The sequence below is a fragment of the Equus quagga genome, chromosome 3 (genome assembly GCF_021613505.1).
Source record: "Equus quagga isolate Etosha38 chromosome 3, UCLA_HA_Equagga_1.0, whole genome shotgun sequence".
In the NCBI taxonomy this organism is placed as follows: domain Eukaryota; kingdom Metazoa; phylum Chordata; class Mammalia; order Perissodactyla; family Equidae; genus Equus; species Equus quagga.
In genome coordinates, this window is record NC_060269.1 from 3930288 (window position 1) to 4044897 (window position 114610).

Genomic DNA, 114610 nt, shown 5'->3' on the forward strand with positions numbered 1-114610 from the left:
ACTAGAGTCACCATGCTGCACGTTACATCCACAGGACTTATTTATTTCATAACTGGAAGGTGCAGCTTTTGACAAGCTTCACCTATTTAACCCCCCACCCCTACCCCCAGACTCCAACTCTGGCAACCACCAATCTGTTCTCTTATCTATGAGTTTGGGTTTTTTGTTTTTATTTTAGATTCCACATATAAGTGAGATCATACACTTTTTGTCCCCCTCCGTCTGACTTATTTCACTTAACATAATTCCCTCAAGTTCCCCCCATGTTGCTACAAAAGCAGGATTTCCTTTATGGCTAAATAATGTTCCATTGTATATATATACCACATCTTTATCCTTTCATCCATCAATGGATACTTAGGTCGTTTCTGTGTCTTGGCTATTGTAAGTAAGCTGCCACGAACACGGAGGTGCAGACATCTTTTAAAGTGAGTGTTTTCATTTCCTTTGGATAAATACCCAGACGTGGAATTGCTGGATCATATGGTAGTTCTATTTTTAATTTTTTGAGGAACCTCCATCCTGTTTTCCATAGTGACTGCACCAATTTACGTTCCCACCGACAGTGCACAAGGGTTCTCTTTTCTCCACATCCTCACCAGCACTTGTTATTTCTTGTCTTTTTGAGAACAGCCATCCTAACAGCTGAGGTGATATCTCATTGTGGCTTTGATTTGCATTTTCCTATTGATTAGTGATGTTGAGCATCTTTTCATGAACCTGTTGGCCATCTGTGTATGTCTTCTTTGGGGAAGCATCTGTTCACTTTTTTATTGAATTGCTTTTTTGCTACTGAGTTGAATGTGTTCTTTATATATTTTGGATATTAACCCATTAAAGTCTATTTTTAAAAAATTTCCATAAGCATAAAAATGTTCTTTTTGTGAAATGGGGTCATTTATTTCTCTCATTGTGAGAAAAATTGACTGGTGTGAGCTAAAATTGGAAAGGTTCAAACTACTGGCTTATTACAGCCTGTTTCTGAATGCCCACTGACCACAGCAGCCTAAACAACACCTTATCTAGAACATATCTGCCCGAGGATGTTTTGTACTTAGAGGTAAGTTTTCACCCAAAGCATTGCAGGCATACATGAAATCAAATAGAGATGGTTTCAATCACTTAAATTGAATGCTTAAAATATTTATAGTCCCTTCTATAGCCAAAGGCAGCCAGACTAATTATTTACCAAGCAAGTGGAAATGATGTCCCCAGGGATATGGCAGAACTGATACATCAATTGGGAGAAAGATTGGCAGTTAGCTGGAGTTTAGAGAATCTCAAAAGCATCTTGGAGTGGCTCTATTTTAGCCTCACATAAGAACTGGACCATCACGCTACAAATGACACATTTGCTCCTTGAAAGATCAAACGGTGCTGGGACGCCTCTGTGGCTAGTCCTCACGTTGCTTTTCTGAGCATCTCTAATGAGCTGCAGTGAAAGAAATCTACACTCTCTGGGGCTAGAAGGTCCCAAAATGGAAAGGCTCTCTAGATTCCAGGAGAGAGATTTAATGGAGGTTGGAGATTATTGAGGCTCCACAAAGGGCTTTAAATTTCCCAGCCAAAAAGCTTTTTATTGGTAACAACAGTGATTTTATGGGTTTTGCTAGTTAGAAGACCAACTAAGGCTTACTTTAAGATTTTTCAGACAACACAGTAACAGCTAGACTTGCAAATGATGCTTTCTCTCATCTCACCCCTCCAAAAACAACAACAGTAATGGTTTGATTATATTCTTCTTGAGTTTTTTCTGTGCATATAGATATACATATATTGATATTGGCTATGTATTGAGTTATGACATTACAATGTTTTGGTCATTCTTAGCTCTTCTTGAAATATTCACTTAATGACAGAGAGGTTTGGAGATGTGGTGTAAAGCCCAAAAGCCTGGACTGAGTTTGCCCCATGTTGAGATTTCCGATTCCACCTCTCATCAGTAATGCTAACGTCTCCTAAACACTGCCGGCTGTTTTATAAGTTTGAACAACCTAACCTGCGAACATTTTGCAAGCCAGAAACCTAGAAGTTATCCTTAACAACATCCTCTGCCTCACTATGTCCCATGCCAACTACGTCCAGCCAACCTCATCTTCCCTATACACGTCTCTCCATGTTCAACGTCACTGCTTGATCCAAGCCATCAAAATCTCCCATCTGAACTGCTGTGGTCGCCTCCTTGGGATCTTGCCTCCTCTAACCCCTTCTCCACAAAAGAGCTAAAGTGATCTTTTCAAAACATAAATCTAACCCTAACACTCACTTACCAAGGGCTCTGTGTCACACGTACAACGAGGTCCTTGCACGACGCTGCCATCGGTCCTTGCATAATAGCTCTTTGCCTCCCTGTCCAGCCTCAGCCACTCTCCTCTCATTCCCCAGGCTCCAGCCCTCTGGCTTTCAGTTACTGGGGTGCCCTGCTCACTACTGGTTCAGATATATGACCCTGCTGTTCTCTCTGCTTGGAATCTTCTTCCTGATCCCTCCCTACTCCATCTAGTTGACTCCTATTCAGTCTTCAGATCTCAGCTCAAACACGGCTTTGTCAAGATAATTTTTCACTGTACGTCTGTGTGATTGTTTGGTTAACGCCTCTGCTGCCCGCTCGACTGTAGGCTGCACGCAGGAAGGTCTGTTTTAGTACCTGGTTTCTCTAGAAACTAACAAAGTGCCTGCCACATGGCGGGAACTGGAATATTTGCTGAGTCAATTTACACCCCAGTGAAGAATTTTAATTTGCTAACAATTAAAGGACCAGCACCAGTGAAGCTGCTAGACAGAGTTCCAGCTGGGGAAATACTGACCGTGTCCTCCGGTAAAAGAGCTGGAAAGTAGATTTCTCTCCACTTCCGAGAACTCTCATGCACCAAACCTCTGGCTCCAGGCTGTGCTCTGCTCAGCTGGGCCATGCCTGGATGGGCATACGGACAGCAGTATTGATTCCTACTTTTTCAAGATGAAAAGATGACTTTTCAAAGGTTTTTAAAATTAATTAACTTTTTAAAAGCTGATTGAGTTGGGGGGCCAGCCCAGTGGTGCAGCGGTTAAGTTTGCATGCTCTGCTTCTTTGGCCCAGGGTTTGTGGTTCGGATCCCGGGTGCAGACCTATGTACGGCTTGTCAAGCCATGCTGTAGCAGCCGTCTCCCATATAAAGTAGAGGAAGATGGGCATGATGTTGGCTCGGGGCTAATCTTCCTCAAAGGAAAAAAAAAGAAAATCTTTAGACAAAAAAAAGGCAAATTGAGTTGTGGAAATAAACCAAATCCATCAATGATTACTTTTCCATCCTTTGGTGCCCTCTATTGACAGTAAACTCAATTGCAGTGAAATTATACCAGGTTATTATCCAGGAAGGAGAGCTATGAGGAGGGTATTTGCAGTTCTTTCTACAGAGTCTGGGTGAATTTACAGTCTTTGCGAAAAACCAACTACTCTTTCACTGAAAGTGGTGTTCACGGGTTCACGCATCCAAACTTTTTTGCCACCTCTTTAGGTATCTGCATCCAGCCAATGTTAGAACTCAGAGCAAAATTGTGGTAGAATTTCCAGTTTTCAAATAGCAGTAAGAAAGAATTATCTTTGCCTGTGCAGAAAATACACTCTACACAGAGCAGCAGATTATCTTTTTGTTTTTCCTGCCTGGGCAAAAAGCAGACCTATACTGGAAACAACAAAGCAAATATTAAAATATAACACTTATTTAACTTTTACTTTATTTATTTCAATTACTTTTTACATTAAATACAATTTTTAATTTTAATTAATTTTATTTTTTCCAAATAATTTTAGTTCCAAAATAACTGGAACTAAATCTCATTGGAGTTCCAAAATAATTGGAACTAAACCATCTCATAGAAAAATGGATGAATCAGGAAAAAAGAATATATCAATTTTATACATGATTTTACTCAGAAGCACAGTTGTTGGGTTAGAAACAATTTTTTTTAAAGCATTGAATATTGAAGCAAATAAAAATATAAAAAACTACCTGAGATAAATTAATTATATCTGCTTGGTTTTCAGTTTTTAGAAGGAGACGCATATAGAACAGAACCCAAGAACCTGAAGGTCAGCCACTTTAAATTTTTCAATGGTCAGCCAAGAGAACTCTCCCATTTTTCCCCTATGAAGTAGTCAGTGAAGATAAATGAAAGAATGATGACCCTCTGTATTACAATCTACAGTTTGTTCTTGCATATCTGAAGTACATTTGGATGCTGAGGCAGTATCGGGAAAGCTGGGGCCAGAAGACTCCCCAGAAAGAGCACAGACAGCCAAGTCAGCCAGACCCGTATCATCTTGAGTCTGCCATTTTCTTGTGGTTTGACTTTCTGCCAATACTTTAACTCCTCTCATTCTTAGTTTCCTCATCTGTAAACTGGAGAGAGTAACATGGAGATAGCTGTTGTAGGATTAGGTGAAACAACCTATGTCGAGTGTCTGGCACAACGCTATCCAACAGAAATATAACGAAGCCACACTTGCACGTCACTTTAAATTTTCTAGCAGCCACTCTAAAAGCAGTAAAAAGAAAGAAATTACTGTCATTTTAATATTATATTTTATTTAACCCAATATATCCCAAACATTATCACTTCAACATGTAATCAATATAAAACATGATTGAAGAGATATTTGACACTCATCTTTTTCATGACAGCTCTTCGAAATCCAGTGCTTACTTTTACCAGCACATCTCAATTCAGACACTAAATTTTCAATGATTAACGTGAATGTGGTTCCACCAAAGAAATAAGTTTGTCTTTAACGGGAAAATATTTTACACTGCTTCAGCTTTTAAAGTTAAGTAAAATTTGAAACTCAGTACCTCCCTCTCTCTTGCCGCGTTTCAAGTGCTCCCCATCCCTGCGAGGCTGGCAGCTAACTGCAAGAGATAATTTTATGTGTCAGCTTGACTGGCCACTGGGTGCCTAGATTAAGCACTGCTTCTGGGCGTGTCGGTGAAAGCGAGCCTGGGTGAGACTCACATTTGAATCAGTGCTCTCAGTAAAGCACACTACCCTCCTAAGCTGGGTGCAGTGGGGGTGGACATCGTCCAATCTGTCGAGGGCCGGAATAGAGCAAAAGACAGAGGAAGGAGAAATTTGCCTCCTTTTTCCAGCTTTACTGCTGAGTTGGGACGTCTTACGGGATTGACACCATCAGCTCCCCTGGCTGTCAGATCCTGGAACTAGGACGGAATTACACCACCAGCTTTGCTGGGTCTCCGGCTTCCAGAATAGATAGATAGAGAGAGAGAGAGAGAGAGAGAGAGAGATTCTGTTTCTCTGGAGAACTCTAACATACTACCATATTGGACAGCGCAGGTCTAGCACATTTCCAGCCTGTAGCAGCTTCTGGTAAATGCTAAGTCATCTCTATTCTGGCTCTGCCACCAACTCAGTGACCTTGACCAAATCACTGCCCTCTCTGGACCTCACTTTCCTCATCTGTAAAATAAGGGTGTTGAACTGTGTGATCTTTGAGATTCCTCCTACTCCATAGTTTTATGTTTCTAAATCCTCCCCTCCACTCCTTGGACTCACCCAATTTCCAGAAAGGAAAGCAGAAACTCTGTGGATCCCTACACTATCAATTCTGTTCTACAAACTTCCATGGAGCATCAACTGTGTGTGGAGACCTGAAGACACACAGATAAATACGTTACCGGCCCTGCCCTCCAGGAGCTCACAGTGGAATGAGATAATGCCCTGTAACGCATACAGGATGAGCTGTGTTCAACCTATGAACAGTTGCTGTGGTAACACACTGGACAGTGCAAGAGTTCCACAGAGTTCACAAAATGATTGTTTTAACTTAGCAAATTTAGTGAAAAATCAGTTAAGCCATGTGTTTGGCACCACCCAAACAAAATAACCATTTATTGGATTTTTTCCCCTTTTGAATCTATGCCCTAGGTTTCACTTGGGCATAGCCTACATGTATGAGAATACAAATGGTGCTAAAACACATATGTCCTTTTCTGAAAGATGCTTTATCAGGTCTCTCAGGTCTAGGAGCTGTGTCCTGATCTGCTCATCATGGACTCTCCTGAGAACAGCAAGTCCTCTTGCCAACGTTGCTGAGCAGACACCAGCGTCCGAGTTGAAAGTCTGTGTAAAGCAATTTCCAGCTGAGGCCAAGCATGTAGAGCCCCTGCTGGCTGATTCAGTCGTATCTCTCTCAGATCATCTGGTCTAAATGCTGCCCGTGGTCCACACGATAATCCATTTCAACCTCAGCTGCTGAGATCTACGATTTACCGCTTCCACTTCAACTCTGCAAATTGGAGCCCATGCTGGTTCCAGTGCTCATGGTGGCTGCAGACTTGTCCCTCCAAATTCCTGCACTGAAGGACAAAGAGCTAGCCATAAATTTCACTGAACCTCAGTATACAAAGCTATTGAGCATTTCTTAGGACTCTGAAGCATTTATCTCTGCCCCACATAGAAGCTATTCTCTGTAATGAAGTGAGAAAACATCTCAAAAGAAAGCATTTGATGATCTAGCTGGTAAAAACATAGAAATGATTAAAACAGAGGCAAGGAATCCACATGTTATTACCTTAATGATTAAAACATGCAGCTCATTAATTTAATCTGACAGTGGGCCCTTTTGTGGGCCGACAACTCATATGTAACGTCTTACTCCAGCTGAAGAGATTTGTCCCACGCCAAGCCTCGCTCCCCATTTCTCTCGTTACTGAGAAGCCATCAGTACAATCCAAAATGATTAAAGCTGTGGAGATTGAGTTGCCGACAAAGAACTTCAGACCGGATCAGGGACGGGAAAATAAAACTCCACAAGCACAGAACTCAAGGGAGTTACGATCAAAACATTCAAGTTTTTTCAAAAAGCTGGAAAATACAACTTTCTAGTTTACAACATGTTAGAAAAAAACTGACATAATCTGTTAATGCACTCATACTTTTTTTGTGGGAGGAGTTCCTCCAGGGACCCCAAAAGAGAACCCTTAAAATCATTTATGTATTGTACACAAAACGTCAGAAGTATAAGGAAGCTAAAGAAACAGAGATTCCTGGGTCCAGCCTTCCTTGTCCATAACTAGTCATTGTATTACTCTGGATAAATTTTGAACGTGAATACGGGGATAATAATTAGCAAAATAGCACCTAAAATATTTAATCACAAAACACAACAGACCAGCAAAATTAACATCCCACAAGAATTAAAGAAAAATAAAAGAAAAAAAATTCTCGAAATGCCCTCCATATACCTAACCCATGAAAAAGAAATTTTTCTCATTATAACTATTCCTTTGCAAAAAATTTGAACCTCCACTATCCCCCAAAAAGCAAAGAAAGTCTTTTCTATTGCTAACACGCTGCATCTAACTTTTAAAATCCATCTTAAAACACTTCTCAGTCACCAGACTTGAGCCTTATTCTTTTTCTTCTTAAGTTATGACAAGGGCCAGCTCCGTGGCCAAGTGGTTAGAGTTCCGTGTGCTCCGCTTTGGCAGCCTGGGTTCAAGGGTTCAGATCCTAGGTGCAGACCCACTCCACTCACTAGCCATGTTGTGGAGGCATCCTACATAAAAAAAATAGAGGAAGATTGGCACAGATGTTAGCTCAGGGCTAGTCTTCCTCACCAAAAAAAAAAAAAAAGTTATGACTAATGTATTAAAACAAACTGTGCTGTAGGTGATGCTAGGTTAGCCCACAGAGGAGATTCCCACTCCTTCTATTATACCTCTTCTCTCACACTCTATCACTCTCACAAGACCCTGTTGATCTAGCTCACAGTATAGAAGCCCAGTTGAGTGAGAGGCACATTTCTTAGGATACTTCTTGGTGCTTCCTAAAAGTGAAAGTGTTTTACGTTGATATAGATCCTATTTTAACCAGATCGAAATCTCATTCTGATATTCTGCTAGACAGTCAGTTCTTTCAATGATTTCAATAGACAATCATGACAAATGCTATATGAATTTTCCCCACTTGACTATACTTAGGTTCTTCTTAAGTCAAAATAAGCTTATCTTCAGTAATAAAAATACTCAAAGAAAAACTCTGAAATGGACTGTGTCTAAAGCAACCCCCTCTGCCTGTGTGTTGGCACAAGAGGCGTATTGCCTGCAAAGACAAAGAGAGTAGCAAAGCGGCGATGCCATAATTATTAGTTTTTTATTTGTATGGAGGGGGCCTATTTCTGGTTGATATTTCCTCTGACTTGGTGGAGCTGACGATAGGATACTGATGCTTAAGAGTAATGTTTAAGGCAAAATCTTGGAATTTTAGATGAATTCTTTCATTTAAATTCCTCTTTGTGACCTGCTGTTTAACAGGCTTTACAGTGCATTTATTATATCAGGCTTCAGTATTAGAACTTTTAGTTGGGGGTTAGCAGAAATAGTTCAGCTAATGAAAATAATGATTTTTTCATGCTGGACTACATGGTGATTTAAAGCATTTCAATTAAACAAACTGTCTCATTAGAGCTCCTTGATGATGTGGTTCGGTTTGCTTTGATATGGTCCGAAATCCCACGGATGCTATTGGGATGCGCTCTCACTAGCACAGGAACGTGCTAAAGAGGGTTCCCATAGGCCGAGCATCTTGGAGTGCTCCAACGACCTACTTTAAAAACGTTTGAAGCCATTTTGTGGTGTGGACCCAGAACAAATTACCCTTGCTTAATAGGTAGCTTCCAATTCGTGTTCCAAAGGCATCCAAGTTCTACCATGAGATTTATTGTTTAAATTCCAGTTCTTTCTCCTATCTTAATTTCATTGGAAAGCACATTTTTTCATAATGTACTTTTCCTGTTACTACTTGGCTTTCCACGGGATAGTCCAAGAATGAATTTACAACAAAGAATTCATTGTTTTATATCATATTTCCTATCATTTTTTCCCAAAAGATTCTAAGCTCACTTCGACCTAGGAAATAAAAGGTTAAGTATGTAGAGAAACTAAATTGGTGAAAGTATCATTGAGACACTCTTAAGATAAATTAAATATTGATACTTTAGGTTGAATATTCAAATGCCTTCAAATAAGCTGAAGGCTTAAAAAGATAAGAAATTCTGTTAATTTTACTGTGGTTGAAAACAGGTAAAAAAATGAACTTTCATGTTCTTAACATAAGCAAGAAGTGAGACTTGTAAACTTTTTATGTCACCAAAACAACTAGCTTCTTGAATTTAAATACCTGTTAATTTAGTTTAAATATCAGCAAACCAGTTGCTGGACAGGATAACAAATACCATAGGATCAATGTACTGAATTTTCAACCTGTTCTTTTGGTATCGTGTGCTGCGGCAAGAGGAAAAGGATAGATTTTGAGTCCCAATTCAAATTCAAGTTAACGTGTAAAAGTGATGCAGTTTTATTTATTCAGGCCTGCTAATAATCCCACTATCTTTTGTCTTGAGTGCAAAAACCATTTCTTTATTAGTTAGGGTAAAAATGCCAGCTGCTATGACAGACTCCAGGATCTCAGTGGCTTCACACAATCAAAGTTTCTCTCTCACACACAAGGTTCATCCTGTGGCTTCAAAATAACAAGGGTCTCAGAGTCCTCTCTTGGGTCGTATAGTCAGAGGGTGGACAGCAGAGAGAGTATGCAGAGCATTGCAGGAGTTTCGTGGGAGGGGAGCCCGGGGGGAAAGTAACGTCCTTCGCTTCTGCCCACATTTCCCTTGTCAGAACTCAGTTGCTTGGTCACAACTAAGCACAGTGGAGACTGGACAATGTAGGCTGGCTGTCTTCCCAGAAGGGAGGGTTTTGGTGAACACACAGCAATCTTGCCATAAATCTCTACAGCCTCAGCAGAAACTTACTAAAAGGAACATAATCTCACCATTGCTCTTGTAACAAGAGAGATTATCATTTGGTATTAAATTGAATAGTAAATATAAAGTCCACATAGTAACAAAATACTCTTCTAACTAAAAGGTATTAAGTAACTACTAACCATCTAGATAACATGATGTTTAATCATCTTTGTCTCAGGTAGCTCTTCAAGGCACATGGGTTCAGGTTTTTCTATGCAATTCTCTGAATCTCTCAGTTGTGAAAGTACTTTTGTTTTCCACTCACCTGGCTGTCAAAAATGGCAGACGTAGTATTTTTTTTTTTTTTAGGAACATTAGCCCTGAGCTAACACCTGCCACCAATCCTCCTCTTTTTGCTGAGGAAAACTGGCCCTGAGCTAACATCTGTGCCCATCTTCCTCCACTTTATATGTGGGACGCCTGCCACAGCATGGCCTGACAAGCAACATGTATGTCAACACCTGGGATCCAAACCGATAAACCCTGGGCCTTGGAAGGGGAACGTCAGAACTCAACCGCTGCACCGCTGGGCTGGCCCCTAAGCTATGTATTTTTGAAAGCTTGAACCTACACAAAGCCTCAACAGAACATCCAAATGGTCTCTCAACTGATATTTCATTCGGTTTAAGCTCCTGCCAGAGGTCTGATTTCAGGAGTCCTTGTTAATTACCAAACTTTCTGAAGCGAAAGGAAATCCATCTATTGTATAACTAGACTCCAGAGCAAAACTTAAGCAGAAAATTGAAGCAAATACCCAAGAAATTCAGGCAAAACCTCGCAGCTTGATTTGTATCTTCTTTTAAATATCACAACCCCAGAGCAAGACAGCAAATAATTGATAGGCAACGTAGAGAAGAGTAACTGACAGGAGTGAAACCCTGCAGGGACTGACCTAGAAAGAGAGATGAAAGGAGCTGAGAGAGACTGGTTGCCCCATCTTAGCACAGTCCTAAGAGGTAGATATTTCTGAGATCTGGCCCTGTCTAATCCCTCGGTGACTTCAAACATACTGCTCAACGATTCTATTTTGGTAACTCTCACTTTTCCAAATGGGGATAGTATGAAATGGGTTCCATTTCCTCTCTGGGCTGAGCTGCAGTCAAAAGGCATCTGTCTAGTTTGTTTCTTCCTTAGGAGGCAACCCTCCCCTGAAGCCTTCCCGGGAAGATTCCTTCGGGACCAAATGACACTTACTGAACCTCACTAGCCTTAGTTTTCTCATGCAGCTTTTTTTTTTTTTTTTGAGGAAGACTGGCCCTGAGCTAACATCCGTGCTCATCTTCCTCTATTTTATATGTGGGACACCTGCCACAGCATGCCGTGCCAAGCAGTGTGTAGGTGCGTGGTCTTAGTTTTCTCTTCTACAAAATGTGAGTTAAAAACACCTGCGTCGAAAAAAGATCCAAGATGGCGCCGTGAGTAGTCCTCTTTGTCTCTCCCCCTTCGAGTCTACAATTATTTGGACACTTATCGCTTGACAAAGGATATCCAGACAGCATCTCAGGACGTCTGAGATACCCACGCGACTATACATCGGAAGGTGGACAGACTTTCCTCCGGGAGGATGTGGAAATAGGTGAAAACTCTCCGACCCCGACGAGCAGCCTAGTACCCGCAAGCGGCTTTCTTCCAACGGACGCCCCCAGAGGATCTACACACATCTAGGGCACGAGCGAGCACACAACAGAGGAGCGACGGTGGAAACAGGTGACCAGAACCCTACCTAAACCCCCCACAATTACTCCTAAACGCAGAGGGAAACTTTGGAGTTGCACACCTGAGCCCACGGGGAGAGTCTCTCCCCGCCATTGGCGGGGAGACCCCGCCTGGTGTTCGCAGCGCCCGGAGGGTCCCAGAGAGAGTCGCTGGGGATACGGAGGGCTCCCAGCTGCCGTTGCCCGCCCTGAGGGAGTAGGGATTGCCGGAGATCTCGGAGAGGACCGGGGCTGGGGGAAGTTTCAAAGGCCGGCTCTGTGACCCGGAGGGGAAGCGCCGGAGTTCCGCCCGGGCAGCAGACAAAACTCTCTGTCTGCCATTAGCAGAGGGGACACACACAGCATTCACGGCTCCGGGAGAGGCCCGGAGAGAATCCCAGAGGGCGGGGCGACCCCCAGCGGCCGTTGCCTGCCCCGTGGGACTAGGGATAGCCGGAGATCTCGGAGAGGACTGGGGCTGGGGGGAGTTCCAGAGACCCAGCTTCGTAGCCTAGGGGGAAACCCTACAGGCTCACAGCAGCCTTAGGGAAAGCCTCTGCACAGCACCAGTAGAAGGCACCCAGCCGCCAGCCATAAGGCTGGAAGACCCCAGGGCAAAAGCAGCATAGCTAGGTGAACTAACCACAGACTGTAGAAGATGCCAATAGCTCTCCTGTGATCCACAGAGGACAAGTGAGATTTTGTGGGTGCCGTCAGCAACGGAGAGACAAATATAAGTGATCCCACCCCTGGCCGCTGGAAAAGCCCATAACACCATTGCAGACCCCAAGGAGAGAGCACATCTAGGTGGGCTGCAACAGTAGGCACCAGCAGCCTGAAGCCCCCCTGTGACAGCCCCCACGGCAAAGGAGGGAATCCAAAGGGCCACTGTGGCTACGAGGAGGGGCCCAGGCCCAGTTAGCAACTGCGGACAGAGTTCCTGGTTGGTGCAGTATAAACAGCTGCTCCCCTACCGCAGCAGCTGAAACAAGTGAAAGGAGCAACTAAACTCTATCTCCATGCGGAGGCACAAATCAACAACATCAAGCAATATGAAAAAATACATTAAATCTCCAGAACAGAAAGAAAGTAACAAATACACAGAAAACAATCCCAAAGAAAATGAGATATATAACCTAAATGATGATGACTTCAAAACAGCCATCATTAAAATTCTCAATGAGTTAAGAGAGAATTCTGACCAACAACTCAACGAGTTCAGAAGCTATGTCACAAAAGAGTTTGATACGATAAAGAAGAACCAAACAGAAATATTGGAAATGAAGAACACAATAGAGGAGATTAAGAAAAATCTAGATGCTCTGAACAGTAGGGCCGATAATATGGAGGAAAGAATTAGCAATTTGGAAGATGGGAATATAGAATTGCTGCAGGCAGAGGAGGAGAGAGAAGCAAGACTAAAAAGAAATGAAGAAACTCTCCGAGAATTATCAGACACAATTAGGAGATGCAACGTAAGGATTATAGGTATACCAGAGGGAGAAGAGAAGGAGAAAGGGGCAGAAAGCCTATTCAAAGAAATAATGGCTGAGAACTTCCCAAATCTGGTGAGGGAGATGGATCTTCAGGTGACAGAAGCCAATAGATCTCCAAACTTTATCAATGCAAGAAGACCAACTCCACGGCATATAGTAGTGAAGCTAGCAAAAGTCAACGATAAGGAGAAAATACTAAGGACAGCCAGGCAAAAGAAACTAACCTACAAAGGAACCCCCATCAGGCTATCAGCAGATTTCTCAGCAGAAACTTTACAGGCTAGAAGAGAGTGGAATGATATATTCAAAAATCTGAAGGACAAAAATCTACAGCCGAGAATTCTCTACCCAGTGAAAATATCCTTCAAATACGATGGAGAAATAAAAACTTTCCCAGATAAACAAAAATTAAGGGAGTTCATTGCCACAAAACCTCCTCTTCAGGAAATCCTCAGGAAAACCCTCATTCCTGAAAAATCCAAAAAAGGAAAGGGGCTACAAAACCAAGAGCAGAGGAGATAAGTAGAAGGACAACAACAGAGAGTAGCAGCTCTACATCAGAACAGATTAAACCATGGGACGAGAAACAAAGGAAACTGAAGAAAACCGGAAAACAAGACACAAAATGGTAGTGGTAGGCCCCCACATCTCAATAATCACTCTAAATGTAAATGGATTGAACTCCCCAATCAAAAGACACAGAGTGGCAGGATGGATCAAAGAACAAGATCCAACAATATGCTGCCTCCAGGAAACACACCTCAGCCCCAAAGACAAACACAGACTCAGAGTGAAGGGATGGAGAACAATACTCCAAGCTAATAATGAACAAAAGAAAGCAGGTGTCGCTATACTAATATCAGACAAGGTAGATTTCAAAGCAACACAGATAAAGAAAGATAAAGAGGGACAGTATATAATGATAAAAGGGACTCTCCACCAAGAAGACATAACACTTATAAATATATATGCACCCAACACAGGAGCACCAAAATTTGTAAAGCAACTCTTAACAGAACTAAAAGAAGACATCAACAACAATACAATAATAGTAGGGGACCTCAACACACCATTAACACCAATGGACAGAACATCCAGACAGAAAATCAACAAGGAAATAATAGAATTAAATGAAAAATTAGACCAGATGGACTTAATAGATATATATAGAACACTTCATCCAAAAACAGCAGGATACACATTCTTCTCAAGTGCACATGGAACATTCTCAAGGATTGACCATATTTTGGGAACCAAAGCAAACATCAATAAATACAAGAGAGTTGAAATAATATCAAGCATCTTTTCTGATCATAATGCTATTAAACTAGAAATCAACTACAAGAAAAAAGCAGAGAAAGGTGCAAAAATGTGGAGACTAAACAACACGCTTCTCAACAAACAATGGATCATTGAAGAAATTAAAGAAGAAATCAAATTTTATCTGGAGACTAATGAAAATGAGAACACGACACACCAAATCATTTGGGATGCAGCAAAAGCAGTCCTAAGAGGGAAAGTCATCGCAATACAGGCTCACCTCACTAAACAAGAAAAAGCTCACATAAGCAACCTCAAACGACGCCTAACAGAACTAGAAAAAGAAGAACAAACAAAGCCCAGAGTCAGTAGAAGGAGGGAAATAATAAAAATAAGAGCAGAAATAAACGATATTGAAACAAAAAAGACAATAGAAAGGATCAATGAAACAAAGAGTTGGTTCTTTGAAAGAATTAACAAAATTGACAAACCCCTAGCCAGACTCACCAAGAAAAGAAGAGAGAAAGTGCAAATTAATAAAATTAGGAATGACAGGGGAGAAATCACAACAGATACCAATGAAATACAAGAGATCATAAGAGAATACTATGAAAAACTATATGCCAACAAATTGAACAACCTGGAAGAAATGGACAAATTCCTAGACTCCTACAATCTCCCCAAACTGAATCAGGAAGAAATGGAGAATCTGAATAGGCCAATCACAAGTAAGGAAATAGAAACGGTAATCAAAAACCTCCCCAAAAATAAGAGTCCAGGACCAGACGGCTTCTCTGGAGAATTCTACCAAACATTCAAAGAAGACTTAATACCTATTCTCCTCAAACTGTTCCAGAAAATTGAGAAAGATGGAGAACTCCCTAACACATTCTATCAAGCCAACATCACTCTGATCCCCAAACCTGACAAGGACAACACAAAGAAGGAGAACTACAGGCCGATATCACTGATGAACATAGATGCAAAAATCCTCAACAAAATTTTGGCAAACCGATTACAGCAATACATCAAAAAGATTATACACCATGATCAAGTGGGATTTATACCAGGGACACAGGGATGGTTTAACATCCGCAAGTCAATCAACGTGATACACTACATCAACAAAATGAAAAACAAAAACCACATGATCATCTCAATAGATGCAGAGAAAGCATTCGACAAGATCCAACACCCATTTATGATAAAAACCCTCAGTAAAATGGGTATAGAAGGAAAGTACCTCAACATAATAAAGGCCATATATGATAGACCCACAGCCAACATCATACTCAATGGACAAAAACTGAAAGCCATCCCACTGAGGACAGGAACAAGACAAGGGTGCCCACTTTCACCACTCCTATTCAACATAGTACTGGAGGTGCTGGCCAGAGCAATTCGGCAGGAAAAAGAAATAAAAGGAATTCAAATAGGTAACGAAGAAGTAAAACTCTTGTTGTTTGCAGACGACATGATCTTATATATATAAAACCCCAAAGAATCCACAGAAAAACTATTAGAAATAATCAACAACTACAGCAAAGTAGCAGGGTATAAAATTAACGTTCATAAATCAGTAGCATTTCTATACATTAACAATGAACTAACAGAAAAAGAACTCAAGAACTCAATCCCATTCACAATCGCAACGAAAAGAATAAAATACCTTGGGATAAACTTAACCAAGGAAGTGAAGGATCTATACAATGAAAACTACAAGACTTTCTTGAAAGAAATTGACGATGACATAAAGAGATGGAAAGACATTCCTTGCACATGGATTGGAAGAATAAACATAGTTAAAATGTCCATACTACCTAAAGCAATATACAGATTCAATGCTATCCCAATCAGAATCCCAAGAACATTCTTCACAGAAATTGAACAAACAATCCTAAAATTCATATGGGGGAACAAAAGACCGCGAATTGCTAAAGCAATCCTGAGCAAGAAAAACAAAGCTGGCGGAATCACAATCCCCGATTTCAAAACATACTACAAAGCTACAGTGATCAAAACAGCATGGTACTGGTACAAAAACAGGTCCACAGATCAATGGAACAGAATTGAAAGCCCAGAGATAAAACCACACATCTATGGACAGCTAATCTTCGACAAAGGAGCAGAGGGCCTACAATGGAGAAAAGAAAGTCTCTTCAACAAATGGTGCTGGGAAAACTGGACAGCCACATGCAAAAGATTGAAAATTGACCAGTCTTTTTCACCACACACCAAAATAAACTCAAAATGGATCAAAGACCTAAAGATTAGGCCTGAGACAATAAGTCTTTTGGAAGAAAATATAGGCAGTACACTCTTTGACATCAGTTTCAAAAGAATCTTTTCAGACACTGTAACTCCTCAGTTGAGGGAAACAATAGAAAGAATAAACAAATGGGACTTCATCAGACTAAAGAGCTTCTTCAAGGCAAGGGAAAACAGGATTGAAACAAAAAAACAGCTCACTAATTGGAGAAAAAATATTTACAAGCCACTTATCCGACAAAGGGTTAATCTCCATAATATACAAAGAACTCACACTGCTTAACAACAAAAAAACAAACAACCCGATCAAAAAATGGGCAGAGGACATGAACAGACATTTCTCAAAAGAAGATATGAATATGGCGAATAGACACATGAAAAGATGTTCATCATCGCTAATCATCAGGGAAATGCAAATCAAAACTACACTAAGATATCACCTTACACCCGTTAGATTGGCAAAAACATCCAAAACCAAGAGTGACAAATGTTGGAGAGGTTGTGGAGAAAAAGGAACCCTCATACACTGTTGGTGGGAATGCAAACTGGTACAGCCACTATGGAAAACAGTATGGAGACTTCTCAAAAAGTTAAAAATAGAAATACCCTATGACCCAGCCATCCCATTACTGGGTATCTATCCTAAGAACCTGATATCAGAAATCTCAAGAGTCCGTTGCACCCCTATGTTCATCGCAGCATTATTTACAATAGCCAAGACGTGGAACCAGCCTACATGCCCAGAAACTGATGATTGGATAAAGAAGATGTGGTATATATACACAATGGAATACTACTCAGCCATAAAAAAAGACAAAATTGGCCCATTCACAACAACGTGGATGGACCTCAAGGGTATTATGTTAAGCGAAATAAGCCAGTCAGAGAAAGACGAACTCTATATGACTCCACTCATAGGTGGAAATTAGTATATTGATAAGGAGATCTGATCGGTGGTTACCAGGGAAAAGGGGGGATGGGGGGAGGGCACAGAGGGGGAAGTGGTGTACCCACAACATGACTAACAAAAATGTACAACTGAAATCTCACAAGGTTGTAATCTATCATAACATTAATAAAAAAAAAAAAGAAAAAAAAAAACTAAAAAAACACCTGCGTCGTGAGTTTGGATGAAGATAAGTTAAATGTATAAAGTCACTTAACAAAGGGCCTTACAAATAAAAAGAACTCAAGAAATGGTAGCTTTTATTATCTTAAAAAGATGATTTATACCAGCTGTCAATGACTTTCTCTCTGCATTACCTAACAACCCTTCAAGCTGATAAAATATTTTTTGAAGCCTAAAACTCTCTATATTTAATTTAATCCTAATTCCATTCCTTTTAGGCTGTATTTTAGAGACTTATACAGTATCTTCTATGTGGTTTTATACAGTCTTAATTATTTGTTCTGAAAACTGAGGATTCAGAGAAAGGGTAACATTGAAACAGTTGGTGCCGCCTGGACCAAGAGCTCAGGAGGATTTTCGGGAAGCAGTTCTTCACTCACCACAGTGGCAGGGCCAGTGTGCGGCAGCTACAACATTCAGCGGACCTCCAATTACACATCTGCATCTACTAATGAACATCCACATCTGCTGAGAGATCAGCAAACTCTCCCACAGAGCCCGGACTTTTCCACAAACTTCTCAGAAGTACTCCGGACGGTCCCTGCTGATCCGTCGGCCACTACTAATCTGTTTCCACTCATGGGATGTCGCATAGAGTGAAGCATATTTTAAATGGGAAGGAAGCCATGAAGAAGAACAATTGGATTTTGACTTCTTATTTTGGTTTTCTGTGTCTAGAGACCAAAAAAAAAAAAAAAAACCTAAACAAAGCAAAACATGATTAAAGCCAATTCTTGATCCTCTGTGATAATGGAGAGTATGGCATAGCACGAACAAATCAAATTAACAAATCTCCAAAGCCTATATTAGGGATGAAGAGTTAAAAGAAAATGATGTCTAAATATAAAACATCATAGGAACACAGGAAGCTTAAGTTTCATTTGAAAACGAATAGAAAAAATCCATGGTAGGCAACCATGGGCAAACCTCCTCTTTCGTCAGAGCTGTTGACAAGTAACTAAGTCTGCAGATTTTATTTTCACCTCCCTGGCCCTTCACTGTGTGTAGACTAGTAGATGGGGTAATATAGCAAGAGGCGAGAAGGAACAGAGACAACTGAGCTGGGAAACCAGACATGTTGATCGGTTCTTGAATAATCCACATCTGCAAGACCACGAAATGTTTGGTGATTAACATATAAAAACAGTCTCAGTGTTAAGAAGAGAGAAAAGATTAAGTAGCAGTATGGAAAGCCTACAGGAAAAAGCTAAAAATATTGCAAAAGAAAAATCTATGAACTAGGAAAAAAATGTATCTCCATATGCAATTTTGTTTAGCTCTTGGGTAAAAGACAAGACCGTCTATGTCGACTCAGGGTACAGATGCTATCTGTCGGGCCACGACCACTGACAGAAGCAGAATAGCATAGCATGGACAGACTCCAGAGCCAGACTCTCTGGTTTGAACCCCAGTTCTGCAACTTTCCAGCTTTGTGAACTTGGACAAGTTGCACAACTTCTCGGTGCCCCAGTTCTCTTCTCTATGAAGTGGGGGTGATGACACCACCCACCTTAAAATGTTCTGAAGAGGTTTAAATGAGTTAATGACATCTAGAACAGTTTTTGACACATAATAGATATCATACTTGAGTATTTGCTGTTGTTCTTAATTGTTACAATTTGTTAAAGATCAAACCTCAAAGGAATAATAGATACTTTTTAAAAATAGTCCGATGCATTACTGAGTTTTATCATGTGTTTATTTGTAGACATTTTAGAGAGTGTACTGGTTTTCTATTGTTGCTGTAACAGGTTTCCACAAATTTGGTGGTTTAAACGACACAAAGTGCTGGAAGTCAGAAGTCTGCAATGAGTCTCCCTGTGCTAAAGTCAAGATGTTGGCAGGGCCCCCCTTTCTGGGGCTTTAGGGAAAAATCTGATTTCCTGCCTTTTCAGTTTCTAGAGGCTGCCTGCATTCCTGGGCTGGCGGCTCCCTTCCATGGTCAAAGCCAGCAACATCCACTCAAGTCTTTCTCACATTACATCACTCTGACACTGACTCCTCTACCTCCTTCTTCCACATTTCAAGGCCTTTGTGATTACACTGGACCCATCCTGATGATTTATGATGATCTCCCTATTTTAAACTCAGCTGATTAGAAACATTAATTCCATCTGCAACCATAATTCTCTTTGCCAGGTAAAAAAACAAAATCACAGGTCCAAGATTTAGGGTGTAGACATTTTGGGGGGGCCCACAGCTCTGCCTAGCACAGTGAGGAATAGCAATCTTAAACACTAGAATGAGTTATACAGTCCGCATGGTAAAGTGAGAAGAGTTCTGGAGTCAGCAGATAGGAGATCTGAGTTCAAGCCTATGTTCGGCTATTAACTAGTTTTATGACCTCGATTAATTTTAAGCCACTTGAATTCTCTGAATGTGTACAATAAGACTTGCTGTTGCACTGCCAAAGTCTGCACCCCTCACTAGGTATTCACCTCAAAAACAGTAATTCGGTAACATGGAGCATAGGGCAGAGTAGATCATCATCTCTAGTGGAAAAACACCTCAAAAATGCTTGCGCGACAGACAGATGGCCGTAAACTGTGTCTCTTACTTGGGAAGAGTAGCACATCTCCAAGCTTTGGCTGACCGTTAACCCTGAAACAGCCTCTGGTTCCAACTGGGAAACAACAAAGATCTTGTGGGCTTTCCGATCTAATCTGTTTTGAGTTCTTGTATACTTCCCCAGCTGTTTTTAGCCAGTAGTATGCTATTGCCTCCAGACGTTCATCATTTACAGAATCTTGGAAAGCTCTTGGAAAGTTCACCATTTACAGAATCCTGCCCTGCTCATCTTCCCAGGCAAGGACAGCTGTGTAACAGCAAATCTGTCAGGCGTTCAGCTGCTCCTTGTCCCAGACCTCCAGGGCTGGCCTATCCTTCCAAGCAAATTTGAGGCTTCTCTCTTCTCTTTCTCCCTGTGGCTCTCTATGACCAGGGGGCGGGTCTCAGAGCTGTGTGGTCCAGTAGGGATACCTTGGGCTAATAATATCCATTGTGCTTGGAAATTTACAATTGTATGCTACTACAATAAAGTTCCTGGTCAAATCTGCTTGTCTGTCTGTGCTAAAAACATCAGCAGACCATTGGAAAGAAGCCAAAGCCTTAAATGAGGTGAGAGTGAGGTTGTGTCTAACAGACAGTATGGAGCTGGAAGGTAATGAAGAGTCTAAGATGGGGACTTAGCTTTATTGTTGAAGGCCTGACTCTGAAAACATCATGAAGCCAGAAACCAAGAAACAAATAGCTGGTCTTCACTCCCAAGCAAAATAAATCTTCCCTATCTTTTCTTTATCACAGTGGTTCATTAACAAAACTGCAATAAAAAAATCTTAATGCTTTCTTTAAGTTTGTCATGTGAAAAGAAATCACTTATTTACATTTGATTTCGTAGGGTGGAAATATTTGGCTGTGCTAACAATATGCATCAAGCATATAGACAGCAGGCCAGTGGTGGGTCTTTGTGTTGAAATGATTTTCGTAGCTGTGGCTCTTGGCCTCCAGGAGCATGAAATCTGTTTTTGTTTGTTCAGTATACCAATATCCAGGAAATCAATGCCTCTTCTCCTTATATGTGGAAACTTTTGGTTGAATTTCATTTGATAGCTGGGTCTCCTTCAATGTTGTTTATATTTTTACTTAATAATGGAAAAAGTTGATTAATAGAATGATTGAATGCTAGGCTGAATAGCTATTACTATTCTTACTCATTAAGGTTCATTTAGCCAGAAAATCCTTTTTGCCTCAACCCTTGTTAATAGAATCATTTAAAAATATATTGGCTGATGTTGGTTTGTTTTCTTAAAATGAAAAGTATAATGCCCCGAATCTAATTTTTTTTAGGGTGTTACTACTGTATTAAGGATCTTGTAGGGCATGGAAATCAAGATTCCGCACACGTTTGCACGTGGTACAGCTGTGGATTGAAGCCTGGGATGGATATGTACCAACCGTAGAACCTGCCATGGTAGCTATTACTTTTTATTAAATGACTGATACTCATTCTTTTTCCTGAAAGCCAAGGATAGAAGCTAATTCCAGTTAATTTATGGTTTCATTTCATTGAGTTCCACTTAAATGAGATTTTACTGCAACATGGCCAATTCTGTTATGAATTATAAGATTTATTTGGGGCAAAGTTAATTCTTACAAGCAGAAAGAAAACTAATGTCTTTAAAACTTGAAAGACGAGGCTTCTTAGAACTTATTTTCAGCATGCCACACAGGTCTGCCTGTTTCCAGCAAAACCTAATTCCAGACACCGCTTTTTATCTCTAACTCTGGCTCTGATTGTGTCTTTGCTTTGGTGACACCCTGGCGGCTTCTTTCTGTTGCTCAGAACTTGTCAAAAAAACATGGAACATTCTGATGAGTTCGGTCTCTCTCAACCACCTCTAGGTCAAGCCCCGCTCTCTGAAGGGTTCTTCTGATCCTATGCCTGCTGCCCGAGGTGGTGGGCTTTTGAGCAGGACTTAATTTTGCCTCATTTTAAATCATGTGCTCAATTGCTTTCTTATTCTCAGATAGTGAAAAGCCACCAAAGAATAGCTTAATGCATAAGAAAAAACAAATTTAGGCAAATTATGCATCTGCTTGTAAATAATAGGTTCGTGTTTATGAGGTAGCTAATTCTCCACAATATTAGGCGCTCCTTCAATCAAAGCCGGAGAAATGAAAAGATCCCAGAATTTCTTTGTCATGCTGAAAAGTCGCCCCTGCTCCAGTCGCCTAGTTTTTGAGAAGGGGTATTTGTTCTCTCTCATAATCTGGAAATGCATGTAACTAATTGAAATAAGATGTACTCCTTAAATGATGAAAATAAAAAGTGATCAAAATAGATTTTTGTTATCCGTTGGGCATTGGCAGTTTAAATGCGAACTGCATGGCTTGCAGTGTGGGGAATTAATTATTGGTAATTGAAGTTGTAAGCTTAATTCCCTGCTTGCTTCAATGAAAATGAATCCTTTTATTTAATATTGAAATAAGCACCACTAACCTCATGAACTAGGACAGCACATGCATTCAGCTATTGAGTAATAGTGAATGTTAAAAAAGCTTTATCTTTTAAACACTGAATTGTGATTAAAACAAAACAAGACAAAAACACTGGGAGGCAGATACATTAGCAAACAACATAACGGATGCTGTTGAATACTTAATAGATCCTGCTCTTGTCCACCAGTTAGAAAACACATTTTGTATTCTAATAAAAGTCTAAACCATTAAAAAAATATATATATATATATTTTTTAAAACTTATCCTCAGTGAAATGTTTTTATTGAACTATATTGTCATAATGAAGCACGATGACCATTTAGACTGTTAAGCAAGTCAAGTCACTGCCTGGTGTTTCTGCTGTGAGGAGATCTTTCCTTTCACGGCCAAGCATCAGGTGGACTCTGCTTTCTGCCCCAGTCTCATCTCGGATCTCTCTCGGCTCTGGCCATCCAGGAATGCCTCTGGGCACTTACACTTACTGTGATTCAGGTCTGGTCTGCTTTCCCAGCCCCCTACATCTGCCCTTGGCCTAATCAACATCTTTTACTCCTCTCAGATCTCAGCTCAAACATTACCCCAGAGATTGGGGCAAGTCCTCCTCTTTTATATTCTTATCACAGTAAGTCATGTTGTAATTACTTGTTTCACGCTTGTCCTTTCTGCCAGAGCATAGCTTCAAGAAGGCAGGGACAGTGTCTGCCTTGTTCACAGCTGCAGCTCCGGTAACTAGTTCAGAGCCTGTACATCCTGGGAATCAAGAAACATGTCTGAGGAAAGGAAGGAGGAAAAGAAGGAAGAATGGAAGGAAAGCTGAATGGTAATAAAGGTCAGTCTGAGACGCTTGGCAAAATTCCCATTTTATAGTCCTGAAGTATCCATCATAGTTATACGACAAGTAATGATTTCTTTTTCTCGTTTTTTATGGGAAATGAATGGAATTAATATTTTCCAACTTTTTATTTATTGTACTTCATACTAAGTCCCAGGCACACCTTCCCAGAAGACAATTTATCCATATTTCAATAGTTAACACATGCAACTGTGTAATAAGTAATACAAGAAAAATTTCTTGTTCAGAAATTAAACTTGCTTGCTATTTAATGTTTTTTATTACAGAAAATTTAGACAATGAACTTCTCTCAAATGAGAGAGAAGAGTCTGAATCTGCTCTCAGTGGAACCTATCATTTCTGACCTCGGAGAGGTAATAAGAGGCTTCAAGTGCTTTGTTCTTTAAGTAACTGGCCACTGTGTACATTGTTTGGTCATGGGTTGTGGAAAAATCCCCCCGAGTCAGCTCCAAGGAACAAAACGTGGTTGTTTAGACTGTTCAAACCTTCAAAACTAGTCTTCTCAAAAGGCTTGGGCCTAAAGAACACTTGTGTGACCTACATGTTGTTTGCCATTGTCACTGACAGAGAACAAAGGAAAGGGAAGAACCCTTTGATTGGTCTGCATCTCAATAACCTGAAATGTCTGCCCCACTGCTCATTTTAAAAGGAGCAAGAGTAGATCTACGTGGTGTTCCAGGTTAGGATGGTGGAGCGAGCCGCACAGCTAATGCTGCTCCTCCGCAACGTTCCACTAAGACCAGAGGAAAGGGATGTTCTTTAAAGAGCAAAACCCACAGGAAAGACAATACAAGGGCAGTGAAACTTCGGAATCTGGAAAGCAGATTGACAACTGGCAACACCATATACTTCTGTTCTGTACAGAGGGTGTGGAGAGGAGGCTAGAACAGCAGGGTGGCTAAAACAGGAAAGACTGGGTGAAAGCTGTCCCACTGGGTTAGATCTCTACGTCTCCACTCCATTGCACATTGCTATGGTTGAATAGATAGAGTATTTACGTTCAATATGTGCATATCTCAGCTACATAGTATAGTAGTTTATTCTCAGGAGTAGATGGAGCAGGCCTCCGGACTGTGGGACATCAGGCACACATGAGGGCAGATTATTATTCTCACACCAAACACAGACAGACTGCATGACCGAATGCTAGATGCTGAGGACTTCTCTCTCTTCCTCGGCTTGGCTCCCAGAATGCCAGAAGCCCTACTACTTCCCTCTAGGCAGGAGATTAGAAGGTTATTTTCTGCTAAACATAACCAACCTAGGAGGAAAGATTTTAAAATATTGACATCAGGAGTTCACCAACAAACAGCCCATCCAGAACACCTGAGAGTGTCACTCACAGTAAACAAGCCTCACATATAAGAAAGGATGACCAGATACTTGAGGGAGACCTCTGACATGGAAGACAGAGGCCAAAACCAACAAACGGAAGAAAGGAACTTGGAGAAAATAGAGACTATAGAAAGAGAAGAAACCTTCAACAAAACTATTAGTATCCTCAGAGAAATCAGAAGAAATGATTACCCTTGTGAAACTAGAAAATGGTACTACACAAAACGGAAATTCAAAGTAAAAAGAGATCTTGAAAGTTAAAAAATAGCTGAAATGAAAAAATTCGATAGAAGAATTGGAAGATAAAGTTGAAGAAAGTTCTGAGGAAGTAGAGCAAAAAGACAAAAGAGAAGGAAGACATAAGGAAAATAAAAGGAGCAGAACTGAAGGGCCAACACCTGAGTAATGGATGTTTTTTCCAGGAAAAGAGCACAGAGGCAACAAAGTGAAAAATCATTAACAAAATAAGTTAACAAAAATTCTCATAACTGAAGACAGGAGTTGCCAGGTAGAAGGGGCCCCCTAAGTGCCTCCCCAAGAAAATTTGAGTAGATCTATGTCAAGGAACATCATCGTGAAATTTCAGAACACTGGGGACCAAGAGAAGGTTCTATAAGCTTCCAGAGGGAAAAAAAGGTTACATACAAAGGATCAGGAATCAGAATGACTTCAGATTTCACAACTGCAGCAAGACAAGGGAGAAAGACCTTCAAAATTCTCCAGGAAAAGTCTTCCTACTGCAATTCTAGATTCAGCCAAACTGTCAAACACATATGAGGTAAGAATAAAGACACTTTCAGATATGCAAAGTCTCAAAAACTTAATTCCCATGTACTCTTTCTCAAGAGCGTAGTGAGGATATACTCCTACCAAAATCTAAGAAAAAAATCAAGAAAGGGGAAGAGTGCTGAAGAGTTTGTTTCTGCACCCTAACCACTGTTATCAGAGGCTCACTTGTATGGACTGTTCAACCAATAGAGTCGCCAGCAGGAGATCTGGAGGAGAGGAGGCCAAAGGCAGCTCGGGGCCCTGTCAGGATAAAGAGGCCTCTGAGGTACCATAGCATGCATTCTACCACTCATTTCTCAGGGATTTCTCTCTCTCCCTCACTTTCTCTTCTGCCTTCTTAATTCTCTCCTACTTTCTTACTCTTTCGCCCCCTCCTTCAATGAGCGATCTTTGACATAGCCTCCATCACCACACTTAACCATGAAAAGGGCAGTGAGGCCAAAAGAGGCAAGGCAGCACAACAGATAACAGAGCATGGATTATGGAGTTAGACAACACTGGGTTCAAGCTCTAGTTCTGCCATTCAAAAGAGGGATGACCCCAGGCAAATTACTCACCTTTACTGTAATACAAGAAAAAGAAAGATCATTGTATCTCCTTCATGTACAGGTTGATTAAATGTGGTAACAAATGTAAAATCTTAGAATAGTGAGTGGTATATTAAGCTCTCAATAAATGGTAGCTATAATTAACATAAATTAAAAGTGCCATTCCCCCAGGACAGCCAGATTGCTCCCAATTCCCCAGTTTACACACATAACAAAAAACATCTTTATGTGGCATTTATGGTAGTCAATAGTACTATCCTCCAAATGTTTCCAGTCTCATTTCTCAGCACATGGTAAGATGTACTTCCTAGCTATTTACTTTCACCTTGAAGGTAGATGCAGCCGAGAGACTGCTTTGGTCAAAGAAATATGAGTTGAATTGATTTATATTACTTGCGGGTGAAAGTACCTTCCCCTTTAACTGTTGCATCTTGTAAGACAGTAATATTGTATTATCATAGTGCACATTTTGGGCACAGGTATCATTTCTTATATTATACATAATCACATCACCAATGTAGCCAGCGTCAATGGATTGATTCCAGAAGTTTGAGTGATCTTTCCTATGCAATTATGTAACATTGTAATGTGTCTACTTTAGTATTTTATGCAAACAGCATGAGTTCCAGTTATACCTATTTCAGCAGTAATCCACCCTGCCAATCTCTGTCTTTTACCTGGTGCATTTAGACCAACATTTAAAGTAAGTCTGGGCGTGTGGGCTTGAGCCTGCCATTTATTACCTGTTTACTACGTTTCCCTTTTCTTGCCTTCCTGTAGATCACTTGAAAATATTTTAGAATTACGCTTTGTTTATCATATTTTTGAGTATATTTCTTTGCATACTTTTCTAAACGGGTGCTGTGGAGATTACAGTAGACATGCATAACTTCTCACGGTCTACTAGTGTCAACATTTTATCACTTTGAATGAAGCATAGAAACTTTACTTCCATTAAGTTCCTTTACTCTCTCACTTTTTTTAAGTGAAATTTTTATTGAGATACCTGTATATTCACACGAAATTATAAGAAATAATAGAGATCTGTTGCACACTGATTCTAGTTTCCCCCAATGGTAACTTTTTACAAAACTACAGTGTTATATCACAACCAGGATATTGGATACACCCCACCAATCAGATTTCTTAGTTTGACCGGCATTCGTGTGTGGGGTTTATGTATTAAGTTTTATACAATTATATCAACTGTGTAGGTTCACGTATCCAACAACACAGTCGAGACATTCAACAGTTTCAAGATCACAGTGATGGCTTGTATTGCCCTTTTATAACCTACTCTCCTTCCTCCACCCACCACCCCATCCCTAACCCCAGGCAACCATTTGTCCTGGCAATATGCCTTGCATTCTAAAATGTTTCCACTTTAAAAATGTTATATAAATCAAACAATATAGTATATAACCTTTAGGATCAGGTTTTTTCTCTCAGCATAATTCTCTAGAGATTTATCCCTTCTCGCTTTTAAACGTAATGTCTCAAGTATTACACTGAGCACTCGCAGATGGTATAATAATAGTCAAATCCTGTGGTAGGCAGAATATCCCCTCCCTCAGAGATATCCACAGCCTAATCCCCAGAGCCAGTGACTATGCTACACAACATGGCAAAGGGGAATTAAGGCAGCAGATGGATAAAGGTTGCTACTTAGCTGACCTTAAAATGGAAAGATTATGCTAGATTATCAAAGTGAGCCCAATGTAGTCATAGGATCCTTAAAAGTAGAAGAGGGAAGCAGAGGAGAGAACCAGAGAGATGACAGTGTGAAGAGGACTCAGCCAACATTACTGGCTTTGAAGATGAGGAAGGGAGCCAAGAGACAAGGAAAGCAGGTGGCCTCTGGACGCTGAGGAAGGTAAGGAAATGGATTCTCTCCTGGAGTCTCCAGAAGAAACACAGCGCTGATGACACTTTGATTTTAGTCTAGTGAGACCCATTTTGGACTTCTGACCTTAAGAACTTTAAGATAATAAATTTGTACTGTTTAAGTCATTATTGTGGCTATTTGTCACAGCAGCAAGAGAAAACTAATACAACTATCAAACATGATTTAAAAACTCATGGGATGAAGAATAGTGTATTATATTTGCCCCTATTTTTATCCATTCCATTGTTCCTTCTTCCTTTCTGATGTTCTAGGCCTACTGTTATCATTTCCTTTAGAGAATCTCCTTTAGCCATTCTTTAAACATAGGTCTGCTGGCAACAACTTCTCCTAGTTTTCCTTTGTCTGAGAGGTAATTAAATTTAAATACCCAGTATTCTAACTATAATATAATTAAATCATTTTTGGCTTAAAAAATAAGTGAACCTATGTAAAGCATAAAATGAAAGCATACTACTGATGCAGAATCAAGTGGAGATACAGAAACTAGTACAACTGGACAATTTAAAAAAAGAGACTAGGGGGCTGGCTGTGTGGCCGAGTGGTTAAGTTTGCGTGCTCCACTTTGGCGGCCCCGGGTTTCACTGGTTTGGATCCTGGGCACAGACATGGCACCGCTCGTCAGGCCATGCTGAGGCAGTGTCCCACATGCCACAACTAAAAGGATCCACAGCTAAAAATATGCAGCTATGTACTAGGAGGGGTTTGGGAAGAAAAAGCAGAAAAAAAAAAGAGAAGATTGGTAACAGTTGTTAGTTCAGGGGCCAATCTTTTAAAAAAAAAATGTGTTTCTAATATGACACATGGTGGTCCATCTCTATTAGAACAAAAATTCAGATTTATCAGAAATTTAAAACAAGGGACTGCTGGTTCCCTTACTGCTTCGTTCCAAAGTATGATATATTGAAAATATTTGTGCTCAGCCTTCTAGGCAGACCCTATGAGAAGCGTGAGGAGTAGAGTTGTTTAACAGTTATTTGGTGTTTAGGTACAAATGCTAGGAATCGTGGCCAACTTATGGAACTGCTGAAAGAAATAGAAGATGGTGATTTTAGTGATCTTGCCAGTGCTCGCTGACAGCGTCATGGAAGGATTTTAAAAGGATACTTAAGTCCAATTTAAGATTTTCCTGAAACAGAAAGAAAGCTTGCTAAATATTTGATAATCAAAGACAGAAAATAACATTGTGACTTACATTTTCTCACAGATATCAAACTACATATGAACAAACTAAATTCAAAACTCCAAAAGGAAGGTTACTTTTGACCCAGGTAGATAGGTACAAGAATTTATGTTGAGATTGAAACTCTTTATACTACAAATCAATAATAATGATTTTACACATTTTTCTAACATGAATCAAAGTGCAGGAGATTCTAACCGTAATCGATGGCATTATTTAATGTGATTGCAAAAAGAAAAAAACACAAGAAAAAATCTAAAGAATACTCTGTTGATATCGGTAAGTTCAGAGTTGCTTTTCAAATTATTCAACACTTCTTTGAACTCAATGTTAATAACATTAAATGACATAAGAGTTAGTGAATTTACTTGGATTAAAGTAGTTTTAAAACTGATATGCTTTTGCTTCAAAGTCAAATCAATTCTTTTAAAAAAGATGAACCAGTTTTGACAACATAAATGCAAATATTAAAGAAAAATATTTTTGGAACTTCATATATTTATTGGAAATTTTTAAGTATATTTGGAACTGGGGCCTATGAGTCTACTGTTTTTTTTAATTGAGGTAACAATGGTTTATAACATTATATAATTTCAGGTGTACATCACTATATTCCTCTTTCTGTGTAGACCACATCATGTTCACCACCCAAACACTAATTACCGTCTGTTATGTATGTGACTCACATTATATTTTTAGTTGACATCATTGATCTAGATATTATCCCCTTGTTAGTTTTCGATGCTGCAACTTTTCTGTCCCTGTCTGTTAACTTCGCTTTTGGTATCCTTCATTGAAGAAAAAAAGCCTTAATATTGATGTAGTTAAATCATCAATTTTTCATTTATGATTTGTGCTTTCAGGGTTCAATAAATCTCACAAAGATATTCTTCATATTCTTCTACCAGCTCTGCATTTTTTTTATTGTTTTCCTTTTTCTCCCAAAAGCCCCCCAGTACATACTTGTGTATTTTTAGTTTTGGGTCCTTCTTGTTGTGCTATGTGGGGCGCTGCCTTCAGCACGGCCTGATGAGCGGTGCCATGTCTGTGCCCAGGATCCGAACCAGCGAAACCCTGGACCGCAGAAGCAGAGCGCGTGAACTTAACCACTTGGCCATGGGGCCGGCCCCCCAGCTGTGTATTTTTACCTTTCTCCTTTAGGTTTTTAATCCATCTAGAGTTCATCTTTGTATGGTGTAAGCCAAAAGTCCAGCTTTTTCTCCAGGAGATGAGCCAGTTTTCCTAAGACCATATACCAAACAAGGCATCCTTTTCCATTTTCTGTGGTACCACATTTATCATATATTAAATTATCATATACACACAGATCTATTTCTGAACACTTCATTCTGTTCCATGTGTCTGTTCCTACATCAGAGCCATACTTTTTTTGGTAATATTCCCTAATTGTTTTAATCATTCCTCATCCCTATGCTGGTATCAGCTACAAACATCCCACCAAGAGAGTCTCTATATTTTCCTTTTGCTTTATTTTATCCGCTATAGGTTTTAGCCTTTTAAGTAGTATTAATACATACCGCCATTAGAACTGCCTTTGACTGCCTTTTCTTTAAGGAGGTTGTTCCCAATGAGTCTTTTAGAAAAACTGTTCTAGAGTAAAAATCTGCTCGTTCATTTTAGACAGTGATCTGGTCTCACACGCTGAAGAGATTGGATAATATTTGAACCACATAACCTAGAAGCCAGTGAAATAACTCTCTCAGTATAAGACGTGTACAGGTGGTTGATCAGCAATGAATGGCCGTGGATCTTTAGGGTACCCTCCAGACTCCACTGTTCCAAGTGGTACAGCTACTGGTGGCTTGAAATTGTAGTTCCAAAGGTCAGTGAAAACAATCTATGACTAAAGAGTAAATTCAAAATTATTTCATTCACTAATAGACCGTTCTGAGAGACGGAGCAGCCAGGGCTCAATCATTCCTTATAAAGAATCTTTGATATACTAGACACTGGTGTTTCAAATAGCAAACAAATGCATTTTATTTATACATTTATACCTTCTTTTCTCAGAGAACTTAAGATAAAATGAATAAAATAACCTTCTGCTCAATAATTTCACCATCTGGCAAGGAAAAAATACGTCAAAACTATTACCATAACACCAAATAAAAGTATTACAATACAGATAACGCTAACAAAGTAAGAGAAAATTAATACATAAGAGCAAGAGATTAAAGTAGAGTATCACATTTGATCTGGGGATTGAAAAATAAAGTGAAAATTTTAACTTTAAAATGGAATCATCCATTTTCTTAATCAAGTGATCAAACTTAGCATCACTCATAGTGGGACAACCAGATATAACATGCCTCCTGATCTGATGCAATAAGAAGTACACATCACCTAAGAAGTAGTCTTGCTAAAAATGTTTAGCATGAATCTAATCAAACCTCTGGACCTAATTTTCAGTTTACCAAAAGTATAGGAGATAAAAGGACTAGTTAAATGACTACATGAGGAAAATAATCAGACAAATTCAGAATGTGAGGTTTTCTACGAGACAACTGGTCTGGAGCTCTCAAAAGCCAGCATTAGGGAGGACCTGGTGGTGCAGTGGTTAAGTTCGCACATTCTGCTTTGGCGGCCCGGGGTTCGCCGATTTGGATCCCAGGTGCGGACCTATGCACTACTTGTCAAGCCATGCTGTGACAGGCACCCCGCATATAAAGTAGAGGAAGATGGGCACAATGTTAGCTCAGGGCCAGTCTTCCTCAGCAAAAAAGAGGAGGATTGGTGGCGGATGTTAGCTCAGGGCTAATCTTCCTCAAAAAAAAAGTAAACATTGTGATAAAAAAGATACTGCACTATTCTATATGAAAAGTGACATACAAAACTTAACAACTAAATGCAATGAGTGAACTTCTTGAATTGATCTTCGTTTAAAATATATATATAAACTTTATATATTATTAATAAATAAAACATATATATATAAAAGACATTCTTGAAACAATTGGATTAATTTAATATGGAATTACTATGAATTTTCTGAGGCACAATAATAGAATTGTGTTATAGAGGAGTTGCATGGTGAGTGTTTAGCAGGAAAGTGTCATGATGTCAAATTTACTTTGAAAATATATGAAGCAAATATAGCAAAATGTTAACAACTATTGAATCCAGGGAGAGGATATGTGAGTTTCATTGTTTAATTCTTTTAACTTTGATGAACGTGAAACTTTTTCATAATAAAACTTAGAATAAGTTGATTCTCTCCTATGGGTGATGTTAATGTTAAAAAATAAGAAAAGCATAGGCACTGAGCAAGTGGAGAAGGGGAGCAGGGAGGGTGACATCCTGGGCTGATGGGAAAGCTTAAGCAAAGGTACAAGGGTGGAATGCCTGTGTAGACTAGGGAGCTGTCCCTGTAGAGTGCATAAAATTCTTATCTGACACACCATGTGGATGATGAGCAAACCTCTACTGAGCAGCTGCTATTGTAACTGTCTCTTGTATCTTAAAGTTCTTTGGCTGACGGTGATAAAAATCAATTGAAGAAAAAGCCAGGACTCAAGAAGAACTAGAACCAAGACAGCTCCAGGGGTATAGAAGTCAATAACCAGTCTTCCCAAGGGGAATGGATCAGCTCCAATCCTTTCCCTCTTTGGCTTACTCATGAGTCAATTCTTAGCAGAGAGAGTAAGATGTAGACCCTAGCGTGTTCTCCTAGCATGGGTACTAAGGGATCAGTCCCTATTGGGTGGCATTCTTGCTCACCTAAATTCAACTCTAGCGAGTTCTATCCACTATTCTCTGAGCAACCCTTGAATCCTTCTTCTCTTCTTGTTTGTTGGCCAGAGTTGGCTTCTGTCACTTGCCACCAAAGAACCACAATACAATTTTCTGTCTCTTTTTCATTTGTAGTTAGACCCTTGGACATTTCCCTGTCATACACTTCATGGCACAATCGCTTGTTGTGGTTTACTTTTCTCTGATTCTTTGTGGTAGATATGAAACAAGGAGGTGTTTAAAAAAATGCTTTTTCCCTCTGGATTTGGTAGAGTATAGGAGTTAAGGATGAAAAGTATGGCAGGATAAGGGCATGAGATACACAAAGAGAAAAAGAAGAAGAAAAGAGGCAACAAGGAAGGCAGGGGAAGGAACCTGAGAACAATTTGGTGTTGGGGTAAGTTTGTTAAATACACTGTGGAGCTTCACCCTTAAGGAGCCCAGGACAAGTAGAAGCAATGGTTCGAGAGCTGGTACATTGCTGAAAAATGGGTACTGGGGGGGATAATTGTGGTTGAATGACAAGGCCTTAAGGATTTTTAAATCCTTTGGAGAGGAGAATGAACATATGCCAAGTCTAGGTAGAGCAGAAAGTTCCTCAGGATTCACGGCATCCACATTCTGAGCTAATGCTGCTTGCACCTCTAATAGTTAGGAGAATTATCAAGAAGACTTTTGCCTTTTTAAAAAATTAAAGGAATAAATATTGCTTAGATAGGTGTGTTTTGGGGCTGGAGTTAGGAAATATAAAATGGTGAAGCAGGACATAAAAGTGTGGGGGAGATTTTGAGGGGCAAGGATTGTTGTTCCACTTATGTGTTTTCAGCCCCTGGTGCTGGACCTGGCACAGAGAACATTCAAATACTTTTGAGTACACGCTTAAGTGGATGAATGAGTAAATGGAGTAGCAAAAACCAGAACTTGTGGGCTATTTTAAAGAATTCCAGAGATGCTACACATTTGCAAGGGTAGGAATGACTGTGGAGGGAACACTCTCACATAGTTCAGTTTAACTAAACATTTGTTAGACACACACTCTGCTCTGCACTGCACTTGGGAAGGACACAAAGATAAAGCACAGTCTCCACCCTTATAACTCACAGCCCTGCATGTGCACAGGGAGAAGTAAGTACATTAATAGCAATGATATACGAATGAAGATATCACATGGCAAGAAAGAGGTAAAACTAAAGAACGACAGAATGCGAAGGAGAACTCGTGCCTTGTTGGGTAGGAGAAGGTTAGCATAGCCAACACCGGGGATATGGTATTGGAAACACGCCTTGAGGCGCTGGTGGGATTTCCTCTGACAGAAGCATTTCAGGAAGAAGAAATAGCAATAAACCAAAGCAGCGAGCTGAGAAATGCAGGCGATGCCTCAGGAGGACAGGTTGTGATCATATCAGGAAGGTCTTGAATGTCAGGCTAAGGAACCTGTGTTTAATCGTAGGTACTGGAAATCATTTAAGGTTTCTGAATGAGAGTTACGTGGTTAAAAGCAGGGTTTGAAAGAAAATGAGTTTGCCAGAGTTTTGACGACCTGGCTGCTCAAAGACTGGTGGGGGACCAGCAGCACGAGCTTCACCTGGGGGCCTCTAGGAAATGCGGAATCTCAGCCCCACCCAGACCCACTGAATCTAAACCAGCCGAGCAGCAAGAGCCCCCGAGATCTGTTTGCACTATAAGCCTTGAGGAGCATTGGTGTAGCATACAGTGGAAGAGGAAGATTTGACTTAAGGAAACCAGGTAGAGGACTAGGCCAAAGAGTGACGACCAAAAATGGCAGCAGGAGACACACCAAGGCTCATGAGGTTGGCCCGAGAAGGCCAAGTCACGAACGCTGCAGAGCTTCCCGCTGGATGGTGATGGCATATTTCTGCCTCACTCGTTCTCCTTAGAGATTAATCCTCTTCCCTTATTCATTAAAGTCATTGTTTTCTTTTGATACATTTTTCTTCTATTTGTTTCTCCTGTTCATTAGCTATCACTACTTCTTACTGATTGTGATCATAGGCCATAAAACATACGAGAACTTTTCTTGAGCCTCGTTCTTAAGGGAGCCAACGACTCCTGGGCCCCATGCTGGAGTGAAGAAATCACATAAAGAGACTAGAAGGGAGAAAGAAGAAAAGTGAGAATATCTTCTCTTGTATTTCAGGGTTTTCTTCCCCTCTGAGTTTAATACGAATCAAACAGGTGTGCATTCAAAGCATGCAAGTGTGTCTTCATCAGCTTTTAATCATCGGCTTCAAGAAAATTCAGATCTTTCTGAAAGGGGGGAAAATAAACAGCTGAGCAGTGTGACTCATTTACACTTCAAATATACTTTGAATTGGTTATTCCTCAATTAATCAAATGGCTGGTGTATCCCTAACGTAGTATAAAGTGACACGCTGTGTGAAATCAATTTTTCTTCCCAAAATCATTAAATCCAGTAGCCTGTGAGTACATCCCTGCTAATTCTGGTACGAGTCCTTTCATCCTCCATTAACTTTGGCACGCCTAACAGGCTGTCAAGAATAATTTCCCAGGACGTAAATAATTCAGAAATTAAAAATTAATAAATAATAACAGTGAACTACTGGGAAATAGGCTGGGTCAATTAGTGCGCTCTGCATTCTGTTTCTTCGCAGCAGGGGGGGCCGCCACATTCGTTACTTGAATCTTTCCTTCGATTCTGAGGTCTGATTTACAGCTCTTCATTACTGGATCCAGTCAGACACAATTACCTCCATCACTATCTCAGTTCCTAACTTCAAAGAAATGAACGTTTTCTTGTCTGCTTTTTTTCTCCTTGCAGCAGGCTCAGCTTGACATCCCTGGAATTTCTTCCACGCAGACTAATTAATAAGTCTTCGACTTATCATATTCACTTCTCTTCTTTGATGTGCTACCTTAGTCAATCATCCCATTTAATTAGAATTTCAATGATAACTTTACTTATCTTGTGGCTAGATGTAAATTAAAATAACAGGATTTTAATTCTCTTTCGTATGGGGTTATGACATTTTGGAAGAAAAAGTTTCAACACAAACATGATATTATGTTATTTCTATGTGATGGTCCAGGAGCATTCTGCAAAATTATTTTCTTCTTACTACAAAACAGTATTGCTCTTGAGCAAGCAACAATGGAAATGCACTGGATTCTTCTATAGCATCATTTCACCAATTCCCTCACAAGAAAAAAATTTAATTTGCATAAATAAAAATCTTGATTTGCATAAATAATTGGAACAAGGCACAGGTCATGTTGCCAGCAAAGGCAGTGGCTATGTTTTGAAGAAAAAAAGTATCTCCAGAAAGTCAACCCTTTTAACCCTTTTTCCCTTTTCTGTCAATCCATTTGGTAAATTCTATAGTAGTTTCTTTTGACTTCTTCCCCAGAATACCACAGGGAGATGAAAAGGTTCTCCCCAGAGCGCAGCAAACATTAGTAAAGCACACGATATGACACTGATGTGCTAAGCTGGGTAAGGAAGGGAGGTCAGAAAGCAGCGTTTCATGTCCAGAAAACAATCCTAGGGCCAGTATTTATGAAGCTCCCACTGTGTGCCAGCCTCAGTCACATGCTTTACCTCTGTTAACCCTCCCAGCAGACTTGCAATAAAAGATTATTATCCTCATGTTTCAGATGAGGAGACAGTCCCAGCGAGGTTAAAGTTACAAAGGTAGCATGTGAGGAGGAAGAAATAGAGAAGGTGGGAGAAGAATAACGTTTAAGTCTGAGTGTAGCATCTTAAGCTTTCCACGACCTGACTTCAAACTCTGCCTGCCAAATTCATGTTCTTTGTACTCCATTACATAAACTCGTCCAATATACCTCCAGGCAGTAACCCATGGCCAGATTTTTGCATAATATATACCTTATTAATACATTGCTGATGGTTGCCTTAATGTCTATAGACACTGGCTGAACTTCAGTCATTGTAGTTATAAAGAGTGATCTCAATCATCATAAACACATTATTTCAAAATAGTAAGTACAAACAGAAAACCATAAACCATATATACTAGTTCTAGAACAAGAAAATAAGCTTTTCTCACATTTTCTTGTACTATTTTTTTCCCAGGAATAAAATGAATAGCTTTCTTGTTTGTTGCTCTAAAAAAGTTACTAACAATAGGAACATCAATGAGAATTTCACACAATTATTCTGTCCTTGATCTCTCCATCTTTCCCCTCCTCTACTCTCAATAACAATGTCCAATAAGACAACAAACAGAGGTTACAGTGCGCAATAGAAACTTATTTCATCAGTAATCCAGGAAACCACAGCGTTAATGCCATTTGGAAGCTAACCTTTCAGGGATTTAGTACAGTTGTTCTTTAACAATAGAACTTGCTTCATTTGCTACTTAAGACATGATTATTTAAATTAAAGTTAATTGGTTTCTTTACTCCCCTTTAGGGCTTTCGGCTCAGAACATTTCTATTAGAAAAATCTAATTTGTCTCAAATTCCTACTTCTAAATTCTAGAATGGTTAAAATGCTCTGATATTTTAACTCTTTGTAGCAAAAATTACCTCTAAAGTACAGCTCAACTGGCAAAGCAATTAAAGATGCAGGTGACACACTGAGCAAAAGGGTTCAATAGTAGCTCAGGAGACCACCCAGAGCTGCAGGGCAAGGTGAGCAGCTGTCTGTCGGGGCCTCTCAGACGTTGAGAAAAGCCTGAGCCACTCCTGCTACTTTTCTTGAGGTTCCCAGTTTAGATTTAAAAATGAAGATATGCCAAAGCAAGATTACCAATATAACCTCATCTAGAAATAATACTAAAATTCCTAACTTCAAGCTCTTCTTGAATAGGAAGCTCAAGTTCAAATGCTCCCTCTCACCATTCCTTAATAGGCTCCAATGTCACTTATTCACTTAAAAAAATATTTTTGAGTGCTTACTCTGTGCTAGGTACTGCTCTAGGCATTGAAAACATACCAGTCAAAATTTTTTTTTAAAAAAGGACAGAACTCCCTACATCATGGAGCATACTTCTAATGGAGACAGACAACATATAATAAACATAAAAAATAAATATATATATGTTAAAAAGTGGTAAGTGCAGGAAAAAAATAGGACAGGCTTGGGGGGAACTAGGAGTGCCAATGAAGGATAGAAATGCACAATTTAAATGGGATAGTTAGGATAGGTCTCACAAAAAATGTGACCTTGAGCAGAGAAGTAAAGGAAATGAGAGTGAGCCATATAGATATCTGGGGGAAGAGCATTCCAGGCAGAGAAATAGCCAGTGAAACAGGAACACAATGATGACTTTGTGCACATTAGAAAGGGTGCCCCACCTCCCCATCCCCTCAATTATTATTGACTACATTAATTGATCTGAGGAGAAAATTTAAGTTATCACCTTAATAGATACCGAGAAGGAAATTAACAAATTCAACACCATTTCTGACCTGGTTAAAAAAATTTAAGAAATAGCAATCAATGATTATTTACTTAACACACGACCTAGTGAGAAACACTGGATGCTTTCCTGCTAAACTCAGGAACAAGGCAGAAACGCCCATTATCTACACTACTATTAATATTGTGTTTGAAATATCAGCCAATGGAATTGACAAGAGGCATAAGAATTAGAAAGGAAGAGGTAAAATACCTGGATAATATACTTGGAAAACCTCCAAAATTAATAAAAGATTAAATGCCAATAATAAGAGAATTCAGTAAGGTAGCAGGATATAAATTAATAAACAAAAATTCATAGCTTTTAGTAAAAAGAAAATAGTTAAACAGAGTAGTGGAAAAGAGGATGACATTTACATTAGCAACCAACAGATAAAATACCTAGAAATAAACCTGACAAGAAACGCATAAAACCTCTATGAATAAAACTTTAAAAATAGAGATGAATAAATAGAAAGACATCCCTCATTCTCGGATAAGATGCCTCAACATCATAAAGAGGTCAATTACCTGCAAGTTAATATGTAAATTTAGCACAATAAAAAATACCAACAAGGTTTCTATCAGGAGTTAGACAAGTTGATTCTAAAATTTGTAAGTGAGTGGATATGCAAGGTCTAAAATTATTTTTAATTTTTCATATAAAATATCCTGAAATCTATAAAAAGCAATCAGGCACATAAGAAGAAAACAAAAACCAAGAGAAATATCAGACAGTAGAAAGACATCCATAGGGAATTCAGATAATGAATTTATCAGTCACACAACATTAAAATAATTATGCTAAATATACTCAAGCACTCAAGGAAATAAAAGTCAAGATTGAAAATTTCAGCATAGAAAGGGAAGTATAAAAAGAGAAACAAATGGAAAGCTTAGAACTAAAAAATACAATAGCTGAAATTAACTCATTGGATGTGTTTAATAGCACATTAAATATACTGAAGAGAGAATTAAGGAACTGGAAGACAGATCAGAAGAAAAGTGAACAAAGCATGAAAAACAAAAGGACAGTAAATACTAAAGAGAGGGTAGGAAACTGGGATGGCTTTAAAATAGTCCTAAAATTATTGATACTCTATCCATCAAGAGGTGAGGATACACCTCCACTGCCTTTGAATGTTGGTGGGCTTGTGTGATATTGTGATTTATAAGAAGAAATATATATTTGGTCTGCCTCCTGTTTCTGATACAGAGCTCCTAAAACCCTTGGAATTTCCCAAGCAATGAGAGCTGTAAAGGTGTCTTTTGTTGTAGTAAGAAAGTGGCTTCTGAACTGTACCTAAGGGTGGAGGCTGGTTGCCAGAAGAACCAGCCATGTGACTAGAAGGTCGGAACTTTAGTCCTACTCCCCCTGATTTCCAGGGATGGAGAGGGGCTGGAGGTTGAATCAATCACCAATGGCCAACAATTTAATCAATCATGCCTATGTAATGAAGCCTCCATAAAAACCAAAAAGGAGGAGTTTAGAGAGCTTTCAGGTTGGGGAACCAGAATGCTTCCTTGTGCCACTGTGCCAGGCCTAAACTCCATGGGAACAGAAGCTCCTTTTTTCAGGACCTTGCCCTATGTATCTCTTCATCTAGCTGTTGATTCATATCCCTTAATCTCCTTTGTAATAAATAGTAATCTCACGAATAAATGGTTTTCCTGAGGTCTGTTAGCTGCTCTAGCAAATTAATCAAAACCAAGGAGGGGGTTGTGGAAACCTCTGATTTATAGCCAGTTGGTCAGAAGCAAGGTAACAACCTGACTTATGATTGGCATCTGAAGTGGAGGTCAGTCTTATGTGACTGAGCCCTTAACCTGTGGGATCTGATGCTACCTCCAGGTAGATAGTGTCGGAATTGAGCTGAATTGCAGGACATCCAGTGGTGTCAGAGACATGCTTGGTGGTGGGGGAAAGCCTCCGTACATACATACACATTTGAATTGGCGACCAGAACCTTAAGCTTCGATAGCTTTGAACAACAGGGTATGGTGGAAGTGATGCTATGTGACTTCCAAGGATAGATCATAAAAGGCCATGCAGCTTTTGCTGGTTCTCTTAGAATGCCTTCTTTCTATACAAATCAAAACTACACTGAGATATCACCTTACACCTGTCAGAATGGCTGTAATTAACAAGATGAGAAATAACAAATGTTGGAGAGGATGTGGAGAAAAAGGGAACCCTCATACACTGCTGGTGGGAATGCAAACTGGTGCAGCCACTAAGAAAAACAGTATGGAGATTTTTCAAAAGATTAAAAATAGAAATACCATAGACCCAGCTATCCCACTATTGGGTATTTATACAAAAAGAACATGAAACCAACAATTCAAAGAGATTTATGCACCCCTGTGTTCATTGCAGTGTTATTCACAATAGCCAAGACGTGGAAGCAACCCAAGTGCCCATGGACTGATGAATAGATAAAAAGATATGGTATATGTATATAATGGAATACTACTCAGCCATAAAAAAGACAAAATCGTCCCATTTGCAACAACACGGCTGGTCCTTGAGGGTATTATGTTAATCGACATGAGCCAGACAAAGATAAACACTGTATGATTTCACTCATATGTGGAAGATAAACTAGCACATGGACAAAGAGAACAGATTAGTGGTTACCAGAGGGGAAGGGGGCCGGGGGTGGTGAAAGGTGTAAAAGAACACATCTGTATGGTGATGGATAAAACCAGATTGTTGGTGGTGAGCATGACGCAGTCTATACAGAAACTGACATATAATAACATACACTTGAAATCACACAATGTTATAAACTAATATGACCTCAATAGAATAAAAAGAGAAAGAAGAATGCTTGCTTTCTACACTCTCCCTGTGAGAAGCGTCCTCCCAGGACCCAGCCGCCGTGAGAAGTCCCAGCCCAGGGCGAGGCATCTGCAGGTGCCCTGGCTGCCAGCCTCTGGAGGAGCCTGGCCTTCACCGCATGCCAACCCAGGCGCTAAGTAAAAGGTGTTCAGACGACTCCTGCCTCCACCGGTTCAAGTCGCCCCCCGGGGAGGCGCCGTCACCAGCAGCAAAGACAAGCCATCCCCCTGCCCCTGCAGAAATTCCTGACCCACGGGGTCCACGACCACAACAAGGGAATTGCTATCTTAGGCCATGAAGTTTGAGATGTGTTACACGGCAACCAATACCCAGAAGAGACCCAGAGCTACCAGGACAAGAATACGGTGTGAGACTGGGGCCCCCGAAGGAGAGAGGAGAGCGGGGCAGGGGCAACAGTGGACCAGGGAACGGTGGAGCCTTCCTATACACTCACGAACCACGTCAAGATACAGCAGAAAAGCTCCTAGAACCCCACGGAATAAATAAACAGAAAAGCACGCCTAAGCTCATCATAGGAAAACTAACGGAAACCAACCCTAAAGAGAAAATGCACCAAAAGACAGTCAGGAAAAAAGAGCAATTCCCTTTAAAGGAGCAAAAATAAGAATTTGACTTCTCAACAGACCATGGAAGCGGGAAAACAATACAGCAGTACTTTCTAAGTACCAAAGCCCCCAGTACATAGTTGTATATTCCAGTTGTAGGTCCTTCTGGTTCCGCTATGTGGGACCCCGCCTCAGTGTCACCTGATGAGCGGTGCCCTGTCCGTGCCCAGGTCCAAAACGTGGGCCAAGCGCACGAATTTAACCACTCCGCCACGGGGCGGCCCCAGAGCTAGAGCCGCGAGAACCAAAATAGTTGACATGCCACCTCTGCCCTCTGCAGCTCCTTTGTCGCGTGCGTTTGTTCCCACAGCTCTTCCCAAAACGTCTCCGCGTGGCGCTGCGGTGGATCGCTGAGGCGCACCGGGCCTGCCGACAGTGCGCTGCGGCTGCCGTACAACATGGCGGCGCTCTGCATCGCTGCCCACCGAGGGGGCTCCGCGGCTTCCGTACAACGTGGCGGCGCTCGCCACCACGACTCCCGGTCCGATGCACTTCCTGTCCTGCGCAGTCATACTTGCCCTTTGAACGCACAAGCGCTTCCTTTTTCCTCTTCCGGGGACGGCGTCTAGAGGTATGGTTGGTTTTTCCTTTTCCTTATGGATACTCTCTTTACAATCGGCCGCCATCCGGGAAGTTGCGGGAGCCGGGGTTTCTCAGGCGTAGTGTTTTGAGTTGGTGCGACGGTAAGGGCTCAGGAGGAAGGCTGGTGGTGAGCAATCCCCTGTCTTTTAGCTTCAGACAACCTCAAACCAGATCTCCTCTCCGGAGCTCTGAGTGGCCACAGCTCCCCCCGGGGGCTTTGCCGCTTTGGGAGGCCGGCGTTTGGAAGAGTTGTGGCGCGGCCGGTGGGGGTCTGGGAAATCGCGGACCGTTTCCCTGTCTTGGGCCCACGTTTTCACCCCGCGCCGGCAGGTGTCCTCAGGCTTCGGGAGGGCGGCCGACCGGCTGTTCGGGGCGTCGTTTCAGAACGCCTGCTTTCCCCCGGCCGGTAGCGCGGAAGGCGGACCGTGTTAATGGGGAGCTTTCCGGCTGTGGAGACGCAGGCGGAAAGCGGCTGCCCCGGTGTGGGTGTGGGTGTCGGCCGGTAGTCAGGAGCTCGGGGCGACGAGGGAGGCTGCGGTCTGCGGCACGGCGTGCTGTGACGAAGCGGGTGCGAGGTTGGGGATGAAAAACGAGGTTGACTCGCGCCTTCTCTGTGTCGTTGTCTCGCTTTGGGTAGTTCATTGAGAAAACGAGTCGTTCAGTTGCGCCCTGTAGAGGCGGTTTGCTCAGTAACGTCGTTCTCCCCAGTCGGTGAGCGAAGCAGCAAACCCAGGCAGCCGCTGCAGTCCAGGGGCGCTGGGTCCAGCGCCGAAGCGGCTGTTACCTGGCGCTCGACTTGGCCCAGGCTCTGCTTCGGCTCGAGACGCCGCGCGCTGTCGGCAGCCCCGATGCCGCTGTGGAGGCGGGGGAGGGAGGGCGGGCCCGGAGGACGGTGCGGCTGAGCGGGCGACTGGGTGCGGGGCGGCTCTGGGGAGGGAGCCGGAGAATCAGAGTTTTAACCCAGCGCCGCGTTTGGTTGCCATCAGCAAAGAAGGCGTTGCCGCTGACCACTGAGCTTCAAATGTGAGCAGCTTTAGGGTAGGGGGTGCCTTTCAGAAGGGAAGGCTGTTACGTGTAAGAACGTCCGTGGATAAGGTGTAAGTCAGGTGGTGCTGTTTGAAGGGCCGAATTTTTTATACGGTGCAGCTTCATTGACTTGGTTCCGTTCTTCTGGGTTTAGGCGTTCAGAATGGTCCAGCGTTTGACCTACCGCCGTAGGCTCTCCTACAACACAGCGTCCAACAAAACGAGGCTGTAAGTGTCCTCAGATTTGAAGTACGTGTTGTCGGTGATGCTGCAGGATGCTTAGCTGTTGCCTGTGCTCCCGCTTCCTAGGTCCCGAACCCCTGGGAATAGGATCGTTTACCTTTATACCAAGAAAGTTGGGAAAGCACCGAAGTCCGCGTGTGGCGTGTGCCCAGGCCGACTGCGAGGCGTGAGTAAACCTCTTGCTGTGGGTGGCGTAGCCAGGGTTGGACTTTGCAGCGTCGGTTCCTTGGTAAGGGAATGAGCGACGGTGAGGTCGCCACGGGAGGGTTGGTGATCCAGTCTGTCCAGAACGCAGGCTTTTACAGCCCCCGTGACAAGTCCGGGGAAGTGCCTTTGGGTAAATAGCGCGCTCTTTGCCTTTGTAACCTGGCTTAGTGTTGCTACCACCTCTCAGAAATCTAGAACTCCTGTTTCTGTTAGAGCGGCGCAGAATAATCTCGATGTTTTCTTTATGCAGGTTCGTGCTGTGAGGCCTAAAGTTCTTATGAGATTGTCTAAAACGAAAAAACACGTCAGCAGGGCCTACGGAGGTTCCATGTGTGCTAAATGTGTCCGCGACAGGTAAGTATAGCTGTTAGATCGTAGGGGCTTTCTTAAGGGAGTGTGTGTCTCTTACACTGCATGCTCAACATTATTAGAAGACTGGTGAAAAAATAACTTAATTTCAGCAAAAGTTGCATGCTTTAGAATTCTTCCTCGACTAGGGGCGATTGGTGCTGTATGAACTAATAAATGATAGTAGGTCACATGAGTTCAGTTACAATTTGGGGGCATCTTTGTGCTAGATGTAGAAATTTAAAGGTCCTTGGCTTGGGGGGAGGCGGGTAAGAAACAGTGGTTTGGTCACTGGGGTAGCTGGAGGTGGAAGGGCTTCAGAGTAGCTTGGGTAGCTACAAACCAGCTAATGTAGTTCTAGTGTGGCTGGAGCAGGGCGTCGTAGGAGGTGAAGGTCAACAACAGCAGAAAGGTCACAGACTGTGAAGGGCCTTCCAGGGCAGATTTTTAGTGTGATCCTTAAAAATGTGGGAGTTGATGGGTTTGAGCAGATCATGGAAACCTTTGATGTGCCAGAAACTAAGGTGCAGCTGATGGACAGTGAAGTCGTTCTTCCAACAAAGGCAAGTGCTGGGAACAGCCTCCCTGCTTTGTGAAGGCTGAGGAAGTGGCGCCTGCGTGAGACCTGAAGGCCGCCCGGGGGAGGGTTATCTGGAGAGGGCTGTTCCAGGTAGACCTGGGCCTCTTGGATGTGCAAAGGAATTGGTGGTAGTGGCGGAGGAGGAGAGGAAGCAGTGGGCTTTATGGTGGTTGTGTTTACTGAGCATCTTTATGATAAATGCTGTCACAAGTCCGTCAGGGAGGTGTTTCTATTTCTCTCATTTTTTGTGAAGAAACCAAGGCTTGTGTCAATTCACATAGCTGGTAGCGCATTCATTCTCGGTTTTATTGAGATCTTTGCTCTTAACCCCACTGGCTACATTAACTTGCCTCCAAACTCCTAAGTGGGAGGATTTGAGAGGTGATTGGTCTTCACAAGTGAAGAAATTGGTTGGAGGAGTGGTTTGCCTCCAGTTTATTCAGCCAGTTCTGTAAAGGGGTTTGGTTTCTAAACCAAATGTAACATCAAGCCTTGCAGGCCCATTCTGCCTTTCAGGAGTTAATTTGTAAGGGGATGGTAGGGCATGTCACATTAATACAAATACAAGATAAATATAACTTCCATGAAGTAAAGGGAAACTTAACTATGGTTGAAATTCAGAGGAGAAATTACTTCTAAGTAGTTGAGAATCTGGGGATGGTATTTGAGGTGGAACCTGAATAATGGGTAGATTTTGGACAAGAGGTTGAAAGTTCAGTGTTGCAGGCAAAGGATGCATGTGGTGGTTTTGATCTGGCACATTAAGGATGTGAAGTGAAGACTTGGAAAGGTGCGTCGGAGGTGAGTGGGTCATGAGTTTCAAGCTAGAGGAGTTTGGCTTTTTACCGGTCTTTGGTTCCCAGACTTTGCTAAACACAGCTTGGAGATGTTTGTTAAAAATACAGTTCTGAGGCCCTAGTTCCTGGAGGTTTGGATGTAGATCCCAAGGGTGGCCTGTAGATTAGCATTAGCTGTGACACTGAGGGGGTCTTGTGGTCTTTGCTCTGAGAAAGTTTAGGAAATTTTTAAGGATCCTGAGTAAGAGTGGCATCAGTTGTATTTCTGTAATACGATTAATTATATCAGATTTGAAGGAGTCAGAAATGCCAGGGTTTTGAGGCTGGGTTATTAGATAACCAGGGGTACCAGTTGGGAACATAGGTGGACAAGTGTCTATGGAATTAAAAGAGTGCTTTGTCTCTGGAGGGAACTGGGTAACCTGGTAGTGAGCACCTGCTGTTGGCCTGGGCCGGTGCACTGTAGTCATAGTGATCTGCAAATGCACTTGCTCTCTAAGTGGAGGGTCGGAGTACAGGGATTGCGGATCCTTCCAAGTTTAATCTTTGTAGTAGAACTCTGTGAAACAGGCATGAACAGGTTTTCCTGTACCTCTTGACAGAAACTAACTTGCCCAGGATCACACAGCTAGTACGTGGTAGAGTTGGCCCCAGAACATAAGGCTCTAGAAGCCTTGCTCTTGATAAAGTGCTTGTCGTTAATATCTTTAGCACTTCATTTTGGGTCCCAGCACGTAATTCCTTCCCATGTTTTTTTACTGAAAAATTTGAATAATGTGGCTAAAGACATTATGGTTCTAAGACATTTTGCAAATCAGGTAACATCACTAGTCAGGATTCTGTTAATGCAATGAGGTTAAATGACAGTGGCAGCAGTCTCTTGGGGGGCGATTTTAGAGTTGATCCTGAGTGTGAAGAGGAGGGCAGGTACTGCTGGCATGGAATTGAAGAATTATCCTGCTTTAAATGCCAGTGTAGGAAGGAGACCTTGGGCTGAAGGGTCTGTCTTTATAGTTTGAGGTCTTCAGTTTTCAATCTCTTCTTGTTGGTTTCATGTACTTTTCTGGGTGTCCTCCCTGATTGCTTTGCTCAGTTCTGTGGTACTTTTCCTGCCTGTGTTAAATGAATGGTTTTTTGTAAAAGTATATTTAATCTTTTTCTTTCTAGGATCAAGCGTGCTTTCCTTATTGAGGAGCAGAAAATCGTTGTGAAAGTGTTGAAGGCACAAGCACAGAGTCAGAAAGCTAAATAAAAAAATGAAGCTTTTTTTGAGTAATAAAAAAAGTCAAAAGGCTTGTTCTGTTGTTTCTCTTGTAATTTGTTGGTACACAGATTTGGTTTCTATGTGGTATCTAGAGAGCCCACAATTTTTAGTTGGTTGCTTTTTCTAAAAGATGGTAATTAGAGGTCAGTGATTGCTAGAATTTTTTGGTGGTAGCTGTAGAAGACTTGGGCACTGAGAACAGTGGCCCTTGTGTCCAAATGTTACCACTTGGATCATTTTTTCTTCAGCACCAAAATCTGTAGGACAGAAACCATGGTGCTCGACACATTGTTTGGAATGGAACCTTTTTACACCATCTTCAAACCCTCTGTTTGCTTAGTTCACTTTAGTTCAAGAATGGTCTGTTTTGGGAGAGCTCACATTTCTTTTTTGGTGAAGAAGATTGGCCCTGAGCTAATGTCTGTTACTGATCTTCCTTTTGTCTCCTCAAAGCCCCAGTAGATAGTTGTACATCCTTTGTTGCAAGTCCTCATAATTCCTCTATGTGGGATGCTGCCTCAGCATGGGTTGGTAAGCAATGTGTAGGTCCGCGTCTGGGATCCGAAGCAGTGAACCCTGGGCCGCCAAAGCAGAGCATGTGACCTTAACCACTGGGCAAGCCTCTCAGACAACCTTTAATGTAGCAGTATATAAAGATTTTAATAATCTCATTCCTACAGTGCTTAGACTACCAAGCACCCTCTAAGTATTCTACGTACAGAAGTTCAGTTGCATTGTCTTCCAAGACCGTTTCTTCAGGCCACTTCAAGCTTATTTGCCAATCTCAAGGGAGCCCCAGGCTTTTTGCACAAGCCAAGAAATCTAGAAGCCAAAAATTCTGGAGAATTGTGTTAATTTTGACACTTTTCCTCAATTTAGTCATTATTTTACTGTGAACTGGCATGAGGTAACTTCAATGTCCTATGCAGTGGAGCATTTCCTCCTAATTACAGTAAATGACAGTGCCCTTTGGAAGGAAAAAGGCAGAAACTCTGGCCTCTTACCTGCGTTGTACTGCACTGCCAACCATCTTGTTCTTGGTAGGCACGATTTTTAATCTTTTGCATGAGAGGAAACGCATCACAGAACTGCTGAGTGGCTAGGCTATTTGGACTCAGCAGGTAAGAATTTCTTACTAAGGACAATACCTGATAGCACCTCCATAGTGATAACTGGATTTGCCGTGTGCCTGACTCTGCAAAGCACTTAGGTCTTCATTGAGTCTCCCAATAAATAGCCTTATGACACCTTTTCTCCCACTTTGCAATTGAGGGAGCTGAGGCCCAGAGGTGGTGTGTGTTACCCACCACCCTTTGTGGTGGGAGGGCTTTTGCAAATGGTGTATTTAGTGATTTGAAATCGAATGACTATGGGAACCCCTGATAGGTTTAGCACAAGAAATGAGAGCTGAGGCCCTTGTCCATGTTCAGTCTGGGATGGTTGGAGATCCATTAGGTTTCCCCAGATGCCTGCCAATCCCAAGGGTTGTTAAGCAACCAGGAGAATACAATTACCTTGTGTAATGAAACATTGCAATATGAGAGATTCACTGGGGATATAACTGAAAAGTGTTGGATCCTGAGGTAGATAAATATCTCATTTCTCCATGACTTAGGCTGATGTATCCTGCATGGACATGTTTTGAGAGAGCATAATGTGTTTGGTGTAAGGGTCTAACAATTTGTACTTTTAAAATAGCACTCAAAAACAGTGTGCCTTAAAATTTCAGTTCAGTTTCTTGATTGCTTTGCAGACTAACCTAGTTTTTGGAAGGCTTGAGGTGCAATCTTTAAAGGCCAGCTGCAGAGGGGCAGCCTCCCTTTGCCAGCCCGGCATGTGCTCTTGCCTGCAGGCTCCTCCCGCTCCTGCAAACACAGCTCCGTACAGGAACATGACTGGACGCACAGACTAACTGGTGAGGACTATGCAGGTTCAGCACAAGAAGAAATGGGTTAACGTTGAGAAATTTGAGAAAGCTAAAGCATTAAAGTTACATACTTTCCAAAGAGTTCGCATTTTAAATGGTTTAACCTTTTCTACACTTGAAACATTTTCACTTTTCTTATAAAACGTCTTTGTAGACAATTTGAAAAGTATGGAAAAATAGAATAAATAAATCCCCTTTAATTTCATTACGCAGATAATCATGTTAAATAGTTTGATGTCTTTCCTCCTATTTTGTTTTGTAGGCATAAGGTAGACATTTTAAATCAAAATTAGAGGCATACTATATGTGTACATTTTCAGCCCCTTTTCCCCACTTTACCCCTGTGAACGGGGATCACTTGTGAAAAATAACTTTAGTGGCTGCATGTGCCATCAAATCTCTAACAATTTAAATCTTCCCTTTTGAACATTTGCGCTATTTCCAATTTTTCACTATTTTAACACTTGTGAGCATTCTACATCTGATTATTTCATTTATGCTGGTGGTTTTTTTTTTTAAAGACTGGCACCTGAGCTAACATCTGTTACCAATCTTCTTTTCTTCTTCTCCTCAAAGCCCCCCACTACATAGTTGTATATTCTAGCTGTGAGTGCCTCTGATTGTGCTACGTGGGACACCGCCTCAGCATTGCCTGACGAGTGGTGCCATGTCTGCACCCAGGATCCAACCGGCGAGACCCTGGGCCACTGAAGCAGAGCACGCAAATTTAACTGCTCAGCCACGGGGCCGTATGCTGGTTGTTTTTATAAATTCATAAGCTGGCATTGAAGTACAGTGCCTCAATAGTCAAGTTTCATTATTGAGGTTACAATGATGTTTCCCGAGTGCCTTAGTCTGCTTTAACAAATTACCATAGACTGGGTGGCTTAAACAACAAACATTTCTCACAGTTCTGGAGACAGAAGTCCAAGATCGAGGTGCTGGCAGATTCAATTCTCGGTGAGGGCCATCTTGTATCCTCATATGATGAAGAGCAGAGAGAGAAGCAAGCTCTCCTGAGTCTCTTCTTACAAGAGCACTAATGCCATGATGAGGGCTCCACCCTTGTGACTTAATTACCTCCCAAAGGCCCCTACCTCCTAATACCATCACACTGGGGATTAGAGTTTCAACATGCACATTTTGGGGGAATACAAACATGCAGTCCATAACACTAAGGATGTGGAATGTGGCTGATCGGTTCTTCACTTGTGTGTGTTTAGCCACTCAGTTCTTGACCACACACCATACTTCTTCACCCTTCCTCTGCTAATGCCTCTCCTCTTCACCTTGTCCTCACACAGTCCAGTTCCCTCCTCCCGCCCCATGGCTCACAGGAGTGCAGAGTTCATCTTGTGGTGTGTAGATACAGAAGGGCAGAGATTGGTGTGAGCATGGTACCAACTCTGCAAGTGTTCAGAATGGATACTACAATGTTCTGGGTTTTGATTTTGTAAAAACACAAAATAGAGTTTTTATTGAATCCAGTTCTGTGTGTGTGACTTAAAGTATTCTTGACAGGTTCCTAAAAAGACATGTGAATGTAGTCAGTGGTTTCCTTTTAAAGTCTAGTATTTTTCCTTCCATTGAATTGCTTATAAATTCTGTTAGAAGGATTGGGGGGAGGGGTCCTTTTACCCGTAAAAGCAGAAAAATCTCCATATGTTCAAATATTTAAATCAAGTTTATTTTCAGCAGTGTAATAATATACTTAAAATTTTTATCCTAATGAGTTGAACTTGGGCTCCCAGAATTTGGATAGTCAGGGCTATGTCCACCTTTAACTATAAACTCTCTCATCACACCAACTAAAATCATACACAATTATTGTGGAGTAAGACTGAAGCAGGGCTGAACATTAGAATTTTTCTCTGAGTGAGATTTTTTTTGCTGGTAAGAGTTCTCGAATTGTTAGATATTACCAAGAGAACCAGTGGGGTGTGAAGCCAGCTCATGCTGGCTGTGCGAGCCAGTTGTGTGCATGTCTTCCCAGCTCTGTGTTCAGTGACGTTAGGTTGGTACCTGGAAATTGGCATGGTGGGAGTATTTACATGTGGAAAATCAGCAGACACTGCAAAATCCTTTTTTCTCCCAGGGAGCTGGATATTAAATATTATCAGCAAGCCACTGGATATTACTCAAGTTGCAGTCTATTATCACAACTTGATATGATTCTGTTGGTACCAGAGGCTCTACATATATCTTGGCACATATTTGATAATGATTTACACTTTAAAATTTTTTGTAATCAATGTTTATTAATACTTTGTGAGTTTTCTGGGGTTTGATTTTATAAAATACAAAGTGAAGCTTTATTGAATCCAGTTCTGTGAATGTAGAGGAAAAGAGAATTAAAAATCTTGCAAAGGTGAAAATTTTCTCACTTCAAACAATAAAAACAAGATGTGATAAACACTGTATTCTAAACCAGGAGTAGAAAAGTTAAGACTATCTTCATGAGTTTCCTTTCTAAAGGATAAGATTCATAATCATTCTAGGTCAAAAGATGCTTTCTGTTTTCCAAAATATTAGCTATTCGGTAGTTTTGAGTAAATCTTAGATGTTTTTGGTTAACTTGAAGGAGTATATAAATATTTTGCCATATGTTTACTTTCTTTTATAATTTGCTTTGGTGACTTCTGCTCTAGCTGTGCACGGGGAGACCACATTAAGTGAGGGTACAAATACGTTTTCCTTGTACATGTGGGGATAAGAATCATGAAGGGAAAGGACACAGTGCTGGGAACTATAAGAGAAGAAGCTCATGGGGAGTTAAGGTGGGCTTTTCTGAGGAAGTAATGTTTAAGCTCAGAGCAAGCCCAAGTAGATGTTAGCTGGGTGTCAAGTAGGAAGAACATTCCAGACATAAGAACGAACGTGCAAATGCCTTAGTTCAAGAAACAATTTGTATTAAAAAAAAAAGGTAATTAATGCAACCAAACGGACTCTCGATATTTAGAGCCCAATAAATCTGATCTGTGTGAATGAATCGTTAATGATCACTATGAAGGAACATCCCTGTTAGCACACAGCTTTTAGTCCACGTGTGTGGCCCTGGAGCCAAAAGATCTGTGTCACCTTTTCTTTCCTAAGAGAGACCAACAAAAGGAAAACTTTCCTAAACTATTTTTGTTAGGAGCAAAGACACCCTCCTCTGCATTAGAGGATATTTAAATCATGCAATCCCCAGACAATGTAGGCATCAACCTATGATTAGGGAGGAAAAGGATCGAAATTATTGACTGAATTCCCCTGAGATTTATTCAGCTTCTATATTCCTTGACTTGTGCAAACAGCCTGAGGGCTCTGCCCTTTAACTCTCTCTTTCTCTCTCTCTCTGGGGTTAGAAATAAGCTTACAGCTTGACATGCCTAAAGAACAAATGGTCTTGAAGAAAATTCAAATGTTTATTGCTCAGCGTCAGTCTTAGAGACTTTGTAAGCTATTTGTGTCTGTTGCAGCTACTCAACTCTACTGATAGAGCCTGGAAGCAGCCACAGACAATACCCAAATGCACGGTCATGGCTGTGTTTCAATAGAGCTTTATTTACAAAACCTGATGTTGGGTCAGACTTGGCCGGCAGGTTGTAGTTTGTGGCCCCTCCCTGCCCTAGAGGATGCCTGCTTCCAGCTACAGCTGCCATCTGACTGCCATTCAGGAGAAGCCTCAAGTAGGACCAGCAGAAAACTGCCTGGTTGAGTCTAACCAACCCAAAGGTTGGTGAGAAAAAATAAAATGATGGTTTTATCCCACTAAATTTTGAAGTGGTTTGTTACATAGTAATATACCACTAAAACAGTGGTACAGTGTGATGGTCTTTAAATATTTTTTTTCCCTGGAATATCCCTTAAAGAATTTGGAAAAGCTACGTAGACTCTTCACATTTTTAGATTATCATCTAAAAGTTATTATAAATTTAAATCATTTCAAAGGAAATAGTTTTCAGCATAGTAAAGATATGAATAATTCTTTAAAAAAGTGTTCTATCACTTTTTAAATATGTAAAATAGAAGCTACATAGCAACCATTTAAAAAAAAAAAAAGAAAGACAGGAATAAGCTCTTTTACCAGTTGGAAGTTTTATATTCCTCCTCTTTCTTCTTGACTCATAGTACCATTCCATTTCCTCCATGGAATTTTAAGCTACGTTTTTTTGTTGAAAGTCTTTTCCTGATCGGTAATTCTCACAATCCTATTTCTTTCTTTTTTTTTTAATAAAGGTTGGCACCTGAGCTAACATCTGTTACCAATCTTCTTTTTCTTTTCCTTTTTCTCCCCAAAGCCCCCCAGTACATAGTTGTATATTCTAGTTGTAGGTCCTTCTGGTTGTACTATGTGCGATGCCACCTCAGCATGGCTTGATGAGTGGTGCCATGTCTGCACCCAGGATCCAAACCCGAGAAACCCTGGGCCTCCGAAGTGGAGCGTGCGAACTAAACCACTCGGCCACCGGATGGCCCCCACAATCCTATTTCTAAGAAAGAAAAAGCAAAAGAGAGAGGCATGGAGTGTGGCCACTCGCTTGTCCTCTGGGTAAAATAAGGCCCCATTGCTTTTCCAAGCGTGTTCTTTCTGCTTCACTGGCAGGGGACTTTCTCTCTGTTTTTCTCAGGACTGCTCCATTCTGTCACAGCTCAGGGGAGATGAAAGAGGTGAGGATGTTGAATGAAAATTGTCGTCAATACCCCCTCCCATTCTACAGTACATCTGAGCTCAGGTCATCCCATGTGGCCAGGATAGCCTGCCCCAGTGTCTAAGGTTTGTGTTAGGGGAAAGACAGGGAAAGACGCAGAGCCCTGCCACTGGTTTTTATTTCTTCAAAATCAATCACTCAACCATTATCTATAATTCATTTACTATACATAAGGCACTGGGATAAACAAGATAGGCAAAAATCTGTACCTTAATGGAGGTTACATTCCAAAGAGTGCAGACAGACAATGAATGAATGAATGAACGAGTGAATATATGCAATATATGATAGCACTGATATACCCTATAGAGAGAAATAAAGCGGGGAAATGGGACAGAATGCAGGGGAAGCGGGAGGTTGCGATTTAAATAGTGGTGTGAGGGAGGGCCTCCCTGAGAAGGGCACCTTTAGGCAAAGACCTGAGGCTGTGAGGCGGGACCATTGAGATGTTTGGGAAAGAGCACTCCCATAGAGAACAGGCTGGAGGGGAGGGAGAGCAGGAGAGATGAGGTTGGGAGTCCACAGGTGCCAGGTTTATTTATTCTTATAGCTCACTGTTTGGAACTCTACGGCCCTCAGCCCTGGGCAGGAGGGGCCTCTGCCCTGGGCCCCACAGTTAGAGAGCCCTTCTCTGGCTTCCTCCTGCCAGTACCCCACCCCACAAGCAAAGAGCCCAGGGGACAGTGGGGCATGCTGACCCCATGCTCCCCTTCCAGGCCCCCTGAAGTACACATGGCCTCAGAGACCCCTGCCCAAGGCACCCCAAGCCCCCTCGCAGGTCTGAGCACTCCTCCTCCCTGGCCCATCCCTCAGGGAGGATTGTGGCCCTGTGGTGCTCAGCAGAAGCCAAGGGTGTCTGCGAGGGCTGTGGCAGGAGCTTGGGTGTGTGGGCTGAGCTGTCCACACACCCACATGTGAGGCCCCTAAGGCAGACAGCAGAGCCAGAGGTCTGGGAGAAGGGGGGCTGGGTGGGAACATGCTACTCCTGTGCAGCCATGTCTGGACAGAGAACTCTGAAGAACCCTAGAGTTCTAACGTCCACCCAGCCTTTAAGACCTCTGGGAGGTACGTTTGTCAAAGTGGGAGGCTAGAACTTATCTTGTGAAAGCATTTGTTAGCTTGGTTTGTGCTTTTTAGTGTTTAGACGTGATATTTGGTATTCGACATCTGTTTGTACTCCTGTTCTGAGTCCTGCAAAATGTCGTGGGTTCCTGCGGGGACGGGAAGTTACCAGAACTGCTTTGTTTGAAGGAGGATGTGAGGACCCCAGTATTTAAAAACTGTCCATTTCCTGTCCTCAAATTTTACATGCCTCCAGTCAATGCGCCATGAGCCACCAGCTGGGTTTGAGGTTCCCTTTCTTTTGTAAAATGGGAGAAAAACGATTGTAAAGGGGAGACGGGAGGTTCACTTCGGCTGGCCCCTTCTTGGGGAGATCATCTCTAGGGAAGAGTTCATACAAAAGTTGATAATCTAGAAATTGCTTTCCTTAAAATGAGCAACGGCCCAATGCCCCGGAGATGTCTTCAGGTCACCCTGGAGATTCAACGTTTGGAGTACCACCACCTGAAGATGCCTGATGAGGAGAGAATGCTGTACTAGAGGCGAAGAGGCCTGCTCTGTAGGGCTGTTCTGCCACGAACCACCTCTGTAGTCTTGGTGAGTCACCTCCTGCTCTGGAAGACGGGATTAGTCGTGTCCAAGTCCCCCATTCCTGGATGCTCACATTCATTCCATTGTCCTGGGAATGGGTTGGGATCTGCTGTGCTTCCGGCTCTGCTTGGGGCTCTGAGGGGGACTGTGACACCAGCTCACAAGCCAGCTGTTTAGTTCAGCCACTTAGCACTCTGAATAGATTAGTTTAAATCAATGGTTCAAGCTGGCATGGCACCCATGAGGCATTTTGGAAATTTGATGGGACATTGATTATATTTATTCTGCAATGTATAGGACAGTCCTGTTCAACAAATCGTCCTGAGTTCTACATGACTTTCCAATATCCGATCAGATTTTTATGTAGGTGGGAAACCTGTTTATTATTATCTAAGCCTTGGTAAACTCCATTTATATATAAACAAAAAGCATTTTTTGCATAGTTTTAATAAATACTGAATTTTCCAGGAATGCACTGTGTAAAATCAAGGGAGATTATGTTTTCCTCTGAATATTATGTAGAGAAATAACATTTTAGAAAAAAATAGCAAACCATAAAACTTTGATCTTCTGCAAGGTAACCCAGGATTCCCAATTTTTAGAAAAAATTATAAACAAATGGGTGAATGTATTGATTTGCATTTTTTCTTAAGTCTCTGTTGCTGGATATTGTTTGCACAAAATCTGATTAACAATAAATTAATTTGTGGTATGATATATAAATCTATCATGTTTTGGAAAGAGCACCATGGCTTTTTTTTTTTTGCTCTGAGCTAACATCTATGCCAGTCTTCCTCTATTTTGTGTGTGGGATGCTGCCATAGTGTGGCTTTAGCGAGTCGTGTGTAGGTCTGTGCCTGGGATCTGAACCTGTGAACCCAAGGCCACCTGAAGCAGAGTGCGACAACTTAACCACTGCACCACTGGGCCAGCCCTCACCATGATTTCCAAGTGCTTTGCTTTCTGAGCAAGTTAGAGAACCACTACTGTGGGCAACTGGGAACACCAAAGGGTTTAAGTACATGAGTGTTTAGAATGTTCTCTTTGATGGCGTGAAGAATTCACATCAATTCATTCAACATACATTAGCTGTGTACTGAGTGTATACCAGTGCCAGGCACTATGCTGGCACTGATTCTGGGGAGGATTTCTGGAGTATTCAAAGGTTCCCATCTCCCCAATCTTCCTTCCTTGCCCCTGTTCCACACACGCTGGCACATGGCTTGGTGTAGTGGACAAAGTGTAGGCTCCACTACTTAGTCGTTACATGGCCTTGAGGAGTTACTTAAATTCTCTGAGTCTCTGTTTTATGAACCTTCAACATGGGTATAAAAATATCCATCTTCCAAGATTGCTAAAGATTAAATGTGGCTGGCACATAGCAGGTACTTAAGAAATGTTAGTTCTGGGTCCTTTTCCATCTCTCAATCTCAGAATACATCTTCCGTCAGCCATGGTGTGAACGAGTCAGTGTGTTCCCTCTAGGACTATTTACATTTTAGCTTTATAACTCCTGATTGTGGATTGAAAGACTGACTTCTGCTAAGGGAATTTCGAGCAGGTGAAGCTGGTAATTCAACCTGCTGGGAGTCCAGGATCACTCTATTAAATATAAATACAAAGCTAACAGGTAATGCCAAGGACACGGTCAACCGTGCAGAGCATGCTCGGATTGCCTCCTCTTTACAAATAGACGCTGGGGGCTCAAATGAGGCTTGTCCTATGATATTTCCCTTTTTGTTTTAAAAATCTGAGAATATGATATAGACAGTCGTTCTTGCACTTTAGATTCATTTAAGAATCTTCTGGGGAGATTATTAAAATGCGTTTTCCTAAGCCCCATGGAAGACTTCCTCAATTGGCATCTCTGAAAGTCAGGCCGAGAACCTGCATTTTAACAAGCTCTCCTGGCTGATTCTCACAGAGATGGATCTTGGACTGCCCTTCACAAGATGCCAGAGAAAACATAGATGATTTTGTGTTAGACAAATATGGGTTCAAGCCTTCGGTCCACCGTTAACCAGTTGGGTGACTTTGAGCAAGTTTCTGGCCCTCTCTGAGTCTCAGTCACATCACCTAGAAAATGAAGATGATTTAACTTCAGAGATTATAAGGGTTCAGTTATCCACACCACAGAATGCAGAATGCTTTCCTGCTCCTGGTGTGAGAACTGCCGTCTTACATACTCAAGACAAGAGCATCAAGACTGTCACGGTGGAGTCTCTCCTTCTGAGTGATGAAAGACAGGAGACAGTGTTGGAAATAAACCAAAAAGCCAACTATCTTATTCTCCTATATCATGTTTTACCCAAAATGATTTTTTTCTTTTTGTAAGGAATTACACACACACACACACTCACACACACACGCACACCCCATCTGAAAGTGCCAAGCTGTATTTGATTAGTTCTGGGCAGAAGCACGTTGGGGCATCTGAAAACCACAACTGGAGACATCTATTCTGATGGGCTTAATGGTCTGGGTATTTCCTTTCAACCCAACTTGGGGGGAAAGTACTTTGATATAATGTACATATGGAAATATTTTACAACATTCTTAAAAAGTTAGATATTTTATTCAGTATATATATGAAACATACTTTTCTCTTCAATGTGTGTAAATATGGATAAATCAATGTCTTAAGGAGTCCCTTGTCATTTCTAAGCTAGAATTGTTTTGTTTTGTTTTGTTAAATTGACTTCAGGGCCTATGAAAGGGCCAAATTGACAGTGCTGGAGACAGTGGTCTTTACTCTGGGCTTCTGGCAGACAGCAGGAGCAGCTGCTGTTCAAATGTAATACCTTACCTCTGGAAAGATCATTTCTGGAGGTGAGAAGGCACTTTGATTCCTTGCTCTCTCTGAAAGGCATCAGTGTGGATGGTGGTGATATGGCTGGCCATTTACACAGGCCTTTGGTTCTGAGGCCATTGCCACATTTCACATGTGCAACCAAATTGCAATCTGGGTTCTGGTTCAAATTCTTTTGAAAACATTGAAGTCTGTTGTTTTAAATGCAGTTCCTAATCTTGGAGAAGAAACATTCCTTGGAAAATATTCTTCATCATGAGAACATATTAATAGTGGTTACTTTCAGGCAGAAGGAGTACGGAAGGGGAGAAGATGATAAGGGGAAGGTGGCCTTTGATTTTCATGTTTTTATCCTTTAGACTCTGAATTTTCTAACTCTGAACATGAAATTTTATTTTTTTAAAAAACAGGAATCATCTGTATGATGGTGTTGTATGCCACTTTTGTTATTTATTCTTCATAAATTTCTGTATTGAAAAATGAAATCTAACAAGTTTACTTTAAAAAGCTTAACTAGAAATTATTTTTTTAAGTTTAATAACCAAAACTTACCAGACAAATATGCATTTCTTTTCTTGCTTTTATAAGTCTATATGATTTGCAAGGCAACTAGATATAAAAGAAAATATCCTGGGTTTGATATTTTATTCATCTGAAAATGTTGCTTTCACTAGATTTTTCTTTCATCATTAAAAGAGTAAACGATTTACATTTTAAAGATGCTTGAATGCCGTGGGAAGCAGCCTTTTCCATTTCTGTAATGTTTCATTGCATTTATTTGATCACAGCACTGAGGCAATTTTCTTTTAAATAAGTTTGGCTTTTCATTATGCTTGTGAATATAGTTTATAAATCTCAAGGTATCAAAAATACATTTTGGCGAAGTTAAAATTATACGGCACTGTGATTCCTATAAAAGAGGTCTCCTGCCCTGCTGTGGCCACGGAGAGGAATTACATATGGGCAGCTGTCGGAAAAACACACAATTATTTAGTTGAATTGCAAGAGGTTTGCAGGAGAGGTAAAAACAGCACAGCTTCACAGTTATTTTCCTTTAAAAAATTTAATGGAAAATATGTGTTTATATATGTATTACATATAGTAAAGAAGATTGCATATATATTATTATATATAATATTACGTATATATCACATATATATATAATTTTTTTAAAAATCTGGATCCTTAATGCCTCATAGTAATCCATTCTTCACAGTGGCTATCTCAAGTCTTTACTTCGCTCTCCTATCCAACGCTTACTCCAAGTGGGCTAATAATATCTGAAACTCTGGAAACCATTAGGTATGAACTTCTGCAATTCCCTTCCCTCTTTGGCACCTCAAAACTTTAATGTATGTAAAAGCGTGTGCTTGGCAATCAGCAGGCCAGGGCTCTGCCACTTTCTGACTATGTCACCGTGAGCATGTTGTGCAATCTCTATAAGCCTTAGTTTCCTCATCTGAAAAGTAGAATCAATAACACCTAATGGGTGCATTAAATAAGACAATACAACGTCTGTGCATAAGAGACACTATTGTTGGTTGCCTTGTGCCTCTAATCTTCCTTCTGCTCTTTGTCCTTAGAAGAAGGCTCGAATCTGTTCCAAGGCAGACTTGACTTCTGGCGGGCTCCGTCCACACACTCTCACCATGGCCCTAACTTTGTTTCGTTACTTAACCCACTCCCCTCCTTCTGCCATCTTCGGTCCCTCTCTCTCCACAATTTTCTTCCCTCATCTTAGACAAACATGACCAATTTCCACCATCCCTCTCTGCTTTCACCTCAGCTCTCCTCTTCCTTTCATACCCACTGTGTTGGGAGGGATAAATTCTATATTAATTCTCTGCTATTATTTTTTAATTTCCCATTCACTTCTTCCTTCTGCAGTCTGGCTTCTCCTGCCACTGCACTACTGAAATTAATGAATTAATTCACCAGACATTTATAAACGTTGATCATGATACCATGTCCTAGGACTGTGCCTACTGATGGAGTTAGGTTCATACTCAAGTCATTCTAATTTTGTGCACTTAACAATATGCTCACTGGCCAAAGGTCACCAGTGACAGTTGTCAAACCCAGTGGCTTCTGTTCAGTTTCACTTCATCTGACTTCCGGAAATTCCCTCTTCGGAGCCTTCTCTGCTACTGCTTTCCCGTAGCCCTTCTGCTCTTTTGATCTTGCTGTATCTACTTTGCAGTATCTTCTTAATCATGTGGGCGATTCCCTAGGCATCCATCTCCAGCTCTCTTCCCTCTCTTTTAACTTTAGTCTGTGAACCTCCTTTAATTACAGCTACATTCAGTGGGTATGTGTGAGCGTTTTCCCAGAAAGAGAGCTCATAGCTTTTATCAGCTCCGCAAGGAGATCTATGTTCCCTCCAAACAAAACCCTGGCCTGCTCCATCTCATGTTTCAGCATGTTCATCCACTGATATGACTCCCACTACCATCCAGATGCTGCTGACTCCTGGATCTCTAACCCTAGTCTCTTTCCCAACCCCATCAAGTTTCCCTCCTTGAGGATCCTTCTAGAACAATAGTTCTCACCACACAGGTGGCAGGACCTCAGCCTCCTGCTCCTTGTGTCTCCTTCTGAGAGGCCTTGTGTGGGTTGGGGGTCATGGGCAGGGCGTGCACGTATAATCAGTCTCTGGGGGAGGCAGCTCTGCTCTGACCTGGCTCTTGCTAACCACTGACACACTGCTTGACCCTGGCCATTTCCCCAATCTCTTCCGGCTCCAGGAAAACTTCCTCTTTGGTCCAGCTCTTGGACACAGCTGCAGAGTTGCCTGGGGTCATTATTACACAGTTCACTTTCATCAGAGTCCTCTCTTTCCAGAGTAACCAAGCCTCAAATCCATCAGTTGATCAAATTCAACTGATTCTACCTGGGAAAGATCTTTGATAATTTTTCTGTTACCCCCAACCTCCCTGCTCTCCTCATTCCCACAGCCTATGTCAGACCCTCATCATCTCTCATCTGGACTCCGACATGAAGGTCCTCAAACGTCTCTCTATCTTACATCTTGCTGCTATCCCATCCATCTTCCAAACACAACAGATTATTTCAATTAAAAAAAAATCCTTGCATGTTATCAATCTGCCAATTGAGATAAAGTCTAAATGCATCATGGCCTTGAAAGACCCTCCACGATCAGACTCTATCCTTCCTTTTTGAGTCAGATCTCCGGCCATTCTTCCTTTACCCTTCTGTCATACACAACCACTCATCTTCCCTGGGACTTTCCTACCTCTCTGCCTTTGCTCAGGCTGGTCCTTATGACTGGAAAGCCTTTCCCCTACACTCAAGGAATCCAGATCCTCCTTCCAGGCTCCGCTCAAATGTGAGCTCTTCTCTGAGTCTGCCTTTTCCTACCTGCGAGAACGATTCACTCCTGGCTCAGGACCCTCAAAGCAATTGGTCCAAACCTCCAATAAGCACGCACTTCTCACACAGCTCTGCCACTGATAGTGTGTGTGTTCCCTTCCCCTCCCCTGCGCTTAGAACAGAGCTTGTCTCTGCTACATGCTCCATAAATCCTTCATGAATGGAGGAAGAAATGAGTGGCGAACACATCACCAGCACTACTGCCTACCCTCATTGGTCCCCCATCTCTCCGGAGGAAGAGAAAGAAATATGTGAGATTAGGCAGGTGCTTTCAGAGTACACCCACAACTTCCACAGAACAGGTAGTAAGATGTAGAAAGGAGCCACGATATAGAAAAGAAAAAGATAATAATGAATACAAACAAACCACATTCTACTTCTTATCCAGCTACTTACTTCTCTCTAGTTAGCAGTAAGGACAGTGTCATGATTGGCCTGATGAGATTTGTTCTGTCTTAGAACAGGCACCTTCGTTGCAATGTGGAGGGAACTGGGGCAGGAGATGATGTGGTTCTGGAGCAGTAAGTGGTGGAGATGGAGGAGGGAAAAACTCAGGGAACATCAAGGAAGTACAGTTGTTAAGAAGACACATTGAAGGGTCCAAAGAGATGGAAGAGTCAAGAATATGTTCATTGATGCTATTCATGCATCATGTTAATTGATGTTATTCACGCAACAAATATTTAATGAGTCCTACTATGTGCCAGCACTGTGAGAGGTATAGGGAATTCATTGGCGAAAAAGATATCATTCCTAATTTTAAGACACCGAGTTTCAGATACTACAGTTAGCTGTCTGATGGTGCATACTAACAAGCATCCAACGACTGTTACTTAAGATGGAAGCAATTTGGGAAGCATTATTATTCAGCCCTTACAGAATACAGCAGTGAACAATACCTGGAGAGAGAGAGACAGATATGCTAATCTAAGACCAGAAGGGAGCTATCTGCTGTGTTCCAACAAAGTACTATTTAAAATTTTATTTTAATTACAAAAGTAAAATATGATTATTATAGAAAAATTAGGAAATACATGTAGTTTCAAAGAAGGGAAAAAGAATCTGTAATCTCATCACATAGATATCAATCACCTTTATGTCCTTTCAGACTTTTTTCAATGCACAATGACTAGAAAATGCATACAGTAACAAATAAGCCAATACGCTACATACACTTTTGTGGTGTGGTTTTCATCATTGTAAACCTATTGTGAACATCTGTCCATTTCAGAAAACTTCTACAGTATCATTTTTAATGATTGTATGGTATCCACTACATGTATGGATGATTCATAATTCATTCAATCAACCCACTATTTTCAATTGAGTATTTTCAATGTTTCAGAATTAACTGATGATCAGGTAGAAACTTATTTCACTAGTTAAAAAAGAATCTCTTAAAAATAATAGTGTCTCTTGGGGCCCACATTAATTCAGAGCTACACAGTGAAGGGATTCTGGGAAATATCGTTCCAGCTTACCTAAGTTAACACAATCCAAACGCAAACCCACCACAGTCTGTCTCTGGTCGATTTGGTATCCATATATACGTTTTTGAACCATATGTAACATAATTTTCAAATAAGGACAATTGTGACAGTATGCCTCCTCCTGATATAATGCAACCTTCCCTCATCCAACTGTAACATGCTCTTTCCAAAGAGAAAGCAAAGTCCTTTATCCATTTGTGGGTGATAAGTCTTCTAGGTAAGAAGTTCATATTCCTTTGATATCCAGTAACTTAAATACTGAGAGATTAAATACTATCAACAAATTTTATATGGTAGGAGAATGGAGACAGAGAAAAAATTGGTTAATATATATACAAATGTATTCATATCAAAATAAGGAGGAAATATTTATAACTTTTACAGTGCCTATTTCGACAACTGTTCATACAGTCACAGCTGGTATTTATAAACACATTCTTCCACTACCTATCCCATGTTCCCTTTGCCTTCAGCAAATCTTCAGCTAGTTGTGGTTCCTTGCATGCTGGAGTGACCTAAACTTTAATCCCTGAAAGATCTGAGCCAGTAACAGTCCTGCCCTCACTGGGTTGTTGTAGTTTTCCATGGACTTTTATCAGAGTCATATGGGAGTGATATGGGGTTATATGGGAGTACTAAGAGGCACTTCAGGGAATCTCCTGCATTCTAGGCACACTTCTCCTTACTGCCATTTTGTAGCGGCAATCTAATTTTCCCTTGATTGTCGGAATCAATCCCCCTAGTCAATATAGTACCTCTTACTTGCTTTTCGATTCTCTGGCATGAGGACACTGAAGTGTCATAGTGACAGTCTCATCTCTCAGTTTAATGGAACTATTGATGTGCCCCTCGGTGGAAGTATGCCTCCCTGGGGACTGAAACTTGTAGACCAGTAGAGCCCAAAGTTGTAGGGAATAGGAAGCAAGCATTTCACTAGTGGGTCAATAGAAGCACAGGGAGAGGAGCCATCCCCATTTTCTACATTTGATTCCTGGACTTGTGAATCTTGGTTCTAAAAGAAAGAGCTTCACACATTGATCACTGATTTACAGTGCATACTGCATCTTGGAAGATATTGTCCCAGCCCCAAAAGGTGTTGACATTCATTTGGCATCATAACTGAATTTTCAAAAGGCCATTCTACTATTCCACATAGCTGCTGTATGGTGATGGGGCACATGCTAACACCAGTGAATTCTGTGAACATAAGCCAATTGCCACAATTCATTTGCTGTCAGACAAGTTCCTAGGCCAGAAGCAATACTATGTGGTATACCATGATGATGAATAAGGCATTCCTTAAATCCACACAATAGTGATTTTGGTAGCAGTATTGTGGGCAAGGAAGGAAAATTTGTATCCACTGAGAGTGTCTATTTAAATAGGAATCGAGTGCCTACTGGAAGTGATCTTATATGATTAACCTGCTACCAAGTGGGTGGCTCATCCTCCTGGAGAATGGTGCCATATTCTGGGCTCATTGTTGATTTCCACTATTGGCAGTTGGGCACTCAGCAGTGGCTCTAGCCACATCAGCCATGCTGAGCGGAAGGCCATGCATAACCTCCATCCCCCCTGCCATGACCACTTTGTTTGTGGGCCCACAGGGCAAGGACAGGAATGACTGGGGAAAGAGGATGCTTCATGTTCACAGAATAGGTCATCTTCTCCACCTGATTATGACTATCCTCTCCATGTGTGTTCTTCTTTGATAAGTATTCACATGGGGCACAAATGTCTTCACACTTTGTACTATACAGAGAGGTCTGTCCACATGCCTCTCCTCCAGACCTCCTCAACAATTTTCCAATTGTGTTCCTTCTAATTCCCCGGCCATTCAGCCAGCCAAATGATTAGCCACTGCCCATGAATCACTAAAGACCTGCAACTCTGGCCATCACTCCTTCAAGGCAAAATGAACAACCAGGAACATTGGTAAAGTCCTGCCTATTGGGAAGATTTTCCCTCATCACTTTCTTCAAATGAGCCTCCCCTGAAGGGAGGCTGCAGTGCAAAGCCATTTACTTTCAAGTGGTGACTGCACATTGTGCAGAGCTATCTGTAAAACAGGTCCTCATTTTTTCTTCTTCAGTTAACTGATCAGAGCACACTCTCCATAATGCCATATGTATAGGTTGAGAGAGAAGTGGCAAGGTGGCAGGATTGGGGGCCACGTGCATCTGGATTATTTCTCATGCAACTTACATGTAGCTTCAAGACCTACTTGAGCCTGATTTCCTACATAGCACTTTCATTTGATGATGGAAGGCTGCTGTGGACACCCATGTTTATGGGTTGATAGGTCAGACAATGCCAAATTGGTGATGGATGTTTCAGGTTTCATGGTAACTTGTTGCCCATGATTAATAACTTAGTTTCTACTAAGGCCCAGTGACAAGGTATAAGCTATTTCTCAGTGGAGAATATTTATCTGCAGAGGATGGCATAGGATTCTTCCAAATCTGTAGGGCTCCATGCTGTGATTTACCTAACAGGGCTTGTCAAAAGTTCCACAGAGCATCACTATGTGCCACAGACGGTACTAGTGATGTTAGATCTGCTGAGTCATATGGCCCAAGTGACAGAGCAGTCTGCTCAGCAAGCTGGACCTGTTGCAGACTCCTTGCTTGTTCTGGGTCCCACTCAAAACTAGCAGCTTATTGGATTACTCACTAAATAGACTGACAGAGCATGACCACACGAGGTATATGTTGCCTCCAAAATCCTCCGTGGTCCCCTAAGCATTGTGCATCATTCTTAGCGGGGGGAGGAGTCAGATGCAGCAACTGCCTTCACCTTGGAAGGATATCTCATGTGTTACAGATTACTGGTCCTGTAGGATTTCACTGAGGAGGCTTTGATGTTTTATTGTGCTTATTTTCCATCCTTCATCCTGCATGTGTCTTACCAGTGTTTCTAGCGTAGTTGCTTCTTAGATCACTAGATCGAATCAGCATATCAACAGTGCAATGGCATAGTGTAATATCCTGTGCATGAGAAGGCAATAGATTCCTGCAAATCAGACTGTGACACAGGGCGAGAAATTTGATATAGTCCTGAGATAGACGTATTGCTGACCCTGCCAGTTGAAAACAAACTTCTGATGGTCTTTACCAATGTATAGATCAAAAAGCATTTGCCAGATCAATAGCTACCTAACGGGTGCCAGGGCATTTGATGTGCTCCAGCAACAAAGTCACATGTGGAACAGCAGCTGCAATCGGAGTCACTGCATGATTGAGTTTACACTAATCCACTGTTCTCCAAGATCCGGCCAAATCGACTAACTGAATGGGATATGGTAGGAATTGCCACTCTGTGTCTTTCAAATCCTTGATGGTGGCATCAGTCTCCACAGTCACTTCTGATTTATTGTTTTGGTGGATAATGGCAGTTCTGTTGGCTCCACTTAGCCTTTCCCACCATAAAAGCCCTCACTCCATGGGTCAGGAAACCAATGTGGAGATTCTTCCATATCTGAGTAAGTTTGTTCCCACTGTGTAGTCCAGAACTAACCCCAGGGTTCTCCTCTGGAAGGAGAACTAAAATGAGAGCTTTGATGAAAGGAAACTTGTTCCATATGTTTCTCTGTTGTTACAGTGGGCATGTACTTATGTTTTACTTGCAAATTTCAATTTTCAAAATTTAAAATAATGACAACAACAAAATCCACAATTTAATATTGTATTAGAAAGAGTCTGTATAGATCACGAGATAGAATAGTGTCTCACACAATGCCTGGCACAGAGTTGCCAATCAATAAATACTCGTTGAGCTGGGGAAACAAACATACTCATACAGAACCCAGAGGGAAAGAGCATAGTTCAAGAGATTGTCAACTAAACTGCAAAATGTCTTTGTAAATAAATCTAGGTTAGAATTGTATATTATCACCTGACAAGAAAACAAAGGCACTAATTTCCTCCCCAATACATATTTAACTAAACTGAACTCAGTAGTATTAATAGCCTTGGTAGCTCTAGTTTGTTTAGAATTTAGTTAAAAATTTGTTTGTGGGGTTTTCCTTCTCTTTTGACTGGGAGAGCCATTCCCGACTTCAAGGCTTTTTATTAATGTTCTCTACATTATACATGAAAATCTCGGTAGATATCAGTTTTATGCTCCTTTCTTCATTGAGTGTAGATTTGCTTGTGCACAGTAAGAATTAGTCATTTTTTGCTTTTATGTGTAGCTTAAAATGATGGGCTCTGCTGTGTATAATGTCTTAAATCTTTGTTTCTTCCAACATTTTTCCTTCTTCATCTCTCTATAAAATAGCCACCCACTGAATGCTTAGATTCTATGTTTACTGAAGGGCGTGCTCTAACACCCATGCTTATATTCATTTTTTCTGCGGTTTTCAGTTATAGAGTTTATGTTGTGTTCAAACAAAACATTTTCTATAGGAATATTGTCTGTTAGGACACAGTGGGAACAGATGTGCATATTTTACTCATGAAAGGTTTCTTTTATACCTGGCTTGTAGAATATTACAAACTAAAGTTGGAAAATATTTCAAAGTCTAAGATGCTAAAAATAATAATGAATTGGTTCCTGGAATAAACATTTTTTGGAACAGAGTAAAAAGTGACAGGAATAATTCAATATATAGGTGAGTCCAACGTGTTCTGACTTGGCAGTTTTATTTTTTATTAAAAAACTTATATTTTTAGAACTTCTATGTTTTTTCCACAGTGTATATAGAATTATTTGGACCCAGAACATATAGGAAGAAGCATTAATATATAAAGTTGTTCCATTTTAAACATATTAAATCTGTCTTATGTTTAGGGCAATTGCCTTTAGTTCTCATCCAATCACAGACTACCCTATACTTTTTGAGTTTATTTCACTTGCCAAGCTTCAGTTTTGTCATATGTAAAGTGGTGATAATAATATTTGCCTAATACAATTGTCATGAAGACTAAATAAGAACCAGTGAAAATCACTTAACAAGTGTCTGCCAAGCAGTGGCTAATTAATGTTAGTTTCCTTCATGAAGCTATGAAGGAAGGTTAAAAACTTTCAATTTCTATGTTTTTCCTTATTTTTTCAAGGCAACATATTTATAAGTGTTCCAAAGTTTTCCTTCTTTATAAAACTATGGGAATTTCAGAAACATTCTGCTTTATAGTCTCCAGAAAAACTTGCTATGTATAAATGCTTGTTCTAGTGTAAACACACTTTATTATTGGCGTTATTAGAGACTCCCTCGTAACCTAAGATCAATCTACCTTCTTCAATACACATCTGAGTAAGACTCTGGGGAGACTCTCACTATTGAACAGTAACAGTAGCAAACCTCATGTGTTTAGAATTAGATGCTGCAATGCTTTATAAATATTTTTATTATTATTGGTATTTAAATAATTTCTCAACAATTGAGCTATAACTAAAAGTGCAGAACCAATTCATGTCATGCTGTAAAAAACGATGGGCTCAGTAACACACAAAGACATTGGCTCAATAATAAAGGTATCAATCCGTTCTGGATTCATATAATCAGTCTCTTTTAACTCTCACTCCAAAAGGAAATTGACATTTGAGAATCTTAAGAGAGTACATGTAAAATAAAAAGAAAACAGAAGACAAAAAACTTTTGAGGCCATCTGGCTCATCCTCAAAGACTAATTCTCCATCGTGTATTTTCATCCACTTGAACTGTGTATGAAGCCCGGTCAAGAGATGATGTGGCTCCATTAGAATGGTAGCAATGGAACGGAGAGAAGTGGATGAATTAAAGGTATTTTTGTAGTACAGCCAAAAAAGACTTGCTGATATTTTGGACATGGAGGTTTAATAAAGAAGAAACCAGAATGATTTCAAGATTTTCGGCCTGAAAGACTTTAGCACTTACGAAGATAGGGATGGTGAAGGAGGAGCTAAGCGCAAGGGAGGACACGGGTTACTTAAAATAGTTTTGGTCACTTCAAGGTATCTGATTTACTCATCCTTTAAAGATGTCCTCTTGACATTTGTTATAGCTCTGGACTGGATTTTAAAAAAATTGATAATATATTATTTTAGCAATTATTAATAACAATTGTTATTACCAATATCACCCCTACTACATTGGGAAGTAAAAGCTCAGCAACCTAGGACTTGCTCAAGCTCTTGAAAAAACCGGGAATAGAAAAGGCAGAGCTTTGCAAGCGTTCCCATTCAGGCTGCAGCTCTGGGAACCTGCAGCGTCCCGCGTCCAATGAGCTCCCAAATCCCCAGCTTCAGCGAGTGGGCGGGGCTCAGGGGGATTCGGCTCCTTCCGCGGCTCCCGCTTGGCCACGTCTGAGGCCCTGCAGGTCCTTGAAGGTACATAAATCACCTGTTAACGCTTTGGCCGCAAATCAGCTTCTCCCTTAAATTTTTGTCTCAACCGATTCAGTAGTACATATGCTTAGACTACGTAATTTTCCCCTTCTTCCTGGTGTCTTGTTTTCTTGTATGGGTACGTCCCCCGCCTCGAGCGTCGCGGACCCCCGCCCCCGTTCCGCGCACGCGCCGGCGCGCGGGAGGGCGGGCCTGCTTCCGGGTGGCGCGCAGCGCCGCAGGCCGAGAGCTGCCCGCGCCTCCGGCATGGAGACTCTGTATCGTGTCCCGTTCTTGGTGCTCGAGTGCCCCAACCTGAAGCTGAAGAAGCCGCCGTGGGTGCACATGCCGTCGGCCATGACGGTGTACGCCCTGGTGGTGGTGTCGTACTTCCTCATCACCGGAGGTGACGGGGCTGCCGGCCCGGGAGGCGGCGGGGAAGGTGGCCAGGGCGGGTGCCCCCGGAGGGCGGAGGGCGGCGGGCGGCGGGCGGCGCGGGCCCAAGCGGTAACGGCCCCGAGGCTCGGCCGCCCGCCGCCCGCCCCGTGTCTCGGGAGGGCGCACCCCGGGGCCTCGCTCTCCAGCCCGGCCGCTGCTCTGTCTTGCTCGCCGCCGGTGCTTCGGAGGTCCCGGGAGGGTCGGCGCCGGCCCGTTCTGCTTCCACGGTTGACAGCAGCCCTGGGACTGCCTCCTCCCCTTGTCTGCGGCCCCTGGAGCCTTGGAAGGGACTGGGACCGCTCTTGGGTCGATTAGCCCAACCCGAAGGGCCCCCCGGTGCTTTTTGCCCCGATCCACAATAAGTATGAATGGAACTTTCCGAATCTGTGGTTTTGATACATATTTGAGATTGGAGATTGATTTGCAGAAGGTGTTGTGTTTCACAGAGCGGAAGTTGAGAGTTTAAATAAGGAAAATAGCAGTCCTGCTAAACACTTCTGAAATATCATCTTACCCTTCTTTTCAAATGGCAAGTTGCAAAAGGGGCGTTGCTTGGTGTAGTGGTGAGTTGGCAATCCGGCTGCAGCCTCTGCAGAGCCACCACCCTTTGAAGCCACAGCCAGCTCCACGGTTTACTCAAGACTGTCCTCCTGTGCCTTTAGATTGGGGAGTGGGATACTTAATTTGGGAATTATAAAATTAAAGCTCTCCGTGGTAGGGACAGCAAAAGTGGTCTGCTTTTAAGAGAATAGTCCTGGACATCTTCATTTTCATAGATATTTTGTGAGGATAGCAGGAAGAATCTGAAACTGTGAGGGCTTAGTTCTAGGATGTACCTTTGAATTTATCCTCCTCCTCCAATATAGAATACTGACAGTTAACTTATGCTCATAAATAACTTAGATTTTAAATATTTTTTCTGTTGGTCAGATACTAACCTAGCATTGCATTAGCGTTAACATTTGCTCAGCAAATTAAAAAGGACTGTATTGAATGAATGATTTAAAATGCATGTAGCTTTTACATTTTTTTTAGCAAATAAATTTGCTTATTTAGCAAATAAATTTAGCAAATAAAAGAGTCTTCTACTAGTCTGTTTCCTGTAACCCTTACCTCCCTTGGAGGCAGAGCCTTTGCTAGAAGCCTCACAGTTGTCATTCTGGCTGCTTTTTCCGTGTTGACTGTTGTAATGGGGAGATTCTCTGCCCTAACCCCTGGGGGAGAGTGAAAAGGACACCTTTTAGTGGCCAAGGCCATGAGGTACTTCATACAAGGAATCGTTTTTGCCACTGGAAAGGAGTCTTTTCTAAAAACTGTGGGTGTACCTTTATAAATAAACAGTATTTATTGCTGAGAAATATTCAGCAAATAATGTGTCAAGTCCCTATTAAGTTCCAGGCACTAGGTGCAGGAGACAACAGGAAATGAAACATAAAGATGCTGTCCTCCGGAAACTTAGAATTTCGTGTTTGAGACATGTTAAATACCACATACATTTTTTTTCCATTAAAAATTGAAGGAAGAAATCAGGAGGTTATGAGAAAATAACGGGGATTGGGAACATCATTTACCTTGGTGTATGGTTCCTGAGGAAATGACGCGTTAGCCAAAACCTGAAGGATTAGGGGAAAGGGTATGCGAGGCAGAGGGAAAAGTATGGACAAATATGGGACTGAGAGCCCAGTTAGGTGGGTCTTGTAGTCGGCTTAGACTGGACTAGGTTGGTGGCAGTGGAGATGGAGGAAAATACAATGAAAGATATTTTGGAAGTAGATTGAGTAGATCAGGATGATGGGTTGATTGGATTTAGGGGGAGAACGAAGTGTGTCTGATTCTGGTGTCTGAGCATCTGAGTAGGTGAAAGTGTCATTTTCCGAGACTGAAGAAAGGAACCTTTTTTCTGGATAATGATGAACCGGAGGTCACTTTGGGAAATATAATAGTTGCACATAACCAACTAAGTTGGATATGTCACATTTGCAGATATGAGTCTAGAACTGAGAAAAGAAGTCTGTGTTGGAGTTGGTCAATAACGAACGTTTTCTGAATTCCTCTCATAAACTACATGTTGAAGAGCATAGACAAAGTCCCTGTTCGTTGGAAGCTTGCATCTACTTCTAACGGTGCTAACATTGTTTGATAAATGTTGGCACACTGAGAGTTGTTAGCACATAGAACTGAAAGCTCTGGGAAGGGATGAGTTCCATTTGGGAGAGAAAGTAGAGAAAGAAGAGGACAGTGGATTGCACCCTAAGGAACTGCCAGCATTTAGTGGTTTTATGGAAGAGGAGGCTCAGCTAGGGACGGATGTAGCAAGAAAACTTGGACAGGAGTGTCACGAAAGCCATGAGAAGCCACAGAAAAATGGCTTTAGTAAACTGGATTGAACACTGCTGGGAAGCCTCCTAAGTTGAGAACTGAAAAGCGCCCATTGAATTTGGCAACATGGAGGTCGTTGGTGGCCTTAGCAAGAGTAATATATCAGTGGTGGCAGAAGCTGGACTGGAGTGAGTTCAAGAATGAGGGGTAAGTGGGGAGGGGGAGACAGCAAGCGCACCAAATTCTTTTGCAGAAGGAAGCCTGACTCCCTTTCAGAAAGGAAGCATAGAAATAGGATGTGAGCTAGGAGGGTCTGGAGTCAAGGGGAGGCTGGCGTAGGGAATGAGAGGTTGAAAATACAGGAGAGAGAGGAGATATCCAAGAGAACAAGGCTTCTGAGAAGGCAAGAGGGGACCCACACTGATAGGAGGAGGGGCTCAGTTGTAGCTGGAGGGAGGGAGGTGAGGATGGATGCAGATACCAGCTTGTGGGTTTGGTTGTGGGGGCAGTGAGATTAGGGAATTCCTCTGTGAATGTTTTGTCAGTCAGGCTGAGGGAGACACAGTCTTGCTATGCTTAAGAGAAGCTGGAAGTGAGGATGTTGGAGAACAGTGGAGAAGGTAAAGAGTAGATGTTGGCATTGGGAAATTGGAAAACTGTTAATGTTGATGGACGTTAATATCAACGATCACCACAGCATTATGACATAATGATGGACATTAACGTTAATGCTCGTGAATCTCTAGTATTGCCAGTCTGCCTAATAGTGTTATTTTAAAATGTCTCCTTGTTTTGCATTTAAGAAAGTTTCTTTAATTTCCTCTCAATTTATAGAAACAAATCCAAGCATATGTGGAACATTTTCATGATGTTAAATCTCCTTTAATGTTAAATCTCCTTTATTGTGGAGTCATTCTTGAGTATGAGAAACAGTTACTGAATGAATTTCTCTTATGAAATTTATGCCTCTTTTAGAGATAATATTGTTTTACGAGTCATTCTAAAATATTGAGTTGAATTTCTGAATGTTTTCTCTGAAGTTTAGGAGATTAGCTGGTCCTCATTTGATTATAATAATACATCAAAACACTCCTTTTTTTTTTTTTTTTGAGGAAGATTAGCCCTGAGCTAACTGCTACCAATCCTCCCCTTTTTGCTGAGGAAGACTGGCCCTGTGCTAACATCCGTGCCTCTACTTTATATGTGGGACGCTTACCACAGCATGGCTTGCCAAGCAGTGCCGTGTCTGCACCCGGGATCCGAACCGGCGAACCCCGGACCACCGAGAAGTGGAACGTGCGAACTTAACCTCTGCGGCACCGGGCCAGCCCCAAAAGCACTCCTATTTTTAAATACAGTCATATGCCACATAACAGCATTTTGGTCAATGACGGAAACCGTCGATGATGGTAGTCCCATAGGATTAGTACCATAGGGCCCAGTTGTGTAGTAGGCTATGCCATCTAGGTTTCTGTAAGTACGTTCTACAGTGTGTGCACGACGAAATCGGCTAACTGCATTTCTCAGAAAATATCCCTGTCTTTAAGCATTGCGTGATTGTATAAACAAACCTTTAGAGACAGATGAAGACTCGAATTCTATTTAAAAAATTAGAAATCCAACCTAATTTATACTGTTGTCTTTCATGTAGGAATAATTTACGATGTTATTGTCGAACCTCCAAGTGTTGGCTCTATGACTGATGAACATGGGCATCAGAGACCAGTAGCTTTCTTGGCCTATAGGTAAAACATACCTTTTTGAATGATTTGGTGGTGGGAAAGAAGGTTGCCGGGGCAAGCCTGCTTATTTGAAAATACAGCGAAGCCTATGGGGTCCGTCTGTATTTAGACAATAGCTGTTTTAAAATGCTAAATTTGGAGAGGGCAAGTGGGTAAGAGCAAAAGAAGTATATTTATTTATTCATTTATTAGGAACTATTTCACAGTGATTGACATAATCACTTATTTAGAGGAGGGTATCAGTTTAAAATACATTTATAGATTATTCTGGGAATCAGCCAACCATGAGTACCTGTTCTTTGTACATAAAGTTTGGTGGACTAGGCACGCCCATTTGTTCATATACTATCCACGGCTGCTTTCAAACTGCAATGGTAAGTGTGACACAAACCATGTGGCCTACAAGCCTAAGATATATACTATCTGGCCATTAAGAAAAAAATTATGGACCCCTAGACTATACTATTAAATAAGAAAAATAACTTTTGAGACTTGGGAGTTCCATTCCAGCATTGAAACACCGTTCCGGCATGATTTGGTTCAGCTGAGCAATGCTCATTGTACTGCCTTCTGAATCCACTTGGTAACTGTCTGCCTAAACGTAGTTAGGTATTTGTATTTACACTTACATTAGTGGTATTCTGTGCATAGAATATTCCTGGAAAGATGACTGTGATTCTCTGGGGAGGGGCTCTAGATGGCAGGAGATCTTGATGGTAGGGAGACCTTTCACAGTGTTGTCATTGTGCTGTTTGAATTTTGAACCTGGTGCATGTATTGCGTTTTCAATTGAAGCAATTAGTTAACAAAAAATATATACCTTCCTTACATATGCCAACGTATAAATTATCCCTTAAAGAGAGAAATTTGCCTTTTGGGATCCATGAACTCTGAGAATTTTGGAAGCTCTGTATCCCTAGAAAAATCAGATACACATTTATACAAAAATTTGTGTATAATTCTAAGGGTTTATAGATTGCTGGAAATCCTTCTGGGTTCCGTTGTGGGCTTCATGGAGCCTCAGATAACAATGCTTGCTTTAAAGATTTTCACTTTGAAACAAGAGGTTTATTAATTATAAAATTTCAAGAGGCATTTCTAACCAATTCAATATTAATTTGAAATTGATAGTAGAAGTTTAATAGCATAACTTTTAAATTTTTTTTTATTGTTTTCCTTTTTCTCCCCAAAGCCCCCCAGTACATAGTTGTATATTCTTAGTTGTAGGTCCTTCTAGTTGTGGCGGATGGGATGCCGCCTCAGCGTGGCTTGATGAGCAGTGCCATGTCCACACCCAGGATTCGAACCGACGAAACACTGGGCTGCCTGCAGTGGAGTGCGAGGACTTAACCACTCGGCCACGGGGCTGGCCCCTAAATAGCATAACTTTTAAAAGCAAAACTAAAGTTCTGGTTAAAGTGTTCATATACATATAATAATTGGCTTTTTAAGCTAGTAATTAAATATATGAGTACTGGTTTTATATAGACAGTTGTGTTAGTTGAGGTTTTAAAACTTTTTTTGAATATAAGCTCCATGATTTTTGTCTGTTTTTTTTGTTGTTGCAGCTCCAGAACCCAAAACAGTGCTTGATATGTAATAGGTGCTCAGTGAGTGTTGTTGAAAGGGCTATCCAGAAGTGTAGTAAAATACTCATAAGGATAAGAATAAAAAATTAGCACAAAATGTGGCAGAAATAGGGATTGCAATCTAAGGAAAAAAGCTTTTTATTTTTCTGTGACTTTTCATTTATGGTTTTGCTGTGGTCTTTCTTTTTCAGAGTAAATGGACAATATATTATGGAAGGACTTGCATCCAGCTTCCTGTTTACAATGGGAGGTTTAGGTTTCATAATCCTGGACCGATCCAATGCACCAAACATTCCAAAACTCAATAGATTTCTTCTTCTCTTCATTGGGTTCGTCTGTGTCCTATTGAGTTTTTTCATGGCCAGAGTATTCATGAGAATGAAGCTGCCGTAAGTTACTAAGTACTTTGTGTCATCAGCAACTTACCTTCTGTTGCAGATGGGTAAATTAATTCCTGGATCATGTAAAGTCATGGGAGATTTAATTTAACCCTCATTTAAACAGATGAAAAATCTGAGAGCCAAAGAAATTTGTGACTTGCTCAAGGTTATAGCTATAGTTAGTAGCAAAACTGAGACCAGCACGTCTTCCTGTTACCTCCGTGCATTTCATGAGAAAATTCAGTTATTTTGCTGTAGCATCACTGACCACTGACTCGGGATACTGTTTCTCTAAAGAGCTTTTTGGTTAATCTGTAACATATGGGATTCCAGTGCTGATAGTAATAGTAGGAAATATTTTCAAGCCATTTCAGTATTACTGCTGCTCTTTGAATATTGGTATGAAGAAAACTCATTAAGCCTTGGATGGGAAAGCAGAATTATTGTCTCTCTCCCCAAAAAGATGGGGAAAGGATTTCATGTATATATCTTAGATCATTTTGATTCAGAAAACTTGCAGTATCTTTATAACGAAGATAAATCGGTTTTATGGCAACTTTTATAATTCCATTTGACATCGTTAATTTGAAATGTGGAGGAATCTGATGACATTTCCCTGTATTATTTCACCTATGGATGCATTGGTAACTACAGGCCTTTTGGGCAAGGATACTATACAAAGATTAGTTCTTAGTCAATTCCTTTTTTAGGGAATATGTTAATCATCAAGTGTCAACTATACTGATTTCTTAGAACTGATGTTCCCTCATTATAAGAGACGATAAAAGGGTATCCAGGGATGTGTTTGAATTTCACAAGTTCACTTGTTCTGTGGCTTACCTATCCATTGTCTGTAAAACATCTGGGGTAGAAAGGGCAGACTTCCCCTAGAAAATCAGAAGTGCTTATCCTGTGGTCATGTTCCCATCTTAGTCCTGAGGATGGGAAGAGAGATCACAGTGCTCTTTGTCAGCTGAATATCAGTATGGCCATATAGCCCCTTCAGACTTCTCTGCCAGTGGCTCTTATTTTTATTTGGGGAGAATAATTCTGGCCATTGGCTAAATTGTATGAAGACTTAGGTACCCCAGCCTCCTCCTTTTTTCTGCTACTGTTGGATATAAGTCAAACATAGCTTGGTAATATGTACTGGGATGGAAGAGATTGAAGTTTTCCATGGAGAACAAAAAAAGAGGAAGCTCTCAAAGAGGATAAAGAGGTTGTTAAAAATTAATAACCAAAGGGCTGGCCCCATGACGCAGTGGTTAAGTTCACGCTATCCACTTTGATGGCCTGGGGTTCACCAGTTTGGACCCTGGGCACAGATCTATGCACCACTTATGAAGCTGTGCTTTGGCAGGTGTCCCACATTTAAATTAGAGGAAGATGGGCACAAATGTTAGCTCAGGGCCAGTCTTCCCCAGTCAAAAGAGGAAGATTAGCAGCTGTTGTTAGCTCACAGCTAATCTTCCTTGGAAAAAACATAATTAATTAATTAATTGGAAAAAAGTAAAAAAATTTAACAACTAAAACAGAAGGAATCTTTGGAGGCATATAGCAGGACAGAAGAAGTGGGCTGGGTTTTCCGATAGACCCAGATTTGTTCTCATTCTGCCCAGACTTCCCATTCTTCGTTAGAGTTTTAGGTTCTCTCCTAGCATGTGAGCCTGTTAATCTTTTAGCTCAGGCATTGACTTGAAGGGTAATAGAGCATCTACTGCTTACAAAAATGCTTTGGAAGGTGTTTAACTCTCTGGACTGCCTCCACCTTACTTCCTCAATTATTTCTGTCAACAGTTGTCTTCCTGTCCCCGTGCTGTGGGCCAGGTGGACTACCTGTAGATTGTGTGTAGATGTAAGCAAAGCAGAACAGTGGTCTAAGCAGAAAATCGCTGCTTTCTGTAACTGGTCGTGCAGCTAGATCTAGGATTTAAATTTTTAAGAGAAAGAAATTGATGGTTCCCGTTTTGATATGATTTCTCATCCACAGCTCCTAATGCCTGGTACCTTGGCTGTGAAATGAGGAGAAACAATGGACAGTTTTAGAAAAGAAAGGGCAGCAATATATTGCATGTCCTGGAATATTTGCAGGCGCCAAACGGGATGATGAGGCAGGTCTGTGGGCCTGTGAATTGCACACAGTAGGGTTGTGGTTAGTACACATGAGGGACGTCTCTGTCTGCTTTCACATGCATTACTTTTGATGTCCTAACACATAAACATTTTTACGTAAAATAAGTGGAATAGCAGCAACAATAAAAGACATTAAAAAACACCAGTAACCACTGATTTTTTCAGATTATGTAAGTAGCTTGCATCTGAGATAAAGGATGGCTATGCTATAAGATGTATCATGATAACCCCCAGGGTTGAATTCTTTTCACAATCTGATATCATCTTCAGCAAGAGATACCTTTAAAAAGGAGACAGTGGGGGCAGTGACATGATACTGCTGGTTCTGTTTTCTGATTTATGCTTTTTTAAAGACCTGATGCCTTCCCTACTGATGTAATTTTACAGATTAAACATGGCCTTATTTAGTGCCTTGTCTTTTGAAGAAATATGGATGCTAGTAAAATGAATGACTGTTTATTTACTTTGCATATATGGCAGTACATTTAAAATGAAAAATTGAATTTTAGTGCCTAGTATTTGTATTGTCCTAGTACAGAGTTCCAAAGAAGCAATTTTCGTTTTGAAAATAGAAATTTTCTAATATAATTCCTAAGATAGTGTATGTGAAATTGTGTCTGTGAGATACTTTTAAATGTACACAGGCTCAAAGAAATAAAATAATGTTTAGACGCTGGGTAAAAGACTTAGGTACAAGTTTGTGCTTGGTTCTTAGGAAAAATAATGAATGGTCATTAGGTTCTCTTTAGGGTTACTATTGGGGTAGTTTTGACCTAAAAGCAGAATCTTAAAAGTTAAAAAAATGGAAATAAAAGATGGCCTCCCCTGTTGTGGTGTAATGGCCTAACATTCAGCAGAGTGTTTAGTTGAGGGATGGATTCCCACATTCAGACAAGTCTGTCATGCAGCTACAGAGAATAGCCTCCGTAGATACTATCAGGCCGCTGAGGACAGAAGCCCTGCTTTACTCAGACTCGCAAAATCGCCCTGTCAGCAGTTTGAACTAGTGTTTATGAAGCCTGATGAGAGAAGCCGGGGAGGCCTGAGGAAGTGCTTAGCTAGGGGATCCGTTCAGAAAAGAAGTTTTCTTAAAGGGAGGGGGGAAATGGAAAGTAAATAATAAGACCATAGTGATATTTACTCAAATTAACATCGTTTAGAGAGTAGGATGATGCACGTATGTGATTCTGCCATGTAGCTGGAGTCTAACCCTGCTTGTCCTAAACTTTATTCATTTTTGACAAAGCTCTTTCTGAAGTGTTTATTGCTTCCTTAACATTCACATTTGTATTTAGCAGGTATTTATTATTTGATAACTAGTTTGTTGGACACTGAACATTAAGCGTAGTTTTGCCTCCTTGACTCTGGGTCAGTTTACATTTATACTTACAGTAGACATATACTACTTTTCAGTGTTTAGTTTAGTTCCTCAGTGTGACCTGCACTTCTCATTGCAATCAGTGTACACCTAGTGTGATTTCATCCTTTCCATCCTCCTCTTCAGTTGGTTGGTTATGCTGTGATTAGAGGAAATAGTGACCCGAGGCATTTGGTTGTGTTTTTAATCCGTCCTGGCTGAAGGAGAGCCTCCTGGCCTGGCTTTCTAACAGTCCTTTCCTTTCAGAGTTTGAGTCTCTCGTCTGCTTCCAGGTTTGGAGCTGTATTTGAAAAGTTCAGGTTGTAGAGAGTCTGGCTTCTGAATAAGCTGGGTTGTTTCAGTATAAAATCTTGTATCCATGGTTCATTGTTAGCAAATAGGAGAGGTAATTCTAAAAAACAAAACATCTGTACAGCTGCTGAGGACAGTGTGTAGTATGAGGAGGAGGAATTTCCAGGACGGTTTTGGACTTGCGGCTCATTAGCTCTGAGATGTTGGATTGGTTCCGTGAACCCTCGGCCTCGATTCTAAACTTGGGAAATTAAGTTAATAATGTGCCTCAGAGAGTCGTGTCAAGATTAAATGAGAAGGTGTTTTATGTGCTCTCCAGCATAGGATCAGTGTTAGTGTTTTTACTGTAAAGATAAACAGGATCCTCAAAGTTCTATATTTCAAATTGGATTATAGCCATTTCAAAAGTAAATAAATACACTATTTCTGTTTCTAAAAGAAGAAAGTGAGATTTCTGTTTAGGACTGTCGGAGGAGATAGTGGACCGGGAGTGAGGACACTTGTGTTAATGCTGGTCCTCTTCTTTTCTCACCTTGTGATTTTGAGCAAACCACCTAACTGCCCCACAGTCTCCACGTTCTTCAACTGTAAAATGAGATTAATATTTGCTCCACCTCCCCTTTTAGGAGTGTTGCGAGGGTTAAATGCTAGAATGCACGTTATCGTATCTTGGGAAGTTCCTGTGTTAGCGCCAGCCTGGCACGGGGCCTGCCTTCTGTGCAGAAGGCACTCAGTGATTATTGACAGGACAAGCACCTAAAAACAAAGGTGAAGCAGAAGATCCTTCGTGGTGGCTTCTCCCACGTCTAGTTGTTTTTTGAGTTCGTGATTCACTTTGATACAAGTATTGAGTACTTGTATTACCTAAATACTTGTATTTACCTATAGTTTCACTTGTATAAAATTCTCACAGCCCTGAATATAATAATTAAAGGTCATGACATTTTCTGGGCCATGAGAGGGGACTAAATGATTCTAGGAGAAACCAAAGTAAATGTATTTCAACAAGTTTATTTTAATTTTCTATCAAGAAGTATATTAATTTATTTGTTCTTTTGTTCCAACATGGCATCTTTATAGCATTATAATATTTCTTAGCGTCCTCCAAATTTGTCCTCAGGTAGGGCTATATGTAAGTTGGGCAGCTTTGAACAAGGATATGTCCATGTAAGTACTCTTTTCCATCTAAATATATATTGACAATAAGCCATGGATTTACAGTGCATAAGTGTAGATCACGCACTAGTTATGAGGAGGAACACCACAGCATGTAACTGTTGTAGGAGACAGGTGTCCAAAAGTGCGCGTTCACGTGTCGGTGTGTGCAGAGGACACGCATCCTCGGGACTTTTGTTCCACAGTGTAAGCTAGCTGTGGAGTACTTCCACGGTGCAGGTATTAGCGGATGTTGCCTTACAATCGCCTTGAACATTTTCTGAAGCTTAGGTCATAAGGTATGCTTTTTGTAGCAAATTTGTGGGGAGGTCTTCAAAGTCAGTCTTTATCCTGAGAGCCTCTTATTTTTTATTCAATTTGGTTTTTATTGAGGGAGGGAGCTGAGAAGTATTGAGTGGTGTCAGAGCTGAAAGGGTGGTGGTGAGATGAAAGTTCTCTCTGTGCTCAGAGTGTGGCTTGGCCAGGCTGATAGAGCAGAAGAAAAGTGCAAGGAAGTTCTAGGGAGATCTGGTTGGCTGCCCTTGGAGGAGTCGGGTGAGTCCAGAAGCTGGAAGGGAGGAAAACCACATTCTTAAGGGTCTCCTCTGTGCTAGGCGCTGCAGGGGATCTCAACCCTATGAAGTCGTTTTTAATCCCTGCCTTCCAGATGAAGAAACTTGAGACTCTGAACTAATAATAGCAGCTAACGTTTGTCAGATGCTTACTACCATGAGCAACAGTTACTACATAAGTAGATTCTCTTATATAATCCTTACAGCTCTTTGCGGTAACTCCATTCTACAGATGAGGAAGCTGGCTGAGCTTTCCCCAGGCTCACCCACTAAGTGTTAGAGGCAGGATCAAATGGACAGAGGTTCTGAAGGCCTCAGGGGGGCCAGGGTGCGTTGAACCCTTTCTTAATGCAGATAGTTTTACACAATTTTTCGATTTTTTTCCTGATCCTGCAGATCCTTAATTAATAATAGGTTGCAAGGATTTAGTGCAAAAGGAAAAGTTTGGAACTTTCTAAAACCAAACTTAATGCTTTATTTAAAGGAGATTTCAAGGCCTAGCTTGTACCTTTACTAAAAGGATCTCCTATGTGATCAACATGAATTTTGACCTGCTCAACAGCGCCCCTGCCTGCTGTCTGGACGTTTCCTAAAGGAACTGAGGGGCAGGGGCAGACGCTTGTGCTCGCTGTTTCTTGAGGGTCAAGGGCTCACCTCAGGCTGAGGCTCCTGGTCCTCCCACCTTCTCCTTTGCCAATAATGGAGTTTTTAGAAAATCCAAACCAGCTTCTTTTCATCAAAACATTTATGATTTTGTTGCAATGGAGGAAGTCCAGAGAAAATTGATTCTGACTTTTAACTTTCGCACAGCATTTCCTTTTCTTACTTCTTGTTCTCATTCTGTGTTGTTTAGCATATTGGTTTGTAACTTTATACTTGGAGGGAGAAGGGGACTGGGACTGAGGCCCAGTGATGTATGTATTTATTGGGTGGGGGGACAAGATATGAAACATGAACCGCATAAGGAATTGCACAATTGTATTTTCAGATTGTCATTTGCCTCATCGTAAAATTTGTTTGGGCACTTAGAAATATTGCTTCCTTTTCACTTTTTGTGTTTATAAATTTTATTTCTACAGGGGCTATCTGATGGGTTAGTGCCTTTTGAGAAGAAATCAGTGGATACTGGATGTGCTCCTGTTAATGAAGTTTTAAAGGCTGTACCAATCCTCTGATATGAAATATGGAAAAGAATGAAAAGCAGCAGAAAAAAGAAGCATCTAGTGAACACATAGGAAGCTTGGACTAGAATGACTTCTTGGTATCAGAGATAAGCTCATCACAGTATTTTTCCCTGATGACCTATGCTGACATACCCACTATGTTAAGTGGTGTTTTCTTCTTAGTTTTTAATTTCTTAAAGGAGATATACTCCACTTCTACAACTATAATATTGAATGAAGTGATTATTTTTTACAATCCCCTTAACGTTTTTTGGAGATGACATTTGTGACTTTCAGAAATTACTGTAAAATCAGGAAGGGCGATTGCCTGGCTGAGAACTCTGCACAGCCGATCGCCTTTCCCTGTGGTGCTTTGCCTTTAAACAGAGTGTGTGGCAGTACATTATTCCAGAGACGTGTGTAAGGCTGTTTCCCGAACAACAAGATGTATGAAAGGAGCAGGAATAAATAATTTTTCTAATTAACACCTTCTATGTTTGTTTTTTAATTGGCTGATGGTATTACCTTTAATGTGTAAGTATTCAGTGCCATCTCGTGCCTTTCTTCAGCTGCTGTTGGTAGCCCGGGGTCTCCCGACGTGGCTAGGATGCCTTGTGAGGCAGCGACCCCGTGTCCCTGTAATATTCGAGCGCCGCTGCGTGTCTGTGCCAGAGTTGTTGTAAGTGTGATCCTGTTAGATGAGGTTCCCTTCAGGCATTCATTTTCAGTGATTGACACAATTGGGAGCACATCTAGCAACATCTCTGGACCAGCTGGCCTTCCCCGCATTTCTCTTCCCCAGGCCTCGTGGTCGTCCCTGACTGGCCCTGACCTCCTCTTCTCTAATGGCTCAGTTAATTCTATCCTAAGATCTTTATGTTTACGGTGAAATTTTCTCTCAGGTAAATTTTTCCCCCCTAATTTCAAGGCTGATCTAAATGTATCTATTTATTAAGTAAAAGAAAAAAGATTAATTAATTTATTCAAAAACTTTTGCGTACTGTTATATGCCAGGCAGCACTGAGGATGATAGTGGTGAATAAGGGGAAGACAGATAATCAGTAGATAAAAAATATTTATCAAATCAGAAACTGATAAATACCACAAAATTACAGCAAGATACGCGAGTAAGCTGTGCTCTGGGAGATGTGGGGGAGATTGCCGCGTCCCAGGCTGTGGAGACCAGAACAAGACCTGGCTGCACTCGCCAGCTTGAAAGGCTGGGTTGGCGTCAGTGACAGTCTGTGATATTTGATCCTATTTTAAATGTTCTGTCAGACTGGATGGACAGAAGCTGACACCAAGGTGTCAGGGCTTCCAGAAGTCTCCTTTCCCAAAGGATGCAGTAGTGAGCGGGCGGTTCCTGTTAAGCACCAGCAGAGGGGGCTATCGTTTGGTGAGTTTTTCCACGTCACAGCTCTGAAGGTTTGGTTTTGGTTTTTGTTTTTGTAATAGATGGATGTTTACTAAATACAATGAAATATATCTAATTTTCCTGATAAAATTGCAGTCATTTATGTGACTAAATAATCATTGTACCTTGTACTAGACTTAAAATACTTTTGGAGACCTTAACTAAAACGTCACAGCCTGTCAAAAGGCTGCTCAGCATTATTAACATCAGCAGAGGTTAAGTAAACGAGAGGTAGAATAAATTAACAGAGTAGATCAGAAACAAGCTAGTCTTTGATTTGATCACAGATTGAGTCCCTCAGGAAGTGGACACTAAAATGGAATTGGAAGTGCACAGTGGTTTAGTGGAGAGAAACTCCGGTGGGAGGTGAAGAAGGACGCAGAGTTAGCCAGGGAGAGCTGTCCTGGATGCATAGCTGACAGTTGCTGTCAGCCTAGTGGGGAGCTCCAGAGCAGAGACCGCCTGTCAGAGGGGGAGTATGTCGGGTGTAAATGGCTGGACCCTTGTACCACTGCCTCGTCACATCTTTGGCCCGGAACCGCTTTGAGATCAGCATGATTTGGCTAAAAAGCTGAGGTGAACCCTGACAAAGCTAACAACTGGAGTCGTCAGCTAGCCTTGCAGCTAGGCAGTGGGGCCATCAAGGGGAGCTGAGCAGCACATCTCTGCCACAGATTTATAAAGAAAACATCGTATTTATAGGATTAAAATGAGAGGAAATCCTGTATCTCTTGCTTATGGAAGAAAGTTGTACTGTGATCATCATTAATGTTTATTTGAATTGGGAAGTGTGAGATAACTTAGGGTCTCAGTAAATGCTACATTCCTGAAGTGTAGAGCTGTCTTAAAGGTTGCTTTCCCATTTTGCTAGGGAGTAAATTTACTATACAGCTTTACCTAGAACCCAGGTCTTCCAGATAGCAGACCAGTTGTTTCCCTTATGTGCTGCTGTTTTCTGGAGCAGAAGATCAGTCTTTGAACACAGTCATAAGAAGTATATACTTATTTATGAAAGACGTGATACCGGAAGCTGGGTTACACCAGTGAGCAAGAAAAATACAGGCCCTGTTCATGTGGAGTTTCTGGTCCGGTGAATAGACACAATTGGGCACATTCTCCTTGCTCTGGAGCACGTGGAGGAGCACCTAATTCCAGATTTGCGATGAGGGAGGCTCTAACTTGTTGGGGTAATGGGCTGCTGATCTGCCTAGAGGTTTCAAGTAAAAATACACTTTTCCCCAAATCTCTTACTTGCTTTTTGTTGTTTTACTTATCTACTGAGATTCTTAATTGCAAGTGAGAGAAGCTCACTCAGGCTATCTCAAGCAAAGAGGATAATTTATTAGAATACTGGAGTTTCAAGATGCTTAGGGCGTTAGGAGTACCGGAATTGAGGATATGGTACTGTACGGGCTCTTGTTTTTTTCTGATGTGTTCTATGCATCTGCTTCATGCTTTTCTCTCTCTAAAATCAGTCACTTGTGCTATTCTAGTTCACAGCGGTGAGAATCATGGCTGACACTCTGTCTTGATGATTATGCTCAACAGTTTCAGCCACTGTAGAGGAAATGTCCTGGATTCAATACTTTTTTAAAAACACCTCCTTGAATGGAAATTCCCACTTCTTACCTCGCCTTTGGCCGTCCCTCCCAATCCCAGCCCCGAGCCCTGCTGCCACCAGTTGTCAGGCTACCTCTTTGCAAGATCACCCAAAGTCCAGTTGTTATCAAGTTTATGGAATTTAGTTCATATAATGTGTTAGAAAGTGAGATAATTCAGATCCCAATTTCATGATCCTCAGTGAGGTGTCCTCCAACTTCTGTTGAACCTGCCAGTGATGGGAATCTTTTGACCTCTCCAGGCAGCCCATTCCATCTTCAGATCTCATTGTCCTTTAGAAAGTTATTTTCTGTTTTGCTTTAGTTCATTGGGTTCAGATCCACCCCTGTGTCTATATCTAGACACATCTAACTGTACTACGTAATGATGGCATTTCAAATATTAACACCGTCTCATGAGCCTCCATCTTTTCAGGCTCAGAAACATGGGGTCTGCTTCCTTGATGACCATTCTTCTCTCAGTGCTCTCTAGGTTGTCTATAGTCATTTAAAAATAAGTTTGCTGAAAGATTATGTACTGCTTCTGGGTGCTTATATTTAGACTGACATAGTCATTTTGGTGGCTACATACTTCTCATAAGCTATGCTAATATCGCGGTTTCAGCAATGGTTGCTATGGGTCCAGATGGAGAATACCCTGAATTATTAGGAACTCAGATTTGGGATCAATCATACTCATATTCTAGCTCTGCCAATTATGAACTTTGTCACTGTGGACAAGTTACTTAGATTCTCTGAGCCTCATTTTCCTCTTAAAGTGAAGATAACAAAACCTACCCCATAGGGATGTTCTTTTTCTTTCTTACCTCGACTGTGTGAATCCTCTTTAAATGCTCAGTTGCCCTGAAGTGTCAGTCGTGGAATATGTCTACATGTCTCTAGTGAAGGAATTGGAGGCATTGATTTTAACAAAAGCAAAAAAAATGGCTATGACTGAAAAGCATTCCAGAGGTAAACAGATGTCTTTCCTTGGTGTCAGCCTCTCGCTCAGTGAAAGCACTTTACGAAGTAGATGGTGTTAGCCTCTCTCTTGCTCTTGTGTCTAGGGAGGTCGGAAGGAAGGAATTCCACTTTTCTGGTCCCTGAGCTCTCGGTGCAGAGCAGTACAGGATGGGAGACGATATCCACCTGATCCCCTGAGTCCCTGCTGATGACCTCTGAGTGCGTCTGCAGGGAGGTCGGTGTTCCTGAGACACGTGCAGAGGGGATCATAGGCACCAGAGAGGCTTGGGGGTTTCCTTGCAGGAAGCTTCTTAGTTTTCTTCCAGAATCCTGGCACAAAGGCCGGCACTTTTTATGCAGTAGGCACTCAGTAAATTCCTCTTGACCCTCAGTGACTGGTCTTCAGTGCCGTTACTATCCCAACCCAGGGCTAGACTTGGAGAGGACGGTGGAGCAAGGAGGGGTTTGTTTGGGAAGCCCCACTCCACTGTGCCCCCTCCCCCAGGTTTTCAAGGCCCTCAGGCTCTGCAGCTTCCCCTCCTGGCCTCAAAACTTGTCCACAAAGCAGGAACTCAACACACGCGTGAAGGGCGTCCTGCAGAGATCGACATCCAGCACCATCTGTGATGTTTTTAACATGTTCTGGATGTTTTCTCTCCTTAAGTGCAGTTCTGGCATCTTCCCTGGGTCCCTGTTTGCCCTGAACTGGTGATTCTCATTCTGGCATTTCTTTCTTGGCCAACCCTGGATTTTGTATAGCCCATAGAATTCTTCGTCCCACTGTAGCTTCTCTGACAAATTCCTCAGCAATGTGTTGCAGAGCCAGACCTCTTTATTTCCCTGGTAGAGGTATTGTGAGAGTGGGGGATGAGTGATGGGAAGAGGGGGATGGTCCTCCACAGTCCCCCGTTAGTGAGAGGAGCAGACAGCTCCCCTCCCTGTTCAGTCTCACATCTACTCTGCGGTAGATAACGCGGGGCCTGGGCCCCCTGCTCTGCGCAGCAGCCCTTCAGGGGCACCTAGCTGTGCTCGTGTTTTCTTAGGAAGGAATATAAATATAGTTCCACCTTCACTTCTGCCCTCTCCAGATACCGGAGATAAATGCTGTAAAAATCATTTGATGCATCTAATATTTGCTCGAAACATTTAGTGAACTTCTACTGTATTGTAGTCATTGTTTTAAGGGGTAGTCTATATTTTGGCATTTATCATATACCCACCACATAACCCCATTTGTTGTCAATTCAGATCTGAAATTGTATTGAAAATGGAGGTAGTGTCTTAGACATGTTTGAATTCTTTTCTATTTATAGGATACTTAACAGCATTTTGTAAATTTGGGTGTTAAATGAAGAGTTAATTGAGTGATGGAGAACAAAAATAAATGATAGTCTTTTCTCCAGTGAGATATGTAAAGTTGAATCAATCATGGTTTTTAAAAAGATTTTCTGTTCAATAAATTTATATTCCCTTCACCCATTTCTCCTCCCACCCCCACCACCTCTGGCAACCACCAATCTGTTCTCTGTATCTATGACCTTGTTTTGTTTCTTTAGATTCCACATATAAGAGAGATCATAGGGTCTTTGTTTTTCTCTGCCTGACTTATTTCACTTAGCATAATGCCCTCAAGGTTCATCCTCGTTGCAAATGGCAAGATTTCATTCTTTTTTATGGCTAATATTCTGTTGTATATATACACCACAATTTCTTTATCCATTCATCCATCAGTGGGCACTTAGGTTGTTTCCATATCTTGGCTGTTGTGAATAATGCTGCAATGAACATGGGGTGCAGATGTCTTTTCCAGTTAGTGTTTTCATTTTCTTCAGACCAAAACCCAAAGTGGAATAGTTGGCTCATTTGGTAGTTCTATTTTTAATTTTTTGAGGAAACTTCCATACTGTTTTCATAGTAGCTGCACCAATTTACGATCCCACCATCAGTGCACAAGGGATGTTCTGAGAATTAAATGAGATAAGGCACAATCTCTGGAACATAATAAGTGTCCCATAAATGTTAGCTCTGACCTTGTCTTTGGTTATTCTTCCCCTCACGCTCTGAGTTTTGTTTAACGCATGATTCCCTGGGGATGGGAGTGGTGGAGAGATGTACACATAGGCGTGTGTGATAAACACAGTTGAAGCACGGAATGACTGCTTTTATTTTTATGTCCATTTGAAGAAGTGTTTTTATGATTTAACTGTATCCATTGCAGGCTGGAAGCAGTTTGTACGCAGCCTGACACCTGCAGACCGAGGAGCTGCCTTTGGTTAACGAATGGCATCGCCACTTTGTGAAGTCTACTTCACATGCCTCCTGTCGAGGGTGAGCCTTCACCCATGCCGTTACGTGCTTATGTTGGCAATTGAACCACCTAGAAAAAGAGTTTTCTCTTTACAGCAGAGTGTGGGTGCCAGTGTAAACGCAGAGCACTCAAGGTGTGACCAGGTTAATAGGTTGGGACGGCTGGAATTCAGAGTCCTGGGAAGGGCCGTACTATTTTATCTGTGATGGCAGGAAATTATCTAAGTTTTAATTTAATTTTATTGATGTCATAATAGTTTATAACATTGGGAAATTTCAGTTGTACATTATTGTTTGTCAGTCACCATACATATGTGTCCCTTTATCCTCTATGCCCACCCCCCAACTCACTTCCCCCCTGGTAACCACTAATCAGTGTTCTTTGTCCATGTGTTAGTTTATCTTTCACATATGAGTGAAATCATTCTGTGTTTGTCTTTCTCAGTCTAGCTTATTTCACTTAACATAATACCCTCAAGGTCCATCCATGTTGTTGCAAATGGGACAATTTTGTCTTTTTTATGGCTGGGTAGTATTCCATTGTATATATACCACATCTTTTTTATCCATTCATTAGTCAATGGGCACTTGGGTTGATTCCACATCTTGGCTATTGTGAATGATGCTGCAATGAACAGAAGGGTGCATAAGTCTCTTTGAATTATTGATTTCAAGTTTTTTGGATAAATACCTAGGAGTGGGATAGCTGGGTTGTATGGTATTTCTATTTTTAATTTTTTGAGAAATCTCCATACTGCTTTCCTTAGTGGCTGCACTGGTTTGCATTCCCACCAGCAGTGAATGAGGGTTCCCTTTTCTCCACAACGTCTCCAACATTTGTTGTTTTTTGTCTTGGTGATTATAGCCATTCTAACAGGTGTAAGGTGATATCTTATTGTAGGTTTGATTTGCATTTCCCTGATGATCACTGATGTTGAACATCTTCTCATGGGCCTATTGGCCATCTGTATATCTTCTTTGGAAAAATGTCTGTTCATATCCTTTGCTCATGTTTTGATCAGGTTGTGTGTTTTTTTTGTTGTTCAGTTGTGTGAGTTCTTTATATATTTTGGAGATTAACCCCTTGTCGGATATATGATTTGCAAATATTTTCTCCCAGTTGGTGGGTTGTCTTTTCATTTTGTTCCTGGTTTCCTTTGCCATGCAAAAGCTCTTTAGTCTGATGTAGTCCCACTTGTTTATTTTTTCTTTTGTTTCCCTTGCCTGAGTAGACATGGTATTCAGAAAGATGCTGCTAAGACTGACGTCAAAGAGTGTACTGTCTATATTTTCTTCTAGGAGTTTTATGGCTTCAGGTCTTACCTTCAAGTCTTTGATCCATTTTGAGTTAATTTTTGTGCATGGTGAAAGATAATGGTCTACTTTCATTCTTTGGCATGTGGCTGTCCAGTTTTCCCAACACTATTTATTGAAGGGACTTTTTTTCTCCATTGTGTGTTCTTAGCTCCTTTGTCAAAGATTAGCTGTCTGTAGATGTGTGGTTTTATTTCTGGGCTTTCAGTTCTTTTCCATTGATCTGTGTGTCTGTTTTTGTCCCAGTACCATGCTGTTTTGATCACTATGGCTTTGTAGTATATTTTGAAGTCAGGGATTGTGATGCCTCCAGCTTTGTCCTTTTTTCTCAGGATTACTTTAGCTATTTGGGGTCTTTTGTTGCCATATATAAATTTAAGGATTCTTTCTTCTATTTCTATGAAGAATGTCATTGCGATTCTGATTCGGATTGCATTGATTCCATAAATTGCTTTAGGTAGTATGGACATTTTAACTATATTTATTCTTCCAGTCCATGTACATGGAATGTCTTTCCATTTCTTTATGTCATTATCGATTTCTTTCAATAGTCTTATAGTTTTCATTGAATAGGTCTTTCATCTCCTTGGTTAAATTTTTCCCAGATATTTTATTCTTTTTCTTGCAATTATAAATAGGATTGTATTCTTGAGTTCTCTTTCTGTTAGTTTGTTATTATAGTATAGAAATGCAGCTGATTTTTGTAAGTCAATTTTGTACCCTGCAACTTTGCTGTATTTGTTGATTATTTATAATAGTTTTCCAAGGAATTCTTTAGGGTTTTCTCTATATAAAATCATGTTGTCTGCAAACAGTGAGAGTTTCCCTTCTTCAATGCCTATTTGGATCCCTTTTATTTCTTTTTCTTGCCTAATTGCTCTGGCCAAAACCTCCAGTACTGTGTTGAATAAGAGTGGCGAGATGGGCACCCTTGTCTTGTTCCTGTTCTCTGAGGGATGGCTTTCAGTTTTTCCCCCTTGAGTATGACACTGGCTGTGGGTTTGTCATATATGCCCTTTATTATGTTGAGGTACTTTCCTTCTTTACCCATTTTATTCAGAGTTTTTATCGTAAATGGATGTTGGGTCTTGTCAAATGCTTTCTCAGCATTTATTGAGATAATCATGTGGTTTTTATTCTTCATTTTGTTAATGTGGTGTCTTAAATTGATTGATTTGCAGATGTGGAACCATCCCTGCAACCCTGGTATAGATCCCGCTTGATCATGGTGTATGATTCTTTTAATGTATTGCTGTATTCAGTTTTCCAATATTTTGTTGAGGGTTTTTGCATCTATGCAATATTGGCCTGTAATTTTCCTTCTTTTTGTTGAGGAAGCCTGGCCCTGAGCTAACATCTGTGCCCATCTTCCTCTACTTTATATGTGGAATGCCTGCCACAGCATGACTTGACAACCAGTGCAGAGGTCTGCACCCGGGATCCGAACTGGCGAACTCTGGGCCACCAAAGCACAACGTGTGAACTTAACTGCTGTGCCACAGGGCCAGCCCCTAATTTTCCTTCTTGGTGTTGTCCTTATCTGGCTTTGAGATCAGTGTGATGTTGGCCTCCTAAAATGTGTTAAGAAGTGTTCTATCTTCTTCAATTTTCTGGAATAGTTTGAGAAGGATGGGTGTTAAATCTTGTTTGAATGTTTGGTAGAATTCTCCAAAGAAGCCATCTTGTCCTGGACTTTTATTTTTTGGGAGGTTTTGATTACTGTTTCAGTCTCTTTGCTTGTGATTGGTCTATTCAGATTCTCTATTTCATCTTGATTCAGTTTTGGGAGGTTGTATGAGACTAAGAATTTATCCATTTCTTCTAGATTGTCTAATTTATTGGCATATAGTTTATTTTATTTTAATTTTTGTGAGGATGATTGGCCCTGAGCTAACACCTGTGCCAATCTTCCTCTGTTTTATGTGGGATGCCGCCACAGCGTGGCTTGGTGATCAGCGCTAGGTCCATGCCTGGGATCTGAACTGGCGAAACCTGGGCCACTGGAGAGGAGTGTGTGAACTTAAACACTCTGCCACCAGGCCCCAGGATATAGTTTTTCATAGTATTCTCTTATAATCCTTTGTATTTCTGTGCTATCCATTGTAATTTTTCTTCTTTCACTTCTAATTTTATTTATTTGAGCCTTCTTTGTTTCTTAATGAGTCTGGCTAAGGGTTTGTCAATTTTGTTTATCTTCTCAAAGAACTGGCTCTTAGTTTCATTGATCCTTTCTACTGTTTTTTTAAATTTTAATTTCATTTCTGCTCCAATTTTTATTATTTCCCTCCTTCTACTTACTTTGGGCTTTTTTCTTCTTTTTCTAGTTCTGTTAGGTGTAGTTTAAGATTGCTTATTTGAGATTTTTCTTGTTTGTTAAGATGGGCCTGTATTGCTGTGAATTTCCCTCTTAGGACTGCTTTTGCTGCATCCCATATGAATTGGTTTGGTGTATTTTCATTTTTATTTGTCTCCAGATATTTTTTTATTTCTTTAATTTCTTCAATTATCCATTGGTTGTTCAGTATCATGTTGTTTAGTCTCCACATATTTGTCACTTTCCCAGCTTTTTTCTTGTAGTTGATTTCTAGTTTCATAGCATTGTGGTTGGAAAAGATGCTTGATGTGATTTCAATCTTAAATTAATTGAGGCTTGCCTTGTTTCCCAACATATAGTCTATCTTTGAGAATGTTCCATGTGCACTTGAGAAGAATGTGTATTCTGTTGTTTTTGGATGGAGTGTTCTGTATATATCTATTAGGTCTATCTGGTCTAGTTTTTTGTTTAATTCCACTATTTCCTTGTTGACTTTCTGTCTGGATGATCTATCCATTGATGTAAATAGGGTGTTAAGGTTCCCTAGTTCTACTGTGTTGTTGTTAGTATCTCCTTTTGGGTCTGTCAGTAGTTGCTTTATGTACTTTGCTGCTCCTGTGTTAGGTGCATATATATTTATAAGTGTTACATCTTCTTCGTGGAGTGCCCTTTTATCATTATATGCTGGCCCTCTTTGTCTCTCATTGCCTTTTTTATCTTGAAGTCTACTTTGTCTGATATAAGTATGGCCATACCTGCTTTCTTTTATTGCCATTTGCTTAGAGTATTGTCTTCCATCCCTTCAATCTGAGCCTGTGTTTGCTTTAGAGCTAAGATGTGTTTCCTGGAGGCAACATATTGTTGGGTCTTGTTTTGTTTTTTAATCCATCCAGCCACTCTGTGTCATTTGATTGGAGAATTCAATCCATTTACATTGGCAGTGATTATTGATATGTGAGGGCTTAATACTGTCATTTTATCACTTGTTTTCTGGTTGTTCTGTATTTCCCTTGTTTCTTATCCTGTGTATTTCAGACTACCAATTCAGTTTGGTAGTTCTCTATGATGGTTGTCTCACTTTTCTCTATTTATCATTTGTGTCTCTGTTCTGATTATTTGTTTAGTGGTTACCGTGAGGTTTGTACAAAAAAACTCATAGATGAGATAGTCCATTTTCTGATTGACCTTATTTCCTCAGTCTAAGCAGGTTCCATCCCCTTCCTCTTCCTCTTCTAAGTTATTGTTGTCACAACGTCTTCCATTTTATGTTGTGGGTTTGTGGTTAAAATAATGAGGTTATAGTTATTTTTGATGTTTTCCTTCTCTTTATCTTTAATGTTGTAAATAAGTGTTTGCTAACCTGTTCTGATAGAGAGCTACAATTTTCTGATTTTGTCTGCCTATTTTTTTTATCTCCTTGCTCAAGGCTTTGTAAACCTTTGCTTTCTTTCTTTTTTTTTTTTTTTCCAGCTATGAGGGCCTTCTTGATCATTTCTTGTGTGTGTGGGGGGGGGGGGGGGGGGGGGGGGGGGCCTTGTGGGGATGAACTCCCTTAGCTTTTGTTTATTTGGGAAAGTTTTTATCTCTCCATCACATCTGAAGGATATTTTCACTGGATAGGGTATTCTAGGCTGAAAGTTTTGGCTTTCAGAATTCTGAATATATCATTCCACTCTCTCCTAGGCTGTAAGGTTTCTGCTAGGACATCTGCTGAGGGCCTGACAATTTTTAACCCCAGGTAGGAAATGTTGTTCTGTATCTGTCCACATAACATTTATATTTGTATAATAACGCACTTCAACTTTTAAAGGTGCCTTCATGTCTTTTATCTCATTTAATCCTAACATGGACCCTGACACCTTCTGGGTCTCTTAGTGTCATAAAAGAAACAGTAGGCTGAGTCAACAGGGGAAGGTACCGTGCTGGGCGCTTATTCCATATTGTTTCCAATCCTCACAGCACTTCAATCCAGTAGATCGTGTTGTCTCCGTTTCACAAGGGCCCTCTGGGACGCAACTGAGTGTGCCCAGCTCTCAACCCCTTGTACGCTCTACTGGGACATCAGACACCTTCCGTCCTCCATTCTAACTTATTGCTTAAAAGTCATCTTCCCCATGATGTTAGAGGTTGGGATAGTGGTTCCCTTGTGAGGTGGGCGTAGTGACCAGAAGGGGATGTGAGGAGAGCTGTTGCTTCTCGATCTTGGCGCTACCTGGTTCGGTGTGTACACTTTGGGGAAATGCATTGAGTCGTACAGTTACGATTTGTGTGCTTTGTGCATGTTCTATTTCAATAAAGCATTTTTAAAGCCACTTTTTCTTTAGAAAACGTAAGAGTTTGTCTTATCCCCAGAATCTACCCCTGTGCTTGTTTGTTGCAGTGGACAATGTGAGTTCATGCTTGTTTTGCCCATTTATGATGGATAAACGGGAGCCAAATACCCAGAATCAAGGGAAAGTGCTGCTGGTTCTAAGAGTGTTATTTAATCTTTTGGGTCATGGACCAATTAAGGGTTTGATTAAAGTTATAATAAAAAGAGTAGTAATCAAAGCATATGCATTCTGCAGCAGGAACTGTGTCAAACACTTTATGCATATTATTTCCTTTTATATGTACAGTAACACTGTGAGGTGGGCATTATTATTCTCGTTTTATACACGTGGGAACCAAATCTCAGAGAGGTCAGCAGGTTGACCAACGTCACACACTAAGGAATGTGTGATCTAAGATTCAAACCCAAGTGTTTTTGCTTCCCAAGCCCATCCCCTTAAATACTGCACACTGCTCATCTCTAGACACGCTTGCCAAAGAAGATGCTTTCCCTCTCCCCACCTCCTCCACCACACACACACACACACACACACACACACACACAGTTTTACCTGTTACTTCAGGGAGCTCATGAACCTCCTGAAGCACACAGTTAAGAATCCATAGACACAGTTAAGAATGCTTTCAGGTTGAAAAAAATGAAAGAGGACAGTTTTTAAAAAGGATTGGATGAGGGAAAACCATTCAGATTCTAATTTAATGAAGTTGTACTTTTGATATCTTACATTCCTTTGTTCCCCTATAAAGCTTGACTCGTATCATTTTTCTTATTAACATTTTATTATATAATATGCAATATTTTCAAAAGGATATATGAAACAGAATGTAAATCGTGAAATATAATAAAATGAATGAAGTCCTGTGAACCCATAACACAGCATAAGAATTAAACCATTTCCACACCAGGGAGTCTGTCTGTGTACTCCATCCCCATCCACTCCCCGCCTTCCCTCTGGAGGTGTCCTTGCTCTGAGTTTTATTTATCACGTCTTTGCTTTTTAAAAAATACTGTTACCACATATGTATGACTATTTACATAATATATCATTTCGTCTTGCCGGCTTTTGAGTTACTGCTTGACACATTGATAATTTAAAATTGTGTATGGTATCGTTCACTATGATCATAATTTTAAAAATCTTGTCAGTTTGATAAAATCTGATTGTCATGTCTTTCTGGTGAGTTGCAGTTTTCGTCCTTAAGTGGTTTCCCTCTTCGTACTGAGTAGGGATTTTTGTCTCAAAGTCTGTGTAGTCTTGTGTTACTGTAGCTGACTCTGCTCTCTGCAGGCTAGAATCTGCCATGTGTATCTTTCTATCATTTTCTTTCAGCCTTTCTTTGTTCTTATGTTTCGGGGATGTCTCTTATTAGTATCACGTGGCTTTATTCATGTGTGTTTTACTCTGACGACCTTGTCCTTTAATGAGTAAGTTTAGTCTATTTTCGGGAATTGTGATCACTACATATTTGGCCTTTTCTATATCTCCTCACTTTGAACTATTTGTCTGACTTTTTAAATGCTCCTTTTTCCTCCTCGCTCATCTTTTTTGGGTTGATAGAGATTTTTTTTAATCGTTAAGTGGCAGATTGTAGTTTCCCGAGGTGTCTGCAACCAGAGCTCTCGTCCCTCTAGTTTTATACACAGTGACCTTGCCGCGCCCGTCAAGAGGTGGCCATGATTCCTCCAGCCCTTGCTAGCTGGCCGGCCCTGTGACTGCTTTGATCAATGGAAGATGGCGGAAGTGACCCTGTGCCTGTGCCCGCACAGCTCTCAACCGGCCCGGCAGCCTCTGCCTCCCGCCTTTTTGAATGCCGGCTCTTGGGATGCTCCCTTTTGGATCCCAGCTGCAAGATCATGAGAAGGCCAAGCCCCACGGGGAAACCACATGTGGCCGCTCCTGTCAGCACCAGCTGAGCTCCGAGCTGCCCGCTACCACCAAGCACTTCTCCTGGGAGGGAGGCCCCATGGACTTCCAGCCACAGCCGCCACCTGCTGCACCGCGGGAGACGCCTCAAGGGAGGGCAGCCCAGCTGAGCCTGCTCAGCCTAGAAAACCTTGGGAAGTAGGACTAAACCTGTTTTAAGGCAAGTTTTGGGGTGGCGTTAGACAGCAATAGATAACTGGGATGGAAGTGTGGCATTGGCTGTGGGACTGAGGGATGGAAATGGACAGGGTCTCAAGGAGATGGAATGCAAGCTGGAAAGGCTTCGAGAAGATCATAGTGACAGTCGGCGGGTCCTCAGAACAGTGTTGACGAAGGCTTGAAGACCATAAGGAAAATAGCCTTGGAGGCTGGAGAGGAGGGAAGCTTGATACGGAGAGCTGGTGCCTGCGGGGACATGGAAAAGGGAGAGGGCGCCCACGGACCTCCTGGATCCAGGTGGGGAGACTTCCACGCACAAAGTAGAAAGTGTCAACCAGCTTCTTGTAGCTGCAGGTGATGAGCATAAGAAGAGAGAGATGAACTGAAGAAGGGATTGGTCAGCCGTGGAGCTGAGTTTAGAGAAATTAGCCCAGGACAGTCTTTCCAGGCAGCAAATGAAAGCCTGTGCTTTTAAAACACAGCTTATCCAAGAGACGTTCCCCGTGTGTTCTTTTATAAAGATTTTGTTGATAAATTGATTAAAAGTGTAATCTTTAGTGTATCATTTTTCTGTGTCTAACTCATAATGACTTTAACTTTTAGTTGTAGTGCACATATTCAATTTACAAAGAACGTATGTTGTGTCAGTTCTCCAGACCATCCAGCTGTTGGGCATGTAGGAAAGCTATTGTTAGTCCACAGTATTAATCACACTGATAACCACAGCCGTCCTTCCCCTCCTCCAATGTTGGGGATCCCACTGTGTGCCACTGTTATGCTTTAGATCGGTGAGCTCTTGTCCTCTTGCTGGAGTATGAGGACTCACAATTTAAGGATGAAGAATATTAAGCCAGAGAGGTAAATATCTCAACCAAGAAACAGCTCACAGGGCGCCAAGCCTGGTGGCGCAGCAAAGTTCGCGTGTTTTGCTTCAGTGGCCTGGGGTTTGCCAGTTTGGATCCTGGGTATGGACCTCCGCACTGCTTATCAAGCTATGCTGTGGCAGATGTCCCACATATAAAATAAAGGAAGATGGGCATGGATGTTAGCTCAAGGCCAATCTTCCTCAGCAAAAAAAAGAAAAAGAAAAGAAGAAAAAGAGGAAGTTTGGCAGCAGATGTTAGCTCAGAGCTAATCTTCCTCAAAAAAGAAAAGAAACAGCTTGCAGGGGTGGAACCTCAATTCCAACATTAATTTGACTCCAACTCCAAACTCCCATTTTACCCTTTTCTCTGAGAAGAGCAGGTAACAATTTTAAACCAGAAGCATCTTCAATATGTGGATTACTTTCAGCTTATCAAATTTCATACTTGTCTGTCTCACAGTATTTTTCAGGCTTACTACACATGAACTGTAATTTTGACAAATTATTTTACTTTCTCCATTTCTGCTAGTTAGGAACATACCAGTACTATAATAAGCTCTTCCGTTTGTCAAAGAAATGGACTGGATCAGATGATCCGTACTGCCTCTTTCACCTTTGACGTTCCTTGTGTCTTCTAGTTTTCTAACACAGGTTTTCTAATCAGTATCTGCAGGGCTGTGACCGAATTCCAACTGACCAGCAGATGGGGCTCTTGGTAACTGAATAGGAAGAAACATTTATTGAGCGCCGACCATGTACCAGGCCTCAACATCATCTTGTCGCTGCTTCAGATTTATGCAATTATGTTCTTGGGCCTATCTCAAATTATTGCTTTCATATGTGGGAAAGGTTTCACAGGAACACTCACCATTTTACCAAGAAGAAACTGCTGCCTGGATTAAGAGAAAGTGGATGAAGTGATTACTGAGACATCTCTCAGTGCTCAAGTGCTGTGATTTGAAACCCAGAGCTGAGTGACCTTCTGCGTCCATGACTCCCCTGTGAAGGAGCCGATATATCTGGTCTTCTGTGGCCTTCAAATATCTCCCAGGAACTCAGGAGCTGGAAAATGTGTCTTATTAAGGCTGTTGTGATCATAAATAGGACACAGAAGCCAGGGAAAGTTCAAGAATATTTTTAATTTATACATAAATTTTTAATACTTCATATCTTTTATCTGTAAATGGATACTAATACTAATATTATCTTTTTTTCCCCCCTAGATACCAACTAAATGATGCTTCAAAACCGGAATTGGGAAAATCTAGAGGTTTCTGAAAATTTGTGTTCTCTTTGTTTCTCTTGAAGTTCTCTTATGGTTTTCCAATATCAATCATTACTATTTTATAAACAGCTGCATTCAGTTGTAGGGTGGTGGTTATATTGTAGTTTAACATTTCTAAGTAATAGATATCTCAAGATGGGACCTACACTTAAGCTGGCAGTACCACTGGAAACCGCCTCAACCATCAAATAAAAGGTTCATCAAATATTTAAATAACCTCTAGAAGGTAGACCAGGACAAACTGCTAGTCCTTCCACTCACACAGCTTGGACGTGCGTCCCCTGAGGGAAGGTCACGTTCCCCCTTGGTGTAAACGCCTCTTCTCGGAGGAGCCCAGAGGTTGGGTAACCTCTGCAGGGCTTCACAACACGCTCGTCATGCCTGGACCACGTGGCCGGTGTCCTCCACCCCGTGCCGTGCCTGGTCAACACTTCGAGAGGAGCAGACAGAGGTACCAGAGAAGGCCGAATACTACGTGGACCTCTGGGTCTTTGGGGTCCAGCGCTTACAGATCTGCTTTCTTTCTCTCCCCCTTCCCTCCAGCCTGCAAAGTGTCACATAAATGACCTGGTTGTTTCTAAAGTAAAACTTTAGTAAGGAAGTTGTGTGTGTGTCAAGAGGGTTTGTTGTTTTCCTTGTCACTCAAATTCATCTTGGATCTCCTCCCAGAGCGTGTGAAACAGTGTTTCTGAGCAGAGGAAGTGAAAAAGGGAGAGGCAGGTGCTGACTCACTGGTCCTGGGGCAGCACGGAGCCTCTGAGACTAGTAACCCTTTCACTTCCCAGTCCTTGTCCTGGAGAGGACCTTCTTTCATTGTTGAAAGCTTTGTTGTTCAAGGAGGTATAGGTATGAAAAATAGCTAATATTTATTGAGAGCATACGTGCTCCCTGCATTATTTCAAGCACTCTTCATGTATAACTCACTGTATCCTCATGACAACGCTATGAATTAGTATAATTAGGCCCATTTTGTAGATAAAGAAACCGAGGCTCAGAGAGGTCAAGTCACTTTCCACAGTTTGCACAGATCCTAGATGGTGGACCTACAATCTGGACACAGAGCCTCTGCTCTTAACCAAGATGGAGTGTTCCAGGAACGTGTCTTTATTTGTCCTCAAAGGATGAGGAACCTTTTAGTATTTATAAAGAATCGACTAGATTGGAAATTGCTTGAGCTCAGAATCTGATTCTGTTTCTTGTTTACGTCACAAAATTTTCTGCACCGCAGCTCCAGCTGCATATTCACTCACCTCTTGAAGCACTTACTTCCGTTTTATCAGCTTAGCCTCACTCGTTTGCACCTGAGAAGCGTGCACAGAACTTAGCATGTAACGTGAGCTTGATCTGCGTTGGGGGACTTACGTAGCAATCACGTTTGGAGAACGCTTTAAAACTTACAAAGTACATGTACGTTGCTCCACTTGTTGCTGATTAGAGATAGTTGACACAGCCTTCGTTTTGCTGGGATTTAGGAAAGTGTATTCGCATGCAGTTTTTCTTTGAAAACATGTTAGTTTAGTTCTATACACATTCTACCTACCAGATTATATGTACGAACTTTACTTTCTTTTGATAGTGTAGCCCCTGCATTTTGTTTTACTAAATTCAGCCACGAGAGCAGAATAAATCAAGGGATTTTCTTATGTAGGTGGTTCACGGCTTCAGCAAGGAGGTGAGCTATTAAGAACTTAGAAAAATGGAAATGAAAGCACTCCCATTAAACTGGTGGAAGATTCCCGTAGTAGAGGTAATTAGTCATCTCGGATTATAAATTCAGAAACTGTGAATGTAGAACTGGAAGGCTGGGTGCCCCACTCTGATCAGGGTGGTCCAGGTGCATTCCCTGCCGATGGCCACGTGGGCTGTGGTTGGTCTGCGGTGGATGAGGGATGGAGCGGGAGGATCGGCCTGGCCCATGAAAAAGAAAATCTCCCAAACTCCCCGGCGACATCTCTCCTGCGCCATCCAGGAGAGAAGCAGCCTTTGGCTAGTAGACTTGAATATTTACCTGTTTGGCAAAATGATTTCCAAAAAGGAGAAAAGTGCCTCAAACTCAATTGGAGAGACCTTTCTAGGATCCCCCAGTCAGTGGGAAACCTTCCCCACCTGACACTTTCCTGACTGCACCTCATATGTCTGTCCTTCCAACCCCCAGCGGCCCTCCTAGCCAGACCTTTGCATTTCACTTAACACTGTGCTTGAGCACAGCTGTGTCCTGTCCAGGAAACAATTGTTTTCTCTGCTTTCCCTCCATTACCCACGACACGTAAGAGAACAGAGGTTTACTCTAGGTGACTAGTGTCACGGGCGCTGTAGGTTAGGTTGGAATCTTATGTCTGAATAGCAGGGCCGGTCCAGTTAGCACAGTGCTAACTAGCGACTGGAACTTGAGCCCCCTGGGATTCTCCCTCCCGCTCCCTAAGGTACTCACACCACCATATTGGGGTTTGGCTGTTGAGGACACGCTTATTTCCCCTGCTGGGACTTTAAGCTCCTTGAGGGCAGAACCTGGTCTCGCATGCTCCCCTGCACATAGCATAGTGCGATGCACATTGGAGGGGTTCAATAAATCTGTGTAAATGTTTTTATTATTTTTTTTCCCCCAAAGATTGGCACCTGGGCTAACAACTGCTGCCAATCTTTTTTTTTTTTCTGCTTTATCTCCCCAAACCCCCCTGTACACAGCTGTATATCTTAGTTGCACATCCTTCTAGTTGTGGGATGTGGGATGCAGCCTCAACGTGGCCTGATGAGCAGTGCCATGTCCGCGCCCAGGATCCGAACCCTGGGCCGCCGCAGCGGAGCGCGCGAACTTAACCACTCGGTCACAGAGCCGGCCCCTATTATTTCTTATCTTTTCACTTTTATTGTGGAAATTTTAAACACAGGCAAAAGGACAGCAAATAGTGTAATAGCCCCCCTCTCCTCATTGTCTAGCTTCACCTGTTACGAACTTGTGGCCAGTCTTGTTTCATCAATGCCCACCCCAGTTCCCAGCCCAGATCAATCTGAAGTGAATCTCAGATAATGAGATATAGATTTATCTGTAAACAAATCTTCTTGAATATGTAAATATATTACAATATAGCTGTTAGGCCAGAACTACAGTATTCATGTGAGTGGTATTACATAAATCTTGCTCAAATACTGTAACTCTGATCCTTTTTAAATTCCATCACTATTCTTCTCTTGACATGTTTACTTGTAACGAAACTATTGCTGCCCAACTGTAACACTTTTGCCTCCAGGCACTTCTGTTCTTTCAGGGTTTTAATGTTGACTGAGACACAGCTGGAGGTTTGTCCACTGGGTCAACCCTGACCTGACAGTTCCAGAGGCTGACCTCCTCACTCGGGACATCAGTGCGGGGCACGGTCTTCCTTATCATTTATGAAGAGCTGATGGGTCGTCTTTTGGAAAAACATGAATCAGTTATCGAAAAGGCCCTTTTTGTACCATAATTCATATTAAAGCCCCTTTGGGCAACCACTGTGTGGGATCATGGTCTTCACTTTCTGAGAGGTTGGTGTGTCATCAGTTCAGCCACTGTTGCCGGGCAGTGCTGGTGGTTGGGTTCTCTGCTTCTGGCAATGGTTTGGTTCTATGCACCTGGTCAGTGGTTGGGTTCTATGCACCTGGTCAGTGGTTGGGCTCTCTGCACCTGGTCAGTGGTTGGGCTCTCTGTACTTGGCATTGGTTTGGTTCTCTGCACCTGGCAGTGGTTTGTTTTTCTGCACCTGGTAATGCTTTGTTTCTCTGCACCTGGTCAGTGGTTGTGTTCTCTGCACCTGGCAGTGGTTGTGTTCTCTGCACCTGGCAGTGGTTGGGCTCTCTGCACCTGGCAGTGGTTGGGCTCTCTGCACCTGGCAGTGATTGGGCTCTCTGCACCTGGCAGTGGTTGGGCTCTCTGCACCTGGCAGTGGTTGGGTTCTCTGCTTTGGTCAGTGGTTGGGTTCTCTGCACCTGGCAGTGGTTGTGTTCTCTGCACCTGGCAGTGGTTGGGCTCTCTGTACCTGGCAGTGGTTGGGTTCTCTGCTTTGGTCAGTGGTTGGGCTCTCTGCATCTGGTCAGTGGTTGGGCTCTCTGCACCTGGCAGTGGTTGGGCTCTCTGCACCTGGTCAGTGATTGGGTTCTCTGCACTCAACCAGGGATGCCTTTGGATGCAGCGACTGCCATGCCAGTCCTCCTTCTAGCGGTGGCAAGCGGGGAGGGTAAAAGTCGTGCTGCTGATGATCATGAGAGCGTCAGGTCCACAGGCAACAACTGTTTCATTTTTTCAAAAAAACGAAGTCTGTGTCTGATTCAGACAGGCAGGAGCTGAAAGAAGTCTTTCCTCCCAGAACGCCGAGGCAGTGTGCTGAGGGGCAGGAGAGCTCAGGGGCAGAGCATGGGGGTACTGGGCCATCTGGGTTTTACTCTGGCCTCTACCACCTGCTTGCTGTGTCACCAAACCTCTAAGTGCCTCAGTTTTCTTGCCTAAACAAGAGGTAATCATAGTACCTTTTTCATAGGTTGTTAGTGGATTAAATTTATTTACTCAATGAATATTTAAAGAATGCTCCTAATCGTCAAGTATTCTTCCAGATGCTGGTGATGCAACGTAAACATAAAGTTCTCGTCCTCATGGAGTTTATGTTCCAGGTGGGGAGACGGATCCAAACAGATAAACATAAAATGTCAGGTAGACAGGTGTGACGAAGGAAGGCGAATTAAAACAAGGGTGTGGAGATTAAAGGAGTCGAGAGAAGTAAGGCTCTCGACATGCACTCGCTGTGATGACTGCTCCCTCATCCACGTGCACAGGAGCAGCCAGGCCTGTGGCGTAGCTAGGGAGGAGCTGGCCTGTGTAAGGACCCTTCCTGCGTGATCAGATGCCTCAGAGGAAGGGAACGATCACTCATATCAAACTGGGACTGGGACGTGGCCTTGTGTTCCACAGTTTTCAATCCTTCAAACAGTTCTGTAAACTGGGTTTTCTGAAGTGTTTTAAGAAGGTTTTAGAAAGATAAAACTGAAAAAGATAAGTCACTTTGCCTACTTCATGCGTGTTCAAAGCTCTTGTACTTTCTTCAATATGACATTTCTCAAGGATGCTGTTTCTCATGAAATGATTCAAAGAGAGCAAAGAGTTTGAAACCATGTGAGCTGCACGGGCTGTTTGGCCTGCCATTGTCCCTGCCCCTTCCTGGATAATTGATTACAGGCAGTTCTTTACACCCAGGCTCCCTGTTCTGAGTCCTGTAGCTTGGCTGCCCTGATCTCAGCTCATCCCCAGATGCTCCTTGAGCCCAAGGCAGCTGCACAGAGACTGACTAGTGGCCCATACGGAGACTAACAGAAACGAAATACACTCAATTGTGGAAATGATGTAATCAGATTTCTTATGGTGGTTGGCAGCAGCAGGAGAGGCAGATAGAGTCTTAATGAAAGCTACAGAAGCAGGCAGAGGGCAAGGGAGTAGTAGAGGTCATAGAGTATGGATGACCAGATGACCCAGACTTGGGAACGGTTAACTGTGCTCTACCATGGTACCCTGAGGCCCAAGAGGGCTTCTGCCTTCAATTCCCTTGGCACTTTAAAACAGGTCCCTGTTAACTGAAGCTGAAAGAACCAAATGGCCCCTAGATGATGCTGGTCTACACATGACTATGCACATTTACTCGGCAGAGCTGTGACCTAAGCACTGAGTAGACAACATGTCTTTCTTTCCGTCCCCTTTGTAGTTCTGGATCAGGACAAACTCTGGGGAACCTGGTTCAATGAGGAATGCCATGGGGAATCTGAAAAAAATCTTCAATGCCAAGACGTGATAGGTTTTAACACCCCAACGAAGACCTAAATTTGGAGTTTGATTCATAGCCCTTGAAGCCACTCTTGAGCCTCTTTAAAGGCAAGGCTTGGGGTGACTCAAGGACTGCTGTAGATGTGGGAGCGTGGTCAGGTCTGACCTCCTGGCACTGGCTTCTCCTGGCTGTGCAGGCCCTCTGCAACCAAGCTGGTGAGTGCGTGTTGAGGGGGACAGGTTGCCTGTTTCAGATCTGGAGAGCAGTAAGACTGGCTTGGAAAATGCAGGAAGTAAGTTGCAAGGATCGATTCATCCACTTGACACGCCTTCAAATTAGGTCTTGTTGCAAGACGGGTGACGTAACGCACCAGGCACACCTTGAGGAGGCAGTTACTCTCTCAGGGCCGTGGCTTCCTGAGCAGTGGAGAGGGTCAAGTTTGGGCACAGCTGGTCTCTAGAGTCACAGCTTTAATAGCCTGGGAGTCCAAGGTGGGAAACCTACCGAGGAGACAGCTCGGATCACTTTGTCCTGTGGTACTTAGTCTGATGATCGCCACAGAGGGGAATTCTCAGAGATGGATGAAATGACATGAATATGAAACATACACAATTTTGTAAAAAATCAAGCTATTTTTAACTGGAGCACTGTTCAAGCTCAAGACAGGCAGAAGGTGACTCTTGCTTCGTGCGGTATTGGCTGAAGCAGGGCGCAGGGTGGGTGGGGAGAAGCTCCCGTAGTTATTCCGACTATAATGCACCTTCCTTTTTCCGCAAGCACCTTCTGCTCCTTCACAGCTCATTTCTCCCTGCAGACTTCTTGCTCTCTGCTCAGTGTCCCTATAACCCTGCGTTTGTTACTGGGCTTCTCACATTGGGTTGAATTAGCCTGTTATTCTCCTTCCCAATCTGGACTTTGATCTCCTCAAAGGCAAGGACTGGGCTTTATTCATTTTTGCATCCATTACACTGTGCTTGAAACTTATAGCTCTACAAATGTTTGTTGAGTGATGAAGGATCTCCTACTTAAATTTTTATGCTCAGGCTGACACTAAAAGCCAAACTGTAGGAGCGGAAAATTGTAATTCAGCCAGTTCCTCATGAGTTTAATTAAGTCTGAATAGAAATCTTCACCACTTGGATTTGGGAACAAAATGAAGAGGCAAAAGCCAGTAAGATTGAGACCTGATAACCTAGTAGAATATTGAAAAAGGACAAAATCCTATTTGCCTTGGTGGTTGGTTAACAGCGATAAGCTTGACAAACTCCTGGTGGAGAGCCAGTCCTCTCTGGGCACGTACTGAGCTGCTGGAGGGATGGCCGCTGTGGCTCCTGCTGCTGGGGGCTGAGGGCAGGGGCATCAGGCCGGTGCTTCAGCAGCGCAGAAACCTCCAGGGCACATGGACGATCCACCGCAAAGAGGTGCTGTGATGCCAGTATGTGAATTCTATTTTCCTAACAATTTACCAATTACAACAAACTCATCTATCTATTTGTTTCATTCACCCATTCAGCAAATATTTATATTGAATGGTTATTATTTTCCAGACATTGGATTACACACTGGATAAAACAGTAAACAAAATAGACACAAAAAATCATCATCTTCACAGAGCTTACATTCTAGTGCGGAAGACAGATAATAAGTAAATGAGTGAAATATGGGTAGATAGGAGAAGTGCTAAGGAAGAAAAATAGCAGAAAAAGGGGCTATGAGTTTGGGGAGGTGCTTCCAAGTTTTGATAGGATGGTAAGTGAAGGCCTTCCTGAGAGGGTAGCTCTGAGTAAGGAAATGAAGGAAGTGAGGGAGCCCCCTGTGAGGTAATCTGGGGAAGGACAGCAAGAGCAAGCCGAAGGCCCTGTGGTCAGAGTGGGCGCAGTGAGCTCAAGGGAGCAGGGAGGAGGCCCGTGTGGCTGGAGCTGAGTGAACAGCGGGAAAGTAGTGGGAGAGAAGAGGTTAGCAAGATGACATAGGGTCGCATCATGCTGGGCCTGGGAGGACATAGCGAGGACTCGGCTTTGACTTCAGATGGGATGGGAGGCCACTGGAGGGTTTTGGGCAGAAGAATGACCCAAGTTGACGTATTTTAATAGGATCGGTTTGGCTGTTGTGGTGAGAACATCCTGCGAGAGCAGTTGCAGGGAGACCAGTAATGAGGCGAGTTGCAATAATGTAAGTGAGAGATGACAGTAGCTTAGACAAGGCTAGGGGCAGAGATGCGGGGGGCTAGAAGTGATGTGTGTGGAAGGAAGAACCAACAGGAGAGACTGACGGTGAACAGCTATAAAAGAGAGAGGAAATCCACGCAAGGGTGTCATCCTGGAAGGCAAGGAAAGAAAGTAGTTCAAGGAGGAGAGATCCTTGGGTCAAATGCTCCTGAGAGGTCAAGTGAGATGAGGACTGAGAAACGGTTAGGAGGTTTAGCAGTGTGGAGCTCACTGGGGACCTTGAGAAGAGCAGTTTCAGTGGAGTGGTGGGGGCAGAAACCTGAACACAATGTGTTTGTGATGGAATGGGGGGAGAGAGGTTGGATCAGTGTAATGCAATACTTTTGAGGACTTTTGCCAGAAAGGGTTGGAGAGGAAGGAGTATTAGCTGAAGGCACAAGTGGCATTTAAAAAGTTATTTTAGGGGCTGGCCTGGTGGCACAGCGGTTAAGTTCGCACGTTCCTCTTCTCGGCCACCCAGGGTACGCCGGTTTGGATCCCGGAGGCGGACATGGCACCGCTTGGCACACCATGCTGTGGCAGGCATCCCACATATAAAGTAGAGGAAGATGGCACAGATGTTAGCTCAGGGCCAGGCTTCCTCAGCAAAAAGAGGAGGATTGGCAGATGTTATCTCAGGGCTAATCTTCCTCAAAAAAAAGAAAATTATTTTAAGATGGGCAAATTAGCAATATGCTTGTATGCTGATGGGAGTAATTCAGTAGAGGGAGAAAAATGGATGACACAAATGGCAGAGAGGAGAACAGTGGGGTGATGTTCTGAAGCAGGTGAGAGAGGATGGCCTTAGCTTGGAGTACAGACCGTTCACCCATCCACTGAAAGAGCAGAGACAGCAGAATGGATGGTGACAGGAGAGTGTGGAAGTTCTCTTCTACGGCTTCAGCTCTTCTCAGCAAGGCAGGAAGCAAGACTGTCCACTGAGTGAGGATGCTGAGAGAGTCGGAGGTTTCATAGGAGAGGAGGCAACACCAAACAGCCCTCTCCTGGCAGAAGGAGGGACTCTACGTGTTAGGAAGTGTCCACACCGGGACAGGTGGTCGTTGGAGAGATTGAAGCATGAGTAGCATTAACATTCATCAGCCACGTCTTAGCGGGAATTGAAGGATTGGCCTGCAAGTGCAGAGATGGTTAATGTTCCTTTCTCAACGCTTTTGTATTTATTCTTTCAGAAACGTATGTCTGGAAGGAATTTTTAGTTTTATGCATAAAATCACTGATGTGGTATAGATATATGAGTATTTGTGCATATATATAAAAATACATATAGATATTTGTATTTATACATATACATTCTAATTTACATAAGACTTTCAGAATCCCATCTCATCAAAATATCAATAAAATGCTTAACAAAACTCTAAAGATGAAAGAAACCAAATTCACTACAATCTGAAAAATTAAAATGAAGAATTCTTATCTAATAGCCAGAAGGGAACGTCTGCTCTTTTAGAAGCACTGAAAGTCCTCGAAGATCTCACAACGATCATATTCATACACTCTCAGTCAGCACTCAAAGAACTGCTGGGAAATTGCCTCATTAACCTTTATAATACCCTTGAGGGGTCGGCAGGAATTTGATGAGATTTCCATTCTCTACGGTGGGCAAATGGAGACAGGGAGATTTGAAGAAAATTGTAGACACAGCTCAAATGTAAGTAAATCTCATGTTGAGTCCTGTGAGAGTCATTAGTTTAGTGGCACAAGAATGAATTAAATCTATTAATCACCTTAAGATGAACCAGTCATTTTTAACCTGTATCATAGATCTTAAGATTCGAAAGTCATGTCAGGAGAAATCGTAAGGGTAGAGGGAAAAGAAAAGAAAATTCCGTGAGCCCTTTCTACGTGGGTCTCCTGAACTGCCTCCCGTCACAGGTGTGACAGAAGCAAGGACTCGTTAGAGAGCAAGAAGTGTGAGAGTAAAACAAATACTTGGGACAAAAGCAGGAATCTCAAAGTTGCTAAAATGAGAGAAAGGAAGGAGAATGAGGCCAAACAGAAGACTCTCATGTGAGTATATAGGAGAAGGAAAAGGAAAAAGCTCTGAGGTTTTGAAGTCTGGAAAAACTGAGCTGACGTTAAATCAAATGATCTTGAACTGGTGTGGGGGAAGGGGGAGGAAAGAATTGATAATCTCCTAAAAATAGTCTTCCTACTCTCACACCCAAACAGCCTTCCTTTGATAACGAGCAGCAGCTAACACTTCCTGGGAGTTTACCATTTGCAGGCAATCTTCTTAGCGCTTTATAGGGATTAATTTAATTCTTGCTGAACATCTACGAGGTAAGTACTACTTTACTAAATGGTCAATTAATTTTAATTAATTTAGTAATCAGTAAACTACTTGATTAGTAAATTAAGCCATGAAAGTAGAGTAGCCTGCCCAAAGTCAGTCGTTACAAGGAGCAGCCTGAGAATTGAGGTCAGGAATTTATCAGGTACCTCCTATGATGGGCATATTAGGTACATAATTACTACCTGTTGAAGGAATGAATGAGTGAACCAGTGAATGCATGACCTGGTAGGGTCAATGCCAGAGTGAGACCCAGGCAACACTCAAGGTACCTGAGGTCTGAATCAAGGTATTCTGCCTTCTCTTTGACCATCTTTTCTTCCTTGTTCCTCTGGAGGGGGGGATCCCCTCTCCCCAAGTCCCATTGCTCTCACTCTGTGCCCAACTCCTTAGGAGTTTCCTTCACCCACCGAGACCATCTTTTTCTCAAAGTTTAAGGTCCACGATCCACCCACGCTCTCAACCCACTCTCTATTCTCTCTTTAGCTAAAAACCAAGTGTTAATGATTTAATCTTAAACACCTGTAGCCAAAATTTGCACACCAGAAACAATTCTCATTTGGCAGGGACAAGAGGCAGAAGGGGAGCCCCTGGGAACATGCCTTCAGCTAGGGCTTTCCTGGGGATCCTCCCAGGATGATGTTCAACCCACTAGGTCCTCACCCTTAAACTCTGAATGAGGAAAGCTTTTAATGAAAGTCTTGTATATAGAAAACCTGGAAGACAAGTGGAAACTCCAAGTTTCCGTAGTTGGGAACTTGTCAAGATGACAGTCACAAAGACTGATATCCTCAGATCCATAGGTCTTTGCTGTCCTCTTTTGCACACCTATGAAAATAATAGGAGCAAAGTTTTGCTGATTGCCTACAATGGCTCAGTGATTCTGCTAAGCATTTGATATGTATTTTGTCATATCATGCTCACAATGACCCCGAGGGACAAGAAAACAGGCTCGAGGAGTTGCCTTGACTAACACAATAAATAGTGGGGAAGCCAGGCTTCCGGTTCATTCTCCTAATGGCAAAACTGGTGCTTTTTTGCACTTCAGCCCTGTAACCCCTCTACTTTCTACTGGTGATAAAGATGGAAACATCACAGCCCCAGGCTCTCCAGGACATCCCTGAGGAGACCTTCACAGCAAATGCTCTTCAGAAAGCAATGAAAGCTTCACTCATCTGTTGCAGTAATTACAACATTTATTTTCTGGAAACTCTTCTAAGTCAAGTCCCGTAGGCCCCAGAGAGAGACACATTCCTGTTCTGGATGTCAGGCAGGAACGTTAGCCCTTGGCCCCAGTGTTACCTCTTGTCACTGAAGTGACCCGGAACAAACCACTGGAATGCTTCCCTTCTCAGGCCAAGCCACCCTGGGTGCTGGTGATGATAAAGAAATTAGGCATTCGTGCAAATTCTAGCATCTTCCCAGACTTTGAATTTTAATCCTCTTTAGAAAGTTTTCTTTCTGCTTATCTTCTCTCCTTCTCCTCCATCAGACCAGGAACTAAAGGAGGGTTTTGTTTGTGTTGGTCTCAGATGCTTTTGAGTTGTTATCTCATTCTACCTAAGGAGGTTCAAATCTCCCTTAGGGTAAGCCCCATAAGGACAGGGACCTTGTCGTCCTTGGCCATGCTGTATGCCCAGCGCCTAACTCCATGCCTGGTATCCAGCAGAAACTCAATGACTGTTTACTGAGCGAATGAATAGGTCAAACGCCACTAAGCTGAAGAAAAATAGCAAACTGCCTTAACACCTTGGCCCTGGAGCATTGAGGAATTTTGCAAACACAGATTTCCAGATCTTGCAGTAGATCTGCCGAAATAGAATCTACTTGGCAGGAGCCTGGGGAATTCGTATTTTTAATAAAAACACCAGACACTTCTTAGTATTAGGCAAAGTTTTGAAACATGGCCTTGGGGTTTGAATAAATATGCTTCACCTGGGTCAATGTCTCAAAGAGAACTTTTTTCTGTCATTTAATACTCATTTATTGAGCAACTACTACAGAATTTCTGAGTCAATGCCAAGCATTTGTCTTTTTCCTGCTGTGTAGCATTGTTTACATTGATTCCCAGGCTATCTTTAGGTTAATTAATTCTTTCGCTTATTCATTCATTCAGCAAATACATATTGAAAGTCCATCACAGGCCAGTTTGGTTGAGAGAGGAAATGTTCACTGAGTTACATCTCGGGGTCCCTTTCAGCTGTTTCCCTGGGTTTGACAGGAGATTTATGGCCGTGGTAGGGGACTGAGGAGGGGGAGAAGCAGGAAGAGATGTGGCTTGGCCCTTTGTCAACATCACGATATAGTGCTGCCCTTGGCAGTGAACAGACTCTGAGGGACTGTCCAGATTCCTTTAGTGGCCACAAGTGTGGTCAGATAAAATATTATGTGCCACTGGGGCTTGGTAATTATTACTTTTTCAGTACAGAGATTTTGGAGGTGATGGTATATAACTTCGAGTGATTTTCTCCTGCTTTCTCAGGAAGGGTCATTTAACCTTCAAATCTATTTTGTTCTTACCACCTCGCCTTCGACCTTTTCTTTAAGTATGGAATCCTCCTTGCTGGACAGCACTGTTTATTAAGGAGAGCTTAATAAATTAAGCAGAGCTGAAATGCCAGCTGGAATCGCAGGCTTGACCCTCTGCAATTTTATGTGTGCTAATGGATGCTTTTATTCACGAGTGTCAAAACCAAGTTAGATTGAATAGGTGTGTGGACAAGAAAGTACCTCTGTGCTCAAGAGACCAGTCTTTGGAACTGGATGCCTCTGTTGCTGTTATCTGGGCCACCTTGTGATGTTGCAGAACACAATTCTCATCACCTTCTTCTCTTCCTAACACCAGCCCAACTTCCTGCCAACAATGTTTCTGCCCTCCACCAGCGGTTCTCAGCCTTGGCCACTCATGGACTCCCCTGGGAGGCAGGGCGGTTTTAAAACTGATGCCAGGGCCCCAGGCCAGTTCCATCAGAACCTCTGCAGGTGGGACCAGGCGTGAGGATTTAAAATTCCCCCTGGGATGGCACTGTGCATCTGCTCCACCTTGCTTTCCTTCTCTGTCCTTTCCCTCTGTCCAGGCACGCTTGGGCCCTCTCCTTCTTCTTGGGGGAGAAATGGCCCGTGGCTATATCCTGCCGCCTGTGGCGATTTAGAGGCTTGTTCTTTCTTTGGCTGTTTTTAAAAGGGGCAGGTTCTGGAGTCTACCCTGGTTATTGTAAAAATGGGCACTGCATGATAGGTGTGGGCTTCGGGCTGCTGCGGTGCTGGAGTGCCAGGGGATCGGGCAGCCTTAGGGGCGCGGGCGCAGCGGGACAGGGGAGCTCTTAGAAGAGCGCGTCGAAGGGACAGAGCCTGAGGGAGGCCTGAGGCTCTGCGGGTGGGTCAGGAAATGACAGTTCTTTAGGCTTTCCCCTGGGAAAAGGGGGTCTTTTCCTTTTAAAAACCCCTCTTCCACACTCAAGCCACTTTAAGACAGAAACCAACCAACCAACTAACCAGCCCATGTGGGCAGCAGTGGAAAGGATACAGGACATTGTAGGGACGTTCCAGGGGCCCGGGCAGGCGTGCCGGGGGCTCCGGGAGGGGCTGGAACCGCCAGCCCTCAGCTCTTTCTCGAAACCTCCTTTTTCTGCTTCCTTTCGCACCACTGTTCCATGCGCTTTCTCCGGTGAGCAGAGGTGAGCAGAGGTCTCTGCTCCTCTGGGCGCGCTGCGCATTGCCCCTCCCAGCTCCTGAGCATACGTTTACATTTCCGGCGAAGCAGAGACTCAAACGGCTCCTTGTTCTAATTCCAAATTTTGCAGCAGAGGATCTTATTGGTCTCTGGTCAGGTATTTCTTGCGACCACAATTACTTTCTCTAAGGCCCAACCAGCAGCTAATTCTGTATTCACTTGATAATTTGATCTCCTTCAGATGTGGAACAATTTGTGCATACAGTGCACCTGCTGTAACCGGGGCCATAAGGTGCCTGCTGGTCTTCGTCCATCATCTCATTTCTACCAGGTGAATTAATCCTCGTTGACCGAGTCAGAGGAGGGAACTCCTCATGGTTACTTGTTAGTTCTCTCACATGTGGTCATCAGCGGTAGAGAAATGACACAGGATGGAGAGCACACCATGATTGTGACCTCACTTAGTGCAGAAACAGGAGACATGGCACGTGAGCCTGTGTGTATGCACGAGCATGCGTGTGTGTATCCACTACTTCAGTCCATAGCTTGTCATAACACAAATTTAGATATACGGTAAAGGTCTCCACAATTTCCTACCTGTGGGACACTAGGGAGTCATAACTTTTCTAAGTAAAAAGGGGACGAAAAATACTACTTATTGTCACGTGAGGATTAAATAAAATAATACACCTGAAATGCTAAGCAAAATGCCTGACATACTGAGCAATCACTCAAAATATCTTAACCATTATTGTTCTAATTTTTATCATTAAGGGACTAACTTTGGTACCTAACTCATAAGAGCTGGAAAGGAGATATATATAAATAACACAGGAGCCCCATGGCATTATTTTAAAGGGATCTCAATTCAGAATAAATTATTCTGAAAATTCGACTTCCCTTTGCTACAGTCTGGCGGTGCTTATCAGTAGGGCTCAGAGGCTACAGGTTCACTTTCTCTAGCTCCAAGGGCAGAGGGAAGGTGGGGAGAAAGCCACCTGGTGACTCTGGGACAGGGCTGGTTTAGAGATAAGCATTATTGACTGAGCCTCACTCTGCCCTATATACCTAAGGTGATGAAACTGGCAGATGTCATGAGTTCCAGAAAGAATAGGAGATAAGCTCGCTGTCCAGTCAGCATTCCTCTTGTACAGGACAGAGGGCAAGTCCAAGGCTGCGTGCAGCCGACTCCTGCATACGTAGTCCTCACGGAGGTTGCCCTCTCCTCTCTGGCTGACTCTACTAGAGATTGCTGGGGACGGGCAAGAACGTTGGCATTTGTTTATTTTCTAGTGTGCGCTAAGCACTGGACTTCGTGCTGTTTGCAGTGTTGTGAGAAGAGATGGATCTGTGATGCAGGTGTGGTCTGAGCTCCACTTTACAAATGGGAAAACGGAAAACCGGGGCTCAGAGAGACAGAGACTAATGGAACAACCAGCAAGAGGCAGAGGTGGAATTTTAAAAATATGTTATTATGAAATACACATATGAAAATTAAGTAAGCCATAAATGCACATTTTAATACATAATTATAAGGCAGATACCCATATAGTTACAATCAGGTCAAGAAATAACACAAAGGCTCCTTATGTAACCCTTTGAAATCAGGGCCCCTTACTTCCCTCTTAGAGGGAACCACTCCACTGAATTTTGTGGAAGTCAATTCCTTGCTATATTTTAAATTTCTTGATCTCTAAACACTATAGATTAATTTTTCTTAGTTTTTAACTTTATATAAATGGAAGCATACTATGTGTATGTCAATTCTCCCCAAATTGATTTATAGATTCAGCAATCCTAATCA

The 114610-nt window shown here is 41.9% G+C and overlaps 2 protein-coding genes and 1 long non-coding RNA gene across 5 annotated transcripts; 2 read left to right on the forward strand and 1 right to left on the reverse strand.

Moving 5' to 3' along the window:
- Window positions 1–3925: 3925 nt before the first annotated feature.
- LOC124237609 (uncharacterized) lies at window positions 3926–42287 on the reverse strand. The gene is made up of 3 exons (XR_006888042.1): window positions 42144–42287; window positions 4833–6353; window positions 3926–4518 (listed from the first exon to the last, which is right to left on the reverse strand). It is a non-coding gene; the product is annotated as an uncharacterized LOC124237609 (long non-coding RNA).
- Window positions 42288–42418: 131 nt separating this feature from the next.
- RPL34 (ribosomal protein L34) lies at window positions 42419–46957 on the forward strand. 2 transcript variants are annotated; one of them, XM_046657458.1, is made up of 5 exons: window positions 42419–42449; window positions 43641–43714; window positions 43796–43895; window positions 44187–44290; window positions 46829–46957. In XM_046657458.1, exons 2-5 carry the CDS (start codon window positions 43650–43652, stop codon window positions 46911–46913), a joined length of 354 nt encoding a protein of 117 aa, XP_046513414.1. In that variant the 5' UTR covers window positions 42419–42449; window positions 43641–43649; the 3' UTR covers window positions 46914–46957. The 2 variants fall into 2 exon arrangements, with proteins under 2 accessions (XP_046513414.1, XP_046513415.1); XM_046657459.1 differs by lacking the exon at window positions 42419–42449 and adding an exon at window positions 42511–42561.
- A 22452-nt stretch (window positions 46958–69409) lies between these two features.
- On the forward strand, window positions 69410–82839 carry OSTC (oligosaccharyltransferase complex non-catalytic subunit). Of its 2 annotated transcripts, XM_046657157.1 has the most exons (4): window positions 69410–69600; window positions 73603–73696; window positions 75474–75671; window positions 82271–82839. In XM_046657157.1, exons 1-4 carry the CDS (start codon window positions 69462–69464, stop codon window positions 82287–82289), a joined length of 450 nt encoding a protein of 149 aa, XP_046513113.1. In that variant the 5' UTR covers window positions 69410–69461; the 3' UTR covers window positions 82290–82839. The 2 variants fall into 2 exon arrangements, with proteins under 2 accessions (XP_046513113.1, XP_046513114.1); XM_046657158.1 differs by lacking the exon at window positions 75474–75671.
- The last annotated feature ends 31771 nt before the right edge of the window (window positions 82840–114610 follow it).

What these genes read in the sequence shown, in the direction of transcription:
- RPL34 (XM_046657458.1), top strand. Translation starts at nt 43,650, where the DNA reads ATGGTCCAGCGTTTGACCTACCGCCGTAGGCTCTCCTACAACACAGCG. An exon ending in GCGTCCAACAAAACGAGGCT is followed by an intron (nt 43,715 to 43,795) that starts GTAAGTGTCCTC and finishes CCCGCTTCCTAG; the next exon opens with GTCCCGAACCCCTGGGAATA. An exon ending in GCCCAGGCCGACTGCGAGGC is followed by an intron (nt 43,896 to 44,186) that starts GTGAGTAAACCT and finishes TTCTTTATGCAG; the next exon opens with GTTCGTGCTGTGAGGCCTAA.
- OSTC (XM_046657157.1), top strand. Translation starts at nt 69,462, where the DNA reads ATGGAGACTCTGTATCGTGTCCCGTTCTTGGTGCTCGAGTGCCCCAAC. An exon ending in GTACTTCCTCATCACCGGAG is followed by an intron (nt 69,601 to 73,602) that starts GTGACGGGGCTG and finishes TCTTTCATGTAG; the next exon opens with GAATAATTTACGATGTTATT. An exon ending in GTAGCTTTCTTGGCCTATAG is followed by an intron (nt 73,697 to 75,473) that starts GTAAAACATACC and finishes TTTCTTTTTCAG; the next exon opens with AGTAAATGGACAATATATTA.